Consider the following 121,042-nt stretch of genomic DNA (forward strand, 5'->3'; position numbering starts at 1 on the left):
TTCACTATTGCGTTTGGCTCTGCAAACACATTTCTGTGTTCTTGAAACCATTTCCCAGCGGCATAACATGGGAGGTTTGGAACACATTTTAGCACTCAAAATCAGGTATACACACATAATTTTAGCTATGTTTTGTGGCACAAATCCTTTAAAAAAGTAACACTTTGTTGCGTTTTCTGGGGCGTGTTTAGAGGTGGCTGCAGTTGAGTGATCCAGAAGCCTGTGCTGGTTGTGACAAAGCAACACAAAGCAGCAGTTAAAAGAGAAACGACATCTAGTTCTCTTGTCCGACATGTCTCACGATTAACTCTGATGACTCGTAACGTCCCTTTTATGGACCGATGACCTTTCCAGGGTGTCCTTGATGTGTTTCCTAAATGAATTTCATCAATGCAATGATGTTAAATTTAAACTTATCGATGCGGCTCGAGAGCCGACACCTGACCGAGGCAGTGCAGCATATGTAACGTTTAAGGACTCCGACTGACTTTCTTGCTGATTTTGACCTCGGCAATTAAGTTTCTCTCTGGTAATTGAATTATTAATGAGAAGTGGAGCCATTAATTTTGGAGGTTAAAAGTATATCAGGCTCATAAATCTACCTCAAACAAGCTGAGCAAGAGTCAATATGATGAATCGCAACTGTACTTTCTTCTTTGATGTGTCTCAAACTTCGACCCGTTTCATCAACTCAGAGGTCAGACGTGTTCTGGGGTCGCTCATTAGTGCGGAAAACAAGAGTCTCTCTCATTCATTCGAGAAGTTCTGTGGATTTGATCCTAATGAGGACTTTGATGAGAAGTCACAGGCGGCGGCCCGGAAGCCCTCCATCACCGCTCCGTCAGCCGGACGGAACTTTTGGAACCGCCGGGCAGAGCTGGACGCCAGTACGGCCGGCAAAGTCGGAGAAGGACGAAGCTGACCTCAGCACTCTGTGGCTTTCAGAACAGAGTCACAGCAGTTTTACTGAGGAGTCCAATTGGAACTTACAGAAGGGCATTGCCCAGGAAGAATCAAACAACTAACCTCGAGTAGATAGAACAATAGAGTGACTTATAGAGAATTATTTCTTCAGTTTTTTCCAATCGGGGTGACACCCTGACAGTTGTGTACTGATATGGAGATAAGCACTTGAACTTGTGCTGAGTTAGATGTATCCTCCTGATGTTGTGTGTGTGTGTGTCAGATCTTTGTAAAGTGGTGACGGCGTTGGCAGGGTGATACTGGGGAAGATCAGCCTTTTGCTGGGAGATACATCAACTCTTGTCCAGGTTGAGTTTGAGCTAAGCAGAGAGAGGTCCATCTGACCTTCTCAGAGTCTTTCTGCTAACCTCAATTAGCAGAAACATCAACATTAGTGTTGCTGTGAAAGAGTTAGACACCAATCTGAGCCACTTTGTGTCCAGTGAAAAGAGCAGAGGACCGAGCACAAGCCCTTGTGGGACCCCATAGAAGAGCGGACACGTTTCATGGTCAGGTCATTCTTTGGTTTCCCTGTGGGTGAAACTTCAGAATGTTCTTATTGAGGGCATGTTGATGTTGCAGTGTGGAGATCAGGATCTGACCCGACCAAGATGGCGGTTCCATGTGGCTTGACTGGTGTTGAGGAAGAGAGTGGAGTTGCGAAGCAGAGAGAAGACCTAGGAGATGGCACAAGAGGGAGGGGAGCCAAGTAGGATCACATTTACTGTAGCTACACTCAATTCTGCTGTCTCAGTGTGTTTGTGCACCAGAACACATGAGACTTGTGGTCTTAACACATGACAAACATCAATATTGTGTTTATTATTTCCCAATAAATAAACAAGCCTTACTATTCAACAGGCTCTATTTTATGCTGCACAGATTATAAATGTCAAGAATTAAAGTTTGCAAAACTGAAAACTCAGTGTAGTGGAAGGGAATCTGCTGAGAGTTGAGAAAGAAAGATGACGATTAATGCCAAATTAGCCTCTAAGTATTAAAGGTTTTAGGTTGCCTGTTGTTGAAGTAAGCCACTTCAGAAAAAAAAAGAAGAAAAAAAAAGCGACGAATAATACACCTAATCAAACTTCATAAAACTTTGTAATGCTGGTATCTGGCTTTAAAATGAATTACTCGTAAAATAATCACTTAACAAGAATCCCACGAAAAAACCCATGTAAACTAACAGAGGAAGTCCACTCATGTTTGCAACATAAATGTACTGTTGTTAAATACGCAAAAACCATGCATTTACATTCACTCCAAAAAGCTTCCAATTCGGTCTGTTTATTAAAATTGAACAAATGTATTAGTTCACTGAGTGCATTGTGCTTTTTTATGTATACTACTATTGTAGCACTTTTTTTTTTATTTTACCGTAACTTTACCGGCTTATTGATTGGTTCGTTCTGAAATACTCGGCAGTATGATACGTCACGTGACTTTGTCGGGATGCGGAAGTTACATGACGTCACGCCGGCAACATGGCGGCGTCCTTGACAGGCATGTTTTGATTCTGGTGGCCCTCAAATTGCACCAATGTGGCATTTCAACCCTTTTGCAGCGCCACTAAACAATTAATAGAGGGCCGAAATGGAAAGACGAGAGTTCGTAGCGTCACTGATGGTACGTTTTCATCCACTTTGTCTATTTGACGATGTGCTTGTAGTTCTTGTCATTGCTTATTAACAAGTCGCGAAGTTATTATGCAGGAAATCCTGAATAGAATCGCAGTTATTTTAGTTTTTTATTTTATTTATAAACCGTCGACATTCTTTTGTTGTGATGTAATTCTGTTTGATTCTGTTTTAAAGGATAAAGGAAGGAAAATGAAAAGGATTAATGTGTAGCTTATTGCAAATTAATTGAATTAAAGTTTAGTGCAACAACAACAACAACTGTAATTCACATTTGTTTTTGAACTTTGAATTTGTTTATTTGTTATAGAATTATAATAAATGTATAATCCATTGTCATGTGACAAATTGGTTTCTCATTCCAACACACTGAATCACGAAGCAGAAACTGACAGTGAAGATCACATTTCTTTGAGGGTTTATTTTGTTTTGAGTCTTTGAGGAATCATTCCTTACGGGAGTTGAATTGATGTTGCTCCAATCTTAAAGAGAACAAAATACAATTCAAGAATACAAAAAATATTGTCTCAAATTGTCCCCACAAATATTTTGTATATACTTTGATGATATTTTGATACCGAGAATTGTCAGTTTATCATACTGAAAGTATTAATGTCTTTTAGAATTTGGTGTTTACTGCATTATAAGTGACCATACACATAGAGCACATTCAAATGGCAGGAATAAACCTAACCACTAGAGGTCAGCAGAAACGAGAGCTTTAAACCTCATTTTCATGCGCTGCAGGGTGGAGGGTGCGCGGGAATGTGTGTGGATCTGACCCTCTTCCCCCTGGACACCATTAAGACCAGACTGCAAAGTCAGCAGGGCTTCTACAAGGCCGGGGGCTTCAGGGGCATCTATGCTGGGGTCCCATCTGCTGCAGTCGGGGCCTTTCCAAATGGTGATTATGAAGAAATCAGAAACTCTGTTGAAGAAATTGAACTCTCTGAAACCTGCTTTCATCCTTGCTGAGGTGGAAAATAGGAATGTCTGGAATACTTTTAGACATGTTTTGTATTTAGGATAACACGGTTTCTCTGACTGCATCCATGCCTCATGGATCAACTGTTAAAACTGGTCAAAGTGCTTCTCATTAGTCGGATTCTCTCGTGTATCAAACTGAGATCATCAGCGCCCCCTGCTGTCTCCACGCAGAGATCTTAATTATGATGACTGGTGATCTGTAAGTGACTGCTGTTCTGGTGTCTCTTAGCTGCTGCGTTCTTCGTCACCTACGAGAGTGTGAAGTCTCTGTGCGGTGCTAACGGAGGAGCGGCTCTGCATGTGGCACCTGCTGCTCACATGCTGGCGGCATCCATGGGAGAAATAGTAAGTCCTCTCAGTCTCTTGAAGTTTTATTTCTCCTGAAATGACCCATGTGACAAGTGTCTTTCAGTTACTTTTCTTTTAGTATGAAACTTGGAGCCAATCAGGGTGCAGTTTAGTCTTCTTGGTCTTTCTTTGAAATAACAAAAAATAGAGATCTGTAAACATTTTCAAACATTTTAAATGAACTGTAATTCATAGATGGCCTCAGTTTGAGGGTAAAAAGTACAAAATAGCTGGGTTATTATAATTGGGTTTTAGTTTGGTTGCGAGTAAAGGTTAAGTTTAGCCATTTGTTTTAGATGGTTAGTCCTAGGTTGAGAGGCTGGGGAAAGGGTTAAGTCAATGTATGTCAGTCACGGTCCTCACTAAGATAGGAAGACAAACGTGTGTGCGCGATGACAACTTTCATGCCTAATCCGATCGCAGAGGTGTGTAATTGGTCTCAACTCCCTATTTTATCTTGCATTTTGTCCCAGCTGATAATGTCAAGTGAATATTGTACTGTTCAGTCATCCTGCTGATGAAACCTTACATCACTTTCCTATCATATAGTCAACTTCACTTGCCCGGGTCGAGGTGCCCACTGCTTGCAAAAGACCGGGTTAATTAAAACCGCGGAGGCGGATACGCACATGGCGGGAGATTTCATCACAGCGCCATGTTTAGAAGCTCCGATGCGACTCAGCATTACGTCGAGTCTTTTATTCTTAAGCCGGAAGATTACTCCCTTTGAAGGCGGAGGATCCGCGGTGCAGTGGAACGCTGAGGATTTCAACCTTTTGATGTGTTTAAATCCGGGACAGCAGGATTGGGGTTAAAGGTAGCCGAGACCTCAGACTCACCTTTCACATTTGCCCGTGTTCAGTCTGAGACGAAAGTTGCTACTGCGCTTTCTTCCCGAGAACTTCACAAGAAGGAGAGAACAAAGCTCTTCAATGGGACGGGTCATTGGCAGGTAGACCATTAGGCAAGCGCGTGTTTCGAGCCCCCCACAAATATGGGGCTTTGGCCATCACCTGCCACTCTGAGAAAGCTACAGAGTGGTATAACATCTGCTGCTCGCCTCCTTCAGGAGAAGAAGCAAGAAGACTCGTCCAACAGTTGGACCTTTATGATCACCTCACGGCTGTGAGACCGATGAATGTGGTGACTGCTGTTTTTGCTACTTTTAATGTGGAAATCGCGTTCAATTGCCACATTAATAGCAGCACTGACGAGACAGGTGGTGGTGTGTTCTAAAATGCTAGTTTTAGAGTTGAAGAGGTAAGCAGCCAAACTTTGGGACTGAGTGAGAAACATAATGGTCATCATTGAGTGTCACAGGCTCTCAAAATAAAGAGGCTCATAATTTGCTGCTCCTGAGAGTGATCTGAGAATCTGAGGAGGTGCACCACTTACAGTCACCTCAGGGTCCAGCAGAGGGAGCATCCGTGTCCTGGTGTTTGCGAGGCGGATGGCGGGATGCTACCGTAAAGAATGTGTAAGCTGATGGCGTCTGTCAGGCCCGAGCAGGCTGTTATCCAGCCATTAGATCAGATTTATCTTCATTCCCGTTCGCCTGACGTCTGCCCTGAAAGCTCATTTGTCAAAGCCAGGCGGCGGCTCTCGTCTCCGACTCCCGCTGAACACCTCCCCTCGTCCCTTACCTCACATCTGCGGGAGGATGTACTGCAAAATACAGTGTGACATGACAAGATGGGGGAGGGAGGAGATTTTGGGGGCGAAACTGGCAGCCACTTAACTTGGCAGTGAGGAATAATCCATGCATCGCCTCGGAGCCGCCGCCGTGATTTATTGGCTGTTGGTTCAAACTTGGAGACGTGCGGCGTCCTCGTCGCTTCGCATTCTCTTCATGACCTTTTTCCATCCTTCCTTCTGTCATCGTGTTACACTCTGGTGAGGAGAGCAAGCCGCTGCTGAAGTGCCTCAGATTAGCTCTGTTATTCCACGTGCATACAGATGACATAGCCGTGCAGTTTGTATTTAAACAAAAGCAAGTGAAAAGGTTGGCGATGAGGTCTTCCTCAGGTGGAGGAGTTCAGGAATTGTGGCTCTTGTTCCTGAGTGAGTGGTGGCCAGACAGTTCTTCAGTCATGAGGTGTCTGTATCTGAGAAAAGAGCCAGAAGACAAAGCTCTCCATGACTGAGGATTTCTCCTCTCACGTGTGGTCACCAGCTTTGTAGTCACTGCTCTGTCATCCAGAACAGACTCAGAGTAGCACTTAATGAATATCAAACTCTCTCAATTTTCAAAAGCCCTTGAATGCATCGTCTTTGATCTTCTTTTGAGAAACTGAGAGCAGTCAACTTGTCAAAATAGTGTCTTTAGTGAGGTCACTTCAAGGTGCTGTTTTGGTCAGAAGTGGTGCAGAAAGGTGTTTCAACACCTTCGATCGATGCCTCTCACTCAAAAGACAACAGAACCTTAAATTTACATTTCCTTCTTCCTCCCTCCTCCTGTGTGTTAGTGCTCCCTCTCCAGGTCTAATGGCCGAGCGGTTCGATTCCTGCAGACAGGATGCGTCTCCATTATGAGACCGTATTGAATCCCACTGCTGCTTTTATGTGAGATTCATCACGATTGCTTCTTCCACCGCTGTTTCCCCGAGATCTAAACGGCCTCGGAGGCAGTGCACTTCATCTCCACACTCCCTGCTCCCCCCCACCCACAGTCTTTATTTATTTATTTCTCTATTTGGTGTCATCTCCAGCTCATTCCGCCCTCGCCGCCGCAGTGACAGCAGAGGAAAGGCCATCTTAACTCTGAGCCCCCTTCCAATTACCGCGGTAATTACTTGTCATAGCCACTTTCTTTCTATTTAGCCGCCTTCCCGCGCTCCTTTGGAGAATTGGTTTGGGGAAGGGAAGATGTACAATGTATTAAAATGCTAAGCTGACCAAAGGGAGTGTGTAGATGCCGCTGCTGTTCCGTTGGTGGCCGCTTGGTGGCGGAATTGCACCGTGGTTGTGACGGAGTCGCTCCTGTGACTTCATCTGGAAATGAGCCTGCATGTGTTCATTGACCGTTTCTTTAGTATGAATCAGTCTTTACAATGAAAACAGAGAACTTGTTGGTTTCAGAAAACTCTGTCATCATCGGACTCTCCGGTTTCCTTCCTCAGAACCCTGTTGATCACCCTGTATTGTGCACAGGTGTGAGTGGTTGTCTGTTGATAGGTGACCTGTCCAGGGTGTCCCCCATCCCTCAGCCTGTGCTTCTGGGCTAGCCCACTGTGACCCCACCAAGGTTAGGGCTTTTGTTACATGTAGCGCTTGCAGAAGCTGTAATTGGGTGCCAAGGAGTGGCTGCTACTGTAACTTGAATGCAGGTGCAATTGTGTCGCTGTAGCTTGTGGTGTTGACTAAGACAAAGTCGGACGTCAGCATGAATTAATAACGTTTGCTTGTAAAGACATGATGTCAAATAATGGGATGAAAGTGCAATGAAACATGTTTATTAGCGACTAGCTAGGGAGCTGTATCAAAAACCGAAACCCATCGAGCACTAAAGTGAATGTTTTTCTTATTTCAATTCTTGAAAATGTATATTTAAGAAATGAACTTAAAGTAGCCTCTACAAAAGTGATAATTACAAACCTGAAACTGTCCGAGGCACCGCTCACACGTGTCAACCAATTCAAGTTAAAATCAACTCTGCCCAGGTACAATATCTGGGAAGTGGCTTGGGTTTATTTTCTAGACATTCACCAGGGACATGGTCTCTCCTGGAGGTCTGCCTGAGGGTCTCCTATCAGCTGGCCAAAAGATGACCTGACATAAGTCACCTCAACTGTCTTCTCCTACAGAAGCAGAGGCACTCGTCTGAGTCTCTACTGGAAGTCTGAACTTCTCTGTCTATGAGAGTCCAGACAAACGCCTGATCTGTGGGTCATTAAGCTAGTGATCAAAGGTGAGAGGAGAAATCCTCTTGCAGAGCTTTGTCTTATGACTCAGCTCTGTCTCCTCGCATGTACAGAGCCCTGATGATCTGATCTGTGTCCATCTTGTCCTCATCCGTGAAATTCCCTGGGGAAGATCTCATTGCCAGTCTGGCTAGACTCATTCTGGATGGGCCACTTTAGCGTGACTTCAGCTGTGCCCCTGAGGAACTGTGAAACTTTTACCTGAAACTGGACTGGAAGCAGGGGCAGGATGAGCCTTTAGACTTTCCTGGATGCCGAGGTGAGTCTGGCACTTACTGGCTGGCATCTGTATGACTGAGGGCGGCACAGCAGGGAACGGAAGACTGGCGAACATTCGCTATGATTGCTCGACATTTCCACTCGGTGCAGGATAAATGGAAAATCCTGTCACCAGGTGGGCAGCGGTGCCCGCCTGTCGGGCAGAGGAAGTTACTCCGCATAAATATTCATGTCTGTCTTTGCTCGCTGTTGGCATTGGCAATATTTGTTGGCATATGGCGGATGAGTTGGAAGTTGCTGCTCCTGAGGTGTGTGGTCTGCTTCTATCAGCGTGTTTGATGGAAGCACATGTTGCTGGTCAGCCAGGCGACCTCTCGGCGGCTCAGACGTCACCACGTGTCTGCTCCGGGACTCGCGGCTTGTTAATGTGACAGATGAAGCCCAACAGATTGTCATTAATGCTTTTACAGCATTTGATTTTTACACTTGTGCGTGTCCTTCTCCAGGTGGCGTGTTTGATCCGCGTCCCCACAGAGGTGGTGAAGCAGAGAACGCAGGCGACGCCGGCGTCCTCCAGCTACTCCATGCTGCTGGCCACTCTCAAAGCTGAGGTACAATTCTTAAATGCACATAATGATGTCAAGAAAGCTATTTGTATTCTCATCCACTTAACTATAACTGGGTCGTGGGGGCAGCTGCATCAAAAGGTCGCCTCAAACGCCTTTATCCTGGGCAACATCCACCAGCTCCGACTGGTGACATAACCATAAGTGAGGGTCAGGATGAAGACTGGTCTGTAAATAGAGAGCTTTTCCTCAGCCTTTGGCTCAGCTCTCTCCTACGCACAACAGTGTGGAAGAGTATACAGTGTTTGACCATTAAATGATGTATTTGAAAAAATACATGTAAAATATATATGTATATATAGACAGCATATATATATGTATATGTATATATATGTATATATATATATATATATATATATATATATAAATTAGCCCTCTTCAAGGCATTTTTTATTTATTTTGTTTTGCAGTACATCTTTTTGTGTGATTTGTCTCTTTTAATTGTGTATTACATCTATTATTTTTTATTTATCTCATCAAACATTTTAAAATCCCAAATACATTTTGGAAAATGTTGAAAATAATGGCCAGCAGTTGTATCATAGCTATGATAAACAGGAGAAAAAAGCTCTCTTTGGCCAAATTTTTATTTATCTTGAAAATAGCTGGACAAATTCACATTTCAAAGCCAAACAATATATATTAAAATATTCGTACGCTTTCATGGTTTGAGTGAGAAGGTGATTGATAGAATCAAAGTGTGACTGTTGCAATGACAATCTTAGTATCATCATCTCTGACTGACTCTCGAGTCTTTGAACGTCCTTCATGACAGTGGCCTAGACTGCATTATAAAACTTCTTTTTCACTCTTGCTGCTGCTCTGACGTCACAGTTGTCCCCACCCTTCTTCAACTCCTTCACTACTTGCACTGTACATACAGTACGTCTACCTTAACTCCTAAGTTTCCACCAACTACTACCTGTCCAAGATTGGACTAAACAAATGGAGGCAGTTTGATGTGGCCCCAGAGTCCCTGGTGTTGGGGCTGAGAGATATGAAGCAGCTGTGAAAGTCTCTGGTGAAATAAAGCTCAAACTCTTCTTCTGTGACCACCAGGGCGTCCGGGGGCTCTACCGAGGCTATGGCAGCACAGTTCTCCGAGAGGTAAGTCCCCGTTTCTGATCGCAAGTTTTCAAGACTCCATCGGCCGTGCTGTGAATCCTCTCTGATTCCTGCTGCTCTCCAGACGTTTTGATTTCTCCCGAGGCCGGCGGTATCGATCCCTAACTCCTTTTTTCCTCCTTCAATCACGGCAGAAAGCGTTTCTTTCTTTGCCGCTGATAAACGATTCAATTACTGGAGTTAAAATGTTCAGATGGATGAGAAGCATTGACGGCTGCTAACGTCTCGTAATTAGAAAAGCCGCAGCGCGTCTTTGATTCATGAGTTTAATTGCTGCGGCGCCGCGTGATGATATTCACGGAGGAATGTTTTTGGAGAAGGTGACACTTGTCTTCTCGTCTTTTTTTTTTTGCGGCGAAGGTGTGTGAGTGTGATCCAGTCCCGCCGCTGTGCTAGCCTGTACTTATTTTCTGCCTCACTAAACTGATGTTATTCACGCAAATTCCATCTGGACAGCCGGGGAAAAGGACAACAAGACGCTGTGATTTCTCCGAGGGGCTCTGAATAAATGAATACATTTCGGGGCTGCTGTGTGGCCCGCGTGCATACTAACGTGTCCCGATGAATCGTGGAGCCTGGCGCCGGCGAAAGGATGCTCTGTGTTGATTGGCTTTGACGTTTGTCAGAGAGGCAATTCATTTTCTCACAGCCTCCACTCACATCTGTTTGTCACCTTTGGCCGAGCGACTATGTCGCGTGCAGTTTGTTTATGAGGTGCGCTAAACTAATTGAGGTTGCCCCTTCTCTCATCAGTTCACCTGAATCTTAAAAGCACGAGGGTGTGCTCTTCATCCGGTGAAGATGACAGTCTTCAAACACTTGTATCTGAGGTGAAGAAGGAGTTTAGCCTGAAGACAAAGCTGTCCACTAACCAGTGGATTTCTCCTCTGCCCTGTGGTCACAAGCTTTGGAGTGACCACATACAAGAGAAGGTCAGTTCTTTTTGAGAGACTCAGAATAGAACCTCTGCACCTCCAAGAGACATCCTGATGACTGTGTCCTGGTGTGGTGTTGGGAGGAGGCCCTGGGTCAAACCCAGGACGCTGTGGAGAGATTCTTTAATGTGACTTGCTCTCCACTCCTCCAGTTGTAGGAGTGGAAGTGGTTTATTTCGTCTTCTTCTCTGACAGGAGTGACTCCAAGAGTCTAAACCACAGGTCTTAAACTGGGTCCTCACAGGGCCGGGGTGATGCAGGTGGTGATTCAACCTATCAAGCACACACAGTTGAACCAATCAGGTATCTGAAGACTGCCCTCAGTTGATAGTCAGTCTGGTGTTGCTTGTTTCAGCTGACAGCTGATTGGTCACTTGTTCTGTGTTGTTTTTTTTTTTTCAATATTATAGTAGGACGATTGTGTTTTCTTGTGCCCTTGAACTGACCCACGTGAGATCTCACCTTGACTGTCTTTGACGTCAGGATCTGCGCCGACTTTTGAACACAACAACAACAGTACCTCAGTTAAGAAACAACTCTCGACCATCAAAATCCATGAAGTCCTCTAGAAAGGTTTCCCTTAGTCAGCACCATTTGGGTGTTCGGGTGAGTGGAGCGTGAAATCAGAGATTGTGGTGAGATTGTTTTTTCCCCCGTTGATTGAGTTGTTAAATCTGACTTTGCGGTAAATGAGTCCATGAAGGTTGCTGCTGTGCTGATATTCACAATCCTAAAGGTTTCCTTTATGATCTTGTGATTTCTTCATTTCACCATTGATAGTCATGAAAGTTGACCTGTTCTAATGTGGACGTGCAATTTCAATACATAGGGTCGAGGAAGGAGACGACAAATGCATGGTTTTTCACCAAAGAAAAAATGATAACGAAATGGAAAAATAATTTTAAATGCAAATAGATTTGCCACAAACATAGAAAATCCTTGAATTGAAAAGCTGAAGATAAGTTATTAAAAATGGAACATGGAAGAAAAGGCTTGGACAAGAAAGTGTTGAGACAAGCAGGGCTGGCCTGAAACCAAAAATCTAACTCTGAAAAAAGTCATGCATGTCTTTGTTTGGTCCAAAACCGTCAGCTGCTGGTTTCTTTGTTCCAAAATACTCCCTTTGAGTTAGGCTGAAAAAGAAATCTCTAAAAGTCAGACTTTACTATGAAAGTTGACTGAAGGAAATCGATGACAATTGAAGTAAATAAACTATACAAATTAAAAAAAATAAAACATTAGAACAATATTCAATATAAGAAAAGTTTAAAAACAGAGTCAGAAAATTCAGCAAAAAAAAAGAACAAAAATCTTTGTAAAAGCCGTGGAGAATAAAATACTAATGTGGGAACGAAAAAAATAATTATTCATTATTATTCATTCAAATGATTCAAAATGATCTACTGTACAAGAAAAAGTTAAAGCTGTGGAAGCCTGAAACAAGAACCCAGAAATAAAATCACAAGTTGGAACAAGCACTATTCAATTAAAAGAATAATGCTGGATAACTACGGGGGGCACTCCTGAAGAAAAGCAACAACCAAGGAAAATAGTTTTGAAGTGACAAATAGCAAACATTAGTATTATGAACTTGACGGTCAAAATAACTACACATCTCCACAAATGAGTTTCTGGGGAGGGGAGTAATTGCAGCTGTCTTCCTGACCTCCTTTCTTTGACCACTAGATGGCAGGATTAGCTCAGCGCTCCCGCTCCCTCCATCCTCCCCCTGACATTTACGAGCGGCCACAGCTGTAAATATGATGACTTTTTTCCCCCGCTCCGCCTCTTTAACGCTTCACTTTGATATAAAACTTTTGGATTCCAGCTAAATGGCATCCGTTTCCTGGTTGAGTAATGCCTCCTTATCAGGCGGCGGTTTAGGAGTTTGCTGGCCGTTAAAGCGGCGGCGGCTGACGGCGTTTTAACTCGGATGATTGACTGCGAGATACGCTCCGTATTTCATACCTCGCTCTGCGTCTCCGCATCTTACTGCACTCCGCGGTGAGGAAGCGAGAGCAGAGCTTTTGAGTCCTGCAGGTGGCACTCAAGTGTCTCGAGGTCTTGTTCACGAGTGATTGTGGAGATAATGAAGTTCTGTTTCTTCATTGACACTCTGGTGGAAATGATTTGTTTCAGATGTATCTGAAGCAGTCGAAACTCTGAAACGAACACGTGCCATTTGTTCTGATCCACTGTGAGAGCCGGTGGTTTAGATGAGGATCTTCTCATATCTGCTGCTGCAGACTATCATCTGAGTCCCATCTTCCCTCCTGGACTTCACCTCCCTCGTGTCTGCACTAACGCTCTGCAGCTCAGCCGGGGTCGTCTCCCTCAACTGGCCGAGCAAGTGATGATTTCCACAGTCGGGAACTCTCGGGAGCTCCACAGACTTTCCTCTTCTTCCACGTTGAAATGATGGATCTAAACTCCGCTCCTCTGAGGACCGTTAATCACCGACGACGTTTGTCCTGTCTCCTATTTCACTCCTGTCAGTCACAGTCAATGACACGGTTCAGGCTGTCTCAGCTTAGTAGAATGAATCATACAAACGTATTCAACCTTACTTGATGTGCATTATTGTTGTTTGTATTTATTATTTTAGCTTCACAACTGATACAATTTATATGTGCTTAAGCAGCTCTTAAATAAGGACATGAATCACATTGGTCACTGTATATTACATTTTATCTTCTGCTTCTGCTGCTTCTTTGAAATGGGTTGGAACATACTTGTTAACAATAAAGGCGATAATGGAATATAGTGTCTAAAATTGCTGCAAATTATCTATAAAATGAAGGCATTTTCAAGATTTTTAGAGCTGCATTGCTTTAAATATTTCAGACAGTATAATGTTTAATCTTAAAAATGGCAAAAAAGTATATTTAAAAAAACATTGCTATGGCACTTCAAAAGCATTTATTTTCCTTATAATAATGATGACAAATTGAAACTACTAATATTTTGCTGTAGGGAGATAAAAAGAAACTAAACTGAAGGCAAAAACTTGACTGGAAAAATGAGAGGCAAGTTGGTTGTTGTAGTAACATCAGGGAAAATAGAAGCGAAAAATGAGCAAATGAAAGTTTTGAAAAAAGGTTATTTTTAAAAAGCGCCAAGTCCATCCATCCACTCTAGAAGAGAAAAAGAGGAAACAGCTGTGAATCACGTTGTACAGTAAATTGACACATGATTTGGGGAGAAAAAGTTTTAGAGTCAAGAGAAATGCACAGGCAACTTGTGTCACCACGGGGCCCTTGTGTCAGGGCCAATAGAGCGTATGTAGCACGAGAACATGAGCAGGCGAAAGCCTCAGCAGGGCTGTGATCCCTGTCATGTAATTCACTGGAACAAGCAGCACACTCCTGCGTCTCAGGTTCAGATGGAGGACTGGCACCACCATCGAGGCAGGCTGCATGTTTGACTCACAGCCTCTTGCTCGCATCTGCTTCCAATTCCTCTCCAACCAGCGGAGTGTTCCTGAGAGGGAGGGAACCTGCAGAACCTCCAGAGGAAGGAAGCGGGTGCGGACAGCTTCCATGTTGGAGTCTGGACGGGGTAATGGAGGGCAGTGCTGGTTCCCACGGTGATGAAGAGGACAGACGTGTTTGATTCTAGCAATGGAGTTTGGACGTACGCGCTAAAGTTGCTACAGGTGTGTCAGCCTGCAGATCTCTTGTTTTCTGATGGTGTCAACACTCCCAGTCTCCTGTTTAGTCCCACTGCTGTGCAGTGTCCAGGTCAGAAACCTGTTTTCAACATGAGAGGGCCGGGTGACTCACTGCGCCTCCTCGGTCCTCACACTTGCACCTCTCAATCTTTCGTTGTTGTGCCGATGAAGTCGAACCCTCACCCTGATCTTGACACCTCTTCTCGAGGAGAAGCATGTGACCTAACAAGTCATCAGATGCGAGGTGATGTCATCACAGCCCCAGTGCCAAGGAAGGCAGTGGGCTTCAAGGTAGCGGTCTCAGAATTTGATTCCTATTCTAGAGACTTAGACATCATGGTCTAGTCTCTTTAGGTTGAGAGCTTCTCAAAGATGAGTCCCAGCTGTTCAGGTGCTGAGGTATCATGTCTTGCTCAAGAGCACCTGCCTCTCCTCTCTTCAGCCACCACCTTTACCTCCATCTTTGAGCCTGCTATATTGCCCTCCATCTTGTTCTGTGCGCCCCAACCCACAGCATCTGGAACAAAGCAGCTGATGTCAAAGGTCGCCGTGTGATGTCACTGCTTTATGTCTAATGGAAACGTGTAGTGTAAAGCGTCACCTGCACTGGGAGGGATTCCACCTCGTTTAACCCTGACAGGGGTCAGCAGGTCAAACCACTTCGCTCTCAACCCGTTTCTGTGAAACGCTGTGTAAGGTTGGTGGCATTCGCCATGACGGCTGTAGTTGAAGCTGCCTTTGATAGCACACGGATTAGTTGCACACCTGTCTGAGGTCCCAGATAAGTTCAGTAACCTCTCGAGTCTGAAGCAGCAAACAGCAACAGGCTCCATCATGAAGAAGTCGTGGATGAACACATATTGGGCTCAGAAGTAAAAAAGAAAAAAATGTAAAAATTGACTTGGTGAGCTGTCCAAACTAGACTTGGTAGACTTGGATTAGATAGGTCCTTCTTGACTTGGTAGGTGTGTATCTGCAATAAACCTGGAAACCTGAATAAAACATGGTAAACTGCAGATGTCTCTTTAGCTTTATCAAAAACAACTTGGTAAAGTAGGGAGGTCTAAATGCACTTGGCAAATTGGGAAGTGAAAAATAGACTTGGAAACTGTGACAGATGAGATTTTAATGGCGGAAGTGTGTAATTCAGACTTAAATTGACAACAAAAAAGGAACTGGCACAGTAGGAAGTCAGACAATGTGAAAGAGAGTCATCAAAAAGCTGACTATGTACTTGATAAACTTGCAAGTCAGAAATAGAGTTGTCCAACTGGCAAGTTCAAAGTGGACGGGGTCTAGTAGCAAATAGGACTTTGTGTACAAGGTCTGACTTGGACTATAAAAGTAAATGGTGAGCAAGGAAGTTGGACATGAATTTGGTAAACTTGGACACCTGAGAACGGCTTGATGGACTGGAGTGGTCTAAAATAACACTTGAAAAGTCAGTCGTGGTCTTGGTCAAGTTAGACATCATCGTGTCACTGATGTCTCCTAGTCGTGCATTTCCCATAAAATGCTGCGTGTTTGGCTGTAAGCTCGCCGACTCGCCGAGTCCCCAGAGCTTTGATAACGCTACAGTAAAATGGTCTGCTTGCTTTGACGTTTTTATTTGACCCCTTCGCCAAACTCAGTTTTACACGCTCCACGTTTGTGATCTTCCAAATGTGAGTTGTCAGTTTTAGATGACTCCCAACCCGAACACATGTCAGCTGCCCAACTCAGTTAAAGACGAGTTCGAGTCCCGACACTGCAGCGCTTCTCTGATACGACTGGTTTTGTTTGCGCACTTTCTCCTCCAGCTGTGTGACTGTGTGAAATCGCTGTTTGGTTTCAGGCTCCGGCTCCAACATGTTAACTGTCTCACATCACACTCCCATCTGCAGCCAGATCCTCGGGCGCACATCCATCTGTCTTTCTGTCAGCGTCTAACTGGTGGACCCCCAGGGCGTCCTCTGTCGCACCACTTCTCCATTCATGGCAAATCTGCTCGCTGCTTCCATATCATCTGTCGGAGTCGATGGAACACACAGCTTTAACCCTTGATGGAGCGCTGCTCAGTTTCCTGGAGTCTGAGCTGGAGCCCGCCGTTCTGTCTTCCAGAGGAGTCTGTTGCCAATGGATAGTGAAAAACTCCCGTTTTACAGAAAGAACATAAACTGCTTGACTCTCGCTCTGATGAAAAAGATGACCTCACTAGCACCATGGAAGCCCTGAAGTTAAAGTGAGCCAACACTAAAAGTGCGCCAAGGATATAATCACAAAATATAAAGTTGCTGTAAAAGAAAGTCAGTTTTACAAAAAGTTACTTCAACCTTGAGGAGAAAGTTGACAAAAGACTCACCTCTGACAAAACATTACAAATCACTTGCAAAATACACCGAAAACAAACAAACAAAAAACAAACAAAAAGTCTCATCCCTCCAAGCAAAGAAGTACTTGGAATTAGAAGTTAAAACACACAAACACAAAAAAGTAAAACAAAGATATTTTTGGTGAAAAGTCATACATTTAAAAAAAAGCTAAACTTGACAGAGAAATCCAGGATGAAAGCCACGAACTGTAAAAAACAGAAAGCTTTCTTAAAAACGTCCAAACGTCATGACAGGTTGAACAAAATCGAGGTAAAAATGTTAAGAAAAGGAGAGAGAGAAAGGAGTGAAACCTTGAATAACAGCCAAGTGAGAGTAAAACAACATGAACAAAACTTAATTGTCTCAAATTATGAAGTAAAAAAAAACACTTGAACTGTAATATTTGGATAGTGTAATTGTAGTAACGATAAAAAAAAACGAACTATTGTTTGAACTGAATGCAAAGGAAGATGGAGCTAGGACTCATTTGTCAGGGAGTAGCAGATTTGCGTGAGCCCGCCGTCCCTCGCGGCTCTGTGGAGTCACATGATCAGCTCAAACACTCAGACAACTTCCTGCTCTCTCTGGCAGTCGATGATGAGTTTGCCTTCCTGGAACGCTGCCAGACATTTTTTAATTTGCTCCCACTTTCTCCTGAACAAGTCTTCATTTGTCGGAATATTAGTGGAGCCAAGTGGAGCTCGCGCACACTCACACACACCTACCCATGGCACTCACAACTACCAGGTTGAATTCTTGTGAGTGCCGTCGGACGTGTTGGAGTTTCTGCAGCTCGGATGAGTGCAGTCGCTGCAGGCTCGACAGTCTTCACACAGCTGACACGGAGACGGACTTGATATCCAGTTAGTCTGGAGAGAAGTCGGAGGGGTGGAAATCCAACCACCATGTGCATCCAACGCACACACACACACAAATATGCGCACAGGTTATATTTTTGTGTTTTGTGGGGACATTTCAATGACATTATAACACCCCAGTTATTTTTAAGTTTTCATCCTCGAACTGAGGCTTAACCTTGTGGGGACTGACAAGGGTTCCCCTCAAATAGCCCTAAATGATAAAAGGTCCCCACAGGGAGGCGTATTGCCAAGAATTGGTCACCCCAATATAGCCATACAAGTTCACCCCCCCACCCGCACATGTTTGTATTTGTATCCTTGTGGGGACATTGTAAGATTTCTCATTGCCATAACCCTTTCCCCAGCCTCTCACCCTAAACCTAACCATCCTAAACACATGGCTAACCTCAACCAGGACTCTGAACCAAACTTAAGCCCAATTATAATGAAATGTCCCCACAATGTCATATGGTTCTCACAAGGATAGTGTTTGTTAAGAATTGGTTCCCACAAAACAGGCACACACACACACACAAAAAAAAGTATTGTATTGTTAAATAAAAAAGGAATAATGGTAATAACAAGACTAATAAGTGACTGTGCCTTGAGTCATCTGACTCTAATATCCGTGATATTTTACAGTAACGTTTGCAACTGTGTATAATAAATATTTGAGTCCCCGACTGTCCGCAAGCGAAGGAACAGAGATGCGAGAGTAAATACAAGTTCAGTTATCCTTGATCACACCCATGTCAGACAAGTTCAATATTTGTCTTCATGTTGCATCACAAAAACGTCTGCGCTTGAATTGAACCTGATGAGAGAAGACAAAGAGAAGGCGGAGTCGCTGTAGTGTTGCCGACTGAGTAGCTACTGCATAACAAGTCCTTTCATTTGTTGAGTCTCTAGCGTGTTGAATTTTTGGAATCTGTTGGGATTCTTGACGTTTCTAGTCACTCTTTAATTTTCGGAGGTCTTAATAGTACAGTCCATCTGTGTGTTGAGTCTTAAATGTGGTGAACGTTCCATAGCAAGTCTTTCATTGTCCCATGGCCGTATCTGTTGAGCCTTCCTCTGTCGAGATCTCTGCGTAAGTCAGATTACATCCCTCAACCCTGCTTTTGAAGTCACAGTATAGACACTAAAGCGCATTTACTCGACATGTGGATGTGTACTTTGAATGTGAATGTCCTTGGCTCTGCTCTTTGGATGTACCTTTCCACCATGTTCAGTGGAAGTAGTTTCTGTGCGAGGTCCATACTTACATTGTGACTCTGAACAACAATGGTGACACGAGTGTCATGAAATCGAGGGTCACCTGCTAAGTTTTTTCACTTTTTATTCCCACTGTGCTTTACTTTTTAATTCACATGTTTCTTCAGCTTTGTGTCTCTGGTCTATTGTAGACTTGCATGGCTGCTGTTTTGCTGTATTTGTTTATTTTTCTGACTCATATTTGTCTTGTCTGTATTTTCCTTTCCGTGTTAGTCTTTTCCTTGTTTTTTTAGGGCTCTTGTTACTAACAAGTCTACAAGTGTACCCTGTGATTCAGAGGAAGATCTGATTCACAAAACTGCTAAAGGTAGTGGTGTAAGAAAATATTGCGCTCAAATGGTGCAATACTTGATTCCATTATATTGTATTGACATTTTTGCTGAAATATTGCAATATCATCATTGTGCAATATTGTCTTTAAGTTGTCTGTATCGATATTGAATACATTGATACTTGTATACTGCTGCACTTTGTTAAATAGCTATTTTTTTTTTTGAGTTTTTTTTCTTTTTATTAAGAGAGTGAACCCTTCTTCTGTTGGACTGCGAAATTTAATTCAAAGTCTAACTGGACATAACAATACATTTATTTTCAAGCACATGTTATTGTATCGTATCACCACTCATGTATCGTATTGCAAAAATACCTGCCGATACACAGCCCTAGTCTGAAGGGTTTTCTGATGTTTGAGTTCTTGTCGCATGTTGATGAGCAACACCACCTCATTGTCGTCCTGCCGACACGTGGCCTACGTTTTCTGTGGCTCACCCGCCATCACTCTCACAGGTTGAGCTCGTATATGAGCGTGACCTGGCTGGCAGCGCGATGAAGGACTTTATCTTTCATTCAAATCTGTGAGCTGGCTGCTGCGCCATTGCTCCGTGATGGGTGGAATGTGGCTGCGTCGGGATGTTTGTGTTTGTGTACGAACAGGTGCCTACGGTGAAGTGGCTCTGGTGTTTGTGTGAGTGTGGATTGAAAAAACACCTTGAGGACATTTGGCTCAGTCAGGACTGTTCTGCCCCCACAGTGTTAAGCCTACACCTCGGTTCAGAGTCCTGGTCAAGGTGAGCCATGTGTTTTGGATGGTTAGGTTTAGGGGGAGAGGCTGGGGAAAGGGTTATGTCCATGAGAAGCCTCCTAAAGTCCTAACAGAAATATGGACGAAAGTGAATCACATTAGTTGATGGCAAGAAAAATGAATACTACTTAGAATAATACAGCTTTATTGATTTATTTATTTCCTTTTCCTCACTGAAATAAACAAAAATGGCGGCCAGCAAAAGGACTGAGTGCAGCAAGCATGAGAGGAGCTCTGCATGATGAGTGTGGTGATATTTCACAATTCGATTAGATAATTAGAATTATTCAAAAAGTACAAAAGTCACCACGTCTGAATGTAAATTCAAACCACACTACACAGACAAGGGATTCATCATCGATTATCAGAGGAGTCGAACAGCTCAACCAGTTCCATGACAATATTCGATTGGTTTAAGTTTAGTTTGACTTTTGTTCCGCTCTCTCAAGGAGCCTGAATTCCTGCTGATCAACAGCATCTCAGTCATTCCAGCTGACTCCTTATACCAGCATTAACACAATCTGAAATGACCTGTGACCCCACCAAAACTGACCAACACAAACTTGCCAACTCTCTCGACTTGGATTCTGGAAGAGAGAGAAGAGACTTAAACTGAAGCAGATGGAAGTCAGATGGTGAACGCATCAGCAGATCTCACCAACACACACGTGCACACTCGCACTGCGCACACACACACACGTTTGTATTTCTGCCTGTGTGAGGACCACTCATCGCCATAATGTTTTCCCCAGCCTCTCACCCTAAACCAAATGGCTAACCTTAATAATAAAAATAACCTTTACCAGGACTCTGAACCAAACCTACTCCCAATTTATAATGACCAAGTTAAATTGAGGTTTGGATTTGTGGGGTCCAGCCCAATGTCCCCAAATTGGCAGAAGGTCCTCACAAGGACAGTTTTTTTTTGTCAATAATTGGTCCCCACAAGTGAGGATCAGCCAGGTGCATGCACACACTCCAGGTGCCCACCTCTAGCGAAAGGTGTGCAGAAGTCTCAGCTTAAACTCTCACGATAAAGTGCAGTCTCTGGTGTTCAGTGTTGCCAACAGCAGAGGCGGTTGGTTGGCTCGCTCATGTTGGATGTTGATCAAGTGCACACATGTGATTGTGAAACCTGCTGAGGAAAATTAAACAGATTATTTGGACTCTGACTCTGAAATGTTCACTGGATTGACTTAAAAATCCACACAACATCTGTTGTTCGTTTGCGACGTCCAGCACATGCTCTCGCTTCCACCACCACATTTGTAGAATTCTTCTCAACAGTGGGAGGTTTTTCCAAATGGCAACGTCCGTCGCGACTTGAGTGTTTAACGTGACTTGTCTGGTCTGCTTGGCAGAAGTAACCATGTCGTTCTGATGACACTGTCTGCACGAACATTGCTATCATCAGAAACAGAAATAAAAAGTAAACACAGGAGGAAAAACAGTTCCAAATATTTGCAAATTATGAGACTATTAATAAAATACTGTAGGGTGGTACAGAAGCGGAATGGTTAGCACTGCTGCCTTTCAGCAAGAAGGGTCAGGGTTTGAATCCAGCTCTTCACCTCTCTGGGTGGAGTTTGCATGTTCTCCCTGCTGGGTTTTCAAAATGAGTAAAGTTCACAGAAATGTAATATTTTTCGGTGAATATTTTTGCATTAAATTGTGAGGTGAGGTGGCGTCATGCTCAGAGCAGTAGCTCTACTCTGAGTCTCTCCTGGATGGCTGAACTCTCACCTTTAATCCAGACGAACCCAGATACTTGTTAGCCTCCACACAGTTTGGCTCCAACCTGCAGTTCTGACTCTTAAACTTTCAATGACTGGTGATGTATTTTATAACATGAAAGATTCATATCTATGTCTGGATCTCTTGGATCAGTTAGCAGTGTGTTACTTCAGTGTAGCCACTAGCTCAGTGATGCTGTCTTGTGTTAGCTTATCTTTAACACTGGCCTACCTGTGGACTAGTGAGCAACAGGTGCAGTTTTCATTTCTACGACAGATAGCTGATTTTGGTGAAGCAGAAAAAGTATCTTTGAATGGGGTTTGAGTCTGGACGAGACCTAGCAAGGACGGCGTCCCTCCCTGCGGCGCTTCCCTTCCCTCCCTCCTGGCTCCTCATCTGTATGCAGCAGCTTCAGTCCGACCCATTAAAAGTCATTTGTCAAATTGCGGCCCAGCACTGCTGCTGCTATCAAACTCTCTCTGGATGTATTCTGACATGTGTTTTTCTGTCCCTCCTCCGAGCACCTAAGGGCCCGTGACAGCCGGCGCTGCTCTGAATGCTAATAAAGCTGCCGCTAACGTGGCTAACTAGGATGCTGGGCGAGGGCCTCACTGCGTCAGATTACACCTGACAGCCCGTCGCTCTGGCGCGGCTGCTCAGACGCCTGTCATCCGCATGGGCTCGATTTAGTGCGCGTGACATTTTCACTGCAGAGTGGTGGTCATGTGTCTCCCGGCGGAGGAATGTGGTCCCTGGAGAGCAGCTGGGCTGCACACTTGTGGCAGGTCCTGGGACGCTCCTGCCTGGAGGAACTCCCGCAACACTTTTTAGAATCAAACAAGAACTGTGTGCACTTCTTCATGAGTCAAATACACACAGAAACATGTTCCCCCTCAACTGTCTTCGTCACCGAATCCTGTATTGAACTGTTTACATCATGAGGTACCAACAGTCTCCTTTCTGGTTGGCTAATACAAAGCTAGCATAGAAACTAGTTCCTGATTGTGGCGGAGGAAAACGTAGCGTGTTTTTTCTGGATGCTAGCTATGTTCTTTTCAAGGCGAGTTGCCACGTCATGTGTCTGAAATACTTCATTCATAAGTAGAAATTCAAGACAAACAGAACTTAAAGGGACGGGGTGGAATTCCCTTTTTTTTTCTTTACTAAAAGCATTTGGGGTTAGAGTCCATCCCAGCTACTTGGGGCGAGAGGCGGTGGACATCCCGATCTTAGATGAACTACTGTACCAACGAACAATTTGGGGCGATCAATGAACCATTACAGGAGGAAACCCTCACGAGCACAAACATGCTCCAAAAGATGCGCGATTGATATATGATGATATTCATACGTGATGCCATGAATTCACGAACTAAACCTTACAGTTTACAAATTACATCTTCTGGATTCGACTTGTTGACGCGAGGCGATCAGACAACAATTGGTTTGTGATCGAAGGAATTATCTGGCCCAGGATTTTGACGTGTACTCAAACAAAGACGCCCAGCTGGAGCCGATCACCTCACATGGGCTCGTGGAGGAACCTTCTTTCTTCTTCTTAAACGGGACCATGTGTGGCGGTTCTGCCCGGCAACACACACACACACACTGGAGCTCGGTGCCAAGCGTGTCAAGCGGAGACATGAATCTCAGGCGGATTTGTCTTCTGGGATTCTTTGAAGCGTCTGTCTTCCTGCGTCTCCTCGCTCTGATTTAAAGTCGCTCCGTGATTTAATTTATGGTCGGCCATCTTTGAAGAGATTCTATCCAACGCTTGACTGGTGAACGAGAGCTGGAAGATGAGCTGTCACAGTTCAGATGTTTTCATGAGCAAACTTTTTTTTTTTATTTGGGCTCTGTGGGAGAAAGAGATGTTGAAATGTTTATGTTGCTTTAAGAGGAAGGAGGATTCAGAAGTGTCATCATTTCATTCTGAAGTGGGGATTTCTGTAAGGAGAATCAATTGCTTGGCGGTTTAACTTCTTGAAGGTGAAAAAAAGTTATACATATGAAATACACTTTTTTGAGAGCTAAAATCTTTTGTCTGAACAATGCTTTTCACTGTGTTCAGGGATTCTGGCCAATACCACGTTAAATGTAACATCAGTGTTGCTTTAATATTTAGATCATGCAATAGTGCTTTTGAATGTTGAATTTAAAAAAAAACATTTAAAATGTAAGTATCACAATAAATAATATGTCATAGTGATCAAGATCATTACCTTTAAGCAAAAACTGGCCCTAAATGTATTTGGGTGAAGAAGAATGAAAGAGTTAAAAATTCATCATAATATTTTTTACATTTTCTGTTTGAGATGAAAATGAGAAAAAAAAAAAAAAAAAAAAAAAAAAAAAATATATATATATATATATATATATATATATATATATATATATATATATATATATATATATATATATATATATATATAATATAAATATACATATTTAAAATGTGATTTTTATTCATTTCCAAGAATATCTATAATTATTATATTGTTTTTAGTTAAAAACTTATAGATAAAAAATGTAGAATTATTTAGAATACATTTAGTCCATTGATCTTTATGAAATGAAACCGATGAAAATGTTTGCATTGAGCCAGCTGGCTGATGATTTATTCACTCTTTGCTGAGTCGTTCGTGAGAGAGTCTTCTCTGGTGGATCTTGTAAGCTTCTGCTGGAGTCTCGAACGTGTCAGAGCATGTTCACTTTCACTCTCTGTGCCCTTCCTTGGAGAACAACATGTTCCACTTAGCGTCAGTGGCTGAAGACCGCGTTCGTTCCCCGCTGTGGAGAAAAGGCTGAATAAATCCTGCAGATAATAAAAGACGGCTTTATTTCTGTTTGAAAGAGCAACTTTGCTTCTGTCTGCCAGCTGAGGCCGGACCAGAACGTTTCCATCTGAACGTCTCTGCTCGCCAGAACCTTCTTCTGCAGCTGTTGGGAAACATGCAAAGTCAGTCTGACAAACTGCTCTTCAAGATGGAGCCTGCGCCTCCACCAGCTTTGATGTAGTTGTGTCCTCAGAGAGGTTGTCCATGGAACCATGGTGACTAGAGGTTGCTTGCTCCTGAGGGTGGAGGAGCTCAAGTGTCTCTGGGAAGGATGGAGATTCAGCCAGGTGGTCTAAAGCGGTGGAGAAAGATCTGAGCCAGAAGAAAAAGCTCTCAGGGGATTTCTCAACTCACCTGTCACCAGCTTTTCAGGATGTTCCCTGAGAGGGTCTGTGAGGAGAGACTCCACCACTAGTGAGGTGTTAGACTGGGAGGAGGCCCCGGGACTGATGTGTCTCAGGTGAACCTTTCGTTGAAGAGCTGGAGGAAATCTGGCCCTCTTTACTCCAGCAGCTGCCCCCACACCTGACTGCAGTTTCCAATTCATTCAAATGGATGGTTTGAAGCCCATCCATTGTGTCCATGCATGTGTTTGTTGAAACACTTGACGGTGTGTCAGCAGGTGGAAGTCACAGCCGTCTTTTCCTGACATGAACTTCCACGACCTCAGCTCTTGAGCGGTCTGCACTCTTGTGAGACTTTTATCCTGCCTCACAGACTGCTGACTCAGCAGCCATCTCCTCCACGTTGATCTGATTCCGAGCGAAGTTTACATGAGCTCAGTATCTATGCGACGAAAAGCTCAAAAAGCTTGTTAACTGGAATAAACAGAGTCCACGTGTTCCGTCTGAACCAGGCCGGCGGGAGGCGGCGACTCGGGCGGAACAGTGATTCACTCGTTCCTCGATCAAAGGCCGATAACACAAATCACTGTCACGTTATTTATTTTGCTCTCTGGCCTTGTTTGGAAAGACTCCCATCATCCTCTGCTCTGCCAACGCTGTGGAACAAGCTGAGTGGATAATCCAGACCACCACTCCGATGAAGAGCTGAAGCTTTCCCAGAGAAGTGAAGGGAACCACGGTGAAATGGTTCATAAAATGGAGGCAGAAGTCCTGCACCACTTGTGGGTTGTGACTCCATCATAGTTGAATCATCAAATATATACAGACTATACACATAAATAATGGGAGGAGCTCCTTGATTTTCTTTAAGAGGACAGAAGTTGAAGAAGAGAGTGCAGGCAGGGTGGAGCGGGTGGAGATGCCTCAGTTACCAACAGCTCATCTAAAGACAGATTAAACAGAAAAAATCTCTTTTCTTCTTTCTCTTTTCCAGATCCCGTTTTCTCTGGTGCAGTTTCCACTCTGGGAGTATTTTAAGGTGAGTTTTTTTTGCTGTGTCTGTCTGTTTGTCTGTCTGTCTGTCTGTCTGTGTGCGTTCAGCAAATGTTTCTTTGTCCCCCCATCAGCTGCCCTCCTTGATAAAGTGGAGTTGCTGACCTCTAACACAGTCCTCATAACAACAGAACGTCCTGATCGTTCGTGTTTAGATACTTTGAGGCTTTGTTTTCCCTCCATCTTTGGGGACGTCTTCACCTGGGCCCATTTCTTCTCTGTTGGTTCACCAAACCAAGTAACATTATCAGCGTTGTTGCAAGAGGTTCCAAAAACGCTGGAGCTAGCATTTACGAAACATCTCCGACACTCGATATGCAGGAAACACAACACAGCACGGCAGCCAATGACGCTTACGTTGACTTGACACGTGACGTAAAGTAAAGAGTAACGTCATGAAGCACAGTCCTAATTCTTAGGGACGTCAGTCACTTCTAAGTCACTTTGTTGTGGGAGGGTACTTCATAGGAGGCCACTCAGATCCAAGTGAAGGATTAAAGGTCAGAGATTTTCTTCCTCTTATCTGAGGTTGTGGAGGCTGCAGCTGAAGCCGGACAGGCCTTCTCTCCTGTGGGCTCCAGCTCTTCTGGGGGAATCCTGAGGTGTTCCAAGGACAACCAAGAGCTTTCTCCTGGGGCAGCAGAGGCTCTCTTCTGAGTCTCGCCTGGATGACTGAGCTTCTCTCTCAGCAAATCCACAATTAGAAACTCTTGTTCTTTGAGTCACTCCATTGCTGGTGACCAAAGGTGAGAGGAGAAATCCACCAGTCAGTGATGAGCTGACTGGTGGAACTGGAGGAACATCTCTGAAGCTCCTTCATGAATCACTCAGTGAGAAGTTGATGAGAAGAAAACAAACTGAGTGAACTTTGAACTCTTTCACTTTCACGTTCCTGGGGTCTTCAACTCGATCCTTCCAAATTGAGCCACAACAATTACAAGACTCCTCCCCCTGCAGGAAGTCTTCCAGGTGCTCACCCTGACCCTGAAGTCAAGAGGTCACCGAGTGTTTCCCGAGTTCACCTCGTCTTTATTCATGAGATGGGAGCGCAGTGAGGAATCCTCAGCAGGAGACGTTTGATCTCCAAACTCTTCCTCTTAATGGAATACACGTGTGTGTGTGTTTGTGTGTGTGTGTGTGTGTGTGTGTGCGTGTGTGCGTGTGTGTGTGTGTGCATGTGGGTGGGTGTGTGCTTGTGCGTGTGTGTCTATGTGTTTGCATGTGTGGCTCACCTTGTGACGGAGAGGAGAGATAACCGATTAAGCTCATGAGGGGGCAGTAAAGAAAATACGTGTAATGGCTCCATGCTGTTTCTGGATTGCTCTCCTTGAGAAGTGATCGTACCTACGGCGCCTGAAGGCAGCACAGCTGCCCCAGCACGGCCTGGACTCCGGCTCCTCTCACATGGGTCTTCAGGTGGTTTCGCTCAGTAGCCACTTCACATTTGCTTCCCATTCCTGGTCCCTGCTGTGTTTGTTTTCTCTGCTGTGTTTGAAATGCTAAATCTCAATCTGGCCACTTAATCCCTGAATAACCGGGGAACAAATTACTGCCAACTTCCTATTGTTGTCGCAAAGTTTTGCATTTCAAAGACAAACGTTTGCGACCTTGATGTCGGTCAGCGGTTCGCAAACTTGTTGACTGCACTTGGATGAACTGCACGTAACCCCCAGGAAGTGGTTCACGGCACGTTCCTTTGTTCGTTTCCTTCTGCTTAGTTCCTTCAGTTGTGGGGGGAGGAGTCTGCTCCAGCCTATTAGTGCAAGGTGGGGGGCGCCCTTGGTCAAGGCACTGGGCATTTTTGGCACAAGCTTTGTGTCTTACGTTCACTTCTCCCTGAGATGAAGCTGACTCATTCACGTGAGTCTCAGCAGTTGAACCGCTGTGAAGGGAAGCCGAGTTTGGTGGTGAGATGTTCACGTGAGAGGAGGCCCCAGGGCAGATCCAGCGCACCTCTGTGAAGTTCTGGAGGAGAGGGAAGTCTGGACCTCTTCACTTTGGCTGCTGCCCCTGCGACCTCGGAGCAGCGTAAGACAATAAGACTCCTGTGGAGGTCTGGATGCTGCGACTTTTGCTGGGTTGCCCCTCCTGTCCCAGCATGCATCTTGGGAAAGTGGCAACAAACACAAAAATAGTCATTTCCCAGCAGCCGGCAGCGACCCACAATCTGAGCAGAGTTCACAATGTGTTTTCAATGTTTCTGACATTTCCCCTAACGACAACCCTTGCTCTCTCTTTCTCTCCCTCCATCTCTCGCTCTGCTCCACTCTTTGTCTCTTCCCTTCTTTCTTTATCCTCCTGCTCTTCTATTCCCAGAGTCTGTGGTCGCAGAGGGAAGGTCATACTCTCCACTCTTGGCAGTCGGCGGTGTGCGGAGCTTTTGCAGGTGCAGGGGATTACACGCTCATATGGGAGGGGAGGGAGGGATGGAGCGGAGTGAGAGAGCGGTGTGACAAATGTATTCACACAGAGGAATCTCAGTGAAGAGACGGACGAAAGAAGCCAAAATATTCTCTGTTAGACTTGGTCAGATGGAAGAAGCGAGTGCAGGGGTGGAAGGGTGGTGGTGTGGGGGCTCCCGCAGCTGTGTGACCCCCTGAGCTGCGGCGCCTGAAGTATGTCTGGGAAGAGATCGCTGCAGCAGAACCAAAGCAGGATTCAGATGTAAACCAGCCGCAGAATGTGCCACGGTCGTGATGCGGCACCAGGGGGCACCACACTTGTCATTCATCTGTTTAAAAATCCAGGTGGTCATTTGACACTTTAGAGTGGGCAGGATGACCAAGGCTGCACTGATATCACCACTTTGCGTTCAGAAGAAAATGTAGCTATGCTCCTTCTTCCTTCTAAAATTTTGTATATTATTTATTTTTCTGGGTTTAACAGCGGGAAATGAATTGAGTTACACTGGCATGAGGAGGGTAAGATTTACAAAGGAAATTGTCATGTCAATGTTTAAAAAAAACTGTAAAATCACTTAACAAGCATTTGATGTGATTTCACAGTTAACATTTGAGTTTTTGCTATTGTACGAAATCCTGACAACAGCAACAACAGAAACATAATTGTAAAATATGGCGGAGAAAAAAATAGATCAAGTCTCGTGTTGAAGAATTGATAAAAATCTAAGAAGAAAATTAAACATTCCGAGCTAGAATATTTTACTGATATTATCAATATTGTCAATGTTGTAAAAGTAAAAGGACTTAAGAAAGAGAAAATATATTGTGACTGGTATAAAGTGGTAATTCTTATGAAAAAATGAAAAAAAGAACATGAAAAAAGCAGCGGAAGACAGAAGGAAGGAAGAAGAGAATGCTCCAACGTGACAGAAAACACTGCAATGTGGAACGTAAAACGGTTATGCATGCTCAAGTAACATTTTTTTATACATTTAATCTATGAATTATTTAGTAAAAGAACTAAGAGACACATGAAGATGATGAAGTGCTATTTACTAAAAATATTCATGATGATTTTTCTGTCAGTTTTGGAGGGGCAGGGTGAGGGAAAAGAGGGAAAATCTCTCCCCAAAGAAAAAGCGTATGAAGTTGTATCTTGTAGTAAGTAAACGTGTAATAAAAAGTACTGAGGCGGTTAAAGTCGATAGAAGCAATAATTCAACATTTCAGCCTGAAACTAAAGCTCTCCCTCCATGTGTTTTTACTTTCAAATAATGGATGAAGTCAAAACATTTTTCATGATGATTATTATTTTTAAAGATATGTTAGACTTCTAAACCTGAACCGTCAACGGCTCCATATGGCCCCGAGCCTCACGTTGCCCCTCCCACAGAAGACTGGCACCTGGAGGGGCCTGACTCTCCCCTTCATCCTTCCAGTCCTCACCACGCGCTGCGTCTCATTCGCCGAGGTCCGCCCGCAGCGAGACAGCTGCTCTGTCTGGTGTCTTTTTTATCGCCGCGGCGAATGAGAAATCATTAAAATCCGCTCCAGTAAAACGTTACGGCGTGTTAAACCGCACTGATCCCACCACTTCCTCACCACCGTCCCGTTTGGTTGTCCTTACAGCCATTTGCTGACACACACACACACACACACACACTGCTGGAATCCACGAGAGTTTGTCTATAAAAGTGTCTGGAACCTTGTGAGGACTCAAATGTGAGTTGTGGGAACCCGAGTGTGTTTGTGTGGTCTCATGACAGGAAGTGTCCCGTGTGAAGGAACCTTGTCGTTTTTAGGACGCTGAGCTCCGCTCCAGTCATTGGCTGCTTCAGTTCTCATGATGGAGGAGTCTTGTGGGGACCGAGGGAGCAGCTGGTGATGTTCACGCTTCCTTTTATGTCTATAGGTGCCATCGCTGCCTTCGTCACCACGCCTCTGGATGTGGCCAAGACCAGGATCATGCTGGCCAAGGTACACACACACAACACACAACACACGCACGCACACACACACACTCTGGTAATTGGAGTGCCAACACAATAAAATATGAATATGTGTGGTTTTTCCTCTCAGTGGCTCATCAGCTCTTAGCTCAGCTCACTTCCTCAAAACTCATAAAGATGTCTAATGCAAGGCCAAATCCAGGCCTCCTGTTGATTTTATGTGGCCCAGACCTTGGGCTGACTCGCAACTACTTGAAGATCACAGGGTTCAGGTTTGAATGTCTGCAGTTGATTCAGAAACTTTACGGCGGGTGGGAACAAAGTGTTGAGCGATGGGCAGGAAGACGTCTGTGTGAGCCTCAAGGTGAAGTCGGTGGTGAACCGTGAGGAAGCAAACAATAGTGTCCAAGACACACACACCATCTGAGGTGAACACCAGCTGGTAGGATGGTGGAGGAAAAGTTGATGCCAGCTGTGAAGAAGATACCAGAGGAGGAGACACATCACTGCTGGTCCCAGCCTCTCACCCTAAACTTAACCATCCAAAACATATGGCTCACCTTAACCAGGACTCTGGACCAAACTTATTGTTAAGACCCAGTTATTTTGAAGTTGTCATCCTCAAATCAAGGTTTGGACCGGGAAAAGGTCCCACGAAGACATACGGTCCCCACAAGGATAGTGTTTTGTCAAGAATTGGTCCCCACGAGGCAGTATAACCCACCCCCCCACGCAGACACACACACAGTTCTAAACACTGTCAGGCGAAGACTTACAGGCACACAAGTTGATCTGAGAGGACGAGGGATGCGGAGGGACACACATGCGTGTGTGAGTGTGTCAGAGGAAGGTCTGGTTATTGCTGTCCTCCTCACCTCCTTGTTCACTCTTGGCTGTGCCCCCGCAAGTCTGGCTTCCCTCAGTGTGTGTGTGTGTGTGTGTACGGGAATCGTCAGTTACGAGAAGCTTCTGCGGGAAAAACATCCGATGAAGTGGCCCTGAAGCTGAACAGCTGTGTCTGACCTCTGACCTCTTTACGTCACTTTGTTGTTCACTGTGATACCACTTTAGTACCTTTATTAAAACTTTTTTCTGGCATATAGTGTGACTTTGTCACAATAGACGCTCAACATTCCAACATGGCTGTGAAGAAAAAAATGGTTGGAGCTCTTACTGTTAATATGAGAGCCACAAATACACAGCATTTTCTTTCAAATATCTATTTCTAAAATGAGTCCTTTGGCATGTTAAGTTGGACAGATCATTTTTCTCCTCTGTGTGTGCTGCAAATGAAATGACATATTTGTTTTATTTACATTTTTTCCAAATCTATGTGACAGAAAATTAAATAAAATGAAATTAAATAGGAAGAAATAGAACCAAGGTAAGGTTCATGATAAAATTAATGATCACATAATAATTTGAATTCATCCATCACAAAACATCACACACACACACAAAATGGGAGGTTAGTCAATAATAAATAAAATAATAATAGCAATTATAAAACAGACTCTTATCACAAAAAAATCATCTGAAAAATCTGAGCATGTCAGTACTGCTGTCCACTAAAGCAAAGTTTGAAACGAATAATAAGAGTAGTTACTATTGTTATAACAATGATGACTAATAATAATTATTATAAAAACAACTATGCACCTCAGCAAAATGTCTGAAAAAAAAAAAAAAAGAAATCACATAGAAGGTGGCCCCACTGCCCCTGGGGAGCTGGGACAGGCGAGATACTGGCTCTGTGTTCTCTCGATGGCGAGGTCAGGCCTCGGGTCTGGAGGAAGTCGGAGGTGTCGGGGCTTGTTCCACTGGGTTCCTGCAGCGGCCGAGGAAAACATTCTCTGGGATAAAGACTGGACTTGTCCCGTTTACGTGACCATGTTTATGACATTCCCTGTGACGGCTGCGACACCTTCCCATGTCTGCGTCTGCATCGCTCACAGTTCAGAGCAGGAGGGACATTTTCCAACCTCACGCTGGCGATAGCAAGGTCCGGTGAGCTTCCGACGGAACTTCAACTCTCCGATCATGAGGCTTGCGAACTTTCAGCATGAGGTCTCTGCAGCTGCAGTGGTGCTAGCTCCGAGCCATTAGCTACCTCTGCGCAACAAGTGTCTCTCCTCACTAAACATGACTCACAGGTCAATGACTCAAAAGTCTGCTTGTTGAAATTTAACATCGATTGGACCGAAACCCGGCAAATAATCAGACGTCAGTCTGGTGTGGAACACCATCATTAAACCTTTTACTGACGTGAAAATAAGCAAAATAGATCAAAGTAGAAACATGTTTATCGTGAGCTTGAGGGGAAAAAGTCTTTAAAAGAAACTTCAGAAGAGTGACAGGAAAACAGAAAGAGATTTTCTCCGGTGCACAAAGACGCTACCATTTTAAAACATGGATAATAATAATAATAGTAAATAACAATAATAAAATAATAATAATAGTAGTAATAATAATGAATGCGTTTTATTGGATTGAGTGGAACAAACCTCATCGACTAAAACAGATGACAAACATAAAAACAAAGGAAAAGGAGTTGATGACATGATGAAAGAACAACATCTTTAGAATGGAAAAAGTGTGTCACGGTGTGTGAAGGGCGTCTGAAGGGCATCACTTTCTGGAGTGAGAGGTGTCACCTGCCTGGTCCCAGCTGTCCGAGCGGTGTGGAAGACTAAACAGCGGGTGTGTTTGAGCAGCTGTTGGTCCTCACGCCTCTGTGTCCCTCTCTGTCCAGGCCGGCTCCTCGACAGCAAGCGGGAAAATCCTGCCGGTGCTCTACCACGTGTGGCGGACCCGGGGACTCGCGGGGTGAGTGAAGTGACTCCTGATGTGTTGGGTCCAGACTCGGTTTCAAGTTAGTCCTGGGGATTTACCGCCGACTCACTCGTGCTGATGAAGCTGTTCCTGCAGAGCTGAGCTCACCTGAGAAGGGCGTGACTCGCTGGAGAGTCTCCAGGATGCAGCTGAGAAGCTCCTCACCCACGGGGGTGAGACTCTCTAGGACGACTCTCCAGCGAGTCACGTTACTGCTGCTTCAGAACCAGAGCGTGTTCTGTTCCAAACGCAGAAGATCCGTGTACCTCGAAAGATTTCTGAAATACTTTACTTCAGTACCAGGCTGTTGTGTACCAAAGGAAGCGCACCACAGCAGAGGGAGGCCCGATAGAAAGCCTCTTGTCTCCAGAGAAACTGAAGCAAAATGCAGTGGAGCACCGTGGAGCTAAGGACAGGTCAAAGGTCAAGGTCAAACTCAAATGAAAAGTACTGAAGTTATTAGCACATTTCCTACGAACAAGAAGTATCTGTTGTGTACCGTGAAAGTGCCAAGTCCTCAGTGTATTGTGAAGTTAACCACAAAAAAGTACCACAACAAAGCGAAGTAGCGCAACAATAAGAGCAGAGAAACATGAACTATAGGACGCACACAATGGAGCAAAGAAAAAGGAGTGTAGTGAAGGGGAAGGTGAGAGGTGACACAACGTAACTTCACCGCACCAAACAGGTTGTGTGTAGTGCGGCAAAAGAAAGTCACCGTTTCACAGGACCAGCAGAGTCGTGACGCAGCAGTGTGGCCGAGGCTACTTCCTGTGAGCCTCGGCGCCGTCACTTGTTGCGCTCCGGTCACAGCACCGGACACGGGCGAGCGTGTGGAGGAGGAGGAGGGGGGTGGCGTGTTCCGGGCCGGCGGTCGGGCCGAGCAGCTTTGTACAAATTGCTGAAGCTTTAAAGCTGCAATTATGGTAATAGGTCCAATTGGCGAGCAGCGAGGCTCCAGAGTGGTTCCACGTGTGCGCCGGGCCCCTGGGACCTCCAGTCGAGCGCCGCCCCGCTCACCTCAGCCCGGCCACCACACCGCCACCAGGAGTGGCGAAACCTTCTCTGATCTCATACTCACCCTGGTGTGAACTCAGGTTTGGTCCCACTCACCGAACCTGTTTTGGAGCCCAACACCACGGGACCTGATCCGGGTTCCGTGCCCTCGTTGTGGGTCTAATATAGTCCTGTGCGTGGTCCCGGCAGGTTTGTGTGTCAGCAGGTTCGAACGTGCAGGGCCGACGTGTTTATTTGTGCCAGTCTTCACAGCAGACACACACACACACCCGACTGCTAACTGGTCACGTCCCAGTGAAAGTCCACACGCAGTTATTCTCCACTCGGGTGTCATGTGACTGGCAGCAGATCAGGACCTGGACACGCATGCTGTGGACCAGAGCGACTCAGACCTGTGTGTCACTTCTCAAGTTAGCGGATAAAAAAGTGTTCGGCACTGTGGCGGCGCGGCGAGATCCCTCCGATGGTCGAGCTGCAGACGGATGCCGTGTCAAGTGTGGCCCAGAGTTGCTGCTACTTTGAACTGGCACATTTTCAACTTGATGAATCGGCGAAACATTTGCAGACGTGCGACACAATGATGCGCCCCCTACTGGAGGACTGCGAGTTGATGACCATAACGCGTTACATTTCCAGGAAAAGAGTTGGAACCTCGCGTCACGTGACCGTCATGGCTCACAATCCGAGGTCGACCACGTTGATGCGCATCTCTCTTTAATGGTGAAAAGTCGCATAAACTTACAGGAAATGGAGTTTTGTTTTTTTTTTCGCCATGGAGATCCAAAATTGAGACCTTTTGCTGACTCAGCAGAAACTCCAGCTGATTTTTTTCCCAGATTTTTTTCCGTTTTAGTCAACTCTACGCAGGATTTGCACCGACAACCCGAGCCAAGACAGTGAAGCGGTAACACACACACACACACAGGCGGACAGATGCTGCGTCACGCACATCTGGAGCGGACCACGTGAGCGCGGGGGCGTCTGGCAGGCGGGAAGGTGTTGGGTTCGTCGCAGGAGAAACGTGGAGTGTTGAGCAAGTGTGTGACGCAGCACGAAATCCAGTCAACGGTAAAATCCCCGAACAACTGGGCCAGCTGAGGAGGGGGGGGGGGAGTGAGGGGGCATCCACCATCACTCAGGCATGTGGAGACAATGGTGGTGCTGGTGGTGCTGGTGGTGGTGGGGGGCTAATCCCAAAAACAGCTGAACTTTACTAAAACGTGTCGATTTTTCTCTTCATTTCCATTTCAGTCAATTCATCTTCTCATATATTTTTCATAATTCTTATATTATTTCCCCCCAAAAATCTGTTTTTCTGATACATTTTTTAAAACAAAACAGTTTTTATTATCCTAAATATTTATATTAATAAATACTTTTGTGTTTTAGTACATTTAATTATTATTATTATTTATCATCCCTCTCAACTTTTAAAATGACTCTATTACAAATCCATTCTAAAACATGATAATATACAAGAGACAAACCTGTTGCCAGTGTAATAACTAGTGATGTAGTCAGTGAACCTGAGACAGAGTCGAGAGTGAGACCAAACTGAAACCAAAATCCTCCTCATTGGTCTCAGTCTGGACTTGGTCTCTGTGGTTGGTCTGCAACACTAGCAATGACTCGCTCCTGAAGGAGTCGTGAGTCACAAGTCATTTAACTGCATGGACCCTCCAGTCTCCCTCTGAGACAGAAATGACTCTGGAGCCTTCAAGTACGACTCGTTCGACTCCGTTTGCATGTTTGAGTTGTCGTCGCTTGATGTAATAGAACAACCTGCAGATGAACATTGTTTTTTTTTCCTGGTCCAAGTGTTAAACTGTTGTGTCGCTGCAGACGTCAGTTTGAGGACACAGAGAATCAAATCTGAATTTGACTCAGCGGTGACTGGAGTCACTCCTCACATGTCAGTGGCTCACCCCCAAACTGACGCGGTCCTCTCCTCCTCAGGCTGTTTGCGGGCAGCGTTCCCAGAATGACCTTCATCAGCGCGGGAGGTTTTATTTTCCTGGGCGCCTACGAGAAGGTTCGCCGCACGCTGCTGACTCAGCAGGACGCCCGAGGAACCCGTGGAGAGACCACCTGAGGAGGATCCACCGCCAGTCAGCATTTCTGTCCCGCACATATCGCAGCGGTCGTCTTTATTTATTTCATCTTTTCTGTTGAAATATTTGATTCTCCATTGCAAAAAAACATCTTCACCTCAAGAGTGTTTCCTTTTTAAATTAAAGATGTGTTTGTAAAAAAAAAAAAGATGTCAGTTTACATGATTCAAATTCATGACAGATCTGATGTGTCAAAGACAGCACAGTGGTGCTCCAGGTCACTGGGGTCTCCTCCCAGTTCGACTCCTCACTCATCCAGGAGTCTCTCGTGAAAGACTGAGCTTCTCCTCTTCAATATTTCAAATGTGCTTGACTTCCATATTGAAGGTTCTAGAGGAGGAATGAGACCACACAAGAGGAACCTGCGGTTGGTGCTGCTGAACCCGTGACTTTGACAGCAGGTCAGTCAAAGCTCAGAGTTGAAGCTATTCTTGGACGCTTCTTTGCAGCTGGTGCAACTCTAAGTCCTGAACCTCCTCTGGTCACACCTTCATCACCTGCTTGGTGCAATTCTGTCTCTCCTCTCCACAAACCATCTGTCCTCCCTAACTTTGTCTCTCCCTCTGAAGGACTCGTTTCAGATCTGGTCCTTTGTCAGTGTCTTCATCTCTGACTCTGAACATACATCACGGCAGTGACCACCACTTTCCTATGAAGCTTCACTCTGTTGTCTCCGCCTCTTGCTCTCTTCTTCACTGTCCCTCGCAGATTGAATCCCGGTAATTGAACGGGTGGTCACTATATCATCAGCAAACATCATGGTCGCTCCACTGAGGCTCTTCTAGATCCATTACGACTACACCATGCTCTTTTTGTCAGCATGAATCCACACTGTGGCACCTCTTCTCTTCTCTCTCAGCGAATCATCAACTTGGTCCCTCTAAGGAGTTCTGGTTCAGTTTATTGCTTTTCCACCACTCATCATCCTCTCAACCTTCAAGAGCATGTGGAGCCATCTGGTCTGAAGGTTCTCTGCGGGCTCATCTATTCCCCTCACTGGGATGTTGTCCTGCTCTTCAGAACTGCCCTCACTTCCAGATCTTTCCGTCCTCTTCACTGGCTTCTTCTACCGTCCAGTCCCGTCGGTGTCTCTCTGCTCCGTCTCCTCTCATCGACCAAGAGCTCAGCAACCCTCCAACTTCAGTGACAGAGGCAGCCGTGTGATATCAAAAATGATTTTATTAGACACTTCAATGCCGTGTTAGACATTTCCCCGTTTCTGCTTTGACTTCGGCACAATAAATTACCCTCGTCCGTTCCTCGGCGCCAGGATCGGTCGGGTGGAACCAGGAAAGTGGTTTCAGGAGACGTACCGCGTTTCTAGAGCCGCGAATGTCGAGGCACGTTACAGCAGATAATCCAGATCAGGTGACGGAGAGTGCCGCGGACCCACAACAGGTTCGTCCCTTTTGCTCCAGCCTTTTCTAAAAGTGCTTTTAGCTCCTTGAGTCGTACCGAAGTCCTTCACCAAAGCGGACGAGTTAGAGTCCAGCGAAACCATTCACAAGTGCGACGGCGTGAACCGGAACCTTCCGGGTTTTGATCATGCAGTAAGGCACCACAGTTGGCAAAAGCTGAGCAACAAAACTCACTCGGTTTCTCTCATGCAAATATTCTTCTGTAAAATATAATATAGCCAAACTCTTCTGTACAGTCACAAGGTCAGAGGTCAAGTTCAAGGCTTCAAATGCGAGTCACATTTTCGGAGCTTTTATTAATATTATTATTCTCTCCTCCCAAAAGAAGGTTTTTAATATGTACAGCTAAAACGCTCAGATGGGACGCCACCCACTCAAGCTCCGCCTTCATGCTCCGGATGCCCCGCCCTCCCGAATCCCCACGCTAGTCCAGGCCTCGTGTGAGGTAGCCGTTGGGTTCCCAGTGCAAAAGAAGAGAAAAAAAAAACGACTCTGTGAGTTCGTGTTTTGGTGGAGGGGGAGCCGGAGCACCGGCTAGTCGCTGGCTCTCCTCAGGGGGGCGCTCTCGTGTGGAGGGGCTCTGGGGGCGTGTCCGTTCGACAGCAGAGTCTGCCTGAGCTCGGCCTCACACTCAATGTCTGTGTGTCTGTTGCCGGCCAGTTTGACCGGTTTGTGGAAGGACTCGTCTGAAGTTCGGTTCGCTGGAGGACAGACCATGGAGAAGAAGGTCAGGAGATTGTATGTCACTCGAGAACACCTTCACAATACTGCGTCAGAGTCTCGACTCACCATTCCTGTCGTCTGGACCTGTCCGTGACGTGCAGCATTGGTTTGGAAACGTTACGTCATGTCGGATCCCGTTGCAGAGAGTCGGGTGCTGCGACTCCTCGGGATGACAGGCTGAGCGGGACAGGTGCAGCGGGTGTTGCTGGTACTCGCTGACACCCCCGCAGCTGTGGCTCAGGTAGTCGGGGTCTTTGGAGTAGCTGCCGCCGTTGTCAAGACAGTCTGCACAGACGATGGCGGTGTCGAAGCCTACAGAAGGAGACGGAGGTCAACACCTGGGTTGGGGGTCACAGTGAAGGACTGGGACCTCCATGTACCGGCCGGGTCCACGATGTGACCGTTGGGTTGAGATCCTCCAGCCACGTCCACACGGATACAGACGTCCTGCCGCTCGGACAACGTTCCCTGAGAGGAGAGGTAACTGGGAACGTCCGGAGGGACGATGGTTTCATCTGGACGAAAAACAAAGCAACGTCAAGCATCTGGTCTGTTGTCACAGCGTTAACAAGGTGGTTCCGATTGGCTCACCCGTGTTGGTGACGCTGCACTCCTCGCTCTTCTTCCTTGTCTGGTAGATGATGCAGACCCACACCAGCGACGTCGCCACGATGCTGGTGACCACGGCGATGACGATGATGCCGACGGTGACGGTGCTGGGGCCCGTCTGGGCGCCGCACGGGCCGTGCTGTTCCGTCACCGTCAGCTGGCTGTGAGCGCGCTCCGTGCCCAGCGTGTTGGACATGACGCAGGTGTAGCGGCCGCCGTCCTCTTCCGCGACCGAGTCGATGACCAGCAGCTGGTTCCCCGGGGTGAAGTGGTGCCGGTCCGACTGGCGCAGCGGCTGGTCGTTACGCAGCCAGGTGACCCGGGGGGGCGGGCTGCCCAGGGCCTTGCAGTGCAGGGCCACCGTGTCGCCCACCACCACGCTGCGGTCCTCCAGGTTCTGGGCCAGGTGCGGGGTTTCTGAGGAGCAGACACCACGTCACGTTCAGCGTGTGTCACACCTGGTCCATCATCATCTTCTTCATCATCATCATGGCCGTGGTGGGACCTCACAATTCTCAAATACAGACCAGATTTCTTGGGAACCTCGGGAACAATGCAGGTTGTGTTTCCCCAGTCCACTTGTGAGGAACAAGTGTGTGTGTGTCGCCCCCTCACAGTGGGACACACACAGATTAAGAGATCTCACTTAACCCACTTCAGTCTTTTCAGTCAAGACTTTCTCCCTCTATGTCTCCCCCTCCCCTTCACTCTCCTCCAGACAGGGGCCCCTCCAGTGCACCCCCCCTCTGCCCTCTCTAACTAAACATCAGCCACAGACTGTTATGTTCCCCAACGTTCTCTCTGAACTTCCATGATGACCGCAACAGCCCTGCTCTTGCATCTTGACAGATGCTTTAGAAACCATCTCGGCCCAGGTTTGTCCGACTCAGTAAAGCGGTGACCACTTCCTCCACAGGATGGGGGTGGGGGGTCGTGAACAAACGCCCCTCTGTGAGGGCCCACACCCCCTCCTCTGACCCCTAACTCTGGCCTCTGACCTGCAGCAAGGCCACAGCTGCCAGCAAAAGAAAAATAGAAAAGTTCTTCTGCAGCAGACTTCAGAGGAACTTCACTGCAACCAGAGTTTTAAGGCCACAGCCACCGTGGAGCAAAAGTCACAACTGTCACGTGACCACTCGAGCTCCACTACTTCAGATTTTATTTTTCTAAATTGAGTTTTGGTCGACACATTCAGTTTTAATGGTCATTCTCAAACTAATATATTTTTGTTATTTTGTTCATTTTTTATGAATATTAGAGAATACCTTTTTCATGATCAACCTCTTCATTTTTCCCTGGTGGTTTGTTTTTTCACCACTACATCCCTCCATTTATTATCATTATTTAATCTAAGATTTTTTTCCCCCACTCTCTTTTTATTCAATGGCAGATGAGCAGTTCTGCCTTCTTCTCTTTATGATGCACCTTTCAACTTTTTGAATGGATTATTTCAACTTCATCAATCAAATGATCAGAACTCCTCTTCAATTTCTCGTGTATCAACAATTTCAGCTGCTCTGCTTCGATCTGAACCGCCGCCTGTCTCTTACCGAGGACGGTGAGGGTGGCGTTGGCGGAGACGGTGCCTGCCGTGTTCCTGGCGGTGCAGCTGTAGACACCCATGTCTTCGGGCTTCACGTCCATGATGAAGAAGACGTCGTCGTCCGGCATGACATGCATCCGTCGCTCGCGAGCGGCGGGGAAGTCTGTGCCGCCGTCTTTCTGCCAGGCGATCTGCGGCGCCGGGTGTCCTTCCGCGGCGCACTCCAGCCGTGCGGTGTGACCCGTCCTGATGGTGCTGTCGCTGGGCATCTTCACGAACGACGGGAGGACTGCGGACAGTAGGCGTGGTTAGCCGGCGACTTTTCTCCACCCACCCTCGGCTGCACCGCCTGCCGCAGACCTACCGTTGACGACCAGCTTGGCTTTGCTGGAGTAGGTGGACCCGAAATGGTTGGTGATGATGCACTGGTACCGTCCTTCATGGGCGAAGGTCACGTGGCGCAGGTGCAGGATGGTGGTGTACTCCATCACTCCTCCGTCGGACGGCGGGCTGGAGTGGTGCGAGTGCACGTGGGCGAAGTTCTCTGTCTCTGCGTGGTGGAGCAGCTCCTGGTCTTTACGCCAAGCGAAGGTCATGGGGGAGGAGCTGCTGCTGACTGCAGTGCAGGTGAAGCGGACGCTGCTGCCCAGGACCGTCACCGTGTTCTCAGGCTGGACAGTGATCTGAGGTTTGGGCAGGTCATCTGGAGGGCCGGAGAAGAACTTGTCAACTCGCTCACCTGCAGCCCAGCAGTGCTGCAACACAGCTCAGCCACTCACCACACACGAAGCTGCTGGACGGGGCCTGGAAGATGCTGGTACCCTTCAGGGTCTCCGGGTGGGCGCAGCTAGCGTTGACGCCGCTCCTCAAACCTCGAGTCAGCAGCCACTGCGGCAGCCACTGCAGCTGACAGTCGCACAGGAAGCTGTCGCTCTCCATCACCCTGCGGACGCACCGACACATGAGCCACCGGGTCACCTGACCGTCAGTCGCCGCGGTTACTTACAGGCTCTTGAGGCTCCTCAGCCGGCTGAAGGTGTCGGGCTGGATGGAGCGGATGGCGTTTTCTCCCAAGTTTCTGTTAGGAGGAACAAACGTGAGTCAAAACTGGCCGTGTGAGGCCTCAGGGAAGGCTGTCCCAGCTAGCCCGGGAGCAGCAGCCGTCTGCTCCTTTTACAAAGAGGCCATTACATTGCTGGCCAGCTACTTCTGGCAGCAAAGGATGTGGGATACTCACAGGTGTTCCAGGCTCTCCAGGCCAGAGAAGGCTTTCTTAGCCACCGACTTGATCTTGTTTCCAAACAGAGTTCTGCCGTTTCCAAACATGAGAGGCGAGAGAGAGAGAGGCACAATTAGTGAGGACGTAATCTGATAAAAGACTATTGGAAACCTGAACAGTGTGTAGATTAGCCAAAAGGAAGGATGTGTTGAGCGGTGGGGGGTCGGGGGAGGGGAGGGTCCCCTGCACTTCAAAGCCCCAGTTTTATCTTTATTAGAATCTAATAGCAGCCAGAGCGAGTGTTTGGCATGAAGGTGGTTTCACTCTGGCCGCTGAGCGACATGTTGCCCAGATTTGAGTCCTAATCCCATCTTCAACACAAGTCTTGTCCCTGCTCTGCTCCTCACAGGAAGAGGAGACACAGCTCGCTGACTCACAATGAGCCATGAGAAGCCGTCGCTCACCACCACGTCTTGCTGCTGAAGAATCACACTGGAGCATTTAAGAGCGAATCTGCATTTTTTTCAACAAAAAAATGCATCTTTCCCAAGCCAAACTTTTCATGGCTGCTTCCACAAAAGTGCACCGTAACACGCTGGACCTGACACCGCGTGCCGTCTCCCTTTGTAGAGGTGAGTAGACTAGAACAGTGGGGATGGGATGACATCATTTCCAGAGAGCTTCGGTCGCACAGGTCCAGCCCACGAAGCTCTAGTGCAGCTACAAACGACTCCGTCTCCACGTGGACGGGACCCAAGCCTCTTCAGGTCGTTCCGCATCAGTCAGCGAACTGACTTGAACAGTGCTCGCTATTTTAATGGGCAGGTTTTTGCGGTCGACTTCATGCTGCCATCATTTAGCCAAAGTTGCTTGATGTGTGACGCTACATCACTGAACTCCTGAAAGGAACTTTTAGCATTTTTCTTGCAGTCCAGTACTTTTATATTCAGTACTTAAAACGAAGGAACAAAAGTGCTTCCTCGGTTTTTATCTAAGCCACAATCATTTCCCTGTAAGCTGCAGGCTGGAGCGGATCAGACTTTCTCCACATTGGACCTCAGATTCAGACGACACTGACAGAGTCAGCGCCTCTAAATGCAAGCGCAGCCACCAGAAAGAGAGAACAGATATATATATATATGTTGGCTTCGTAGCTAATTTCCCCCCCGCGGAGATGGCGAGTGGGAAAGACCCGGCTAGTTTGGGCTGAACACTTTGATGTCTCGCCTGCTTGACATCTCCTCTCTGCCAGCGTTGGGATGCATCGGGCCACTTCCGCCAACGCATGACAAAAGAGGGCTGGGTCGGGGGTGTGGGGGGTGTTTGAAGTTGATGAGTGAATGCAGCCCCCAATTTCACCCTCCCTCGGTTCCTAACAACAGGCAGTGGGAAAGAAGTGCCGGCGTGGACGAGGAATAGAAATCAGCCTGTTGGGGAGCGAGGCCCCTGCCAGCAGCAAGAAAAGCCCTTTCTCTGCCTCCTCTATCGCTCTTTCTCCCTCCACCGCGCTCACACTGGGAACCATCTTGGCTGGACGTCGGCCTTTCACTCGGCAGGTTGATGACCCGGCACTGAAAGTGCTCTGCTTTCGCAAGCGGATTGAAACCACGGAGGGAAACAGATGAAGATGATTCACTGCAGCTCTGATAGGAAGCAGACGTCTGCGTCATCCTGGACGCTGGCTTCAGGTTTTATCCTACAATAATGGACGAGCAAGACCAAGTGTGCTGAAACAAGTCTGAGGCGGGAACCTTTCCACGAGCGTAGACCAGATTTCAATCAGCAAAACACCTCAAGGACAACACACTTCTCTATTTTGGACTGTGAGTTAAGCAGGTTTTCAGCCAGGATATCTTGAAACTGTGACAGTGACACAGGCGGCAGTGCTTAATATTAATTGCAGTCTGAGCCTAAGCCTCTGGAGGCACTTTTTTCAGGGTATTATGGCACAAACCGCTGACAGGTTCAGGTTCGACAATGTTCCAAGTTAGAGACCAAAAGACTTTTTCTAAGCCTCGAACGTGAGAAAGGTTTTCTGAGTTAAACAATCTTTCATTGGACGGTGACGGCGATGAGACAGACGATGAATGGGGAGGCAAGACACTCACAGCTTGTTGAGACTGTCCAGTCCAGCGAAGGCCCCGTTGGTGTCCTCTATTGTGCCCGAGATGTCGTTATGGTCCAGCTCCCTGCGGAGAAGCAGAGAAAAGAGACTTAGGATAAAAAGAAGGTGGAGGGAGGGAGGACGACAACGGCCTTGCCGACGTTGAAGCCCTTCAGGGAGAGTTTTGGTCTGGAAGTCAAGTCTCTCACCCACACCCTGCGCCCCCGCACCTGTCTTTAGAAGGAAAGTGGTCTATCAGCCAAAAACATTTTGTCCTCAGTGAGACAGAGGAGGAGGAACCGGTGCCGTTGAGAAGGGCATTTATGAAGCAGGGTTGTCCATCATCAGAATAGAAAGACACTAGCGTTCAACATTGTTGCATCACCTGACACAACAATGGAGTTGTTCATGACAAAACTACCAGTTTAGTGTCTGTGAGACAACTTTGAAGAGGTGATGGAGACAGGGAACCTGGCCATCAACTTTTCCCCTAAGTTTCCCCAACACCAGCTCACTTACTCTGTGAAGCATCAAAACTTCAGACCAGAAGAGATGATCCATGACCATCAGGAGGATCTCCTGTGCCCATCTAAGTGTGACCTCAAATGGAACTCAAACGCCGTCAAGGTTGCTGGATTTTATTCTGTCTGCCATCACTGTCAGCAATGAAACTCCAAAAAGTTCCAGAAAGTTGCTTGAGCGTCTGGTGGTGGCGGCGTCTTTTTATGGCCTCCTGATGACAAATATCCCTCTGACACCAAGAGGGAGTGTTTTAAAGGTTGCTGTGGCCGACGGCCCACCACTCCCTCCACCGTCTTGACATTCACACTCGGCTGCTCCCCCTCCCCACACTGGCCGCAGCCTTCGCTGAGCTGCCAATTTCCTTCTCTTTCTGGCTGGCTGGCTGTGAATGGCAGTATCCTCGTGAAAGCGGGGGCCAATGGCAGGGCCGTACAGCGAGGACCCGGCGCTGAATAAAAGAAAGCGAGGGGCCGAGGGGGTTCCGTTCGGCCAACGACCCCTGTGGCTGAATTAGGAGGCAGGCTGGCTTGTTTGGAGTTTTCACACCCCGATGCCGGCTCCAGCCCCATGCCAGCATAACCGGCAGCGCAGGCCCAATTAAAGCTCCCCCAGTTCTTTTTCAGAACCGGTTCCCCTGTCCGCTGATTAAATTAGGTCCGCCTCAGCGCTGGGTCCAGAGATAAGGACTGACAGTGACAACTCGGAGCAGAGTGTATCCACACGTCACAGCCAACTATGGCTCTGTCAATGCCGAAAAGAACTTGGTAAAGAACTAAAGCCTTATTTCGAATGTATCCTTTGAACTTCCCCTTTATTCTCCTGATTTCCTTCCATCTATTCAGAGTATGGATCAGAGGCACAGGAAACCTTTGTCCTGAGAGTTCACCCAAGAAAAGAGCGACAGCTTGAAGGGCAACAAAAGAACCTCTTTGGCAAGGGATTCATCAGGTGGACTGGCTGGTGTTTGTCCTGCTTCTTCACCTTCAACGGACCCTTCAAAGCCCTGAGTGTTTGTTCTCGCAGTCCACTAGATTTGGGGACCCAAGCAGAGTATTATTTATGGTGTGGTGGCCTCACATCCTTGAAAGAAGGGGAAGGACAGAATGGATGAAATCCGTTTCCTCTACCGGGTTTCTAGGGCTGGGGTGTTCATGACTGGCTGCAGTGCTCCATCCGAACCAAACGCTGGCTTGGGACGGGATTATTCCTCACAAACAGAAGACTGACCCTCTGGGAGCAGCTCAGGACAGAGCCAACACTGCTCCATCTAGGGAGGCCACCTGAGGCAGCTTGTGAGGACCCTTACTAAAGCTGTCTCATCCAGCCGAATGTCTAGTAGTCAACTTTGTTGTCGCGTTTGTCCAAATATGACACAGACTATGGCAAATCATTTCTTTCAGAATAATTCAAAGCAAAGCATTCTGTCGGCAGGACAAGTGACAGTCCACTCTCATTACACTGACACTGGGACCAAGTTCTGTGTCTTCAGTTTTACAATCACCCTCTTCCGTTTGTAACACGATCAAATATTAAATGACTGCATCCAAAAAGAAACCAGAAACACTGGTCGCCATCGGAACGAGAGAAAAGAGAAGAGTGCAGGAGGGATTGGGAAAGGTAAACAAGCGCTGCTTTGTTGAGTCAACAGTTGGAATCAGAGCCCCAATCTCAAATATCACTGAGGGGAGAGCGAATATTAATACTGCTCAGCTTTCACTGCTCCCCAGTGGGCCGTCTCACGGCTGGTTCCAGGGTGTATCCCAGCCCGCTAATGGCACACTTACAGGTTGCGTACAGCCTTGAGGCCCCTGAAAGCTCCCTCGGCGATGTGGCTGATGGAGTTGTGCCCCAGACGGAGGGAGTGCAGCTCCCCCAGCACGGACAGGCTGCCTTCGTCCAGCCGAGTCAAGTTGTTGTAGGCCAGGTTCCTGGAGAGGGAAAGCAGACGGAGGAAGGAAACGTCAGTCTGGAGGGGAGTCATAGCGAACCGACCCACCGTTTCTGAAGTTTTAGTTTTCGCTCAGTCGATTTAAGAGTCGCTTTTGTGTGACGACTGAGCGGGTGCTCTCATCTTTCTCTGAGTTACTGTGTGTTGTTTAAAACAAAAATCCTCTGCTCTGAACAAGGTGAAGTCTGCGGACGACCTATGGATAACAACAACAGCACAACACTGAGTACAAAAAACGCTGACTAGACAGAAGAAACAATGTTTGCAAAAACGTTTTTAGTCCAGTGAACTCTAAAGTCACGTCTGCGCCTGTCCGTCTTAGAACCTCGTATTCAGGCTGAGCTCTTCCTCCACCACAGATACGTGTCCACCGATCGGCTGACAAGCGCCACCAGTGGGACAAAAGTTGTAAATCCAAATGACTCTTCATGAGAGCACGACTTGAACAAAAGAGCAGAACTCTATTAACGTTGTCTCTTCTGAATGATGACCTGTGGTCGACAAGATCAACAGCGCTGTCTTGTTCATTGCTCAAAGGCACTATTGTGTATTTTATTGCGCTGCTATCAGTTCCTGCGGCCGGGCTTTCGGGTCCGCTTGAGCGCTCAACTGTGCAGAGATCCGAAATGATGCGCGGCTTAGACTCGGGACATGGGGATATAATAACAGGACCCTTCATAAAGATGAGTCTTTATCAGGAGCCAGACTCGTCACCGCTATAACAAAACCATAAAACCTGCTGAAGACGCGGTGGTACGAGCGAACCGGAAGAGATACGCGGAGCAACCCGTCCGGCTCATTAGCACGTCTGGCTGCATGAACAAACACAGGCGCTACTAGCTAGCAGCAGCGCGGCAGCCGTGGATGAAGGAGCTGGTTAGCAGATTAGCCGGACAATGGCGGCGAACACGATCCTCCGGCTGTAATTACCGCAACACAACAAGCAGACGATTACATGCTGGTTTGAAAAGCTTCAGTAAACTTGTGCGGCGGGAGCTTCAGTCGAGCGCGGGTCCAATTATGGGATGAACAGGATTAGGCTGAGAGCGCGGCGACACACTGAGCTCAGGTACGTTGTCGTCTAACCTCGGGCCCGGTGTCGCTGATACGGGCGTGTTGGGTTTCTCATCCGCGGCAGAGAAACAGCTCCGCGGGACACTGTCAGCTTCTGATGTTTGAAATGAACACAGGTGCTATTTTAGAGTTCAACAATCCTGACATTACAGCTCAGCACGAAGCGGAGGGAACCTGGGAGAACCTCTGCACAACTTTGGACTGACACACTCACAAGCCACAACATGCATTAGTGTTTACAGCTGACTCTAGCCTGCTAGAGTTTCCAGAGTTTCTTTTGAAACTATTTTTTTTAATGAAGTTTAAAACTTTTAAAACCACTTCTCTCGTCCTCACACTCTTTTTGAACGGCTTTGATAATATCTCGAGGTAGATTCTAGCACAGTTGATTAAGTTTAAATTCACAAGTAAGATACATTAACAATATATATTGCATAACTTATATCATGTTACAATACAAAATACAAAAATTAGCTTTTCTGTTTCATTCATTTTTTTTAAACAAAACATTTTTTAGTTTTATATTTCAGTGAACATTTGCTGTCTGTCATGTTTTTAAGTCCACACTGCATTAGGTCTTAGTTCTGTCGAGTGTGCTTCACTTTGGCGTTAATGGCTACATTAGGAAAATGACAGAGGGATTAAAATAAGAATAAACAATCCGGAATATGGCACCAAAGCCTTCACCTAAAACAATAAAAACTGTGTGCACTGCGGAGAGAGTCAACTGTGGTCTTAGCCTGTCAATGATCTCCAGGTGGTGGTGAGTTCAGGGCCACATCAATGCCAGTACTCACAGTTCCCTCAGCTTCTGGCAGAACTTCCACCCGTCTGGATTGATTTCAGCGATGGAGTTGTTCCCGAGGAAGAGCTGCTGGAGGGACGTCAGGCCGTAGAGGGAGCCGCTGTTCACCTCCGTCAGGCTGTTGTAGTCCAAGTGACTGCAAAGGAGAAGACAATTCACTGAGGTGTTTGGTGGTGTATCTGAACAGAATCTATCATATGCTTCAGTTACAATATAAATGATATCTTCAAATTGACATGAAGATATATAGCAACTTTGGTTCTATTTATATTTTTTCTCCAAGAATAAAATTCTATCTATTTTTGTCATTACATTAAGTTGGGAGAGAAATAAAATTAAACAAAAATAGATAAATTTAAATACATTTCAGTCAAGTACAAAACAAATGGTTAAATTGACTGAGGCATTTAACTACTTAAACATGACATCATAAAAATGTAAATAGTATTTTCAAATACAGATTTCATCAGGATAAAAGAAGAGCCTACTTGTTAGCCTTAAAATGACATTAAGGTAAACAAACATCCTTTAAATGATTTGAGAATAAAAGTGAATTGATAATCAAGTGTTTTCACATGGAAATAAATCCAGGAGTCTTATATAAGCTTGTCTGTGATGACTTCCACATACAGGATTTTCATCTTTGCCAGGTCCCAGAAGGCTCCATCCGTCAGCTTGCTGATGCTGTTTCTCTGCAGCTTCAGCACCTCCAGGCTGGACAGGCCCTGGAAGGTCAGGCCCTCCACCTGACGGATGCGGTTCCTGTTCAGCTCACTGCGGAAGAGAACACAGAAACTCAGAACAAGTTCAATCCTGCGTGCTCTCACGGATCATCCATCAAATCCAGGATTCCTGCACGCTTCAACTGGAACCCGCTACTGCAGTGACATTCCAGTAGCTGTTGAGGTTCAGGTGTCTTCACACACTCAGGTCCCTGTGTTTGGAAGCCGCCCTCAGATGAGCGAGCATAAACATCCTCGCTGCGCCTTTTGTGTCGGACACGAGCGAATCAAAGCCACAGAGATCATGAGGGTGACCCTGCTAGAGCATCAGCAGAACAAATGCTCCCACTAGTCATCAATGCTCCAAACAAGATGCGGAAAACACTCACAGCTGGGCGAGTCTTGGAAGCTGGAACGCTTTGACGGGAATCTGGCTGATGCGATTCCTGCTCAGTCTGAGGACCTGCAGGGTGGAGGCCAGATGATCCAGAGCCCCGACTTCCAGCACGCTGATCTTGTTGTTGCTGAGGTACCTGAGCAGAACCACATGCACTCAACACATGTCGCTGGACTGGCCGGTCAACACCTGAGCAGCGACCACTTACAAGTCTGTGATCCGGAGCCCCGCGGGGAAGCTGTGTCCTCGCAGCTCGGTGATGTCATTGTTGCTCAGATCCAGAGTTTCCACAGAGATGAGCTTCCCGGCCAGGCGGCCTTCCACAGTGCGGATCTTATTGTGATGCCTACAAAATAAAACATGAATAAATACAGCGTGACAGTCCCCTCACTTCAGTTAGAACACATTTGAATGTTTCCATAAACACTGCTGACTAGCAGCGTTAGCAGATGCTAAAGTCCAGCTCTATTTGCTAAATACAAGGATCTGACTGTCACAGGTCTGGACATGCAGAGATCCAACAGAGTCCTTTAAAGTCCACTCCACTCACAAGCAACCACAGGATGCTTCTCCACTGAGCTGGACTCACTGGCATGACTTGATTCTGCTGTAATGATCACAAAGGTTTGTGGTCATTAATCCTCTCAACCACGTGCAATTTCCCTTCAACAAACAAAACTAGCACCATGTGAAAAGTATGTGAAGACCGAGGAGGTCAGGAACTGACGTGGGGAGGCAGGAGAGAACGTGTTAGGCCTCAGGGGTTGGGGTATGGGACACAAAGCTCTTGTGCAAATGAATGTGACATCAGTTTAAAGCTGTAAAATTGAAATTAAGACGCTGAATTATGCAGATTATGATTTGTGGAGTTCCTGAGTAAATGTAGTTTTTCAGACTAAGCAAGAAGGTCAGAGTGTGTCCCAGCTACACAGGGCGAGAGGCGACAGGACAACATGGACAGTCCATCAGAACAAATATAGAGACAACCACACAGGCAGCTCGAACGAGAAAAGTGTTTTTGCAGGCCCTGCCCAAGTGACCCACAGAGGCACCACGCAGCTCATGACCACTATAATGCTAACCACAAACACTCAGCCACACTGCTTCAAGACACAGTGACACTTCTTCCATCATCAAATGAGACCTCGGCCTGAAACAAAAGGCCCAGATGTTAGAAAAGTTGGTAAGGCAATATATTACGATGCTTTCACCAAAGATATTTTATCCTTTCGTTGTGGTTTTTTTTTAATGTAAAAACTAACTTTTCAGCACAACAAAAATAAAAGCAGATGTGACGCATATTTCACAACATTACCTAAACAAGACAGGCCTGATGCACGAAACACAGCATTTGACTTTCTGGACTACAGAAATAAAAAGCTGCTTTCAGTCAAAAGAAAAATAAACTTGACTTTATTTGTCCTCAATTTTCAGTGATGTGTGTTTTTCTGATTTTATATCCAATCATTCCATCAGTGCTCAAAGGTAGCACATTACATGGTTTTACAAAACAACTCTAACTAGTCGGACACCAAAACAGAGGTGGGAAATATACATGGGTATAGCAGCTTGTACAGTGTAAGTTGGGCCCACACTAGAGATTTGAACTCGAAAGCTTTGGGCTGGGCAAGTGGCTCAGTCCACCATTTGGTACACCCCCCCCCATTGCTCTCAGTCTCGACTACAAAAACTAAAGCCACATACAGCAGAGGAGGAACACGACACGCTGAGACACAAAGTTTCAAATTATGTTTGCACAAATGTAAAGTTTAATCTGATGTTTAAAGATCACAACAGAGTGGTTCCACAAACGTGACATGTATGAAGTGGTGAGACAACAGTTTTGATATGGTTTTCGCGAAACCATAGAATGTAGAAGGCGCATTTAAGGATTACTGTGTCAATGAAATACAAAAAATGGCAGCGAAATGAAGCTCTGTGATCAGTGAGACAGTTTAACCGAAGAAGCGGCAGGTGTTGCACCAGTCCTGCTTCATCAAAACAAGTTCAACCCTCTACAGTTAGCGCGCACACACGCACACACGCACACACACACACACACACACACACACACACACACGCAGTCGTTTATTGGTGTGTGTGAGCGGAGCAGGGGGTCACACCAGTGCGTCCACCTGAACAAACACTGGCAGAAATGGTTTAGGATGAGCAACGCAGGCCCACAAGCACGCAGCACAAATAACACACATGGGACGCACCAGCACACAGTGGCTACAGTAAGCAGGGTGGGGGAGGGGTGAGGCGGGGTCAACAGCTGGTGACCTCTGCTGGGAAAAACAGATCAGTCTCGAACTGACGGAGGAGGTTGACCTCTCTCACTCTCTTCTCTCTTGCCCCCAACCCCCGTTCTATTTCCAACGCCGGGGCTGAATTCCCCCTCCCACGGTCCCGGCCCAGCTGTGTGAGAGAGACCGGGCCGGGGCAGCGCCGCAGAAACAATCATCTCATTTATCATACCCAACACTTTGGTCTCCCTTTGAAGTCCGGCAGCTCCGCTCTCACTTGAGTCCACTTAAATCTGGACCACACGAAACCGCGGATCATCACGAACATGACATGTGACACACGTCGACATTTAATGTCCCGCTAACGTCGAGCGGCAGATGAGTTATAGCGCAACATCACCTTTGAAGTGGAGCTTGCAGAGGAGGTCCAGGCGAGAGTCGACCCAACAACTCTTCTAAACGACTCCAAAAGTGAAGTCGAGTGAACCCGTTTTAACTGCAGTTTTAGTCCTGTCCTTGCATCAAGTCACCAATTTTGTTATCAATAGTTGTACTCCAATTTCAGTGGACGGGAAGTGACCAAGGATTTTAGGGTTCGGAAATTGAAGCAATGAACTCTGCCAATACAGTGCAAGACTCTGGGAGTGCGGGAAACCATTACAAGTTACAAGTTCAAGTACAAGTTCAAAGGCAGCTGGATAGAAACTTGGCAACTTTGGCAACAGACGCTCAGCTGCAAGTTGGACATGTCTGAGAAAAACAGCATGCGATTTTTCACCTTTCACCAGGGAGACGATCAGCAAAAGGTTCCTGGACCTTACAAGACTCAATGCTTAGACTTTGTATTCCTGGTTTGCACCATTAAATCTTCACTTTTGGCAGCAAAATTGGCATATTTTGTGGGGGACAAAATTCAGGGGGCTCACTTTTACCCAAATGTTTTGAGTTTTGAGTCATCAACTAGAACTAGACTGAAACAACTGCAAGTGGACATGACTAAATGGTTAAAACTGGTCAGCATTTCTGTCCCAAAGACTAGGAATAAGACCTGAACTAAACTGGCTGGCAAAAACAACAATGGCCTGGGCCTAGTTCGGTCAGCTGCTGCCCCCTCGACCCCGCCTCTAATAGAAGTGCATGGATAATGTTTGTTCCCATCAGGTTCGTGCCACTAAAGAAGTTCTTCAAAAGCATACGTAGCAAATAATCAACTGTTATTTACTGTAGACGTGTGTAACTAGTACACGTCATCTGGACAGTCAGTGTCAAAACATATGAACCATCTCAAGAGCAAACAAACTCTAAACCCCGGTCACATGCATCTGACTCACATGCCTTTCAGCCTTCAAAAGTACTGTGTTATATGACGAAATGGCAATAGTTATTGGAGAGCTGGCCAAACGCCATGAAAGCGACCTCAGGCCGACGTGGCTGCCAGACAGTAGCCACACCATTCAACAGACTGTTACTTTTGAAGAGTTCACAGTTGGGTTAAGACACAGCGCCAGAGTGTGTATGCGTGTGACTTTGTCACAGAAACCTGCAGTTGGACAAAATTCCAGGCCATCTTGGTTAAACGGCGCAGGAACTCCGTTCTGCTGCCAGGACACACAAACACGAGGCTGTCTCACTTCGGCGGGCTTGAGGGTCGACAGGGCAGACAGACATGTCAAGGAGGTGTGTGTGTGTGTGTGTGTGCAAGTATTTTCCAAACTGATAAATTGAGGCCCGAATAACGGCGCACTATAGGACTCTGGGATTTTTTATTTGAGGAGAACATTAAATTGAGGTGGGACGCCCTGGACAGTACTCTGTTCTTCCAGATGGACAGACAACCTCCAGATTTAGAGTCACCATTAAACGCAGTCTCTGTTTGTGGGTGTTAACCAGAGTGCCGGGCGGAGGTTTAGCACAAGGGGAAGCTACCAGCCACGTTTGTCTTGTGTGAAAGAGAGCAGATAAACAGAAGCTGCAGATAGCAGTCAACATTTATCTCGATATCATAACTGGTGATGTCATCTCGCTATGAGTCAGGTCACGCCCCTGAGCTTCTTGTCCGGTCCGCGGCCCATTTTACTGTAAGCCATGTGACTGACAGCTGCAGCTGCCTGTGTTTCGGTGAGCCTTTCCCTTCAGCTGTGTAGCTTTGTAAATATCCAACCCTCCCTTCAGCCTGCACTCCCGGCAGGCCTTGCCCCGGCAACAGGCCTCACCTCGGGCCAAAAAAAGCTCTGACTATGAAGAGGGTCTGCGAGTCGAACCTTTGAGCCGATGAGGGTGTCCATACCTGCGTCACGCCAAAGACACGCTCGCTGACAAACCCTTATCATCAGCAGAAATCAAGGACAGATTGGAACTTGTTACGGGAGCCCAGGCCTCTTCTGAGAAGTCACTGAATCACGCCACCTTCTGAGGAGCGCCGTGACTAGCGGCGGAGGTGACTACTTAGACGCTCACGGCTGAAAAATGATACGATGACGACCGACGTAACAGGAAGCAGCAGCTGCAGACTGGCGAGGTGTGAAAGGAGATCCAGAGAACAGGGCAGAGCTCGGCTTCGTTCACACCAGTCCGTCTATTTGTGGAGGCTACTTCAAAAACGAAAGCTAGCGCTGCCCGAGAGCCTCTTTTAGCATTTCATCAGAAAGACTGATTGGCCATATATAACACCAGATCACATGACCTTCCACTAACACCGGACCTGGCTCTGCTGGTAGAGCATGAATATAGGGAGGGGGTTGGTTTGGCATTGTCACACAAGCAAACACCGACATCAACTTTGGCATTTAGGCAGACTACAATTGAGTAAGTCATGAAATTATCGTATTTTAGAGGCTCACTATTGATGTCCTTCATGATACCCTCCATCAAGACTGTCTTCTCTTCCCAAGACAAGTTGATCCATTTCTCAAAGACCACCTGAGGTTAGCACTCACTCACTCACACGACAGTAAGTTGAGCGGTGCCAATAATGGCAATGTTGAAGAAGCACAACATACTTTGCAGAGCAACTATAACTGGACGTGCTTTTGCGACTCATTCATTCGACTTAACAATCTAGGGTACCTCTGACTGAATGGGAAAAGACCCTGCCATGTTAAATACTCTCTGACAAAAACAACTTTTGTCAGGGGAAAAAAAGGTTTACTTCACAAACATGAGACATTTGCTTACTCATATTCACAACAAACAAATGTACACTGTTGAAGTCTGATGACGCCACAAATGCACAATCCTGAGGTGGAGTGACAGTTTTTTTATTTGCTGGTTCACCTCCAGTATCGAGCCAGACGACACACCACCTCAGTTGCGATAGAGGCTGTTTGTCTTCAGTGAAATCTGAACGTGAGAACCGCAGCTCACTCTTCTAAGTGATCCACCTCTAGTCTACAGTCCCAGTCCTACACACACACACACACCCACTCGTCCAGAACAGAGCAGTAAATCTCTGAGCGTTTGTCCCCACAGGCAGTGTTTTACAAGTGTGGACTCCAAACAAGCCCGCAGCCTCAGCAAACTCCTCATTTACTTCTCGCTAATCGGTCCACATTGATACGGAGTCCAACTCATCCCTCAAAGCCGCTCGTATATTATCGCAGCATTACCTTCGGCATGTCGATGCACACGCGTCCTGGACAGACGTCAGGAGACTATTTCAAGAGCATTTCACAGAGGCCACTCGGACTAAGAATACAGCCACATAGCGCCGGCTCATTCCGGCAGGATACTCACAGGTAGAGCGATACGATCTTGGAGGCAGCTTGTCCTAAATCCGGTATGGATGTCAGCTCGTTGTGGTCCAGCCGTCTGAGATTTACAAAGAGAAATTGTGGGTTAGAGAAGAACAGTGCCCCGAAGGAAGAAGGACCACGTATGAGTTACGGTCTTCAGGTTGGAAGAAGGAGCTCAACAGGAACAGACTGAATCTCTGTTTAGATTCTTTATTTCCTTTTCAGCAATAAATCTTTTTGTTTGAAATGGAGCTACATTTGTATGCACTTAAGCGATAAGTATGCGTGATACACCCATGAAAGCGATTCTTAAGACCACTGTCCTTGGTTCACGCTGATGGAGCCAGGAAACTTCTGCCTTGGAGTTTGTTCTCTCAGTCTTTTTACTGCTGTTAAGGCGGTCCAACGCTAGCTCACCTAAACTAACTTCAACAGCTTGCGGTCGCCCTGCAGAACATGCAGCATGCTCTGTCAACCTCTAGGATTGTCCATTGAAAAGAAGAATAGTAAGAAGCATGCGGTAAACTGTGAGACTGGATGAATCAGGACGTGTGTCCGTCACACTGTTTGACACGCAGCCAAGTCCTTCTCTCTACGTATAAAATATTTACAAGGCCAGCGTTGGTCGCAGTATCAGGTGGTGTGGGAAGCTTAATATAGAAGACCACCACTTTATTCTCAAGTGGACTTAACCGCCACATGAGAAAGGAAATGACACGCAGTGGCAGGCTACAGAGCGTTCAAGAAGAACAGCCTACACGAGTCATGTGACCCCATATGAATAATGATGGAATATATTGACCTGGACATCAAACAGCATCCAGTTGTGTGTTCTCCGGACAGTTCTTTTGAGGTTTGGCTCCCCCCGCCCTCGCACAGTAGCAGCACAACATTTTATTTATTTTTTTAATGGCGAGGCAGTTTCTGTACAGAGGCTGTCTTCTTCCGATTTTGTTTCTGATGTTGGCTTTTATCTCAACAATTTCTGTTCTTTTTCTTATGATGTGCATATCTTGAAGCATTAGCATCACGTTTCATATTTTTATTAGTTCAGCTTTTTTCTTGTGTCAACTATTTTCCTCTGCCTATCTCTCTAGTTTACTTAACTACTCATTTTTTCTTCAGTCAATATTTGTTAACAGAACAGTTAATTCTACACTTTTGTTTTTGCAAAGAGTAACTAGAAACATATGTATTAATTGTTTTTCTCCAGAGTGAACATCTTTTTCTATTGATGTTCTCCTTTTTTGACTGTTTTTTTGTGGTCAACATTTCAGTCGACATCAACCTTTATCTAACATGACTTGTTTCTAAGTTATGTTAGGTCTGCCTTTTGTGACAGTAAAGTCTGTTGTTTATTATCTTTTTCATGGTCAACTTGCTGGAGTACTTTTGCCAAGGGGTCAGAGTTTCTTGTACTTGACTGACTTTTTCTCTTATTTTCAAGGTTCAGGTTGAAAAGTAAGTTGACCAGAAGAGAAGTACGCCGAAATACAAGGTTGCTCTGACTCATTTCTCCAGACAAAACCAATCCAAGTTCCTCGGATAGGGCCCAAACGTGTGTGAACACTTACAGCTCTCGTAAGTCGGGAAGATTGTGGAAGGCTTCGGGGTTCACAGCAGTCAGCTTGTTGTGGCCCAGGTTTCTGAAAAGAGACAGAAGGTGTGAGAAAATGTTGCTCTAATGTGTCGTCAGCTTTGAAGAGGCCAGAATCAATATCATCGATCGAGACTGTCTCCCTGTCCCCCCCGCCCCCCACTCAACAGAGGCCCCCCAGTTCATCTGCAGCAGTCAATCTGCACTTTACTGCGCACAGTTAATGTGATTGCCAGCACTTGACTCTGAGAGCTGATTAGAGAGGGACTTGTGCTGTCGTGTTCCCACTGCTGTGTGGATTCACTTATCTGCGTTTCAGATTGGACTTCCCACGCCATATGAATCTAATTCACTCGGCACATAAACAAGCACTATCTGTCACACTCCCTGCCTCGCTGGCACACCGCCTGTTGGCAGAGCGCAGGGTGCAATGAGAGCGGTGTTTGTGTTTGTGTGGCGGGGACAAAGGGGGCCCACAGTGCCCGGCTGCCAGCACCCCCCACCTCCCCCTCCCGCCCTGTGTCCAGACGTGAGAGTCTGCCCAGGAATGTTTCCAGAGATGGCTGCTTGTTCCCAGACACTTTTACCTGATGCAACACATTCCTCACCCGACCGTCCCGACGCCGCAGTGGAAGACCACCACAGCATAGACCGACTTCAATAGAGCTTCTGTTCATCCTTCAATCCTGCATTAGCCAACACACTCCACATGTGGGTCCATGAGTGTCAGCATCTCAAACAAACCTGACATACCGAAGGGGTTCTGGTCATCCACCAGTCATTTACCATGACAGACAGAAACACTATTTATCCAATACGGTGTCTATATTTGACAGGACCGGGGCAGGGCTGAACAAACTCATGACATGCAAGCAGTCACCAGTAAGACTCAAATCAATTAGCCTCCGACGAGATTTCCCTTTCTTGTGTCGGGAGCCAGATTACACATAATGACAGGCTTTTTCTCCCGCTGTGGCAGAAGGTGTGACGAGATAATGGCAGAGCATGTCTGCCTTCCAGGGCGGCGAGCATGTGTCTCTGTTATGATGGTTTAATGGGGCGCCTCCCACCGCGGCCCAGATCGCCAAATTGCCGTCCCCTGCAACAGGAGGCAATTACCTTGTTATGAGCCGCCCCTGCCTCCGAGCTACGAGCAAGCCAGGTTCACGCACAGTCACAGCGGCGCTCAGGCGAGACGGACCGAGCAGACCTTTGGCATGTCACTGCTTAATAACAAATGTGTGCTCTGCAGTGTTGTGGTGAAAAGGACCGTCTTCAAGTTTCAGGGTTGAAGATTTAGCCAGCATGCAGCTAACCATAATCACATTTCAGATGTTCCTACCTCTTTATTACGACCTTAATCCCAGAACTGTATTCATAAGTAGAACATAGCTCCATGTTGGGAAGGGAAAGCAGAAAACCAACCTCAGGAATTGCAACTTTTCATGAAGACAATTATCAATTTTAATATCATAATATTGACTTTTGAGCTCAGATTTGTAGTGTAATTTTGAGGGATGCACTGATCCTGGTATCGACCCGTTCCAGCCTCTAAAAGTGGGATCGGGCATCCATGAAAAATTGCCAATCTGGGAGCCGATTCTGGCATTTAAACTCTAAGCACTGAGTCTCTATAAATACGGATCGCATGTGCTCCGATCATAAACATAAAACCCTCCTGAATTTCCTCATGCTTCGTCTGGGTGTGTGTTCCTCTCGCAGCAGAGATGCAGCAGGTCATAAATCAGCTGATCAGACAACCGTCTGCAGTGTCGTCGGACAGACACACGAGTGGATCTAACCAAATCTCAGTTGTTGAGAGTGTCTTGTAAAACCACGATTGCCGACTACAGACGTTCACACTCAAACGGCCAGGTGCCATGCTTTGGTTTTGGTTTCATACAGGGCCAAGTCACAGCCCATGCTCTGACTACCCTTTTGCTCCACAGTAAAATAAGAACGTCAAAACATCATGTTTTATTATGAAATTTTCCCAGATTTGCAGGTTGACTTCTTGTCTGTTCGTTTCTCTCCACTCCAACTTGAAGCGGTGCTGCGCGAAGCACCACAAGAAATCGAATCCTTGTCATGGATTCTGGTGGTGACACAGCACAAGCAGCATTTGGTAAACACGTTGTTTCAATAAATATTAAGTATGTAATTCTATAGGAACACATTTTTGCTTTTTTACTTAAGCATGAGCAGTGTGATCCCACAACAAGGAAAGACGGTTAATCCTTAAACACTGGTATCGGTAGACACCCAAAGGCCAGGAATTAATATAAGGATGGAAAAGTCGGATCAGTGCATCCTTTAAAAAAACTAATTTAATACAGTAAAAATAAAAGTTTCATCAGCTCCAACATTAAATCAATTCATCATGATGTATAGAACATAATTTACAGATTAAATAGCTTCATGAATTTACTAAATGTTTTTGTTAAAAAAAAGAGATACGTTTAAAAGAGACTTAAGTTTGATCATTTTATCTTAAAATTTTGACTTTTATCTTCCATTACCACATCGTCATGGGAGTAGCTGCTTTAAATTAAAGCAATAACTCTAGATCAATTCTCATATATCTACATATAATTACAACAAAAGAGGGGACTTCTCTCTCTCACTGCTGCAACTTTTCACAACTAAAGCTTGTAGTTTTCCCTCAATATCACATTCTATTACACTATTAACGTATGTGATAGTGTTGGCTCTTCACTCTTCTATTGCGGTGATGCTTCTGCATTTCGTCTCACGAAAGCCTCGATGGGAATGAAACGGTAGGAAGAAAAGAACAAAGGCGCGTGATTAAGACAGGAGAACGTTCCAGACTAAAACCTGCTGTACTGGTGCTCGAAGCCAAGGCGACACAGAAAACCGGTCGGCACACAAGCCTGAGTTCTACCATCCTCTCCTCTGGTGTTGACACAAGTTATTATTACACTCCAGTTTGTTCTCATCAGACGTTTTGCATCTTTATACCTCGGAACACATGATGCCACCGGCTCGTTTCTAAAAATCATGTCATGTTCTGGAGGTGCAAAAGTCAAAACCGGAAAAGACACTCTAATGTCCCCAAGTATTGGGTTATTTTTCACACATACACTGAGTCTTATTAGCTCACAAGTATTACTTCTCAACTGTTTCTTAACTACTGTAATTATTGTCTCATAAATGTCACATCAAAAACTGACTCTCTTCTCACAACTTTTACTCCCAATTTAAACATGCCTCAGCTATTTTTAAAAGCTCATTTCATTTTTTTTTTCAACGTTTTTTATTAGATTTGTATATATTGTATAGATATTTGTAACCATCTCATAATGTTATCGACTTGTCAAACTTCTGATTTTTGGAGTACACTTAGTCTATGAATTCAGAATAGTTTGAATCTCAAGCTTAAACATATTCACCAGTGTTACAGTATATATAAATGCGCCTTTCAAGTGACTTCAACATCACAAAGCAAAACTGACTTTTTAAATGCATGGTAAGTTGCAAAAGCATCTGAGTCATATACATGTGCTGGATGACTCAACACTTGAGTCTACGTCCGAATTAAGTGACTGCTCAACGCAGCTTCTTGAAGTTTACATCCCATAATCCCAGCGAGCGGCGAACACCTCAGCTTGAATGGTTGGCTCCTAAACACACAAGCATTTTGGTTCTTGAATGTTTCAAACAGTGCCGTGGCTGAAGTGGCTCGACTGGTTTACACAAGCGGGCAGGGTTGTGTGACACGCAGAGTGTTGGCCAACCATCAAAATGCACTTAGCTACAGAGTGAGTGATAATTTAAGACCGTGCTGCGATAAACAGTTATCCATCTGTAATCAGTCAAGTGGTGTCAAGAGTGTCCAAGTCAATCAACGTGCGTGTACATGGACGCTGCTATGTAATGATCCGTTCTGAGGCTACCAGGCCTTTCTACTCTCCACTGTCAAGTTACTTTGCATGCAAGTCTGTTTTCTATAATGTTGCAATCCTGTCACACCAAAAGATTCTTAAAAAAAAAAAAAAAAAAAAAGCTTGTTGAGTTTCACTATATACTGTTCTTTCAATGTTTACTACTAGCTTAACTGATGCCAGAATGTCCCCGGTCTGCCCCAAGGCCTCCTAGTCTAGGACATACCTTGACAAGAGACACCCCAAATATCTTCTCTGAGAGGGAGTCTACACCGAGTCCCCCTGGAAAACTGAGCTTCTCCCGCTACAAGAGAGTCCAGTCAGAGAAAACACTTGCTCTTTTGGTGACGTCATGTGACAGCAGAAATCCACCAGTCAGTTGCTCCGCTCTTTCTCAAAGACAACTACTACTGAGTCGAGGCCAAACTCAGAAGACAGCGAATAAGTCCTGAGTTAACAATCAGCCCAGCAGAACAAGGTCCTCACATGTAAAAAATTGATTTCCTATAAGAGCTGTGGGAGTCCTGGGGTGAAGTCATGGTCGATGACACCATGCTTTTACGTCGGCGCGGTCCCTGCGAAGGGGACGGATGAGCTGGGCCCGAGATACATCATCATTATCTCCCTCATTTCTTCAGCAGATAAATGAGTGGTGAACTTTGCTCACTGCGAGTGTGAAGTGATGTCAGTGATGAGCTTTTCTCGGCCGACAAGAGCTCTTTTAACACGCGCGATTCGGAGACACCATAAAAAGAGTCAAACAATAACCTGCAATTCACTGTTCTTCCTGTCATAAGAGTCCGTTTATAGCCGGGCAACTGCAGCGAGAGTGTACATAAAGCCAACAGCAGCGTTTTACACACCCGTCAGGCCAACAAAGGGGAGAGCTGCATCTCATCCTGCTGACAAGGTTAAATGCAACGGCGACAAATGTGTCGTAGTGAATCAGTTTTTAAAGGAAGCAAAGTGGGGAACATCTTGAGTCCATGTGATCTTGCCTCCTGTTTTGGCAATTGTGTCAAAGACGGAGCAGCAAGGAAGTGAGGGGTGAAGGTCTGGAGTCGCCCGAGGGGCTGCATGAACCCTTGGCCCTGCATGGTGACGCCAGCGCGCTGCACTCCACACACACACCGCCTAAAATACTGTATCCCATCAGGATTGTGAAATTAGTGAGCCCATGATTAGTGCGGAACAACATGTTGTTTAAGGAGCGCGACAGAAGATTAACGATGGAGGACGAATGAAGTTGTAGCGATGATCTCACTGGCAACACGGTCACGAACAACAATCGAGAGTAAGATGGTATCAAGAGTTGGGAGTTTACCAGGTTCCTTGAACACAACTCCGGGTGTCTTCAAGTGATGCTGTGTTTATGTGTGTATAGCGAACTCATCCGCGAAATAAGAGACAGCTTTACGGGAGCCGACGGTAACCCTGAAGGAACCAAAACAAGGAACGGCAGCAGAGCAGCTGACAGAAAACACTCTCGGTCTGCTGAAAGAGAACACTGAGGCTTACCTAACATGATAATGGCGCAGAACCCTTACGATGACCCTCGTGCTGATGTTGCTTCAGATCAAACTTCTCCCAGGAATGTTCTCTGAAGGGCCCCTAACTTGTGCAGGTTTTCTCACTCTCAGTCCAAGTCACGCTTCCCCCCGCCTCTTCTCATCTGCCCCAAACACTTACCAGATGTAGAGAATTCAGGGATGATTCATCAGTCTAACCCACTTTGTAGACACCGTCTTTTGGGAAAGAAGAGGGGGAAAACCCCTCAGACGCCCCGAAGGGTCTTTGCCGATGGCTCATCTATTGACTGGACAGCAGCTGTGAAGTGTTGCTGAAGAACTGTGACTTACTCTCCAGTCTTCATTGATTTTTAGAACGTTATCCATTAAGTTTTCTAAATTTATAGTACAAAGAGGCAGTCTACCTCTTGATGTGTAATGGGACAATGATCTGCACCTTAAAGTGTGATCAATATGCAACTTTGCTGGTCAATAAACTGAGTTGGTTCCAGCATTTCTTGATGAGCATGTGTCAAACCAGGAGGCGCGCTGGCCAAACCTGGCCCGCCACGCCATGCTTGACATGAATAATACGGTTAAAAATGCCACCATTTTAATCACTGACACAACATTGGATCATGCCTTAGTTATTTCTGACCACAGCAAATAGCCTGCAATATTTCCACTTTCCACTCATCGTAAACAATTGACCCTGAAACATGATGTTACAGAAGGGCGTGAATATAAAATAAATGTATGAGGGTGAAAAGAAAACTTGTCGATCCCGGCTGTAAGGCCTTTTCAATGAAGGCACATTTACGGCAGAAGGAGAGGCAATGGCAGTACTTGAGCCGAAAGTCGGTCTAATCATCCTCACACTAGCTTGTCCTGAAGGTGATGAGTGAAACTACTGACAGGGACGTGACAATAAAGGTGATGCCTAGTGATGAATGAATGTCCCCGTGGCTGTGAATATACATACAGACAGCAAGAGTTAATACCTGGATCAGCACCGTGCGAAGGAAGTCCAGCTGGCTTAGAATAAAAAACAGTTGTCTCTAATGTAGCAACACTGTATGATTCTAGGGACGTCTCTTATGCCATGTTGAATCACACAACTGTAATCTAGAGTCAACCAACAGGTGCTGGATGAACAATATAAAACGGCTAAAGATTATAATACAATCTTTAACCGGGTGCCGGATATGAAGAAAGAGAAAATGACTTCTGCTGGAGAATAATAAAAGCATTTATTGTCCTTTATTTAGGGTACTTTCTTCTACTTCGCAGCGATTGATTCATCTAAATGTGAGCCGAAAATTCTTAGTCCAGGAGAGATTCTGCTCCAGGTACAGGAAGTCAAGTATCTTAGGGTCGGGTTCACGGTTGAGGTAGATGAGGAGAAGGACTAGTGCGACATCTTCAGCAGGGAAGCACAAGCTGAGCCAAAACACAAAGCTCTGCACTCACCAGTGGATTTCTCCTGTGTGGTCATCAAGTTTGTAGGAACCCAAGAACAAGAGTTTTGCCAAGTACCTGGACTTCCATTGCTGTCCTCTCGCGTAAACCGGTGACAGGAGTAAGAGGAGTATTAATGCATGTATTCAATATGTGATGTGATTTATTAAATATGTGATGTGATTTATTCAATATGTGAGTTCATGTAAACGTGACAAAAACCTGTTCAAAGCTCGTCTCTTGTCCTGCTTCTTTAAATGACGTGCATAACCAGAGAGACCTGAGGTGGAAAACTGTGACGATAAACAAATTTGCTGTAATTACTACCAAACCACAAGTTTACCCTTGCACACAGTCAGAAACCACAGGAGGCGTCACCGTGCGCCTGCCGTCTCATACCAAGATTGTTTGGCGATTGCAATACCACAAAAAAGTTCTGTGACGAAAAAATTTCCAAACCCAATTCTCACTCTGAAACACGTCGCATGATGAAGAGACAAAACTGTCGCAGCATACTTTATGGATCTTGGTTCATCACCAAGTGTTTGGGACACGGAACGCTTCATTTGGGTGCAACAGTTGATTGTTTCCGCGCGTGTGAGGATGTGGTCGCGGTTTCTCACCACCAACAAGACTTTCACCAACTCGAAGCTGTGCCTGAAGGCAGCAGCAGTGGCAGACCGTGACATTGACAAAACACTTCCATGCAGTGGGCGGAAAGCGAACCCCCTCCCCGCACACACACTTCCAGGCGCCTATAAACATGCACGCACACACACCACCTCTTCTGTTCCCTCAGGCTCAGCGATCTACAGACCAGCACACAAGCAGCCAGCGGAGCTTCCAGCCCGTGTCAGGAAACCACCAATACAAACCCATTTCCTGAGGGCAGAAGCCAAAACCAACTATTGGACTGGTGTTTACCAATAAAGCAGCACAGAAGGCTACAATCAAGAGCAGATTCTTTAGCAGCAGCACAAGACACGTCCAAGTACTTCTTATCCTGAGTTGAGAAAGAGGGCCGTTTCAACCCCGAACATGTTTAATTAAAAATATCTGAGACACTTAACACATACATCAAAATTTCACTGACTTTTTGTGAAGTCGATTACACACATGAACCATGACAAAACAAAGCAGCAGCTCCAAAGATTTTTTTGGCGAACTGTCCTGTGAACAGAAGTTAACAAAGGTTTGAATGATAAAAGAAAACAAAGAGTCGCGATGAAGTAGACAGTGGTTACATGGATCAGCGAGACCATCAATCTGTCACAGCAAAATAGTGCACCTCATGCACTTCTGCCTCAACTTCTGAACACACAGCCTTGTACCTAGCTGGCAGTGTAACGTATGAAAAATATTTACAGGAGGACACTGAGTAGCATTTGTCTAATGTATGAATCATCTCAAAATCTATCAGATCCGACGGTGTTAATTGGAACCATAAATTTTGCTCCATGGTTAGCAGTTGGTTCAGTTATTTCTTTACTCCTGCTGGAGTTATGTGGGCATGGCATCGCATAGTAGTGCAAGGTGTCTATGTTGCTGAACCCTTTGAAAGGCTTTGTCAAATTGTGAGACTGACACATCTGGTCTTGTTTGAATCCAAAATACAGCCACACAAACGAATACACACGACAGTACCTGGTTTTTCCATCTGACTTTTTAGAGTCAAATGTTTGTTTCCTGCATTCATCTTTAACTTTCTTGCCTGTTTTGTTTCTTCAGTCCTAAATTTAAGGCAGAACGCCATTTCAAAAAAGGGGTAAATGATACCTTTAAAAGGCTCACACAAAACATTCCAAGCCACGTTGATAACTAACATAGAGATGTCCAACAGGTGGCTCACAATCGACAGATCGCAGCACCTCAAGTTGAAGTTCGTTGGTTCACCAAGTCCATGAAACAGAGGTGTAACTAATCCAGCCGGTCAATTCCAAGCCGAATGAATAGTTCTCCAAGTTGCCCTGACTTCAAGTCATTCGTGCATTTTGTGTTCCTTTGTGACAATCTCACAGGCAAAGACATTCAGTTGACTTTCCTACAAATCGAATCAAGTTCAGATGCATTCCAAATTGAAGCCAATAGCGGAGCCGCTATGGAACTTCATTCCACCATCCCATCTATGAATATGTGCACAAAGCACATTAGACAAATAACTTTTGCTTCCTGTAACCTATTTGAATTGTTAAAACACAAGAGGAGCCGTAAGAGGCCTGGCGTTGCTTCCCCGCCGCTGTCCACAGACCAAATTACAGACGCTCATGATTTTATTTACTCACAAAAATCCCATTATGCTGCTGGCACCGCCGACCAAAGTGCTTCCTACACACATTACAAAGGCAGCAAATAAGATGAGCCACTGCTCCTCGGAGCAAATATGTGGCCGTGACATCCAAAATCTGCTTGAAATCTTGTTATGTTGTCCATCAATCGGATGTGAAACAACGATGCAAACGCAGTCATTAGAAAGTCAATAAAAAAAATTACAAAAAAAAAAACAAAAAGCACACCAGTCGACATCTCAGTCAAATGTTATACTATCATTTGTTCAAGAATAATTTTACACTAACCTGCTCATTAAAAAAAAAACACTATTAAAAGAACATCTTTCAAAACAGCACTCTGTCAGAGGTGAGAAGAGAAATCCACTGGTCAATGGAGAGCTCTGTCTTTTGGTTCAGTCCTCATGAACAATCCCCATATGTCCATCCTTCTCTAACTCTTGAACAAGATACTGAGTCACTTGAACTGGCAGTGGAACCATCATAAATAGAAAACACAACATCGAGGCGATTACGATGGTTTTAGAATTTTTTCTTCTCAACAGAAAAATCCTGAAGGAAACATCACAATAACCAAATGAGAAGAAGACACCAGTTGCTCTTGAAAGTTAAGTTTGTTCATCCTGCTTCTGGGGTGTTTCCGCCACTGTTTCAAAAATCCTACCAGAAATGCCTTCAATGAATTACTTATGGCACTGTAAACATACTTATACTGAGATAAAAGTTTGCATATGCCAATGTATTGAAACATTTTAAGCACAACTTCTTTTGAATTACTTTAGTCTTTCTGAAGCTTAATTGCAAGTGTGCATTTTTGTAAACGTTTGTCAACACAGATCAGGAGTGATTCATTTAATTTCTGTTGAATTGTAGGTTTGTTCCCCAGCTCGCCAACTTTCAAGAAAATACTGAAAGCTAACTGTTTTTCAAATCATTATGTCGCAATACAGGATTATAAACAGGACGATTGCATGCATTTCTTAATGTCTGCTCACAACAGACTAGTAACATCACACAGTGACATATGTCAGGGGTTAATGCGTCTGTGCTGGTTCCAGGAGACACAGTTTGGTGATGTACGTCTATTAAAACACATGAGGACCTCCACTGTCACCCACCGCCGTCCGGCGAAGGCTAAATAAAAACAAATCCCTGTTGATTTCATTCCAATTCACTTGGCTGAGAAGCACAGAAATGGAGTTGGCCGCGGAGTGTTAACCCCAGCTCCACCTCTGAAACAAACCAGCCACTAAAACTAATCCACTCAACTGCGGCAGACATGTTTAATAGCCATCGATTCACCGATTCCGACAGTGAACGGGCGGCGGAGCACTTTGAAGGGACTGCCAACACAACAGGGATATCTCAAGTGGTGTGGAAATACGCAGCTTAGGTGTTTAAACCGATAATTCAGAGCCATAAAGCCATTCCCTTTGAAAACAACAAGATCGCGGCTCCTTAAATCTGAAGCGATAAGGTCTGGCTCAGATAAGAGCAGGGGAGAGAGCCTGAAGCTCTTACAGGAACTTCCAGTCACCAAAAGGTTGAGAGCAGCTGTTGGGAGTCGGGACACTTGTCCAACAGTAGCTTTGCTTTGTCTGTGAGGATCTGTGCGCCTCTTCTTTTTGGTAGCAACCGCCAGACATGAAGCCTTCACAGCACAAATCATTCAAACATCTCGGCCGACTGAAGGACGTGGGAGAAAATCGCCAACAAATAATATCAGTTTTACCGCAAAGTAGGTCACACAGCGATGAAGACTTGATGTGTTGCACAACTTTGGTCCACAATTCTTCATTTACCGTAATCAAAACTCAAACACTGCTACCAAAAACAAACGTTGTGCGATAAAAAACCAGCCATTTGTGGAAAAATCAACATGTCATTGTGTGTACAAGAGGCCTGCTTTTCAGTAGCTTCAAAGAAGCAGAAAACTAATCAAAACCTGACTCTGACACACAAAAAAAACCAGAAAGATGACTGTCAGTCAATGAACAGCGTTTTAGTCCCAAATTTACGAACTATTTAGCACAGAAGTGTCGGATTAAATACTTTCAAACGTCCTCAAGTTGTTCTTTCCTGTCAGTACACGCTGAATATGTTGCAATAGACACGAAATCTTTACAAAGCTAAAGTAAGGTTCGTTCAGCAGGATGTAAAATAAAGACGAGGACGTTTGACAACAAGCACATTTGAGAGTGACTGACTTCGTCAATGTTTCACACCCGCAGCTACAGGTGGAACAAATCAAAACAACAGCGCTAAGAACTGAAGTAGCAGCTCCTTCACCAGCAGTTCGATGTCACACCGACTCAGAAGAGCTTGGACTTACAAGGAGACGGTCCGGACGGGAAGGTCCAGCGGTACCGCCGTCAGCTGCGCGTGACGACAGTCCACCGAGTCTCCGTCGCAGGTACAGTTCTGGGCACAGGGCACGTCTGAGCTCCATCCTCCACCGAGCAGAAGTCCGAGCGTTAGAACGGGGTAAAGGAGACTTCGCTGAAGAGTTCCGAGCCGCCCCGGGGACGCCGCCATTTTGTATCCAGCTTTATTAGCGCGGCCGCGGAGCTGGGAAGTTACCGCCCGGAGAAAGTTTCGCCGCGCATAAATGGTGAGGTTTCAAAGACAAAAGGGCTGGCATTTAACTGCGATTCAGTCAAGATGAGTACGAATCACATCCTGTACACGGATCCAAAGTTTCAGTCCAACTTGAAATAAAAAATGTGAGCTCTATTTCAGGCTCGTTCACTGTTTGAATCTTTTGGAAAAGCCAAGGAGACCCGGGGGTGATGTGAAAACGGACCAGGGGCGATCAAGGCAGCTGGGTCGTATCTCCAGAGGTGTTCCGTTCCACTCCAGCCGCGCGTGTAGTCCCAATCTCGGCAGCGCGACTCCGCAATAATCCAACTTCGGAAAGCCACTCTTCAGAAAGTCTTATCAGGTGCGGTCACCAAATCTCTTCCATCCGATCACAAGTTCCCCTCCTCCTCTGGATCGCGCACTTCTTTCCTGCGCTCTATACTTTCCTTTTTTTTTCCGGTCGAGTCCCACGTTGGAGGCACAACAGCGAGTCCTCAAGATCCGCCCATCGTCGGCTCCGATTGGCCGATGGGTGCTGACGTCAGATTACACTGAGGATATGATTGGTCGGCTGCGATAGTCCGTGCCCCGCGGAGTTGGGGGATCTGTCAGTCATCCGCGTCGGGCCCGCCCACGTTTCCCGCCCCGGAGTGTGAAACCGCACCACCTCGGTCACTCTCACTGCTTCTTAAAGAGACCAGGCCAAGATCGGGCCCAGTAATCGCATTATAACAAGCCACAATGACATAATTGGTTTGAATCCCTGCCACCCGTGCTCTGATTTGAGTTGTTTGTTCTCAGAATTGAGACTTAGAACACAAACAGGTTCAGTTTAAGCGGGTTTAATCCTGAATAACAGCAAGCATTTTGTGATTTCATTCACCGGCTACAACTCTAGTGGAAACACACCGCTTTTGTCTCGCACTTGTTATGAGGTTAGATTGAAGTAGACAACTTTCCTCATGCTAGTAATGGCTTTGTTGAATTCCCTTGCTTTGTTTGTTACTTTTGAAAATGTTCACTTTATTTTTGTCTCGGACTGTTTCACTTGATCATGGGATTGTATTGCGGTAGTTGTTGATGTTGTCACTGGCCTTAACATTGAAGTAATTGAAAGGAGCCAGGTGGAGGATCTGCTCATGTGTAGCGTGACAGCACCATGTAAAACCGGTCCAGAGTTCTGGATCTGAAGCACAACATCTATGCATCAAGAAACATCTACATCAGTAGCATTTTTCTATTGTACCTCACACCAGCTTGAAGTGTCACTCGAGATGTTAAGACATAGAAAAGTCTCCATAGTTCATTCTCTGACGGAAAACAAACAACAGTATAAATACATCACAGTAATAGAAACAACATGATCAAGAATGTTCTAATAAATACGGTTTGTCTGCTGACTTTGAAGATGTAATGCGGGATTTATGCAAATAGTGGTCAATGATGAGTGTTTGATACCAACCACATTTTGCCAATTCCATCAGATGGGTCACTAAAAATAATACCGAGCTCTTATTAAAAAATGTGGAGATAATTTTACCTCTTCATGTGGTGCAGTCGATGCGTGTTGCTGTCTAAGTGTTTTCAGGATTGTGGCGTCCACCTGTGTGCAAATTGTCTGGTGATTTTTGTGTATTCATGTGTGCGACCCAGTGTTTTGCACATCAAGGTTGATCTGAGCCCCGTAATGGCCACATGATAGCACTAAATTCTTCCCAAATGCTGGAGTCGTGTGCATCCATTGTCTGAAAGGAGCACATCTGTGATGAATCAGTCGCCCGTCTGCCTGCAGGCCCCTCCAACACTTTCCTCGTGGCACTGACAGATGGCATTGATTGACTTGGTCGGAGCGTTTGTGGTTGTGCGTGTGTGTCGGGGGGAACATTTCGTTGCTGTCAGTCAGGGAGAGATTCACACCTGCACTACTGCAGGCGCTGGCCGACACCTCCCTGTGCAGGTGAGGCTCCTGTCAGTGAGGAAAACATCTCAGAAATGAGACGCTGTCAAAACACGACTCCGGGATGGAAATATGATACTGACGCGCGAGTTTGGGACCTCAATGATGGTTGTTTATGAATCAGATGGCTCCGTAGAATTTCTCCGTTGTGGCAGCACAGTGGATCCATGAGGCCATTTCACACGTGCACCAAGGGTCATTTTCTTCATAGGGTTTTTCATTATTGCCCAGGTGACCAGTGTTTAGCACGACAAATTCAGTAACTTGAGCAGCTCAAGTCGAGTGTTTTTGTTTGTCCATATGAAGAAAACACATAAAATACATGAGCAAAGTATTTCTGTTAAAAAACACTAAAAACAGTCAAGCAAAAGTAACTAATGACTCACAATGTATACATCAATGTAATAATAATAATAATAATAATAATGGGGCACAAGTTTGTTGATCAAAAATATGTTTTCTTTTGTAGCCTAAAAATCGAAATGAATAAGAATTTGTGGAAAAATGCAGAACTGTTTAAAGAAAGAAAAATCTGAAAAAAAACCCAACTAAGCAAATGAAAGAAAAATGTATTTTAGTTCATTCAGTGAAGATATATCAACACTTAAGGATCTAGGTTCTTTAATTTGTCAATAATACTGAATAGTATATGTATTTATATATATAATGTAGGATATATATATAAAATATTAATGAAATACCTTTAAAATTCAAAACGAAAAATTTTGCTGAACATTTGAAGATAATGAAAAAGCATGAAAACAAACAATTGCATCAGAATATTTCAAAACTATAGATAAAAAATGGACCAAATTAAATCCCAATAAAACACTGCTAAACATGAAGCCTGTTGCACCTTCAGGTAATCCTTATGATGATGATGATGCCGATTTTGTTTTAGTGGCTGTTCCAGGATCTATGCGTCTGTGAGGCCTGATGAGAAACATGGATATGAGGTGATCGTAAACAGATGATCTTGTTTCTCCTTTAACGCAGATTTAATGTTGGAATATTTCAGTGTGCTGATGTGTCGCCTTCCAACCGGCGGTGTGATGTGATGGCAGCGGAAGGATGGATCCGATCTGTGGCGATTCATCACGCTCGACCTTCTGGAAGCTTCAAAGATAACTGCCCATCTGCTGTAGCTCTTTGTCAGCTATAAAACGGAGAGGCGTGAAACCTGGCCAAGTCATCACATCAGGGCGGCATGGCTAACGTGTGCAGCAGGAGCGTGGCGATGCCTTGCTAATGGGAAGCAGAGGCAGTTGATCGTCAGCTTCCTGCTAAGTGATGGAGACTAGAAGGAGAGGACAACCAAGGGTGATAATACACGACAAACAGCAGCTCAAGAGCAGAGTTGGAGCAGTGGTGGTCCTGTCTGTGAAATCCTCTCCTCACCTGACGCTCAAACAAATAAATAAATGAATAAGGAACAGATGTATTTTTGTCTCATGTCAACCAATACTAAGATCCAAGACTTCTTCAGCTCAGCTCAGGAGTCTTTTGGAGCGGGTGGCTCACAGCAACCGTCTATAAATAGCTATCAGAGGAGGGCCATCAGAGTCCATCCCCACACAGGTTAAAGGTCAAACATGTTACCGCTGTCACTCGGATAGATTTCAGTACCACGTTGCTGCTCTCCTGGCGCCCAACACTGGTGTGTCCTTCAACAGCACAACACGACTAATATTTAGTCTCACTGTGACACCAGGATCAGTCACAAGCTCTCCATGTTGAAAGAGTTTATTGGCGAGTTGATATAAGGAGAATGTCAATATCATCACAATGTTTACAGAGGGAGACATGCTGTGGAAACACAAAGCAGTTGCGTGACAGTTAGGTGTTTGGATTATGTGAGTCACACAGGTTCGTTTCACATCATGAACTGGTAGAAATGTTTTTAAAGTGTCTGTCTGTCTTTTTCTATTCCCGTCCATCCCTCTGTTCATATAATCCCCGCTCTATCTGACTGTGTCCCTGTCTGTCTTTCCTTCAGTTCATCCATCTCTACCAGTCTGTTTCGATGCCTGTGTCCCTCTCTCTTTCTATCTCTCACCATATCCTCCTGTCTGTTGTCCTCTCTGTGTGTTCATCTTTATCCATGTTACTAACAATCTCTGTTGCTCCGTCTCACTCCAAAACTATTTGTCTCTCTTAATCTATCTCTGTCTGTATCCCTGCATCCTTCCGTCTGTCTCTTGTGTGTTTGTCTGTCTTTTGCTGCCGTCACTCTGGATGGGGAATGTTCCGGGACACTCAGCCAGAGCAGCCTGACCAGGAAGAAGACACGTGTGTTCCAGGAGGATCAGTGTTGCCGTCACTGCTGTGTGGGTGAATCAGACCCCGCCATGCCAACTTTCTGTCTGCTCCCCGGCGAGCAGCGAGAGACAAACCACACCACGTCTCAGAGAACCTGTTCCATCACGAGCGAGGCGTGGCGAGCGCCGCCCGCACCGCGTGTTGTATCAACAGTGTCAGCGGCGATGAAGGCGAGCATTGTCGAGAGCTGCCGTTTGTTTCCAGCTCTTTTCAACAGGTGTTTACGCCGTCGCACATTTCTCACGTCCACACGAGGTGCAGGCTTCTGGGTCCTCTGACAGGTGGGGCGGGCGGTGAGCTCGGCGCTGTTTGCTTTAATAAGCCTCGTCAATAGAATATTTCATAAAAGAAGCGATGGCCTGGAACGCTTTTTGTTCTGAGCGCAGAGAGGAATGTGCTTGTTTCAGTCTTTAAAAGGTGACCCCTGTGCTGTACGTCTGCGCTGGCCAAACGGCTTTTTGTCTGCCAGCGCTCTTTGTTTCTGTGTTTTTAGTGTGAATGCAGTGGAACTGAGCGAGGAGCTCGCTCTCTCTCTCTCTCTCTCTCTTTGTCCTACACTCCTCAATACTGGCTGCCCACAAATACTTTAACACATCATTGGTGGCTGCTTGGAAAGTACTTGCTCAGAAAACTCGTTGACCTCAACAAGCAAATCAAGCCTGTAATGTGTTAATAACGCCACTGAAAAGGTAAAAAGTATAATTTTTATGTGAAGGAATCTTCAGAAAGAGCTGAGCCAGAAGACAAAGCTTTCCATGTGTTTTTTTTTGTAGTGAGTCAAAAAACAAGAGTTTCTCTGTCCAGTCTGTCTTAGTGAGAAAAGCTTGGTCATCCAGGAGAGACTCAGAGTAGAAGCACTGCTCCTCCAAGTGAAGACATCTAGTCAAAGTATGCTGGACCAGTGAGATGTCCAAATACGAGGGCCTCAGGAAGACTGTCTTAGCGAGAAAAGCTTGGACATCCAGGAGAGACTCAGAGTAGAAGCACTGCTCCTCCAAGTGAAGACATCTAGTCAAAGTATGCTGGACCAGTGAGATGTCCAAATACGAGGGCCTCAGGAAGACTGTCTTAGCGAGAAAAGCTTGGACATCCAGGAGAGACTCAGAGTAGAAGCACTGCTCCTCCAAGTGAAGACATCTAGTCAAAGTATGCTGGACCAGTGAGATGTCCAACTATGAGGGCCTCAGGAAGAGCCGGCACGCTGGAGAAATGATGACACTCTCTTGACCTGGGAACAGGTTGGAGTTGTCCCAGAAGAGCAGAAGATGGTTCTACCGTCTTCCATCTGCAGCAAAGTAAGAATTAAATTTCATATACAAGACAATAAATATTAAAACTTTGAACTACAGGCAGTATGGACCTCTTCACTTTGCTGCAGCCCCTGTGATCTTGGATATGCAGGAGAAAATGGACTTCCTATTAATGTCCTCACAAGATGTTTTCATAACTGGACAGAGAGAAAATGTGTGTTCGTCATCCATGCCACTTTTGGTACCTCCAGCTTGTACCCGCTATGCTAAAGTCAGCACCTCAGGATGAAGGTCTAATCTGTATTTGTAGCTCAGTTGGGGGAGCAAACCTGGATGAGGACATGCTCCTCACCATTATGTTTGCGTTTTTTTAAATTGTTTAATAAAAGTTTCTGCAATCTCAGCACAAAAAGCACTCCCTCCGAAAAGACAACAAAAACTGTTTCACTGTCATTTTCCTGGTAAAAAAGTCCCTATGCTCTCAGAAACATTGATGATCTTGGCACAGGTGAACCAGGAAGTGGCACTAGCATGCTACGCTGTTACGACTACTCTTCTGCTTGCCCTCTTCGACAAAGAAACACGCGTTGAATGGTGAGCTAAAGTTAGCGAAAGCCAATATTGCTGTGTTAGCAACCACAAACAACCCATGGATCGCTGAACGCCAAGTCGAACTCACAGACAGGAAGCAGTGTGCCCTCCGAGTTGTGTCCCTCCTGGTTGTGTCCACTCGTGGGCACAGTGTTGCAACATCCCCCGAGCTGTTTAATTGTGCCGCTAGATTAGCGCGCCCCTCCAATCTAAACTCAATTAGGCCTTCAAACACGTCCGGCGGCCGCGCGGCCCGAGCTGGAAAATTCAATTTGTTTGAGGTAACTGGAAACCACAGCATGGTCCATATGGCTTCTCCCCGAGGCACTTGTTGTGTACATGTTTACGAGCTTTGTTAAGTGTTTCATTAGCCGTGAAGAAACCACAATTAGATGGTTTGGGGACCAAACAGCGGCTCCATTCAGGAATGTATTTCTTCCACAAACCGCATTAACTACTGTAATTGCCCTGAGCCGTAGTTGGCTGCATTTGCGCTGGGACGGTGAAGAACGCTTCCAGCTCTTCCCCGCTTTATCCTAAAGACGCGGCGGCCGCCCCCCCGGCTAGCTCATGAACAGAAGAGTGAAATTCCATCAGTGAGGAGAAAAGACGGCGTATTAATCAAAGCTTTTCTCTTCCACCAACCTGCTTCTCTCTCAACGGAGGCCAACTCATTAGCCGCGGCTTTGGGAGATGTGAAGCACAAAAAGAGAGAAAAGGGGCGATGCCTCCTTTTTTCCTTTGCCCTCCTGACAAAGTGGGGCTCGGTGAATAGCGAGCAGGGCTGAATGGCACTGAAGGAGTGGGGCTCGCTCATGCAGAGCGCTTCCAAATCCTCTATACCTGCCCCGGAGAACAGAGCGGCCAGCTGCTGCCGCCGAGCCGCTTTCCCTGGCTTCAATAGAGACGCCGGTGAAAGGAGCCCGGCAGCACACAACAGGGAGATTGAGAAATGGAAGTTGGAGAAGGAAGCAGCCATTGCATAAGAGTGTTGTTAGGCACCCCTCCTGCTGCGGTTCGGGGGCTCCGGGGGTCGGCCTGTGATGGCCGAGTGAAGCGGCTTGGTTTCATCAATCATAATGGAAATTAGCGTCTTATAATGAAGCGGTTTCTTTATTGGGGAGTTCAAAAGCGGGAACTCATCTTTGGAGCTTGGATCTGGGGAGGCAGGACAAATGCAGCTTGGCAGGGTCCCTGAAGATCTTTCGAAGCATGTATACAGTAGAATGACGATGCAACAGCAGGGTGCCGAACCCTTTCATCTGAAAGGAGATTCAGGGTTCATAGTCACTGGTCAGTTTACGATTCAACTGTACGGGTCCACAGGGCCACATGGTGGGTCTCGTGGCAACAGATGACAACGTGGAGATACAGAGAGTCAGGAGGAGAAACACAATCTTCATTCCAAACCCGTGAGGCAAGAGATCAAAGTTGTGTGCCAGTGTGTTGAATGACCACAGCTGGATTTACATTTTCTCTACAATGTTGAATCAAACATTTTGATCTAGAAATGTCTGAAAATGGATGGAGAGATTTCTGTAAATTCAGGTTAGTCTTTTTTTTGACTTGGTTCATGTCCAAGGGTTGAAGCACTTTCATGAAAGCTATGGAAGCTTCCAAGAACCTTTCTGTGACCAATCGTATGGAAGGTTTAAGATGAGGAGTGAAGTCTCACCAAGACTGCGATGACATGCAGAGAGTAGCGCAACTAAGATAATAGCTCGAATAAGCAGCAGAGTCTGATTGCATCATGTTCTCCTGGTTTACATGCAGTGCTCTGAATGTCGAGCTATGGGTAGGTCACCTCCACGATAAGTGGTGGTGCTGTGAACTTGTCAGTCCTTCTGGTTCCCATGACCGTGGAATAAGAGCAATCGAAGTCTAGAGGTCCGTGTCGGAGCGATGGAGCTGTCATCATCTTTTACATGCTTCCGTCGGAAGGTTATAGGAATAAATTTGCAAGTTTGTAGTTTGTTGGCCTTGTATTCATTCATGATGTCTAGTATCTGAAGCACAGTTGCACTTTTGATCACCGTCGTGAGCCTCGACAAACTTAGCACACATGCTAATGGTTGCTAACATGGAGGCAATGTCGTCTCCTTAAACCAACACATCACGTCTTCTTATCTTTCTGTGGGAGCTAAAGATAAATATGACCTGAGCGAAGGACGTTGAGGACAAATCTACACATTTACAGATCACAGCAGATATCAGGTTTGTCATATGTTGACTGCAGACATCGGCTGAGACTGAGGAGTACACATACTGCGTCAGGTTACACACACGATTTCTCCACTGTATAGAAGCTTATTAGACAGCATTAGACTGTGGTTAGTCCAGGAGTTCTGCTGCGTAGTTGAAGCTCACGCACGTACCTCACCCAGTCTGGTCATAGTCCAAGATACTGGGCTACATCGTAGCTTAGTCCAGCTATTAACCAAGTTAATAAAAGAGAAATTCGGATTTCTCTCCGGTAGTCGGACTAAGCTGTTTGCATACATGTTAAAAGTCTATACTCACGCAATAATTCGGTTTTCTGAGCCGTCGTGTAACGGCAGTCACTGTGTAGGACTACATCAACCAATGTACAGACCCTTACCTATGTGAGGGATGTATGAGGGAATGCTGAACATGAAATGGTAAATTCTGTTTTAGTAAACAACTACGCCCAAACGAAATCACTGACAGTGATGTACGATACGCCACATGGACACTCCACTTAGTTGAGCCCCGCCCTCAGCAGACTTGAAAGTCGGGTTGGGCCTTATGCTAGACTCACACGAAACAAGGTCTTAAGTCGCTTTGGTGCAAGTAGCATGTCCTGTTGCCAAGTCACGTACGCACAAGCATTTGTGACCAGAACATATGTAGGTAAGACCCATGTTGTCTTCATGTCCTGAAAGAGAAACAGCATTCAGTGATTTCATTCTAACACAGGAAACACAAAGCATGAAGGTGACTAAACAGACAGCGATGTGACATTTGTCTTTGACTCACAAAACCAAACCAGTTTTCAGTCCCAAGAAACGTCTCATGACTTCTCCAGTCAGCAACGCTGCCATGCTTAAATGAAAGATCATTCGGAAACCCGTTCCACTGTCCCAGTTCACCCACACATGCTCACAGATGACCAGGAAGCTTGTACAAGAGCGTGTCCAATCCGAAGGATATGGAAATCCCATCATCGTAAAACATAAAACTCTCATCCAAGCACCCGGAATAATCACCCAGGTGGTGCACATTAGCATTCCCAACCAGCTAGATGAGTTTGGTATGAAAGAGACACAAAAGAGCCTCTTTATATTCATCTGGTGTTGTCATTTGTACACAGAAGGTGTGTAGATCCGTGTTTGCTTGGCTCCAGGACGGGTGAAACGCAAGCGTTATCACGCTTCACTTCACCGCTGAAGTCGCTGAACAGGTTACATTCATTTATACATCATTAGTCCCTGACAGCTACTCGCTGTCGTTCACGCTCAACTGGATCTGTTTCACCTTGACCCACTTCCTGCAGATCTAGTTGACCTTTCGCACCCTGGTCACACTGCGGTGATTTGTTTCACGTCAAAAGGTGATGCGCCGTCTGGCTCCTGCGCGCACGCACGCACACACACCTTCTTTTTGAGGGAATTTGTTTTGCTTGTGTAACACCTGGGGCAGTTTGTGGCCGTGAGCGTGACAAGATGGATGCAGCACACACAGGTATGCAAACCTGGCTCCGACCACAAGCGCTCTCTCTGTTTTCATGGTGATTTCACCTCAGCATCTGCTCACGTCCACGGAACAGTCGCACAGTTCCCTTTTATTTTGTCCTTTTGAGAGGACATTGCCCAATGAAATGTGAAATATTCTCACTGGAATTTCCAAGAGTAATGCAGGAACATGTTTCTGTTGCAAACCTCCTGATACACGATGTTCTTCGTTTAGGAAGACAGAGACAATCTCACTGAGAGGAAGCTGACTGCACCTTTTCCAAGTTGTTGGTACTGGTATTCTGCACAAAGGGCCCGAAACAAGGATGAATGCTTCACAAAGGGATCCTCAAGGACTCTGATGGGACTCTCCCACTGATCCTCCGAGACCACCCCCCAAACAGAATTGCAAACAGGACCCTTTAAGACTCTAACCAGACAAGACCGTCTCACAGGCCCGAAGAGGTCTTGCAGGGACTGTCACAGACCTCGATTCCCTCGTGCAGTGAGCATGTACCAGCCCAGCGCCCGCGGAGTGAGAGGTGGAACCCCAATATGACCCGATGATCAAAAAAAGTCCTATAGGGATCCTCACCGACCAAATAGCTCAAAATGTTCACATATCCTCAAACTCTCATAAGTCTTGCCCAGTTCCAAACCCTCATCTACCCTACCAAGACCATCCAAGATCCTCAACAGGAAATTAAAAAATGGGAACAGGACCCAAGCAGACTCTCATGGAACACTTACCAGAGCCTACTAGACTCTCACATGACCCTCTCTTAGGCCTGGCCAAGACCCTGAAAGTGGCCCAACATGGACACTCACAGGACTGTCACAGACCCATGTAGGATCATTTTGGACAGTCTTAGAACACTTCCTATAAAGGAGCCCTCTCAGGCACCCGCTAGGCCCCTTAAATGGAAAGAATCCATCAAAAGTGTGTTTGATGAAACTAAACAATGTATCCACCTTTCACAGCTGGATCTTTAACTTCCCTAAATACATGAGAATAAGCTATGAATAAGTACAAAATACAAGTAAACACGTCCTTTGCTGAATTAGCTTGTCAGTATCAGGCCGTCAGAGAGTCAGGAGCTAGTCATGACCTAAACTTATTTTGGTTCCAGTATGTCCTATTGCTTCCTCGCCACGGATCCATGGCAGCTGCATTCAGCTTGAAAGAGCAGGGATCTTTCTGATGGTCTGCTCTCTGCTCTGGAATTCCTGTCTCCTATGTTTCTGTGTTCAGTTGTTTGCTCTTCTGCTGTCCTATATTAAAAGATTCGTCCTTCTTTCTGATCCTTTTCAACGCAACAGTGAAGCGGACGAGTTGTTGCTATTGAAATAGACTTCGATTTAATGTTTCCCATTTCTTAAGAGTGACTGTTGAGTCTCTTTGACTCATTATAAAGAACTTTTCTGCTTCTTTTGTTCTTCCTTTTGATTGTAAAGATGATGGACGTTGCATCTGGGTCTCTGCTCCATTCGATCCAAGCAAGGCAGTGACAGCCCTGCAGTGGTCAGTCTCTTCAGCAGGAGCAGAAACCCACACTTATGAACATGAGTTTTCAGTGGATAACTTGTCGTCGTAAATAAGTCATCAGCAGGAAGTCGACCATTTTCACTCCAGTTTGCTTCGCTGCATTCCTAAGAACAAAGTTGACAATATTTTCTCCACTAAACAAACCAACTAAGTGAAGAAGAAAGTCTGAATGATTTCAAGGTTTAATGAACTGAAACAGTTTGAGACTGTCGGATGCATCATTAACTATGCAGCGCTGCTTAAGTACTGTACTGTAGTACATGCAGTTATACTTGTAGCCTGCAGCCGTCAATATATTTCTGCCCCTGGAGAGCTTTAGTAGCTTAAGCAAAGAAATTTGCTCATGAAACTTGTTAATCTCTGCCTTAGATAAATACACATATACACCATAGGAGACGTACTGTACATGTAAATGGGGCATCTATCTCATAAATAACGCCTCCTAAAGCAAAGAATAACAGTGAAGTGCAGGGAGATAGCATTGGAACAATGGTGGGGGTGCGCTAACAGTTCTCACTGAGCTTTTGCAAAGACCTATGAGGGATGAGTGGGATGGAATGAGGTGAAATGAAACACTGAAAATCTAAATAAGAAGGGGAAGGTATGATAAAAAGGTGCCTGATGTATAAGGAATTGTTACTTCTGAAGGCGAGTGCAATTGTGAGGAGATTGTGCGCTATTTAAAGAATATATATATATATTTATATATATATATATGTGTGTGTGTGTGTGTCTTTTTATTTCTGTAAGAATAAAATGGCCAAAAGGGTAGTTTGTAGCAAGAGCAGTTAAAACAAACAAAAAACAACAACAAAAAAAAAAAGTTAAAAATATGAAAATACAAATGTAGTTTAAGATACCAGCAAATGACCACAATTTCAAGTTGAGATAAGTAGTTCATCTTCCTGTAGTTCAAGACTCCCCAACACTCAAACATAGAACTTCACTTTCTTTGAGGCCATTTTGTGGCGGTGCAGTCTCAGGTATTGTGCAGCCAGATTGATCTTCCTCCTCTGCATCGTTATTCATGAGTCATATCATCCTGCAGTCGGCAACATGAACAACCCGCCCTCACTCTGGGATATTAATCTGCGCCCCCCCCCCACGACCTCCGACCTCCTAATGCTGATTGTAAAATAACAACGGCAGTAAGTTCACTCTATCACCTCGTAAAGAAATCAGGCCGAGACGCAGAATTAGCGAGAATTACGGCCGTCCGAGTCCAAGTCTTTGTGAAAATGTGCGAATTATATCACAGGCGGCAGATTGTCGTCGTAACTCTGCAGCGAATCCACATTTATGATGACGGCTAAATGAGCTCATTTCACAGACAGACTGCTGGGCCTCGGCCAACGTTGTGTCTTAAATCAATCCGGAGTGTGTCAAAGTGGCTGGAAAGCAAATCCGGCTGACAGGAAGTTGCCTACAAGTCGATGAGTGTTCTCACTCTCAGCTGGTGCAAACAGTCTTGTTAGGTTCTTCCAACCACAGCAAACTGCAGAGACAGAGAAAGAAGACGGACGGAAGCTGTGTGGACGGACAACCTGCCTAACAGACCCTGAGTGGACCCACAAAGACACTCATTGGACCATTATTAACCCAAAATAACCCCTAATACTGTGGGCCATTTTGGACATTTCTCCACATTATTGTTGTCGTTTTCAAAAGCTGCGTGTGTTACAATGTGTCTTTGTATCTACACTGAATATGTTGTTTGTCTTTTAAAGCTGTAAAACAACAAAAAAAAGTCATAGTTTGATGAATACATTCTTTTCATACATTCTTAGGCTTCATATTGAAGTTATAAATCACATAGTCTCTCTCTCTAGCTATTATATATAGTACTATATATAGTGAAGTATAGTGTAGTAGTAGTGATAGTACAGTGAACCTGGAAACAACGTCACTTTCTCTGGACGAGGGCAGACAATGGGAGTGTCCCGAGAGTGACGCCACATTCACCAATGTGACTACCAGATTAGGATTTTTGAGATGTTTACTTGTCTGATAGTCAGTCAAGTATAATCTTGGAGCCAAGCGGGTTAGCGCAGACATTAGCCGCTAACGTCCGCTAGCATTTATCAGACAGAAAAGACAGTTTAGCTGATGCCGTGTCAGTAGTGGTGTTGATGGACTCTCTGGTTTGGACAAGTCTAACATGTTCTATCACAACTGTGCAACTGCGTCAACCAACGTCAACATTTCAACATCACTGGCAATCATTCAAGTATCTATTGAACAAGATGAGTTTCTTGCTCTGACACCTGTCGCCACAGTCAACTGGAAATAAAAGTGTGAACGGACGTTTTGGCGCTCACGCTTTGACCGCTGTGTGTATGTTTATCGAAATCCTTATTGAAATGCGCTTGATGTAATAATGTTAGAGAGGAAAATGGCTGCATTAATATCCTTATTATTCTATGTTCATGTTTCTTCGTGGAGCATTGCGAATATTTTCAATCGGTCTGGCAGCTGCTTCAGCCTCTCGCTGGATCCTGCCTCTCCTCACTGGCTGAGCGGCGGAGTTTGATTCCTGCTATATTAATGGTAACAGATATTCTGAACATGCATTGCCACTTCTGCAGCGTAACAACCCAAATATCCAAATTGTGCGAAGAATAAAGGTAATTCATTCTAATCTGACATCTGACTGGAAACCCACAAATGCAAACAGATTCTCTCCAGGCCCTTACAAGACTATCTTACAGACCTGTACAGGGCAAAGTGGAAACCCCCAACACTCATGGCACTGTCCCTCACTGACCCCAGTCAGGTCCTTACAGATCCAAAGGGATCCTCACAGACTCCGCACGGACTCTCCTAGACCCCAACTCTTAGCTACCTGAGCAAGACCTTCGAAGACCCTCCAAACTGGTCCCTCACAAGACCCTCTTACAGATCTTAACAGGCCCAGCCAAGTGAACCTCCAAGGACTGGCACAGACCTATATACTGTAGGAGCTTTAATGCAGACCCCGATAACATTCCTCCAGACCCCATCCAACATCCTCATGGGACCCTCTGAACAGGTAACTCAAAAACGCAAACTCGCACTCTATCAGGACCCTCACAGACGAACCTCCCAAGAGCTTATTTTTGGGCCCACATAGATCTTTACTGACCCTCAAGAAGTCTCAAAATTACCACCTGACCCCCACACTGACTCAAAATGGACACTCACAGTCCACTGCCTTAAGACCCAGAAGGGACCTGCTGAAACGGCAGAACCTCAATGGAGCACTAAAGCGGACCCTCACATGGCACAGGAAGTAGAAATGACTGGGGCAGTTTCCAATCTAATGTCACCTGGTTCAAGTTTAATCAAGTGCTGGTTTCCTGAGAACGTCGGGACAGTGACGCCCATTCAGCTGCACGGCGACACAGACAGATGGAAGGCAGCCATCATTACTCTCTCACTCATTTATCTTTAAATAGCTGCATTTAAATGTAATTATCTCTATTGCGCGGCCCATCAGACACATTGGACATCTGCGTGTGTGTGTGTGTGTGTGTGTGTGTGTTGTCGAGCCCTAGGGAGCTGGAGCTGTTAGATGGTGATGTTCCGCATATTTTCCTTTGGCTCAAATTATTTTCCGCACTCCTCCGTTCACACACACAACAGATGTTTTCATGTTTTTACAGCTTTAAAATAGTCACAGCCCCTTCGCTTATTCATCTGCTCCTCTGTTGTGTTCTGGTTTACGCTGTCACTTCACGCTTCTGAGCCGATTGATCACAGCCAAAGCTAAAGTACTGAAAAATAACTCCAGTGTTTGGTCAAATTTCCAGGAGTTATTGCGACATTTTAGCATCTCTGGCAGTGAGAGCTGACATGCTGCTGCATGATTCCTCAAGATCACAGTTTTTAAGTAAAAACATACACAACAAAGCTGACTCTTCAGTAAGTGATTTATAAACCTTGTGTAGATGTTTTGGTCTAAGCATCACTGAACAGAAAACAAACTTAGGCTAATAAAAGTAAACAAGCTGCAGACCACTGTTTGTTTTGTCTTCCTGGTTTTCTGGGTGTTTTATGCATTAGATTAATATCATGTGAACTTGCTAAAATGAATTATGAACTGTCTGTTACTGTACACAATAATTATCGTCACATTTTTATTAGTCATCACGAAAATAATATTTATCTATTGTAGAACAGAAACCTTCGATATGTATGAGCTCAGGCTCCACACAGAGAGGCGTTTCCTTTCATTTTCCTTTTCAAATGTCAAATTTCACACATAACATAAAAATAGCATAGCATCAGGAATATTCATGGTTAACCAGGAGAGGAAATAGAAAGTAATTTTTGTGAGAATGATTCAAAAGCGGGAGACAACAGCCCCAAACGCGCCGGAGGAGGCGAAATGAGACCTCAAATCCTCGTTGGTGCCTGCAACCGTGACAAACGAGACGAGCGCAGGTGTGAAACCACCCCACGCTTTACAGGCAGAAAGATGTAGTTCAACCAGGAACGCTTCACATGGGCTCGTCTCCGCGGGGCAGAGGGGTCGGAGGTCGAGGCGAGCAGCAATGGAAGCCATTTGTTCGGCTGTCAGGGCTCAACAGGTGAGCCGGGGTGGAGGGGAAGCTTCTCAAAACACCAGAGGCTCAGGATCAGGAATGTTCCCCACACATCGCCACTCACTCACCACGCACACGTCACAACAAACCCCTGTTTGCTCCTGAACCCCCCTTGTGTTCGCAGCCCCCCCTGTTTGTTTTGCAGCCCGCAGAGGGAGGCGGCCGGTGAAAATCTCGGCGGAGAGTTTAGAGAGAATAACCACGGCCACCGTGGTTGTTTGTTTTTGTTGAGGTGTCACAAGGTCGACAGATCCCCCCGACCCACCCGGTGACCTGGCTACTTGAGCTGGATGCCAGAGCAGCACCTGCGCTAACAAGGCCGCGGGACGGTAGCTTGTTTCCTGCTGCGGCCATCACCACACTGTCGGAGCTTCACACTGAAGGTTCACCAGCAAGGCTCTACAGCTTGTTTACAGATTAGGAAGCCTTCTGGCTAACAGCAGTGGGAGTTTAGGATGGGTTGGTTGGATGGATGGCTGGATGGATGGATTACAGATAGATAGAGAGCTATAGGGCCACTGAGTTCGACATTCCTCTCGCAGGACGTCAGCATGTTCATCAAGCTGATGCAGATGCAGCGGAGCGTCTTCTGCCAACACTCAGACGAACAACAGCAGCACCTGCTAGAAATCTGGGAGTCCGAGAGCGTCATGTCTTGGCTCTGTGTCTCTCTCTGTGTGTGTGTGTGTGTGTGCTTCCTCAGCAGTGATCGGACGGAGCAGCAGGACTCTCATTAGCTCATGAGTCCTGCTGGCGTCTGGGCCGGACTGGTGGAGACTTGTCCTCATAAGGAGTTTTGCAAATCCAAAATATGACTTCATGGTCCGCAATTTATCAAAACGACTGGACCTGGAAGTCTGATCTGTGGTGCTCCATCTGCCTTGAGGGGAACTGGGGTTCCAGGAGACGGTATCTGCGGTCATCCAACTCACCGTGATTATACAAGAGTGTCAACGGCATGTTATCAGTCATAGGCTGACAAGCTGACGCACGCTCTTGTTGTGTAATCCCTGGATTCTGATATTCCCTTTTCTACTGGAAAAACAGCGGCGGGCTTCACATGTGTTGCTGAATTTAAACGCACAAGTGAGGTGCTCAGTCGTCTGTGAGAGACTCACGCAGCTCCTCTGTATTGAGAGAAGCCATTTGAGGCGGAGCCAATGGCTTGGCTGTGGAGGGTGCTCCAGGCATTTCCACCTGGGAGGAGGCCATGGGGCTAACCCAGGACATGTTGGACACACTCTTGAGTTAGCTGGGAGAGAGAGAAGTCTGGGCCTTTTTGCTGTGTCTGCTGCCCCTGCGACCCATCCTCATATAATAGAGGTTACTTTTCACCTCTCTATTCTTCCGCTGAATCCTCCACCAGTTTGCATGGAACTTTCCTCCTGATAACATCTCTCTGTTGAAGCTGTTTTCCCGAGTGTGTCGATTCCTGCTCACTGTCTTCTGCTGGACCTCTGCCATCCACATCTGGCAGGCATCCAACTGTCATAACAACGCCGCTCTCGGAAACAGTCGCAGAGAAAACTCAAGTTTAACTCTACCTGAGCCTGAAGGTATCGACACATGAGCAGTGCAGTTGCTGAGAGAAGCATGTTCTTTGTGCTCTCCTCACCTTCTCAGTCACACTTGTGCTTTTGTTCCTCTGCGCTTGAGCGGAGCGGCATAAGGTCACTGTTTGAACGGGACCAAAGCGATCGAGAAATCTGTTGCCTTTCCCAAGCAGCATGTGTCCACGCACTCTCATCTCTAACATCTCAGCAGGCGGGTGTGAATGGAAGTGTTTCAGAGCCGGATAAATATTTGATGACGTGGACGATCTCTTGACCTTCACACTCCGGGGCCGGATGAATTATTGAGAGCAGAGATGTCAATCACGGAGGGAGAGCCAGCTCCAGGTGGAATAGAGGATCTGTGATCACATCTCACTCGGGTGTCAGTCGCGCTGATTCAGGGAGGATGAGGAGGAACAAACCAGTTTGAGACATTCATGGCAGAATGTAGACGTGAGCATGGTCTTCGGTCTTCTAACTTTAGAGAGGCAACAAGGCCCAGACTTCCTAGGAGCCCGCAGGTGCACTGAGATACATCATCTCTCCACAGAACCCTGGGTCTGCCCCTGGGCCTCCTCCCCTTTGAGAACATCCCAGGTAATCCTGTCAGTACTGTGCATATCAAAGCAAACAATAGTGTCTGGATTTGATTTGTCAAGAACACAAATCTGGTTCATTGCCATGATTCACCAGAACAGAAATAGAAGAAGTTGAATCTACACCTTTACCGCTGGTCCATTGGATGAGCACTGCCTGGGGTCATTTACTCAGACTCTTTTAAACTGGGGAGTTGCTCAGAAGCTTGTCACATTACAATGTTGGAATGTACAGCACCTTGTGTGCCTCTCCCCCCCACAGGTGGCGCTGTAGAAGCCTCTGTGACTGAAGTGCATGGTTGCCACCCCTCAGCTAAGCTGAACCCCAACCTCTGATGCTCCAACATGTGATGTGGACATTTGATCTCACCTCAAACTGCCTTGGAAACCGACTGACTTTTGAACATAAGCAAACAACAAGCGATGATAGCAACCTATCAAAACACTGCAGAGAAACTGTAGCTAAACAATGGTGAGGAGACATCGATATTATAGACCAAGTAAGTCTCACTGTTTCCCAAATAAGAGAGAGTTTTACATTATATTTAAATTACCGTTAAGTGTTGCCGTCCATCTCTGATCGGTCGAGACACTTTATCGTCTCTCAATAGTCCAAGTCATCGCTTCCACAATGATCAGAAACCACTCTTTACTTGCTATTACAGCGGCTACTTCAGAGCGCACCAGTGTTTGGAACCTCCAATGACATCACAAGATGGTGGCTTGTCAGAATCACAATGTATTTCATGGCAGTGTATGGAAAGAAAATCCTATTGAATTTCTTTCTATATACTTATTTGAAAGCCCTGAACTTCTTCTTTCCAATTATGTATTGGTTGATGTTGTGTCAACATTTGTGTCAACATTTACAGTCTAATGTCAAATGTTTTTTAGGCAGGTGAAGCATCTTCATAGTGAATCTCACCCTCCCTGAGACAGGTGTGGACACCCCAGTCTAAAGTGGCTCATGAGTGTTGTTTGGTTTTGATGAGAACTTGAAAGACACCAACAGTAAAATGTTTTTATTACCGACCTTCTTGTTTCATGCCATGGAAGCCCTTCCACTCTGTCTTAGTCCACATTTATACTCACACCTTCTCTCCTTCTCCTCCGAAGGTCAGCATCTCTGTCCTGCCGACATCCAGGCTAAACAGAGTTGACACAATTGATTCCGACTCATCTAATGAAATCATAGAGTCTTTCAATGGCTGCCTGGAAAGCTCCTCGCAGGCACGGCAGGAGCTCCGACATGATGAGAGGAGCTGAACACGTATGTCTTCCTGGAGCGGACGTCCGTCATTGGACTGGCGGTATTGACATGTAAAATTCTCATTTGAATCACAATCAGATGGCGGGGACACAGAAGTGGAGGACAGTGGAGATGTCAGTTTGTGAGGGACATTTGAATGTGTCTGATGCAATCTGCCAAGAGCGGCAACGTCAAGCGTCTTTTACCGATTATCCTGGAGTTTTCATGGTTCCTTGAATGGACCCGTGGATGTGTTGTTTTGTGGACACCAGTTTATGCTGTGTGTTGTTGTAAATAAACAGTGGTGGGACCACAATCCTGGTGGTCCCACCACTGCAAATAAATTGTTCATGAATCCCAGCTAGTTGGGTGCCACTTGTTTGTGGAAGTATTTTCCGACTGAAAGCTCCATCTTTGAGGGCAACACCGTCGCTCCAGTCCAATACCTGAAACAGGAGGCTTTAATCTACTGCAGATTTTATAAATAAAGTTTTCCTTGTCTTGACTGAAAACAGGTTCAGCGCTGATGTTTGTGGAGTTTGTTTCGCTCTCCTCCTCGAGTATCAGGGGAGTCTTTCTGCCGTGACAGTGTTCCGAGCGAAAAGACTTTCTCTGCCAGGATAGCTTTTCCACTTCATCCTGCGATGAGTTTTCCAGTGACTGGACAGTCGGCCCCTTCACGCAGGGATGGTCGAAGCATTCTCCTGCTGTCAGCACATTTTTCTAGACAAAAGCTTGAAGTTCTCTGCTGGATGCATCGGAATCTACTGAGTCTGATATCTTCTCCAGGACGTCTGTATTAAGCCGTGTCAACACAAAATAAGAAGCCCGGTCACTTTACCTCTCTCTCAGTGAAACATCATCGCGGAACATCGCAGGTGTTGAGTGAGACCGAGATTCATATTCCAGCTTCATCTCGATAATATTCTCTTTTAATATAGCTCACGCTTTTACAGTCTAATTTTAGCTGCAGTCTGTCTAGTAACAGCTAAATTTACTTTCTGTTGATGTTTGTGTTGCTCAATAGAGACAAACAAGAGCAGATGCACACAGCGACATCAGTAATGCATAATATTGATCTCAGACTTGAAGACTGAAGTGTAGATCTGTCAAAACTTCTGCATGAACGTGGATAAATCGGATTAAAAACATGGAATCAACCTACCAGTTGGCATCGATGGCAGATCACAGTCTGTCAATGGGTTGATTCTGCACTGACGTCGAGCGTTTCTGAGACTCTAGCTTCGTATTTTATCTGTTTCCGAAACATCAAGAGGGAGTTCTGTCACATTAGTGAGAGACTGAAAGATCCTCATGTTAATCTGTTTGCAAAATACCGATGCAATTCTGAACATGTTTGATGATGCTACAGAGTTCCATCTGGGCTCAGGAAGGTTTTGAAGGATTGACACTGCGGCAGTTTAGCTTCAGACTCCACTGACTAGCAGATAAAAGACTGAAAGATGAGTCCTGCTGAGGGTTGCGGGGAGTGCTGTCCACCCTGGAGAGGTCACCAGTCCATCACAGGGCACACTCACCAAGGGGCAGTTTTAGAATCCAGTCCTGGAATCGAACACGCCCCCTTCTTATTGCAAAGCGAGAGTGATAACTACCAGGCCGCAGAGTATCCGGACTCATAAAACACAGCATCACACCATGATAGTCTGTTTTTGTCCCTATTTTGCTATTTCGCTATCCTATAAAACTACCCCGCGGTCCGAGGTGTGTTCAGAGGGAGCCGATAATCGGCTCAGGAAACAATTCTTTGTGATAAAATTTTTTTTATGAATGTGGTGAACTGAATCAAGCAGCGATCCAACAGAGAAACAAGGGATCAAGGTGGGAAGTTTTGATGCTTATTGTATTGATGCCAAAAAAAACCCCATTTAATCCTGACAAGTAAATCTCCCTCCCATCTGCCGCTGTCTTCACCTGGTCTCCTTCAGATATCGGAGCAGCCAATGCGACTTCTACTATTGTTGTTATCGTTTTATCTTTCGAGAATTTTCCTTTAAAAACATATTTTATATATTCTTTCCTTTGAAAACGTCTTTTATGATCCTTGAATTATGGAAGTTGTTTTATGCTTTCACGAGAACAAAGCACTTTGCTGGAGGAGTGTCCTTTCTGAGTTCTTTTCTAGTCAAAAATAATGAACAGGAATTTCATCAACCTCATCTCTGTGTAGTTGAAAAACTAGAGATGACTTGGTCAAGTATCTTGGGGTGTTGTTCACGAGAGGAGGGAGGATGGCGATTGTTTGGAGCTAGTGGTGAAGGCAGAGTTCTCCACTGACCAGTGGCTTTCTTCTCTCACCTGAGGTCACCAGCTTTATAGAGATTAGAAGGACGAGTTTTTTCTATCACGTAGTGAGAAAAGCTGAGTCATCCAGGAGAGACTCAGAGTACAACTGTTGATGGCTCCTCCAACAGAAGACAGTCGAGGGAGAGGATCAGCATGAGGTTTGGTGAGATTGCGGGATATTATTTATTGCTGTTTTGACCTCATCTGCGCTGTCCAACTACCAATGACCAGCAATTCATCACAGCAGCCTTTATCCTGGCAGCCATCACATTCTCCGAGGACACTTCCAAGAATCATAGTCTGTCTCTCAAGACAGAAAACACAGATGAAGAGTTTAGATGTCTTTTTGGCGGTGAACTTTTCCCCATTTTCACCTGGAAAGCTTTTCCGTCCAGGACGGGCCCCTGGGATCTGGTGCTCGGCGGACTTGCGGTGGAAGTCAGCCACGGTTGTGAGTGCTTGGGAGACAGCTGTCCAGCTCATCTTCCCCCTCGCGGCCCGCCTCATTTATAATTAACCCAGATGACCAGGTGGTTATGTCCCTCCGTCCCTGCCAAGGCATGCTTCGCGGCGACCTCTGAACTTCTATCAGACATTCCCCGGCTCATGTTTTTCCGCTTATGTTCTTGCTGCTTGACGGAACACTGCTGCTCTGGACCGGGAGATTCATGATGGCGGGTGTTTAGGGTTCCAAAATATGAACAAAAGCCTGGACGACTTGTAGAAACAAAACTTTGACTTATAATCTTGATAATAAATCTTTTGCTCGTGCTGACTCCTCCCACCAACAGCGTGAGTCTTAAGTAGCTGAAGTAATGGTTTGTTCAGGAAGTAAGGATGGACTTCCGTAACAGAAATGTCACCTCATCTTTGCAGCACTTTTCGGCGACAACACTACACATCCACAGTCCGGTTTTCTTAAGCCCATCCAGGGGGCAGCATCCCCTGTAAAGAGGTCCAGGCGGTCATGGGGGTAGTCCTGTTTCTGGACTTGCACAAAACCAATCTCTAGAGGAAGGACAGCACCTTTAAGGACCTGCGTGGTCCAGAACAAGCTTGAGCAAATGTCCCCCTTTCATCACCCTCATAATGGTGTGGGAGATGGGGGTGTGGGGGGGTAAGGGCAGGATGGGGACCCAAGGTTAGCGAACAAGACATATCCAGTTTCTGTTGTGTAACAGCAATACCTCCAAGCTCCCTGTGCACATGTCCGTTGTAACGCTGGTGTCCCGGCGATATGGTGGATCATGAAGTGAGTCCAGTGAAATTCCATCGGATTCAAACTCACAGCCTCCGCTGCAGGTGGGGTCAAACACCCTTAACTGTTTTGGTGAACAGTTAGATGATACTGAGTTGATTCCGCTCCAAAAGTCTGGGCATGATGCAGCAGAATGCAACCCCTTCACCCCCCCCTCCACCCCCCACACCCTCCATCTCCTGTTTCCACACAGCAGATCTGCACGCCTAATCTCCACATACCCATTTTACCCTTCTCCCTGCCACGCCCTCAGCCCACCTCGCCTCCCTGTGTTTGCTTTGGCACTCGGCAGGACATCCGTCACAGCACCTGCCACTGTGGCCCGCGGCCTGCCTTCGCCGCCCCCCTCCCCACCGACCCCAAAAGCTCAAGCACGCTAAAGGCCGAGCCACGTGTCCCAGGCACCCACTAAACGGGTGACAATACCGCTGTCCTCGCCCGTCTGGATTAAAACCTACTCTGGATGTCCCAGTGCTGCTCCAAGTGGAGGTCAGGGGTGATCGCTGCCTTTAAAGAGAGGAACAGGTGTGTTGTTTTTTCTTAGCTGCGCCCCACAGAGGCCCCCCGCCACATGTCAAAGTGATTTTGCTGTCCCAGCAAAGTCAGAGTCATAACTGAGAGCTCAAATATCTTCAAAGAACCTCAAATATTTAATGTTTTTTTTCTGTTTGTGCGATTGCTATTGCCAAACCCTGGTGGGGAATGAGGTCATTGATTCTTGTGATGCCTCTGTGTCCGGTGATCGGGTAAGAATCGGTGTCAGAAGTGGGAAAGACATTCAAACCAGTTCGGCTGGTTCCAATGAAGAAATCAAAAGTTGCAATAGAACCTTGCGTGAGGTTCCAAGAGACTCTTGAGGCAGTGAGGTCATGGTGGTGCTCACAGACAGAAGTGCAGTGACAGGCACTGAGTCAGCCCTTGGACAAGACCAAGACAGTTGAGACCAAGACAGCCTAAATGGGGACGGAGAATTTTCGATCGTGCGACAAACACAGACCAAGTTAAGACCAAGCCCCAGGTCAGACAAGACTGAGAGAGGATCATGAGGCCGAGACAGTCGAGACCAAGACTTTTCCATATCAAGACAAGATCCAGACCAAGACAGGCCAAGTCAAGAGCAAGACTCAGCCAAGATCGAGATAGCCCAGCTTCCAACACAAGGGCCAACTAGGTCCTGGTTCAGCCTTGAGATACACACACATGTACAGAGTGAATCACTAGCCCTTGTGCATAGATGGATCCTCAGTTGTTCTCACATGTCCTTCCCATCTGATCGGACCTCACTGCCCCCATTTGCAATTCTAATGAAAATCAGACACCTGCCCTGCCAACCTTGGCCGCTCTCTGCAGATCTGTGCCGCGACAACCAGGAGAAAAAGGGAAGAAGAAAAGAGGCAGGGAGAAAAGAGCCAGAGGTGAAAAGAGCCCCTATCAAAGGAGGAGGATTGTGTTACTGCCCGACTGATAGATGGATTGTGAGAGGCTTTCATTCTCAGTTGCTACAACAGAGGTCTTCTCACACTGAGGGAGAATCCTGATATGATGCTGGCTGTCAGGTGGTGTGGCGACCTTATCCACTCTGTGGGAGGTCTGACATCCAGGCCATCCTGGATGCTGTCATGACACTGGAGTGATGTTTCTTACGGGCAACTTTAGTCACCCGCCTGAAAATACTGTGCTGGCTGGCGTTTCTTTGTGACTGTTCTTCTTTCTGTGTCAAAACCTGCAGACTTTTCACTCAACGCATCCAAGGCTCGAGCGATGGGATTTAATCTGGATATAAAAATGTAAAGTTGTGGTGTGCAGATGATGAGGGACGTTCCCAGATCGCCAGCAAGTCTATCTGTGCCACAATAGGGGGAGAGACAGAGGGACGCCCCTCACAGGTCTCACCAAATCACCAAATGTTGGATCTGGTCCGTGTGCTGACAACAGGCGGGAAGTTTTTTTGGAAACATAGAAGCTGTACACAGGTCCTGGTTGATGTTTGCGGCGTTGTGGTGAAGCAGGTTTGGCTCTGCAGGCGGCTCACAAGTCTGTAGTTCTCTCACCAAGCCGGACCCTTCCTGCCAACTGGACCGCCCAAACATAGATCAAGACTTTTCAATATCAAGACCACATAATACCAAGGCCGAGACATAGATGGGCCCAAACTAAGCTTCTTGCTATTGAGACCAAGACCAAGGGAGAGCAAGTAAAGACCAAGACTAAGTCAGACCAAAGTTTTTTGATTTCAAGACCAAGACTGACGGAGACATGACCAACACTTATCAGGCTCAAGAGTGGCTTCTAATGTTCAGTGCCCCATGTTTGGATACGCTTGCTTACAGCCTTCACATGGGTTGAGGACCAGCCTGCAGCTGAGCAAAGGAAAATGTTTGCTTTTTTTGTGTGTGACTCTTGACCGTTTGCTCCACAAGCTTCTGGATATTTTAAGAAATAGTTTTTACTATTCTGTAATGTGGGTTTGATCTTACCACGCTCAAATCCGAGATGTCTCTTTGCCTAAACCTTGGTTAGAACAAACTCAGCCTCCACCTCAGCTCCTCTAGCAGTGTTCCCTGGCTCTCCTCTGTTATCACTGACATCAGCAGCAGAAAGAGAGTTACAAAGAGGCGGGAAACGATGTAATCAGTCCATTACAGGACAAAAGCAGCTTCTCTCTTTCAGTGTGGTGAACTTCCAACGCTGCACATATGGACTTCTGCACAAAGAATTCTTGGTGCAGGTGTCAAGACGCCGCTGTCATTCAGAGTCAGGTCCGCATGGACTTGACTGCCTTAGTTACTGGAGAATACAAGGCTCCTTGAACTTGTGTATATATATATATATATATATATATATATATATATATATATATATATATATATATATATATATATATATATATATATATATACACACACACACAGTGGTACCTCAACCACAATCCGTTCCAGACGGCCGTCGAATTGTTTGAAATCTGAATCGTTTTTTTCCCATGACAATGAATGGAAAAAGAAACAATTCGTTCCAAGCCTTAAAATAGGCTTTTGTAGGAGTGAATGTAGAGTGTCTGCTGCAGGTGCGCTGTTCCTCTATGTGTGTGGCCGCTGCATGTGGGAGGGGTTGCCGAGTGAGTGAGGTCTCTCCAGAAGTGAAGAGGTGCCCGGTGCGTGTCCAGCTCTGAATGTGCGCTTCTGTGCAGTTTGGCTGTGACAAAGTCATAAACCAAGTCACGCTCTGTCTCAGACTCGCCTCATCCCTGTCCCAGCTCCAGCCCACAACAGGACATCAAACCCCTCTGTGACACTCTACCACGATCCAGTGCAGAGACAGGAAAGGTTTTACCTCAATATGAAGAAAAAAACAGTCAGTAAACGGGACACGTCTGCATACAGAGGCTGCGTTATACACAATAACAAAGCGCATCATGGCTCAGCTGATCAATCCGTGCACATTAGGTTTTTTTCGGGGCCGTTCGAGTTCAGGATTTTCATTCGAAATCCGAAGCAAAAAAAATCACAATTTTTTTGTTCGAACTCCGATTTGTTCGAGGTATATATATATATATATATCTCGAGGTATATATATATATATATATATATATATATATATATATATATATATATATATATATATATATATATATAAAAATGACTATTCTATCTTCTTAAAACCGGAAACTATGTTGCGTCTGCCTTGTGAGCTACATGAGTTTTGTAGTTGAACACACAAATGCATACTCACACACACATACTCTCTCACACACAAGATTCAACTCCGGTTCTCCTCCATCTTCTCTTAACATCCCATCATGTTCTGGAGGTGTTGAAAATCTTCATTCCAGCGTGGTGAAAGCCTGGCGGTTGGCAAGCGGCTGCACCCTCGACGTGCACCTGGGTGGGTTGGTGAAAGAACAGGACAGGCCGGAACGAAGGCACAGCTATGTCAACACGGCGAGATGGGAAAAACAAACACCTCTGGGTGAAGTGTCATTTCAGTTATTTCTCCCGCCGAATAGTTTCCTCTGCAGGACTCTCCCCAGCGTAGGGCCAGACATTTGTGCTGCGTGGAATTTTCCTTTGGCCTGTTCGGAGGTCCAAATTCAGAACTGCGTTCAGATGTGAGTCAGCAAGCTCGCCAGCGAGTCAAGACTCAAGATGAGGCCAAGCAAGTCTCAGCAAGTCTGACTCACTTTTTAGCTGAGACTATGATATGACGCTACCTGCCCCCCAAACAATTTTTTTCCTTAAAAATGTTTCACGTCTTCTCCTTTCAAAAGTCACTCTCCTGAGCACCAAGCGGCACGTGGTGGAAGATCCAAATCAATAGTCATGCTACTTGCCCTGGAATGTAGCGGGAACATCTGCTCTGACGAACAGGTGCCGCGGTGCAGCTCTGTGGCGTGAGAACACAGAATCCGCCGGGAGCTTTGGCGAGGCCAGGTGCTCCTCAGCCCGGGTCCTCTTGGACGGGAGGGGGCTTGGTTTATTGGAGCGAGCAGAGCTGTGCAGAACTTGATCCAGGACAGAGCCTGGTTTTTCACGTCCACGCTAGCCCACGCAGGCTAATGTTTCTGACGGTCACTATCCGCTGTTCTTCCTCTGATACGAGTCCTAACCGCAGAACTTTCGACTGAATTCGATTTTCAGTGTCTGAAGGAGGAAGTTTGATGCAATGATGACCTCAAACCAATCCTCACTGCCATGTTGTTTTATGGCTGTAGTCTCGGTACGCTAGCTATTTCCTGAGCCCTGTTTCATACGATGACACACATGTTCAGAACATGTTAAGCACAAAGAAGTGTATGCAAGTGTACTATTTATTCTATGCTAAAACTGAGGAAGTATACTTGAAGTTTACTTTCAACATACTACATTTAGAATGCTTTGAAAAAGACTTTTTTTTCACATATATTATTGACGAAAGAAAGAAGCAAACTGGGCAAAGGATCTTGGGAATGGATGACTGGGCGCAGAAAACAGACAAGTGTTGTGATTATAAGACACTTTTACACTGTAATTGTCTTGTTCACATTCAACACACAGCTGGGAGGAGACTGTGTACTTCTTGAGATGGTGGACATGTTTTAAAGAGATTTGGCTATAAACAGTGTTAACTTAAAATATACATAGATTATTTGAAATGTGCATGAGAAACATCTGCCTATTACACAAGTAGTATACTTCTTCTATACTTACTGAATACTTAAAAAGTATACTTTAGAGGACTAAAAATGTTGAATACTAGTATACTTTCTAGTAAACTACTAGTATGTGGTTTGGAGGAAACTTGTCTACTTATACTTATTCAAGTGTACTGAATAAAATTAACTTCAATTGTACTAGTTTTTCCTATACTAGAATAGCAATAAGTATAATTGAAAAGTGTATGTTTGTAAATTTAAAAGGTTGCTATTTAGTATTAAATTAGTATATTTTTAGTAAACTACAAGTATACGGTCTGTAGTGCACTTGCTGTACTTATACTCAAGTATTCTTGATAAAATGCACTTCAAGTATACTACGCTTTCGGCGTGCCAAGGTTGGATAACGCGGAAGCTGGTACTAACTATAGTAATTTGTATTTTGTCTTCCAGGAAAATTGGCAGGGAACATTTGACTACTTCCTGTCGTAATGACACTAAGCTACTTCTTGTTCAAGCACCTACTTCCTCTTCTCAAGAGATTTGACTACGTTTTGTTCTGGTGAAATATGGCCGCCACATGCTAGGGCAGTATTTGGCCACTTCCCGAAGAGGTAACAAATTGCTACTTCCTGTTTGACAACATTCAGCCACTTCCTGTTCAGCCAACATTCGGATACCTTCTGTTTGGGCGACGTTTCAGTTCTTCCTGTTGGAGTAACACTTGGCTACTTCCTTTTACATTTGACCACTTCCTGTCATGTCGACATGCCGACATTTGTTCTTCAAACGACATTTAGTGCTCGGCTGAAATTTGGATTTTAATGTTGAATCCTTGATGCACAAGTGACTATTTGCTACTTCCTGTTCGAGCAGCCACTAGAGCTGCACGATAAAGTCACTCTGAGAAAATCACATTGACTGATGCAGTGGTTTTTGCTGTCAATAAAATGTGCTGTATGGGACTTGTGAACTCCTGGTCATGTCGACATGAGGGGGTTCATGAGAAGGGTCCGGCGGGAGTGTGTGACAAGTCCCACGGATGCTGCCTGCCAGTGTGTTGGGATGTTTGTGTGCAGCGTGTGTGCGTGAGTGTGTGTCCTGCGCACACAGACCCCATCTGTCTGGTGGCCGGACACAGTCTTGGGAAAGTGTGTGCAAGCAAAGAATTCACACACACACACAAAGGTCCAATTATGAGCCCTCACTTAGCCAAGGAGCGGGTGGTGGCCGGGGATAATGGGGGCTTGTCCATCTCAGGAGGGGGGCACGATGCTTTCCTCGCCTCTCGCCTCGCCCCCCGCCCTCCTCTCTTCTAGCCCTCCACCAACAAATGTGTGTCAACAAACACGCAACTGAGGGATTCCTTTGGAGGAGACAACCGCCCAACCGCCCAAAAGAAGGTCCCTGTGTGCGACTCTGTAAAACACCTGGACACGATTTTGACGCTTTAAACCATCCCCCGATATGGTCATGTGATCGATGGGTCAGATCGAGCTCATTGAAAATAGGTCTGTGAATTCCTGATTAACATCTAACCTGGTAGTCACACGACGAAATTCCCCAAATTCCACCTGGGTTGGAATCACCCTTTCAACTTTCCCTCCAAAATGCTGTCATGAAATCCAGAGCTGAGCCAAAAGGCGCAGCTCTCCACTCACCAACTCTGGGCAGTGTGAGTTCCTTAGCTCTGTTTTCAGTGGCAACAAAGTTGCTGCGCTTCTAGAATCAGAATCAAATTTATTTAAAGTAAAATAACAAAGGCACGAATTCAACAGTCTGATGGCCGGGGGGAAGAAGCCTCCTACCAGAGGGAAGAGGGAAAAACAGTCCATGTCCAGGACTGTTACTGCTGCTGTAACATTAGTGTATTTGTGTGTCTGTGTAAAGTGCACCTCACTTGACTTGGGTGCAGCTCTGTCTTCCCTCAGAAGATCTGAGCCAGACTCCCGGGGAGAAGCAAGTCTGGGCCCTCATTGGGCCGACCGCTGCCCCCACGACCTGACTATGCATTGGCTGTGTAATGTAAACAGTTGTGAATAATGCACAGTAACTCAGTGAAGCATTTCATCAGAGGCCTCAACCAGCCCACAGGTCAGACTTGGACATTGCCCCGAAGGCCTAGAGAAGTCTTCCCCCAAGAGACCCAGATTCTCAGACTGGTTTCTGTCCACTTGTTGACCAGGCAACTTTGTAGCTAGTTGGCTAGTGGGTCAACAGACACACAGAAAGGGCAGCTCTGTCGGGTCCAAGAGCATTTTGAGAAGCGCTCATCATGTTGCTGCCACACCAGCACCAGGTGGCGCCAGCGAGCTGGAGAAAGGACGACGTTCACATGTACAGGTTGATTCTACAAGTGTATTTCCAGCGCGGCGGAACACTTCCAGACTGGACTCGGTGTGTTCCGGAAGGTTTGCCGCACCGCCGGACATTCTTTCAGACATGAACTCCCAAATATGTCTTCATGCTTTTTAGCTGCTGCGTGACATCAGGGAACATATGTGAGCAGGGGAGAGCGTGCACACGTGTGAGGAATGAAACGAACAAATATACAGTTGTGCGTGTGTGTGTGTGTGTGTGTGTGTGTGAGAGAGAGAGAGACACTCAATCATCAGCAGCTGGTGAACTGCTCTCACACGCCAGGTGCAACTTGGAGCTGCATCAGCACATACTGCAGCAACACGGGCCCTTAATGTACACACACCATATATACATACACAGTCTCAGCGTGACTCAACACACTTTGCTTCACTCACAGTGGTAAAGGGAAAAAAAACACAACTTCATGGACTGAAATGATCTTCTGGACAAATGTGAAATATTCTTCTGAATCAAGGCAGATTAGCGCTTCAGTGAACCTTGACCCCAGTGTCAGCTGACTCTACACTTGACCTGCAGGCATTCACCTGGTGCTCCTCAAGAAATATTTATCTTTTGTGGACTTTTGTGTCACACACATCTTTCTCTGACGCCGGTGCCAAGGCGGTACCTTTGAAATGGTGCCGAAAAGTGTTTTAAGAACGGAAGACCTTCCAACGTTGCCTGAAAATGTTCTGTTTTAAAAGCATTTTTAGTTAGTTTAGTTATTAAAAAAAAACATTTCTTTGTTAGCTCTCTCTCCTGGTGGACGGCATGTCTGACACAAGTGCACTGCGGAGGCCTTCTTTTTTCTTTGTATCGATGCTTGTGCTATGGTTAACTTTTTTTATGTGATTTTTTTTTTTCCGCAAAAACTCATGACTTTTTTTTTTGTCAGTGACCATCAACATCCCCTCCTAAATTTAGTTTTGTATCGTCTTTATTTGTAAACGGCCACATTTCTTGACGCAGAAGTTTTTCATTTGGAGCACTTCTATTAACCTGATACTTGTTTTGTAACCGCTGCTTTTTTTTTTTTTTTTTTTAATCTGACTATGGCCGATTTATTTTAGGGCTCCTATGGACTGTACAATGTTGCACTGATAATTTCATCCAGCATTGTATTTCACTCTTTCACTGATGTGGCAAGCGAAGTGGTTTGTCGGTGAAGTGACCAAAGAGACTGTGATGCCCATCGAGTGTCCTTGGTTGAAAGTCGTTGTTGTGGACTCGGTCTGCGATGACACTCTACACATGTGACTTAAACACACAGAGCTCCAACATAATCCAGGAGACCAAGTGTGTGATGAGCTCCTTGTTATTTCCAGACTGGAGCTGACACCATGAGGCTGTGCTGTCAGAAGGACTCGTGAGCTCAATGATCCCGCTTAAGTCGTCCAGTTATTCTCTGACACATAAACAAGCCTTCTGTCCTCACACGTATGTTTCCCTGATTCCAGGTGAAGTCTGTCGGAGCAGCAGACGATGGCGGCAGATTATGGCTGCTAATCTCACTATGGATGATCTTTGTCGTGGCGGCGCCTGTCAGAGGACTAATGATTATCCTGGTTCTTCAGCCGGCGCTGACGCAGCACGTCTGATCCACCAGCAAACTGAGGACAATCCTGAGGTCCAGTTTGACAAGACGACCAGAGACATGTTTTCCAGGATGGATACTTTGGCAAGGTTCATCTGCCTGTGGATGCAAATGTTTCCTGTTCACTAAAAGTTGATTTAAAACCCTCATTTGAGGAGTGACAACCCCAAAATATATGTGAAACTGCATGCTCAGAAGCCGCCCACCCCGACACACACCGTTGTTGCTCAGAGTACAGAGTACATGTACTGTTAAAAACTTAAAAGAATAAAGAAGAATAGTGACTTCCTAAGGTCATCCCTTCTTCTTTACTCTCCCTCGACATCGAAACGATTTCTTGCTTTATTGAGACAATTTTGGTGCGGTAAAGGGTTAGTCAAAATTTTTTTTGATATATAGAGACAAGCTCATGGAACAACCTAAAATATTTTTACTGCCATTATTCAACAAAATGGCAGTATATAACAGTAAGAGAAATGGAATTTAAAAATATAAAGAAAACTGTTTTGCTAGGAAAATGAAGGCGACTGAGGAAAGAACGTGGACCATAGAATCTCAGCCAAGTCCGATGAAACCAGAAGAAAACTCTGGGGTGAAGTTGACCCTCCACCACTGGACTTGTTCAACACCTGACGGGTCTGTCACAGCTGGAGGTGACTCGGTGTCCTCCACCTCACTGTGGTGCACCGACCCGCCGACTTGTTAACGCTCCACTTTATTGGAGCTCCGTAATCTTGTGAATTAATCTGGTTCTGATGAGGAAAGTTGATCAGAGAGTCGCTGACAGACGCGGTGAGCCCGCTGTCCTTCTCAGAAGTGGACTTCTCCACCTTCTCCGGCTTCACATAAGCCACCGGCTGGGATTTAGAGGTCACAGCGTTTGTGTTGCTGCTTTGTTGGAGGGTCATCTGTGCGGTGGGGGAGAGGGAGAAGGAGCAGAGGGGGAGCTCTCGCTGCACCCCACATTCAAGGTCATGGGTGACACCTGTTCACCGGCTGCAAGCTTTCCCAGACCCCTTCACTTCCTGCCTCAGAGAGGAGGAGAGAACATGACCGTGCTCCACCTCGAGCACCCTCAGCACATGCAAATGTTGGACACACTTGCCCCCTGCTGGACGCAATAAGAAATTCAGTACTCACCCTGGAACTCACGGTCCTGCGGTGATGGTGACTGACACTTCAGATGATAAACTTTAATAATTTTCGTGGTTGTCTCGAGAAAAAAGCAAGTTATATATATATATATATATATATATATATATATATATATATATATATATATATATATATATATATATATATATATATATATATATATATATAATTTAAGTGAGCTATTGTAGATGAAAAAAAAGAGTCTTTGGCTTTTGAGAAAATCAAAGTACAAAAACAAATCCATAATAAATATGTGAAATATATTATGCATATATTTTATTGTTGGCAGGAAATATGCACGCCTTAAAATATGAACAATCAACAATCATAAAGGAGGAAACCTGGTGCAAATAAAAAATATATAAGGAAAAAAAGATAAAAAAAAAAGATCGAAGTATATATATATATATATATATATATATATATATATATATATATATATATATATATATATATATATATATGGGGAAAAAGATTAAATAAGTTTTAAATAATTGATCCTTGTATATGTTTTATTTGCTTGAAAACAATGATAAGATTTCATCAATATCCAAGAGACTCGGAAGATGCAAGTTGTGAATTAAATTCTGAGTTTGATGCAGTCAAAGGTTTCGTCAGCAGGAGGTGTGAGAGAGGCGAAAACGCAGTTTGACCTCTAATTGTCCTTGGTGCGTTCCAGTACCGCCCGTCTCTCTCCTGATGCCGTCCATAGTCAGGAAGTTGAACTGTGGGAAATCAGAGAGGCTGAGTTTAATGTTTGATAAAAATAAAGCAAATATATTTTCTTAAAATTAACAGAAAATAATTTAATTCTAGAGATGTTTCATTTAAAGAAAATGGAAAAAGTAGCGCAATAATAATAATAGAATTTTGTTTCAAAATAAAACAAATATGAAAATGAAAAAATTGTGTTATTTTCAAGGACAATTAAGTCTTAACATACATTTAATTTCTGTATTGATTTCACAACAGACAAGAAAAGAAGCACTCATGTCACTTTATTGCTAGAACTAAATTTGAAATGTGACATCTTCAGATTGGACCCGGACCAAGCGAAGCCCATCCTTGCTCCGAAAATGAAACACAAAGTAGAATTGCAGAGAAACCTCCTCTGTGATCAGGAGACGCTCCTCCTTGGATGGATGTTTCCAGATGTTGTCAAGCAAAGATTGAAACCGACAGCTGCTCCGGGGGCCTGGAGGAACCATTCAAGCGATCTGGCGCCCCCTCACCCCACGACAGATGGAGAGGTTGACTCGCCAGCGACACCATTTAGCAAGAGTTTAGAGAACCCAGGCTTCTCTCACTGATGCAAGCCGTCGCCAGGGAGGCAACTTTTGAAGGTGCTCTCTTCCTCAACTTCCAAATCTGTCGAAGCATCTTCAGCTTGTGAACGTCGAGGACATCACAGACCTCGCGAGGGACTGGACCGGGCCACTTCACCGAACCATGAAGACTAGATGTTGGAACTATTAAGAGCATTAGACATCACGAATAAATACTGCACAGCTTCACTCTAAACATTTATTTTTCTTCAGTTTTGTGGTGAACACACCTGATGTTGAGGTGGGCGAAGTGTGATCCAGCAGACACCCTGCTCTCACCAGACTGATAGAACCCAGAGCTGGCCATGATCTCAGCGAGCAGCTTTTTTCAGACTTCAGTGTTCGATCGATGATTTTGTTCTCTGTAATTATCTCAGCACCGTGCTCATTAATTACACTTTCAAGGCTCATTTCCAGTGTGTGTGTGGGGGGGTCTGATTAATACCCCGTCTCACCGGCTGCCACTCGTGGGGGGTAAAATGCAAACGCTCCGTCATCCGAGACTTCAGCAGACTCAAGACAAACGAGCTCTTTGTCGTCGGATCGATGGCTTCTACAGACGCCTCCAATTTAGAGACTCTGGAGCGCGGGATTTAGGGTTTCACACTTGGACCGGGTCTGCAACCTTCGCTGACTTTCTGGGCCAGAATTCAAACGCTTTCATGGGAGCTGCGGAGGCTAAATCTGGATCGTAATTCAACGTTTGTGTTTCAACACATTTCATCTTCAGCCTTCATAGTTTCTAATTCTTAATGTTACACTTTTGGATCTTGCAACATGTAGAAGAAATGGTGTTAGTTTAATGTTTTTTCCACATATATATATATATATATATATATATATATATATACACAGTATATATATTTTTTCTTTTAGAGCACAAAAAATATTAAATATTTTGTTATCATATCATGTTATCTGCTGATGTCGTGTTGATTTTCTGATGTTCGAAGTAGTCTTGGACCTACATGATGCAATGTCCTCATCATCAGGTGACAAGTTAGGAGTGAGGTGAAGAGTCTGGAGTGAGGTTGAGAGCCTGGAGTGGGGCAAAGAGTCGGAAGTTATGCGAAGAGTCAGGAGTGAGGTGACCAGATAGGGGTGAAGGGAAGTGTCTGGAGTGAGGTGATGAGATGTGACTGAAGTGAAGAGTCAAGATTGAGATGAAGAGCGAGGAGTGAGGTGATGAGATGTGACTGAAATTGCGAATGTCAAGTGAGGCAAAAAGTCAGAAATGTGACAAAGAGTTGTGTATGTGAAGAGTCGGGAGTGAGGTGACAAGATGTTGGGAGGTGAAGAGTCAGTGGTGAGATGAAGAGTCTGGAGTGAGGTAATGAGTGAGTGGTAAGGCAAACAGTCAGGAGAGTGGTAAAGAGTCAGGAGTGAGGTGAAGAGTCTACAGGGAGGTGGAGATTCAGGAGTGAGGCAAAGACGCAGGAGAGAGGTATAGAGTCAGGAGAGAGGTATAGAGTCAGGAATGAGGTGGCAAGATAGAAGTGTGGGGAAGATTCTGGAGTCAGGTGACAAGCTATTGGTTAAGTGAAGAGTCAAGACTGAGATGTGATGAGTCAGGAGTGAGGTGAAGAGTCAGGAGTGAGATTGAGAGCCACATGTGAGGTGACACGATAGGGGTGAAGGGAAGTGTCTGGAGTGAGGTGATGATATATGACTGAAGTGAAGAGTCAAGATTGAGATGAAGAGTTAGGAGTGAGGTGAAGATTCAGGACTGAAGTTGTGAATGTCAAGTGAGGCGAAAAGTCAGAAGTGTGACAAAGAGTTGTGTATGTGAAGAGTCGAGAGTGAGGTGACAAGATGTTGGGAGGTGAAGAGTCATCGGTGAGGTGAAGAGTCAAGACTGAGATGTGATGAGTCAGGAGTGAGGTTGAGAGCCACACGTGAGGTGACACGATAGGGGTGAAGGGAAGTGTCTGGAGTGAGGTGATGAGATGTGGCTGAAGTGAAGAGTCAAGATTAAGATGAAGAGTTAGGAGTGACTGTGGTGATGAGACTGACATGATGATATCGCCTTGAAACGGCTGCAACGCTGTGATGGAGCTGCTCGGCTAATGCAGTCGGTCCAGTGATCTCTGCTCCAGTGTGGTCTTGCAGGCAGTAAAGAGTCACTCAACTGTCTGACAGGTGACTCTGACTCAGGATCATGGACTCAAACATCATGGTGGCTGTGCTGAGGTGGAATCCTCCTGAGAACCAGACCCCGGTCTCCTCCTCTCTCTTACCAGTTACTGGGACCATGTCAGAGAATTGAAGTGATGACAAATAAAAACAACATTAAGTCAGAGCCGCCGCTCGCTTGCTAACACCTGGAGTCGCGGCTTTGTTCTCCGGATCATTTTTCCATTCTATTTCTGTGTATCGGACATCAAATGCGCTGCCAGGCTCCTGTGTGGGATTAGGGGGCTTGTTCTCTCCTAATAGATCCTTGACCTTCGCCGCTCCACGACAGGACTTTTCGCAGGGGAGCGCGGCCCGCGCCAGCTCCCCTGATGCAAATTTCATGTCACAACATCAAACGCCGCCTGATCAAAGGTCAGCGCTCCTTTGTGCAGGTGTTTGATATCCAAATTTCTATTTCATCTCCAGCTGTCAAGAGCTGTTAGAGCTGGGGAGGAGAGTGGCGCGGGAGGAGAGGGGGGGGGCGCAGATGAGCTGTTAGAGCTTTAAACAGGTGAGAGATGGAGACCATCATGTGACGACTGTTACGGAATGTTAACGGCCACCGACTCAGGCTCTGGGTGTGATGTTGGAGATAAATACAAACCTGCTTCGGATTCCAAAGCCTTTCCACTATTTTAGGCATCACTTTGAGTCAAGTACAGGATGACAAACATGGCGACACGTCGGAACAGGAAGCGGACAAGGCATCATCCTCGATAGTTTCAACCCAAAAGTTCACAACTGTCATAGCACTGAGCTCAGTAGTGCTAGAGAAGGTACGAGTCACAATGTCAAACATACAAACAAGTCTCATGCTAGTTAGCTTCAACATACAAACATGAATCGTGATGCCAGTTAACATCAAGATTCTGTGTTGAGAGAGTTTTAAAAGTTTAATGTATTTTATGTCACGTTGACTGACAAGGCAGCAGGTCACGAAAACGCCACCGAAATCCGACCTCTTCTGAGTCGGCTTGTTTACAAACAGCCCTGAAAGCTGTACCGAAATGCCTTAGTCAAACCCATGAATGAACATAAAACAAACAAACGAATGGACAAACGATGGAACAAAAACAAATAAGAAAAAAACAAACAGATGAACTAACCAATGTACCAATGAAAAGACAAATATGGTTAAACATATGATAAATATGGATGAATCAGAATCAAATTTATTGCCATGGTCAGTGGCAAATAAAATAAAATAAAATAAAATAAAATAAAATAAAATAAAATAAAATAAAATAAAGGCTGTTCACAAATTCCACAGTCTGACGGTCGAGGGGAAGAAACTGTTCCTGTGACGGAGGGAAGAGGAACAAACAGTCCATGACCACGGTGAGAAGGATCGGCTCTGATCCCACCTGCACGTCTCTGGGTCCTGGAGACATGCAGGTCCTGAAGAGGTGGCAGGCCGCAACCGATCACCGTCTCAGCCGAACGTACGATGCGCTGCAGTCTGCTCTTGTCCCTGGAGGTGGTGCTGTTGTACCAGATAGTGATGGAGGAGGTGAGGATGGACTGGATGATGGCTGTGTAGAACTCCACCAGCAACTTTGTCTGCAGTCGTAGTTTTCGTAGCTGCCTCAAGAAGAACATTCTCTGCTGGGCCTTCCTGATGAGGGACCTGATGGTAACAACTGAATGAATAAATGAACAAAAGAATATTCAGTTAAACAAACAAATTAATGGACTGACAAAGGATTGAATGCTCCACAAACAAAAACGGCAGCACTAACAAACAAATGCCGACACACTTTCGTGCTAAATGTTAGTTGCTTCTAGCTTCCAGTTTTGTATTTCTGAACAGATCATCTTCACTCTTGGACGTCTCTCCTTGCCGAGTCCCGATGTTCAGATTGTTCAGAGTGAGCGGCTGGTTGAAGTCACGTGACTTTTCAGACGTGTGCCTGAGGTAGCAGCTACGATCTTCATGAGAAGGACGTTTTGGAGTGTGGAATCAGGATTCAGGCGGAACAGTGTTGTGAGAGGGAGAGAAGGTTCCTCCCCCTCCGTCGTCTCCCACAGGTGAGGAAGGTCGTACATCACGCTCCGGTGTCGGAGCTGTTTACCCCAGCTAGCTGAGCCTCAGCAGCCGGTGTTTAATCACACCTCGGCTTGGAGTCGCTCACAGTCTGTGACACCGCTCACAAAATAAGTGGCAGGAATTAGATTACACATGCGCACGGCTCCGCTGGGACCTGCAGAGCATTCCGTGACGTGGAATTATCCTCAGGCAGCGTGACACATGCAAATGCACCGCCGGTGGAAATTTTCCGATGCTGACAGTGGGGGGCGCCGGGTATGAGGAAGTGTCGCTGACCATCACGTTGCTGAGGAACCTGTTGGAAACACGTCCAGTAAGAGGTCACCAGCAGGCCGTGAGGTCATCCTGCAGGAAGTCCTGATCCACTGTGGAGGTGGATCCAGTCCACAAGCCTCTTCCTGCTGACTCACTACCTCAAACATCTTGAGATCACAACTGTCTGTTCGGAGGAGTCCACAAGTGGTTCTGACCCAGGTCAGGATCCAGAACTGTTACTGGAGATACCATCTTTTTTTTTCCTCCCTACAATTTTGATGAAGAAAATACTGATTAAGCATAATTAAATACTTTATTGATTGAATAAATAAATTAATACATGAAATGGAAGAAAAATCTTGACAACACAAAATTGCATGGTACAAGATAAAAAAAAAGTTGGCCACAGAAAATGAAATTTTGCGCAGCAATGCACAAAAATAAATTTCTTTCTTTCATTTTTTTGGGGTCTCTCTTCAAAAAGAGGGACAAAAAAGAGATAAATAAATCAATTATTTGCCTATTTTGAATTATTTATCTCCAAAATACCAAATACTTTAGCTGCATTTTCCCTTCTTTTTGGTATTATTTATGTATCCGTTTTGCTAATTTTCTTTTTAGTTGATTTAAACAACAATAACATGCCTTTTTCATTCATTTTTCTATATACTGGCAAAGATCAATTCTATTTTCTATTTTAATGGTAATTCAGTCATTTTTTAAGAAATGCGTCATAGTTTTATTGAAACAAAGACCTCATTTGGGATGAGCCAGATTTCCCTCATCTCAACAGCTGATCGCGTCCATTTGACAGTTTCACCAATAGATGGCACTGTTGCTCTTCCACAGACGCGCCACTCATCACGGCTGAGGAATCCCAACATTGCTGTGTCTTGTGAACATTTTCACAAAGTAATTGCTCAATTTAAGTCCAATCAAAACGCCCTTTTGGCAAATCTACTGTTATTTGGCCACACAAATGAGGGGAATTGCTGCAGTTATGGAGGAGAGAGGAGGAGGTATGAAGATGAAGGACTTGTGAAGCCTGGGGAGGAAGGATCTGATGAAGAGGCAACTGCACGGCCACAGTGACACCACGCCATACACAGTGACTGGCAGCAAACGGACGGTGAAGCAGGAAACCCTCTGCCTTCTCCCTTCCTAAACTCGCAGACAGGTTGCTGCTCAAACATGTTCTCCTCGACAGACAGAGAGATGTTGCTGTTTTCTCATCTCATGAAGCCAAACCTTCAGACTGGAGGTCATTTCTTTCACGTGTCACCAGCGCATCTCTCAAGTCTTTCTCCATTCGTCTATGTGTGTGGCCGCTGCATGTGGGAGGGGTTGCAGAGTGAGTGACGTCTCTCCAGAAGTGAAGAGGTGCCCGGTGCGTGTCCAGCTCTGAATGTGCGCTTCTGTGCAGTTTGGCTGTGACAAAGTCATAAACCAAGTCACGCTCTGTCCCAGACTCGCCTCATCCCTGTCCCAGCTCCAGCCCACAACAGGACATCAAACCCTGGAGTGAGCGCTCCAGCACCTCCCCTGTGACACTCTACCACGGTCCAGTGTGGAGACAGGAAAGGTTTTACACCTCAATATGAAGAAAAAACAGTCAGTAAATGTAGCTAATAGGACACGTCTGCATACAGAGGCTGCTTTATACATAATAACAGAGCACGTCATGGGACGAATCGATACTCATCACAAGTCAATTGAACTCCTCACTGACACGACCTGGGACAGTTCAGAAGGGCGGTTCAAAATGAGCTTGTTCTACGAGTGATGGAGACGGAGGTCCTGGAGCCTGAGTCAGGACGATGTCCATAGAAGAACTATAGAAGAAGAGTAGTGGAGTCAAGCCCAGTGAGATCAGTGTGAAGACCGAAGCATCATTTCTTGAAGACAGAGAAGAGAAGGATGAAGGTGGAAGCTGCTTCTTTCAGTCTCTCTCCATCACAGCAAAACGTCCTGCTGCTGAAGCTGCGTTTCTAAGAAGAGTCTCACCGTGAACAAGGAGGTCCAGGGTAAGCAGCAGTGGACAATCATCTTGAGGACACTTGTTCAACTGACTAAAGAGGACTCCATGTGACCCTGCGTCTAACTTAGTTGTTACTTTCACTGACTGAGCAACAGGAAACTGAACTGGCCACAACCTCAGAGGTCCAACCTTGGGTTTTGCCCAAACTCATAACTTCAGCTTCAAAGCAAAGTCTCGTTCTTGAGCTGCACATCATGAGACCAGAGACTCAACTCTAACAAACTAGTCACATATTCATGACAAAAGAGTGGTTTGTTGTCTTGTAGCGTGAACAAAACATTTACCCTTTATGGTTAGTGCTAACACCCCTACAATTTTGTTACCATGAGCAATAAAGTGACTCTGAGCTCAACTGGTTATTGACATGAGTGAACCGGACTTTCAGAATGAGCAATTTAGCGTGGTTTTTGACAGTTAAGCGAGATGAAACGCTATAAACAGTGATGCCTTTGCTATTTACTATTGCTATTTATGATCAGAAAATCTATAATGACATAATTTTAGCATCAGAGTTACCAATTTATCTTCAAAATGCAGCACGACACTAGCAATAAAGCTTATTTTAAGGAAATGATCGAAACAATGAGGGCATCCTTTTAAAGTAATGACAGAAACAGCTGTTATTTCTGAGCTTCTTTGCTCCTAAAACGGACATTAGCATTGTAGCAATGCTGTGAGTGACATGATGGTTATAAAAATGATCTGGATCCTTCCCAAAATTGTATCTCCTGTTCCTTCTCCCATTTCACACATGTCCATATCTGTCCATGACTTTTCAAATGATTTTCAACACAAACAAAGTCCATTGAAAACGGAACCTGTGTGGTGGAGGTGATGCTAATTCGCGAGTGGAACACGTCACTCCCTGCTTCAGGAGACCGTGACTCTCTCCCCGTTGAAGCTGAAAATGGGTGTCGTGGTGACAGCTGAGAGCCGAGGTCAAAGGCCACGGCAGGTGTGATTCACTTGTGCGCTTAAATAATGGAACTAGAACGACGGCTTGCCGCGAGGGAAAAAAGGATTGAGCAGCTGCGTTGAAAGATTAGATGCAGGGGGGTAATTACTCTTCTCTTGGTCGCACTCAGGTTATCTTCTAGCTCGTGAAAGGATGAGGGATAATGGAGAAGCTCTTAACCCCTCACATGCTGCTGAAGAGAGCCTGACCAGGATGGGACCACGGGTGCTTCGTTCAAGGCGCTTATACGGCGAGGAGGTGACCACAGCCTGACAGACCTGGTGCTTCAGGTCAGCCATGTCGAGGCCCTCTCCAACTGTTCAGCGAGCCTCGCTCTCTCTCCCCCGTGATGCTCCAACTCTTCAGGGATTTAACCCCAGCGGGTGTCAACATACGTGGAACTTCCACTGCTCTTCATCTGAGCCACATCATGTCTGAGTATTTTCCTTCAATGGAGTTTGATTTTTGAGAGACGCTAGACATTAGCAACAATTGAGAGCTGGAAATACTCACAGGGAAGACGTAACTCATCCGTCTAAATAAAAACTGGGTTTTTAGTGAAACCATTTTGGAACAAATGGCAAATTTGTTTGTCTCATTACAATTCACATTTGGAAAAAGTTTTGAGAAAGCAAGCAATGATGAGTAAGACGGACTGAGGGTTACACATTCAGAAACCTTCTGAAGTCATAAGTAACACGATCAAAAAGATTCATGATTCAGTCACATGTTGAACTGATCTGTGCTGTTACTGCATCCAACAAGTTACACTGAAGTTCACTTCCTGGACTCAGGGAAACAAATGCACAGCTATAAGAGACACGCAAAGAAAATACAAAACCGGTAAGAAATGTTCTTCTGTCGGCTCCTTTTTGATCCCACACCTCAAGTTGATGAAAGCGTTGTTGTATGTTTGTTTGATGTGGGATTGAAATAAATATTCATTCATTAAAAAAATTATTTTTCTGACGCCTCCATTTAAAGGAAACAAGAGCAAAGTAATTCACTCAACAGCAAGTGCTCTTGGAAGGAAGGAACCTGGTGGCAAAATGTAATGGACTTCAGAAAATATACACATGTTGACCATTAAATAAAAATCAAAAATAAAAAAAAAATTAAAAAATTCTAAAGTCACTGGATAGAATGAAACAGAGCAAAAGAAAAACAATATAAAAAACAATAATAAAATGAGAAATAAAGTTAACCGGTGACAATAATTAAAAAATGAACTCAAACACAAATAAAAATATGATTTGTTTTGGAATTGAAAATGAACACATTTTTTATAACCAAATAACACAGCATTGCTAAAGAGCTAAAGCTTTGCTAGTTTCATTAGCTATTTTCAGTGCGAACGATTGTACTGCTACTTTTGAACAGAATTTTCAAAACTAAATTGATAATTACATAAAAGTATCACGTAAAACGGAAGTTAAACTGAAGTTAACAGTGGACAAGAGAACTGCACCATCATGAAAAAGATGAACAACGTAATGTTTGACTGTGAAGATGAAAGCGAAAAAAAATAAGAAATCAAGACTTATGAAATGATATAAAGTCCCAAACAATAAGTCAGAAAAAAAGACAATAGAGAAAAAGATGGAGGACATTTGACAATAGTTGAACAAAAACTATTTGAACAGACACAACAGGATGACACCAAAAACGTATTGTAAAAATGGACTCACAAACGCACAGACTTGTGAGACAGTGACTCACATGACATCCCCAGGGAAGAGAACTTCATCATGAGTATAAAGAAGTGTAACAAACGTTGTGTGACAGATTCTTAGAAGACGCCTGTCTGGAACTGGAGCAGCATCAGAAGGTCCACGTGCTGCAGCTCATGTCACGGCAGGTAATAAATCATCCACTCACAGTCTTCTATCAAGAGCTGCGACCACATGACCTGACTCTAAACTAAATATCTCCACTCTTGGAAGTCAAACCAGGTCATGAACTCTGACCCTTGCGAACGTTCCGTGGCACCCGCCCCAACAATTGAGCTCCTTGCTGCGGTGGACACTTGAGGTCAGGGGTTTTGACTCGCTAACTGCTCTCATTAGTATTCCAGAAGGCTCCGTGGCAGACGTCCAGCAAGTGTGGAGAGAAAAACAGGCGGCGGCGGTGGTCTTTCATGGACCCGCTCACTCTGTGTCTGAGGAGTGTGGTGGTGGCCAGACGTACTCAAACCTTTAAGAAGTAGGACCCTTATCTCTGTGTAGAACTTCAAAACCAGACTAGACGTGAGTCAAAAACACAGTTCAATCTTAGAATCTACTGTGTGTAGACATCAATCCTGCAAGACAGTGTGTGGAGCTCAGTGATCTGTGAGAGACTCAGAGCAGAACTGCTGCTCCTCTGCATCAAGAGACGTGAGATGGGCTCTTTTCAGGGTGTCTTCTGGAAGCATCCCTGCTGAGGTCCTATGGGCAAGTCCACTGGGAGGAGGACCTCTAGTAGCCCCAGGACCTGCAGGAGGCACTGAAGGTTGGGAACACCTCAGTATTCTCCCAGAGGATCTGGTATAAGTTTCTGAGGATAAGGAAGTCTGGGCCGCTTTGCTTCAGCTGCTGCCCCAGAGATGCAGCTGGGAAGAAACTGGGAGGATGGTTTGTATTATTTATTTATGTATTTATTTTTGTCATTTACGATAATGACTTAATTTACTAAATATAATGGCGGAACATTGCGCCACACCTCTAGTAGGCGCTGGACCGAAAGGAACTTCTGTCACATTGTAACAAGGACCAGACAAAGTCAGCACAGAATGGAAACTCAAAATGATGATTTAAGATATTGCTGTTCAAATTCAGTTGATCCACATTAAGCCTCAGTAATGCAACTAGCTTCCACACAGTTTTGACTGGCGTTGGCTCTCCTCTTTTGTGTCTTCACCTTTTGTCCAGGAGTGAAGCAGTGACTCAGAGCAGCGGCTGGTGTCCACTAATTCATGGGCGGCGGTCAGCAGATTAAAAGCCACGGAGCCAACATTTGTCACGGTGAGAGCGGTGAATAATACATACGTGCGGCCTGACACAGTAAAGCAAGGGCACCAGCGCTGTGGGCTGGAGCTGACAGGTCTATTTGGAAAAGTCTTGTTTGTCCTCTCTGTGTCTGCCCCGCAGCCATGAACGCAGTTAATCAATCACCTGATTGATACGCAGCGTCCAAACACACTTCTTCTGCAGCGCCTCAGCACAGCAGGCTCACACTTGCTAAATACTGAGAGTCTCTATTTCACCTGGAGGAGCGCTAAAACTCTGTAGCGTCAAGACAACAGACAAACTTTAGAATTTCATCAGCTTCTCACTATAGAGTTAAAATGGTCTGAATCACCAGTAGGTGGTGCTCTCCGTGTCATTATTTGTCATTTAAATTGTTTCTGAAAGTCCTAGAAGTGCTAGCATGTTGATGGAAATGTAGTATTACTGTAGTATTAGTTACAAGTCGCTCGTAGTACAAGTAAATCAAGCTTAACTCAGATTAACTGCTCCACAATAAGCTACCAGGAAAAGTAACTACTGCATTAGTGGATTGTAAGGCCGCTCTTTTTTTAAGGCCTGTTTCAGAAAGTTAGTTCTAAATGTCAGGAATTCACAGTTTATATCGCACCGCAACACAGCGAGACATGTTCTCAATAATACTGTGAACCTACTCATCATTACATTAAGTTCAGTTTTTGAGACAAAGAAAAAAAATCCAACTGAAGCTGCTTGTTTAGTTCACTGCCCTCTGTGTGCGGAGGTAATGTTAGCCATACCTAGCTTGCGATCACAGCGCGTGTTTGGCCACTAAGACCATCGAGAGATGTACCATCAACGGACACTTAGATTACTGTACACACACGGCAAACACGACTTGGCGACACTGGTTGTTACGCGCAGCCGAACGAATGCTACTCGTCACGAAAAAGTTGGTCAGTTTGCGGGGAGTTGATTGGAAGTGAGTGGGGAGTCCAAATTACGAACCAGAGAGGCAGAATTGTAGGCGTTTATTTTTACGTCCACGCTAAAGTTGTGGGTCCTTTCAAAGGAGCTGTCGGCTAAGCGAGTCGTGACGTTAGCAACCGCTACGATCAGCCTCTGTTCTCTATCCCTGTGTCTTGTCGTGAATTTTCCCTCTCTGCATTTGACGTAGCGTAAAATCTGGCGTCCGATTGGTAAACGTGCCGAGAAATCTTACCAAAAATACGATTTTTACAACAAATGTTGCCAAAAATGTGTTGCTTAAAGTTCACATCATCGTCGCATCAACAGTTCAGTTAGTCAGTTTCAGTGAATATAATTGTGCTTGGCGTGTCCATGCAGTTTGAGTCGGACACTTTGACACAACGAATGCTTCATATGTACGTTGTTTCTTTTTACTTCAAGTAGAATAAAGTAATGTCGACTTTTTTATTTTTGCTAAATGCTAGCTTTCACTGCCAACGCTGCACCTTTGCTTGTTTAGCTGTATGGTGAAAAAAGATCTTCACATTGTTAACACTGTTTTTTCTGAAACAAAAAGACAGAGATGATGTTGAACCTCAACCTGAAATCTCTGACTTGTTCTCCCACTTGAAGTTTCCAGGGAGTGCAGGAGCTTGACCTGGAGGCCGTAGCAATGAGTGAAAGCCCCTTCCTTCCCCTCAAGAAGAGAAAATAGAGCTGAAGTTTGTCTCCTCCAAACATGAAGAGGCATGTAAATCAGCACCAATGGGCTCCACTTGAATTTGGCATGCATGGTTTTCACAAACACTCCAGTGATGAGATTCAAATGATCCGGACGGTGCCAGCAGGTAGCGACGCACCCGACTGCGGTCTTTTTCTGCCTGGACTGAATTGGCACACTTCAACAGCGGTCTCGGGTGCATATTGGCAGATCATCACCTGGAGAGAAAGAGGAATGACGGCTGGAGAGGGAGCTGCGCAGCGGCACGTCCGCCGATCAGGATCAGGTTGTGCCGCAAACCGTCCCGCAGACCAGCGTGGCAGCCGCGGGTAAAATGATTAAGTGCTAAAGTTGCATTTTCTCCTCCGAGCAGGCAGCCCGAGGCCAGAGGGGCTGCATGATTGCCTCTGCGTGCTACATTACATTGACATGATGGAGAATACTCTCCTGGGGCCTGAAATAATGTAAAAGGAAAGAGAGAGAGGGGAGGGGGGGGTTGCGTCGTCCCGGCCTCTTCTACCGGGATGGCGGCATTCTCTGCGTGGAATCGGATTTACTGATGGATCTCCCCGCGCCGCCGCCTCAATATTGATGGCGGGCAGTGCATTCGCTCACAGTTGCATGGCAGCTCTCGCCGGGGGGAGCGCTCTAATCCGATTCTGCTATTGGATCCGTGCACATCCCGCCGGGTGTCCGGGCCTCGCGCCGGACGCACGGATCTGTGAAGAGGACCTCCAGAGGGCGATTAGGAAGGGGAGAAATATCACCCAGTCAAAGTGAGCAGCACACTTTTCCTTTCTCCCTTAACTCATTAGCAAGAGGGGTTTTAAAAAAAAAAACAAAAAAAAAACAGCCAAATCTATGAACCAAATTTATCAGGCAGACAAGTGGAACAAGCGGACGGACCTCACCGCGGGACGCCACACGGACCTGCTTATTGGTTTTACAACTTGAAGGGCGGACGATGCTGGGTCACCCTCAATCCTCCCTGTGTTTGTCGGTCGCGTTATTGTCGCTCACGCCTTACGCAGTGCTTCTCAAACTGTGCCAAGCCAAGGACACTTGGTCAGGTGCCTCCGAGGGAGTTGGACCACATATCCTTGTGCAACTTTATGTTTCAGCATTGGTTTGCTTTTTAGCTTTTTAAGTCAAAACTGAATGATGACATGGCCAATCCATCAACCTCTGTCAATAACTCCCCTTATAAAGCGGTGCAATTCCCCTTATAAATTGAAAAGAAACCTTACAAACACAATCGCCGCGCATTTTAATATTTTATTATTACTATTTACGTCACAGCAAGACAGACAATGTACTGGAAAATGATCACAAAGATAAATAAAAGCTCTTGCATTACATTTACCATGTGCAGCATGTTTTAAAATGAATAATTCTTCCATAGTGTCTTTCAATCTTCCATAGTGTCTTTCAATCAAAAAATCATAAAAGATTAAACGAAGCGTGGAAGAATCGGATTCTTTCACCGTCAGTTACCAGCGAGACGAGACGATCCGTTTTGGATCCGAAATTGGCGAGTCGTCCTGGCGTGAAACGTCAGAGGGAATCTTTTTTGTTCTCATTTATTTTTCACGTATAAAAGTCGTTATACGGCGTACATGATTTGAAATTGTAGAAAAAAACGTATAGAATACGGGGAAAACGTATAAGTTGACAGGTATGCTAAGCAATAGTGATGTTCGATTCCACGGATTTCCTTTCTGATCCGATACTGAGTAATATTCAGGCTGGTATCGGCGATACCGATACCGATACATACATGTCTGCGACTACACCTGATCATAGCTTCCTGAAGAATACAAGGATGAGTAACCTGATTATTGTTTATTTACTGAACATTAATTATTGACAACCACGGTAAATGTAATTCAACAAGAACATGTTCACATGAAACCACTGAATATGCAGACACAGCATCCAACATTATCACTCTTCCCTTCACTCACAGGTTTTAAGGTACAAGCATATTTACTGTCTCCCCCTTTAGTCTGTTCCGTTTTTTGCTCTGAACCTCTCCTGCTTTGAAAAGACTCTCTCTGCCGATACAGAAGTGGCAGTATTTTCCAGGTATCTCACCGACAGTTTGCTCAGTGTTGGGTGGCTTCATTCGCGTTTTATTTTTTTTTTTAAATGTTTTTTTGATGTCGTTCAATGAGCACATCACTGACAGCTCGTAAAATATTTAAACAAATAATGCCACTGTTCAATTAATATAAATTATTCATTCAAGTTATATACTGTATATTAATGTAACAGTTTTAGTTTGATTGAAAATAATAATACAATATTTGGTAGCTCAAATTATGTTTGATTCATCTTTTCTAGTACATTTTTCACCAAGGCTGTTTTATTGTCATTGCACTGTATAATTTAAAAGACCTACTTTAAATGGTGAACTACCGAGAAATCCTTACATGAATTAATCTAGGCTAAAGTTAGGATGGCTGAGATTATTTCAGCGATACACACACTATTACTTTATCATCATTATTTATTATATTATTTATCACTTTACTTACTTGACTGGCACGGAGCAGTGTGGAAGAAAAGTAGTTCCCACCAATAACGTGTCCAGACAGGATCTCAAAAGTTTAGTTACTTTTCATCGTGTTCCTCTTAAATACATTTTGCCTAAAATTTACTTCAGTATCGAAAGTATCAGCACAGTAGTACCTCGGTTTTCGAACATCCCGGACTTTGAACAAATGGGAGTTCAAACAAAATTTTTTAGATTTTTTTTCTTCGGATTGTGAATGAAAATCCAGAACTCGAACGCCCCCGAAAAAAGCCGGAAAAAACATGATGTGCGCAGACTGATCAGCTGACCCATGACACGTTTCGTTATTGTGTATAACGCAGCCTCTGTATGCAGACGTGTCCGTTAGCTACATTTACTGACTGTTTTTTCTTCATATTGAGGTGTAAAACCTTTCCTGTCTCCACACTGGACCGTGGTAGAGTGTCACAGGGGAGGTGCTCGCTCTCCACACCTCCGAGGCTGGAGAGCACACTCCAGGGTTTGATGTCCTGTTGTGGGCTGGAGCTGGGACAGGGATGAGGCGAGTCTGGGACAGAGCGTTACTTGGTTTATGACTTTGTCACAGCCAAACTGCACAGAAGCGCACATTCAGAGCTGGACACGCACCGGGCACCTCTTCACTTCTGGAGAGACGTCACTCACTCGGCAACCCCTCCCACATGCAGCGGCCACACACATAGAGAAACAGCGCACCTGCAGCAGACACTCTACATTCACTCCTACAAAAGCCTATTTTAAGGCTTGGAACGCATTGTTTCTTTTTCCATTCATTGTAATGGGAAAAATCGATTCAGATTTCGAAGAAATCGCTTCTCGAACGGCCGTCTGGAACGGATTGTGGTCGAGAACTGAGGTTCCACTGTATTTTGATTTGAGAATCGATTTTAGAGAATCAAGATCCGGTATCGGAGCTATCAATATTTCAGGATCGATCCACACATCACTGCTAATAAAGCTAACTGAAGCTAAAGCTATTGCTGCCAACAATCTTGGCATGTTGTGTTTGAAAGTGTTGCTATTAAGGAATGATTTATCTCAGTGATGTCGCATGGTCTAGTTGAGAGCCTGCACTGTAGCGCTCACAGTTTGAGAACTCACTGACCCTATTTTCTTCCACAAACGTTGTTATGTCAAAGAATCCCAAACCGTTTCAAACCAACACTTGTACTTTCATCAACCAAGTCTTTCTCAGCAGCAACCACTGGATGGTACCAAAGTGCTTCCACCGTTATCCTGGTGAAGGAAGTGCCACCTCGGCTGCTTTCAGATTTCTGGTTGAAGCGTTCAAAAAGGGTCAAAAGTATCTGCTGCGACCATCAGCAGAGCCGCGGTTCTGGGAAATGTACTGTAACAGTGTAAAATGAGAGAAAGGGAGACAAATAAAAGTACAACCGCAATCCAAGCAGTCGATTTCACATTTCTTTCCCAATTTCTCTCCATTTAGCTTCAGTGTGTCCGACGAAATTGGCCCCAGAAAAGGCTCACGCAGTCATTTGACGCCGGCTCTGGTTTCTATTTACCCCTGGAAAGATGCTCTCTGGGCTACATTGAAACTGATCACCTGGTGCATCTGCACTTTCTTCTTTCTGCCATTCATCTCGCGCGCAGAATGAGAAATGTGTTGCTGTGGAGCGCAGTCATAAAGCTTTGTTTTTGTCTCAAAAAACGGAGAAATGGCTGCAACCAATCAAATTACAAGAAGTGTCCTGGGAGAATGTATCATAATGGATGAGCCTTTTTCCTGTTTACGCTCAAATTTTGAAAGAAAATCTGTTTAAGGGAGAAGTTTCTCTTCACGAGTGGAATAAATGACTCCACTTATGAATGTCTGTCTGTAATTAATGTGCTTCAGCTGTTTATTACTAAGGAAGCGGTGCCGTTCCTTGTTCCTTCTGAGGAACATTTGGGGTTAAAGGGACTCTCTTGTGGGACAATTGAATTGCAAAACAGACACAGAAACTGGGAGATGAGATGGGATGCATAAGGAAAGAGTGCAGGGGGCGTAATTGTGGTTTAAATGTGTGTTTCTGTCAAAGATGGCGGTAATGGGGTATTACAGGCCTCTGGGGTCCCATGAAAGGAGGTCTGCAGATGTTGTGAAGCTCCGTGGGATCCCTCTCTTCGGCACTCAGGGGGAGACAAATGGGGGCGCTCCGGGGGGCTGCTGTAAATACAGACTTAAGTGGAGGGGGTCCGGAGAGACTGGTCTTTGACTTTCTCTGTGGGTTATTCCACCTGAGGAGGCGCAGGCAGATGGTACGGCTGTCCCGCCTTCATTGGACTAGTGGTTGTCTCATGGCAACCACTCATCAGGCTGACAACACTAATGGCGCCGCTTTGGTGGGTGTCTTCTGAGGAGGAAAGCATCAGGCTAAGATGAATAGACTGATCCTTGATTTGATATTGCACAGGACAATGATTCGTACTAAACCCAGAGGGTTCCTGCTGAGCCAGGGTCAGAACTGACTTTCAGAGGCGGCTACAACTTCAGTACCACTTCCTGGCTCTGGCCTCCCTGTTCAGTGCTGTCCCACATGAGTTCACAGCAAAACTACAATAGAAATCGTACTTTATTTTCACAATTCAGCTAACTATAACACATTTTAAGTCTGTTTTCTTCCCCCCTTCTTCTTTCATAATATATATATATATATATATATATAATTTTTTTTTCCTGTTTTGCCATAACTACTCATTTTCTGAATTAAAATGTATGTTTTAAGTTTTGTTTTCTTCTGTCTGTTGGCTCTGAGTCAGAGTCACAGCATGTGATGTGGCCCTTCAGCAAATGTAATGGCACATCCCTGCTGCAGTTGGTGCTACAACCATTGAGTCAGAGGCAGAGCCCAGTTTCTCAGTTCTATGAGCATCTAAGAAGGGTGCGACCCAAAGGTAGGATTGGAACCGCATGAACTATTTATGATGCAGTTAACTGTCGAACCCTTTTAACTGTAAACCCTGTTGTTATTCAGGGAAGGTTTTTAGCAATATGTGATGTTGGATTTCAGGTGGATCTCAGGTGAGTGTGGTCCAGCCTGTTCCTGGACACGAAAGCTTTAAAATGACTGACCATACATATCAAACAATAGTGGGAACTCAAGCTTAATATTATATTCGGTGATGAAACATGGGAATGTTTCTTTAAAACAGGAAACAGGTAAATGTTGGATATATATATATATATATATATATATATATATATATATATATATATATATATATATATATATATAT

General features: G+C 45.5%; 2 protein-coding genes across 2 annotated transcripts; one reads left to right on the plus strand and one right to left on the minus strand.

The window, feature by feature from the left end:
- Nucleotides 1-2,444: 2,444 nt before the first annotated feature.
- slc25a26 (solute carrier family 25 member 26) lies at nt 2,445-36,528 on the plus strand. Its single transcript, XM_053869004.1, has 10 exons — nt 2,445-2,589; nt 3,348-3,504; nt 3,817-3,932; nt 8,581-8,685; nt 9,760-9,807; nt 25,907-25,951; nt 28,282-28,351; nt 30,280-30,344; nt 33,069-33,142; nt 36,122-36,528. Exons 1-10 carry the CDS (start codon nt 2,557-2,559, stop codon nt 36,255-36,257), a joined length of 849 nt encoding a protein of 282 aa, XP_053724979.1. The 5' UTR covers nt 2,445-2,556; the 3' UTR covers nt 36,258-36,528.
- A 661-nt stretch (nt 36,529-37,189) lies between these two features.
- Nucleotides 37,190-69,153, minus strand: lrig1 (leucine-rich repeats and immunoglobulin-like domains 1). Its single transcript, XM_053867872.1, has 18 exons — nt 68,420-69,153; nt 56,912-56,983; nt 55,339-55,413; nt 49,569-49,706; nt 49,353-49,496; nt 48,872-49,015; nt 48,234-48,377; nt 46,199-46,342; nt 43,897-43,977; nt 41,807-41,878; nt 41,576-41,647; nt 41,349-41,512; nt 40,934-41,272; nt 40,577-40,858; nt 39,009-39,443; nt 38,798-38,932; nt 38,484-38,729; nt 37,190-38,395 (listed from the first exon to the last, which is right to left on the minus strand). The coding sequence occupies exons 1-18, from the start codon at nt 68,620-68,622 to the stop codon at nt 38,229-38,231; spliced, it is 3,057 nt and encodes a 1,018-aa protein (XP_053723847.1). The 5' UTR covers nt 68,623-69,153; the 3' UTR covers nt 37,190-38,228.
- Nucleotides 69,154-121,042: the final 51,889 nt, after the last annotated feature.

Source organism: Synchiropus splendidus, chromosome 6 (genome assembly GCF_027744825.2).
Source record: "Synchiropus splendidus isolate RoL2022-P1 chromosome 6, RoL_Sspl_1.0, whole genome shotgun sequence".
Lineage (NCBI taxonomy): Eukaryota > Metazoa > Chordata > Actinopteri > Syngnathiformes > Callionymidae > Synchiropus > Synchiropus splendidus.

Bases quoted from the DNA above. Each gene is read 5' to 3' on its own strand.
- slc25a26 (XM_053869004.1), top strand. From the start codon at position 2,557: ATGGAAAGACGAGAGTTCGTAGCGTCACTGATG. The intron at 3,505-3,816 runs GTGATTATGAAG...GGTGTCTCTTAG, and splicing joins AGTCGGGGCCTTTCCAAATG to CTGCTGCGTTCTTCGTCACC. The intron at 9,808-25,906 runs GTAAGTCCCCGT...TCTCTTTTCCAG, and splicing joins GCAGCACAGTTCTCCGAGAG to ATCCCGTTTTCTCTGGTGCA.
- lrig1 (XM_053867872.1), bottom strand. From the start codon at position 68,622: ATGGCGGCGTCCCCGGGGCGGCTCGGAACTCTTCAGCGAAGTCTCCTT. The intron at 56,984-68,419 runs GTAAGTCCAAGC...GTCTCTTTTCAG, and splicing joins CCCGTCCGGACCGTCTCCTT to AAACCTGGGCCACAACAAGC. The intron at 41,648-41,806 runs GTGAGTATCCCA...TCCTCCTAACAG, and splicing joins CTGGAGAGCCTGGAACACCT to AAACTTGGGAGAAAACGCCA.